Source organism: Myzus persicae, unplaced genomic scaffold (assembly GCF_001856785.1).
Source record: "Myzus persicae strain clone G006 unplaced genomic scaffold, MPER_G0061.0, whole genome shotgun sequence".
Taxonomy (NCBI): domain Eukaryota; kingdom Metazoa; phylum Arthropoda; class Insecta; order Hemiptera; family Aphididae; genus Myzus; species Myzus persicae.
Genome location: NW_019103107.1, coordinates 133,851 through 255,398, shown reverse-complemented (window position 1 = coordinate 255,398; position 121,548 = coordinate 133,851). Strand labels below are relative to the sequence as shown.

Below are 121,548 nucleotides of genomic sequence, written 5' to 3'. Positions count from 1 at the left end.
TTTTTAAATGAGAACTCCATTTTTCCATTGTAAACATTATGTACTATATGATAATTTTTCTGAACATTTTGACATATCATAATCATAATTCAAATTAATAGTTTTTGAATTATGGAACTCGTTTACTACTACTACTACTAATAATAATAATAATAATAATAATAATCTAGGAACTATTGTTCTTAGATAATGTGCTTAAAACAAATGGGGAGACGCCATGGACTCTATGGGCATTTGAAAATTTTAGTCATTAATAGTAATCTATCAAAATTAATAATTTCTTAAAATGATCCAAGTATAATTAATACTGGAACCAGAATTAAATATATTATTTTATATTTTTATAAAATCATTTTTAAGGATTATTATTTATCACATACTTATACAGTATCAACATTTTATTAACTCATAAACTAACCATTTGAATTTTGAGTTAGGTACATCAAAATTTTCAAACAAATTATCATCTACTAAATAATTTATTAGAAAAGAAGGGTTTTTAATATTTAAAATATAGAAATTAATGTAGTTCGTGAAATACTGCTTTACAAAAAAAAATCTGAGTTTATTTAAAAATTCCAAAAATCCGATCGAGAATAAAATATTCATTACTAAAAGTAGACATTGGGGGTTGAGCATGAGTGGCGAATCGCCCTGTATAACACACTTGTGTGTGTCCGATGCGTTTGCCCCGCGGAGAGAACAGTCGCGAAGTATATATACCTACATGCAGCAGGTACCTATAATACAAGCACATATAATAATAATAATAATAATAATAATAATAATAATAATAATAATAATATGTACCCGCAGAGTACACAATATAATAATATTACAGTGGTGGTCAATGCACTTCGGGTTTTGTGCCGCGAGTTCAGCCCGATATAACGTACTGGTATGCGTGCGGTGTAAATATCTGAGCTCGCCGCGTAAGTATTCGTATATAATAATACGCACATCTCACACACAAACACACACACACACACACACACACACACACACACACACACATGGTTTACACCGACATAACGAATTATAGTGCAATAATATTATTTGTTTTATTTTTCGACGTAACAGAAAATTGTGTACTGCCACAAAAATACTGTATTTTTTTTACAATAATTTTAGGTGTATTATTAATATAATTTATGTGTAGGAGGTAAGTACAATAATTGACGCGATGTATAATTTTATCAAAGTGTCATATAAATTCTACCTCGTCGTTAAGCGCTTCTAATAGGTATAGCCTACAATTGCAGAATAATTTGTCACAATTTTATCTCGTTTGGAGATGAGCGTAATCCGCAGTGTTTATACGATAGTATTAAAAGTTTCAAAACTCGACGAGGCGCTGGCATCGTGTTTTATAGTAAATCAATGTAAAATATTAACGCAACTATAATATTATTACTTATTAGCCTGTTAGGTATGAACGTCGGATTCACTAATTCGGTGTTTCTTATGCAAATAATTATACAGTTTAAACTTGATGATTCTCCGACAAATTATACTTGTATATGCATTTTTGCTTTTCAAATCCCAGAATCAAATTCGGTTCAAATTTCACACCTTAATAATATTATGGCCAGTGTACACACCTACATCGCCTGTAACTATGTATAATATAATTAATAGGCGTACCGCGGTAGCATAATATTATTGTTTAGTATTTGCGTTGTGTTCACAGCGGAGAGCGTAAATATTTAGCGACCCGAACGGTAAACGATGATGGAAAAGAACGGACGTGACAAGAATATTATCGTCCTTTTATGTTTTCATCGGCCGGTAGAGGTTTTCACGTTTAGTTTGGCTGTTTGTTTGTTTGGCGTTGTGGTTAATCTCGCTTTTAAAATAATAAATATTGACGACGGTCGATTTACGTCTTGTTCATGATATTACATTATTATACACTTTGATCGGATCATTGCATCCATGGATTGTATATATTCGGCATATTATACCTATAGGCACTGCTACTGAGGATTTACCGAAACCGATGTACCTACAATATAGTACACTATTTCAATAATAATGCTTATGTCAAAAAAATAAAAAAATATAAATATAATATTATAGAATCAATAAGATCCATATACTTGCAGATTATCGGTCGTATACCTCTATATATAGGCAGATGCGTTTTATTCTTAATTGATTGCATTATTCCAAACTACTTGTAATCGTAGTTTTTAAAGTTAAAACCAATGATAATGTTATAAAGGAGTTTATTTCGTTGTGTATATTATAGTAACTATTGCAAATTACAATGTATTACAATTATGTATATATATTTTTCCAAGAATATTATCATTGTTGTGCTCTGCAATTTTCATATAAAATATTCAACCGTTTCTTTCTTGCAGGTTCTTTATAGATCTAATATAAAAAATGTGGGTCAAGATGAATTTTAATTTAAGCGTGCGTAGAATAATTAGGCATGATAATTGTGTAATGTTATTCAAGTGTTATAAAAGTAAGTAGGTATATAGTTTTATTGTCTGCAAAAATGTACCTATGCATCTTATTGAACTCAATATGCAACCACGACGATTCTGTATAAGATACGTATTCGAACTTCGGTAATAAAGCGTTATGGTAAAATTGCAATAATTTATCTAATTAAAATAAATAATACACGTTATAACATGTTGGTACCTATAAAAGTAAACAATAACACCATACGACATTGAATATAATAGTACCTGTACTAAAAGTAAAAAAAAACATAAAAATACATCAGACTTGGTATCCATCTATTATAACAGTTATATTATGGACGTACTTACATATATTTTTAAATTTAAGTCACTGTGCAGTAAAAATTAAAAATATTTATTAGTTTTAGGTAAACCCATTAATTATTACTCATTAATATACTTGTAGACTATAATATTATTTATCTGTATATTGAGTTGAATGCTTTATACTTATACCTATTTAAGACATTATTTTATAATAACATATCAAGTTATTTTATAATAATTAATTTTCAAATAATGATTTATGTAAAGTTAATAGTTATCATCTGAAATCTGAATGCAATTATAGTATTATACTGATCCACTGGAAAATAACGATAAAGACTAGTTTGGAGACTTAAACGCCTAAACAATTTATTTACTTATTAACGTACACAAAAATATGATTATTAAATAGAATTAAGTCAAGAGCAAATCATTTTAAATGTTTAATGATTATGTTGTTAATTATATAATCTTCATAAAATATAATCACCTGGAATTGCTGCATTTAATTGAAGAGCATACAATTTAGTTAAATTAAATATTACTTTATCAGTGAAACTCGTTGTACTATTGACTCTATTGTTTAATAAACTGCAGTTTATTGTACAATGAAGTATATTATGTTTAATTTAAGTAGAATACAGTATTCAAGTACATGAACGATGGTTGGTATGGTATACTATACTAAATATATAATATATTTAAAAATCGCACTACCTACTACAATAAACGATTGTGTTTCATTGAATCAGGAATGTATTTGTATCAAAATCTCAAGCAGGTGAATCTTTCTATACTATTGAGCCTTCAACAAAAGAATTTAAAAAAATTTGCCATCTGTTGGCATCTGTTAGTCAAAAACTGTCGTTCCTATATTGGGGGACTAAACCAGTCACCGTTTATGAAATGCAAGTGACTGTATTTATATTTGTATAACTTAAAGTGTTGTGTATTTTAGCCTTAATATTACTATTCGAAATTTGTACCGTCTCGTTGCATAATGATAAATAAATAAATTCAAGACTTTGTGAGTTGACGGAATCATGTTTGAACAATTTTATACGCCAAAAAAATTATGCATATTGTGAATATTAGATGTTCCTGCTGTTAGATAGGTGCTTACATATAAGTATAAATAGGGTATTTGATATTTTTTCAGAGCATGCTAAAATATGCATATATTTGTTTGTTTTTTTAGAGCTATAAGTTCCTAAGCCTATGACGTACCTATATTTAGTAAACAATATTCCCGACACGTATTCATTATTTGTAATGCGCATATCAAAAAGTAATGTTATAGAATTTAGGAACAAATGTATTGTTTTAACTCAGTATAATAAATCGAATTAATGTGAGATCCGATAGGTAGTATCTATATGTAGGTAGTTTTTGAGACGCAATGTTCTAATAACCTGCAGTCAAAGTTATCACGCAATATCGAAATCTTCCGATCTAGGAAAATACATTATTTGTACAGGTCACGCATATATTTTATGGTACCGGCTACCGCTGAAGTATATAGGCAGGTACCTACAAGACGTTAACAGCCCTCCTTTGTACGATTTATAGATTTATTTTTTTATTTATAATATAAAATACGCGTATATACATACGATAAATAAACGCGATCCGATGACGTGACTCTGTATACCTACTTTTTGTACAAAAGACAATAGCGGTCTCGCCATTAGGAGCACTGAGGAGCGGATACTGATTACCTACTATTATATATATTTTATTATATGAAGCTATAATAATATGTACATACAGGCACACACGGCCATCGTATTATTATTCTGCTCTTATAGATTATGTTATACGTAACGCGGGAATGGCCTGAGGTATAACATATTATAGAGGCGCATAATATATTACAGGCATACGTCTGGCGATGGGTTTTGGCCTGCGCATCGTCCGTGGGAGAAACGCCCGACACGCCTGTCATCTTCACCAGCTCCGGGTTTTTTGACCGCGTGCACCGCGGTGTCGATATAGACGATGACGACAATGCTATCGTTGTGATACCGATCGCGACTCAAACCTGCAACAGTACAATAATGTATAATATTGTTATAGGTATAGCTGGCATACGAGGTTTTTACAGCATCATGACGATATTATGGTAAGTATATAGGAAGTGTTAAATTAATAAATATGTGTAGTACCGTCGGAAGCTGCAGTGAGCGTTTTGAAAGTCCCCGTGCAGACCCGATCGGTCTTTTCTACTACAGTGATTGCTGCACTGCTGCATTGCAGGGAACAGCAGGTGGTTTAACAAAATGACTTCGTTAAGTGCATTTTGCATATTTTTGCATTTTTAACAAGCAAAAATGTATTATGTTTATTATTTTATACAACGAGAACTGAATATGTGTAGCTACAGAACATGTTTCCCAAAGAGGTATCTGCGTATCAACGTATGTGTTTTCGTTGTCCTAAAGACCTCAAGTACTTATTTTTGGCAAATAATCAACATTCCAAAGCGTGTCGTGACCTATCATAATAATGTGCCACGATAAGAAATAAGTTCGGAGAACACTGCTATGGAAAGATAAATTTACTAAATATTTAAGGATTTTACTTGAAAGCAATATGTCTTTCTCATTACACATGAATAATCCGTTTACAAATAATTGATGAAGCTTTAAAAATGTTAGGTTTTAACTTATAGAAACACCAAAATTATCAAAAAGATTAACTCTTTGAGAATATTATACTACCCACACATTAGATCTTACCTAGAATTTTGTTCAATAGCTCGCAGGACATCAATTTATACCATTTATATAAATTAATTAATTACAAATTAATTTGTAGTGAGTCAGAAAGAAACTTATATTATTTTCAAGTTACCCAATCACCGATGACTTTATGCGAATTAAGAAGTAAAACGCAGATTTGATTTATTAAATGGTAGTACTTAGTCACATAGATTCCTCTTAATTAATTTCAATGTTTGGTTTTAGTTTTAATAATCATACTTTAACCTTGTACAGGTCAAAAATTTGCTTTACATTTCATTTTATAATAATAACTTTAGTTTCGCATCATTTTTTCCCAGAGTTCTTTTTGAAGCAAACAAAATTGTTAATCACGTTGATTTCTTTTTTATGTCTTTATGTCACGACATATTTTCAAACACAATGTTTATGTAGATTTTTGCTTTGTTGATGTCAATTATGTATAATTATTTATTATTCATATATTATTACATTTCAAATTTTTTAAATTTGTATGTAAGTACCTATTATTTGTGTAATGTGTGGTAGTTGTTTATGATATAGGTTGTATTGTAGTTGCGAAATATATTTTGTCGTATAATAATAAATTATTACATATTTTTTAAATTGTTCTAAAGGTTTTTATATGCATTTTTAAATAAATGAATCCTAGATCTTAGGGATGCTAAGTCCACTCATTAAAACCCTGTTGGGTGGGGTTTAACCATGTTAACCATGTTCCGTTTTCTATCAGCTCACATGTATCGGGACTGGATCGAACATATTCTCAACCTGAGAGTCGTGGGCTTAAACTTGGGGTATTGTAAAATGGTTGAAAATATTACGTATTATGCACATACTTATTTTTTGCGATTGAAAAATAAAATTTTAATTACAAAAATTGTTCAAATAATATTATAAACTAATACTAAGTGATACACTTATAAGTTTTTATGTTTATTGTTCAATTTTGATTACGGCTATTATGTAGGACTAATTTATCATAATAAATAAATGTCTTCATAGATTCATTTTGGGTCTATGTTGAAAAAATGTAGACAGATAGATAGGTACTCAAAAGGCCGTATAGAAATATTACAGTTTTTAAAATTGTATACATGGGAATAAGGATTTTCCGTACTGTTAAAAACATAATCATAACTAAAAGATTGAAATTTGATTTCGCCGAGAATAAATGAAAGTAAATAATATTATACATGCATTTCAAACATTTGACTACGAGTAATGAAATAAGAATATATTGTGTAACTGATTAAATAATATTTTGTAAACCCAATGATCCATATATGTTGCCGAAGGTATTGTATTAATAAAAAAGAATTAATTTTCTTTAAATATCGAGCTCTAATGTCGCAATTGCCTTATTATTTACTTGATTTGAATTCTATTAATTTCACAATTTTTAATTTTTCTTGTGTAATACAAAATTATTTTTGATATACATTTTTTATAAATACACCATACTAAAAAGGATTTCATTTTTATTTTCCAGACTATAAAATGTTACCTATTTGGTTATAATGTTTATCTAATCATTATGTATAATCAAAGTTTTAGTATATAGAGCGTACATGGTACATGCAGTTATACGAAGCAACAAAAAATAAGTTCAGAATATAATTGCTTTAAACATTTTGAGACTTTAGGGTTAAACTTGAAAAATATTCTTATTGAAAAATGATACACGTTTTGGCAGTAAAATGTGTAGAATATAAAATTGACACTAATAATGTTCCTATTTTTTTTAGGCTAAAGTCATACTATGACGTAAACGTCTTGTGTATAGTTATTGTAATGACTGCTAGGGAGATTGTAAAATTAAAATTATAATTTTTGTTTGTCATCCCTGTGACCCTGCCATAAAGAAGAATAATTGCAGAAACAATGAAATAGTGTAATAACACCGTTAGAAAATATGCTGACGAGAGTACGCGTTTGTCTATTAAAAATAATATGTAGTTCACAAGACACAGACTTTTTTTGGAGTTTGACAATTTTTGGAAACCGACATGATGTCGAAAGTAAGTGAAATCCAATTTTCAGGTTGACTCATACTTCCAAGCGGTGGCGTGAACACGATTATGGAGAGTGGGATCAAAAAAAAAACATAGACAATAGGTATTTGAACTAGGCACGGAAGTAGCACAAATAAATATGTATACGTTGAATACTAATTCAACATTTGTTTTTAATAAGTAATAAATAAAAATATACTGAATTATAATAATATTTACTTTTTTTAAAGGCTAAAAAGTATGATATCAAATTCAAAATGTGTCAAAACACTGTACATACATATTGCTAATGCTTTTTTAAAGGAAACAATTAGTGTTAGCTTTTAACTTGTTGTACAAGTGTACCTAAATATTTAATTTAGTTTTAGTTTTTTTAAGTTTTAATCCATGATTTTTTTTAAGTTATAATTTTTAAAAAATTGTATGTTTAAATGAAAAAAACGATGTTATTTATTTTGTTGTATTTAAAAAAATATTAATGAGACTTGAAACATTTTTCATTACGTATTATTATTTTCCATACACAATTTAATTTTTAAAATATTCAGACTAATTTTCAGCTATTTATGTAACTAACTATATTTAGTCATATCGTTATGTAGTAACCCGGTGTTAACGTATAAGTTAATAACTATATAATATAATTTGATGTAATGTTAGCAATTATATTGTTATATAATATTTGCAACGTTTGTATCAAAAATTTGTTCAATTTACAATATTATCGATACACAAATAAATTATAAAATATCCTTAGGTATATAGTCTGACACGTCGTCTACGCCCAGAATTGATATTTGTAAGCAACGATGTATCTTTGAATTAAAATTTAACACATCCATTACAATGACCTTATCAATGACGTCATGAAGTCAACACTATAGAAACTTACTACAGGTACATCAGTCAGCACAGCGACCTCTCCAGATTTAAAAAAAAATGTCTATGCATGTCCTATCCGTTGGTAGCTTTAACCCAGGATATTTGCCCCGTTTAATATTTTATTATTCACGGTAATAATTGTGCGATAATAAACAATAAGGAGGATTCTGTACAATTTTGAACATCATCATAAAAAGACAATCGCAGACGATTGAGTGACCCCCTCGTGACCCCTAAAGAAATTGACACTCGACAGATACCTATTATGACGTCGTCTAACAAAATTTGTGTGGTTTCGCCAACTGCGCTCCCATCATAAACATGCCATTAAATCGTACATAAAGGATTTTATAGTATTATATTACATTACAGTAGGCACCTAGCTATATATTATTAAATGAGAATAGTTTCTTTTTTATAAGTATTATGCACATGCAGTGATTGTCGGAATGTACCTATATATACAGCGTATAAACATTGTCGGCGCACGCCTATATATTGTACAATATAATATAATATACGCGTACTTTAGCGATATAATAGACGTACCTATATATTACGGCTCGCTATATTCAATAAATTAGCGCGAGCGCTTACCCATTATCCTTTGTTCGAATAGGTGTACTTAATACCTATCGTGGAAGACGGAAAATCCGGAACGCACACACGCCTCCCGATGGACACGTATTAGTAGCAGCAGGGTCGTGTTGTTTTATTGTACCTATATTGTGCGTAGCATCGGACTGAAAGAAAAAATAAGAAAAATGCAACAGAAAAAAAAAAAACAACTCGACGAGCAGACGAGATCGCCGAAAGACGATTGCTGATTACGTCTATTCTCGGCGTGTTGTGTAAATCGTTCTATTATAATAATATATAGGTACCTGCGAGGTAGCTTTTATTTATCACAAGACATCAGACGCCATTTCATCGGTAAGGAAATGTGTTTTTGAAAACATTTCATTTTTTTCAACCACAATTCGAAGTGTTTACACAACACGACATTTATGAAAAAATACATTACATTTAATGGTATCAGTGCAAGATATTTTCTCTTTGGACATTTTCTCCTAATACCACATGCATGGTATGCGTGCACGGTAATTGTGCAATAATAAGCAATAATCAAAATACTGTGCAGTTGTAAATATTGTCATAAAAAGACAGTCGGTGATTAAGTGACCCCCACGTCAGCCCCGTCAAAAATGTTGACACGCAACGGAAAGGTCCTATTTTAAGTAATACCTACAAATAATGCGTGTGATGATGGAGAGCGTCCTCACAAACATGCCATTATTGTACATAACGGATTGTAAATTATATTAATCTGTGTATAGTAATAAACAGATCGACGAACAGACGAGATCGCCGAAAGACGGTTGCTGATGAAGTCTCTTCTAGCCGTGTTGTGTTAAGCCATACGTATATTATGAATTAAAATATATACAGGGCGCGGTGGTGAAACGGGACTACGGGAGATTATTCTATATATTTAAATACGAAAATCACCCGTTTCACTGTGCCACCCTGTACTATGTTTTTGAAAACATCTTATTTTTTTTAGCCATAATTTATCGGATCGTTTACATCAGAACGTCACAGCATAATATTTATAAAAAAAAACATAATATTTAATATCATTTATTATCACTATCATTTTGAAGACGATTGGGTTTTTTTTTTTACCAACATTCAATCAGTTCTCGACGGGAGTAAGTATAACTTCGATGAGTGGAAGGGCGCAGGCGTGCAGCTACATTTTTTTAGGTACAACTTTACTGTGACACTCCACCATTCCATTCATATACAACCTAAAATGCTTTTAACTATAGAGTTCAGATATTGTATAGGCATTCGATTTTTTTAACCATTTAGTTTAGATTAATATTAGTGTATAACATCAATGTATAATGTAAACAATACATTTGATTTTAAGCTATGTTTTCGTATTTTTGTTTACAATTTCTTTTTACAAACTGTAAATATGCATTTTTTTTGTATACTTTATATTTTTAAGTTTCTATGAGGATATCTACAAAGTATGCGGGTAAGTACAAATCTTATAATTTAAAATGATCCACTAACTATACTCTATTAGAATAACCGATAAAAGTAATAGATTGTAAAATATTTGTTAATCCAAGATAATAATTAATGATGTTTTTTAATTTGTTATTTATTTATTTTTGTTTAGATCTATAGAGCTAAAATTATATTGATATCCCAATCTTATAGTCTTAACTAATATTTATTTCCAGTTCGATATTTATTTTATACAACGAAACTTTCAAAAAAGTATTAAATGTCTAGATATGATATCGATTTAAAAAAAGTAAGAAATTTAACAATAATAACAACAAACATATTAAAAATTAAAAAAACATACATTGTGTCCCCAAATAGTTTGTATTGTAATGATTTAAAATATTAAAATTCCTATGTAAAAAAAATATGTTTTAAAATCACATAATATAAATTCATCGAGTAAATAACGGTTTAGTGATAAACGAATCAGTCAGTATATAGCTAAATCGCAGTATCTACTTTTATAATATAAAATCCCGAATGTTCGAAAACCACGTTGACACTACGTCCGGGTTACATATATATACTAAAGATATAGGCAACTCGAAGTCGTGAGGATTATTGGTCGTGTTTTGTCTTGAAAATCCACTTGGGTTGTGAACTTATACTTATATTTTCATGTCGGTGGTAGCCACGTCGGCACGATTCCTCGACAATGGTGTGTCACCGATGTATTTTCTGTTTATTTTATTGCAACTTGGTTGTCTTCTTTAACTATGACAACGTCACATAATTTACCCTAAATACCCTACGTCGGTGTCATAGCAGTATAATGGCATTGACCATAGGGTTTAAAGAAAAATAATACAACGGCCAGTTAAATATAATCGTTTTATGATTTGATTTTATTATCCATAACACCACTTGCTGAGGACACAATATGTCATAATATCATAATGAATGATAAGCACGACAGCACGTACTTTAGTTTAATATTTATATTCAATAGTACTATGAACATTGAACAAATTACCATTATTACATATTAGTTATTAGGAACTTCACTTTGAGGAAAATAAATCCTGGTAGACACATAAGTCGACGAAAAAATATGAATATTCACCAAACAGTAAAAGTAGGAATAAGAAATACATATATTTAATATTTTTTATAATGGGGTTCAATATATCCACTGACCACCATGGATTGCTATGTATAAGTCAGTTTTACCGGACCGAGGTCTTTGTAACAAAATTAGAGGATTAAAAAATTTATTATTAACGAAATTAACATGTCGCTGGGAATATCTCATACACAAAAATAATTATAGCTCTAATTTCGTTACAAAGATCATGGGCCTATAAAACTGACATAGCAGTTGTGCATAGCAATTAGCAGGTCATGGCGGGCTTATTGAAAAATATTAGAAAAATAATAAAAATAATTACATACTATTTCAACGAGTGGTGTGTTCTTTATTATGCCTAGTGGATTATCATTAGTTATTTGAGAGTGAAGACCATACAATTTTACAATTTTATGCAGTATTTTTGAAAACATAAGTTGTTTTTATTTATTCAAAATTCAACTGATTTAAAAATTGTCTTTTTCCTCGAAGTGAACACATGAGCACACGCGTCTAATGTGAGATATTCGCAACATTTTTATGGCACGTAAAAATATTTTTTTTCATTGTTTGATCTTGAGTTTAGTGGACAAAAAATAGTGAACAAAGTTGTCAATTATAAAATTTATGGAACTCACTAATTCTAAACATGATATTTTGTACTTCAAAGAAATTTGCTCATTCTAAATAAAATCAATAATCTCATCAACACACTTAAATTTGTGAAAGTTTGTTTTTTGCAAGAATTATTTTAACTACAGCTTTTGTTGAAATAAAATATCTAAGACTAACAAAATACACAAATAATATAATGACAAAAATTTCAATAATTTCGGTGTACATTTTCAAGACTCCTAAGACTAAAAATTGTTTATACATATGGCATATATACCTATTAACATGTTTTACTAATAAATATGTGCATAGACATCATTTGAGAGGAGGTCAAGAGGGGGCAGTTTTCCAGCCATCCCACGAAAAAAATATTGAGAGGAAAAACTTAACATTTTAATTGGCTTAGTAAATTGTGATTAATTTTTTCCCCACCTCCCACAACAATTAAAGCCAATGAGGACACTTGCATTTTTTTGAAACCCTGACTGTACAATTTTGGCTTGTGGCCTGAAAAAGCTTTGCCACCCTCGATCTGTACAATGCCATCGCCTAAATGGCCATTCATTATCTTGATCTCACTCGGCTTTGATTTTGATCGGCCAGTGTCAAAAACGCACAAAGCAGGTCCTGTCTTAAAAAAACAGAATTTGGAAAATCGCAAGTTTTAAAACCTTTTTCAATTTCAATAAATAACTATCAATCTGCAACCATCCCCGAGAGTTTTCATTGTTAATTTTTGGATTTTAATCTCACAAAATCTTCTCGTATACGACGCATATCGTAATTTCGAACATCCATAGAAAAATATAATGTAATTATAATATATAGATGCTTATCGTACATATAAATGTCGTTTGAAGTTTGTTTGATATTCACACATCAACAACAGGGCTTAATTATTGTATAATATTACGCGTATAGGTTGATCGTGAGCCACGTACGCCGGCCACGGGTTTAAGACCTTTAATCTACAGTTTAGACAAATTAGGAATCTCAATAATACATAAATATAATGTCATGGTAATCTCTTATATTGCGCCTTAATTCAAACAATCATGAGAATTAGTTAAGTAAATTATATTAAGCCGGGGATAGAAAAAGTAATTTCAGGTCTTCAACAATAACAACCGAAAGCGATTAAGAATAATTATTAATATTTGAATATATCTATTTATAGGTATTTACGGTAAAACGGTAATAAGCAGGTTTTTACAGTTAAGAAGCTGCAGTATATTATGTTTCATAATAGTAGGTAAACCTAACGTATATTATTAGTATTCATTTTTAATGGTAATCTATACGTCTATACATGTTTATAAAATATATGCGTAGGTACTAAAATATATAACCTTGAGTACTCATTTGGGGGTGGTTGTCCCGGTAAAAAGATTGAGAAATGGTAATCTACAAGTCTGCATTCTTTCATCTTAATGATAAGGTTGTCATTGCAATCAACGATTAGCTGATTTGTCCAAACACGTTTGAGCGACATATATTATACCATTATATAGGTACTTATAGACAAAAATGACACAAGTAGCAAACGAGAAGAAAAAGAAACTTAGCTGAGTTAAGTTAAAATTATTACATAGTATGAATATGAATCTGAGTAACCGAGTTAAGTTTCTCATTTTTAGGAAAATATTGAAAGTTACTTTTTTTAAATTACCCAACATTATATTCTGTACCGACTGAAAAACTGTTAATAATTTAATTTATTTCAGAGAAATTAATTGCATAACACAATTGATAAATTACAAAAACCATATTTTATTAAATTTTAAAAATACGATTTTTGCGAGTTAGTGGTCAGTTACCTACAATAGGCTCTTTTTCTTAGCAGTTGACCACCAGCACTAAACAATCACTCTACTTGATTCTACTGTTATATTGCATTTTATAAGGCAACCGTGTGATGGTTTCAATTTATTCAAATAAAATATCATTTATAACTTTGACAAAAATATATAAATAACTTTTTAAAATTAACTTTATTTATTGAAAATTCATTAGGTTAAAAGATTTATAACCAGTAGTAACAAATAATTGTTAATTTTGTTATTTTTCGAACATTTTACATTTTTTAACTGTTTACTGCCGCAGCTTTAGGTAACAGTAATATTCAAGAATTCAATTCCATAATATTCCGATAATATTGTATAGGTAATATTACTGGCGTATGTATAATCAGTTTGCAGTATATAAAATAATATGAATGTCACTAATACGGTACTTGTCGATGGGAAGAGGTGAAAATTAGAAAAAATACATGACGTAAAAGAATTGGAAATTGTGTATTGTGCAGCAGTACTCATCGTTTCGGTAATCTTCGACGTGCCTAACCCGTGATTATCGTCCGTGTAAAAAATGATCACTCATCGCTGCAGCGCTTTGGCTAGAAAAAAACAACTACAGTGCAGTGGAGACATTTACATTTTCACTTTGTGTGGCGGTAACACAACAATAATACAATCGGCTCTCGGTGAAAAACGTCATAAATAATAAACGCATACTCGTAATATATTCATGGGGTGAGCACTTTATAGGTGGGCGTAATATGTACACAATAATAACATATAAGTAGTGATGACCGGGTTATGCTTATGCAGCGTACGCCACGGAGCGGATTAAGCAAATTGATACCCATTGTGATTTAAATTTCAATAATTGTGTTTGCATTGCTGCGTATATTATATATTTTATGTGTGTATGATAGACGTGAGCTTAATTAAATATACTTTAAACGTGAGTCAAACGTCATTGTTCGAAACGGACTGATTAAAATGTTTAAGACGTGCCTATGCGCCACGTGATTTATACACAATTAAACACGTCTATACGGCAGTTGAACGATTAAAACAATGCCTACCTATAGAATACTATAATATAATACGCATAATAGTTGCAGACTATAATAGGCCCACCTACATCATATTATTATTATTATTAAAACAGTCATCTGAACAGTTGTAAACACAGATGTACCATTCTGTCGCGCGCTGATTATGTTAATGTTTCACTCTCTAAACTAGACACTGGAGATTTAAACGACGACTTTCGCGTTAAATATAACAGTTAGGTTCGCAGTACCGCTAATTATTCTGTCGTCACAATTTATTTAATTTAACGATACATATTTCTTTATATTGGTATTAAGGGATTAAGTATCTAATGTGGACGTAATGAGAAAAGGGATCAAGATATCAAGTTGCCACCGTCTATTTCCGAGATTTTTCCCGAACAAACAGTTCGATTTGTTTGTTTTTGTCGATTTGTAGTTTGTTCTACTACATACATGATATTATTATTGTACTCATAATATTGCCAAATGACTGCAAAACATAAACAGAATAATCGTTCTGTATGTGGTATTTAAAAATTTAAATGCATATCGACGGTGGATCAGAGATCTAGAGAAGGGGTGCTGCTAAGGTTCTATAGCACTCTTCTTAGTGTGAGTCTTTTTGGTGTTGACTTTACGTCCTTACCAACGGGTAACTAGGTAAGTAATTATATTGTTGATTTTGGTTCTGGATGAGTTCTACCAGACTACGAGGTTTAATGTACCACAAAAAATTATCAGTGGAACTAAACTATAGGTACCTATCTCTGCAGTGAATAATTATATCGCATGGCTATTATGTTCAAAAATACCTAATAATGCATAGGTTATAGTTGGAAAATATTATTGTATCGTAATACCTATCGGAAAATAATTCAAATGTAAAAATGAATTAAATAAATAAATTGTAAGAAATGTGTCGAAAATAAAATATTTATTACCAATTTCATACATCATTTTTGGTAGGTATTTATTCAATAATTCATTCGGATGGACAGTTAGGTTACGACGGTTTATCGGGAAAATGTTATGTTCCTGCGTCAAGTTGTGAACCACTCGGAGAACTTTGTGGATCCGTTAACTGAGGTAAGTATAAGTATTACATACAGACCAACGTTTAGAAAGCTTTAAACAAATAGTTTATAACAATAAGATGGAGTTGATACCATCGCGTTGGCGAGGTATATAAATATATCTGTATCTGTATCTGTATCTGTATCTATATAATATAAAATATTGCGTTTGTCAACAGATTAATAAGATTAGACGCGTCACGACGTCGCGCGTCGTATTCGGCACGGTTTTTACTTTTTGTTTATGTTATGCTTAGGAATAATAAAAATGGTTTCTCTGTCAATTGTCACTAAAAATGCTAACGGTTTTTAAATAATGGATAATTCTTCGGATCACATTTTTTACGACCGTAAATATTTTAATCCATTGTCCTATATATTTACTATAAAGTATGTTTTACTCGTAATTTATTTTGCATTCTATTCGGATGGGGGCATAGAGCGATGACCATAACGGACCAACTGTGGAGGGAGGAGGGGGGCTCCGAACTCTGTGTGTATAATACTAATTACTTATAATAATAATATGTAGGTCTAACGTCCCAAAACAAAACAATAAATGAAATCATCCGATCTCTATAATACGAGTTTAAATATTTGGGGGGAATAGTCTTTACCTTAATAAATAATAATGTTGTACTATAATATTTATTTATTTTATTTTTCTCAACTAACGTCATTGACAATAGCCATTAGTTACAATTTATTTTTGTCGTTATATTTTATTATACAATTTGGTTTTTTTTTTAAACTTTAAATTTGTGTGGTGGTATCCGCGTCGGGTCCGAGTGTTGCATCTAAGGTGTTCGGTATGTCGAGGCTGCTGATTTTTTCTATATGTATTGGAGACATTCTGTGATAATGTGGTTGACTGAGAGTTCAGTTCCACAATAGTTGCACCTCGATTTCTCTTCTGTCATGATAGGCATCCACATGACGACGGGTGTGCTCGATGCGGAGTTTGTTAATGATTACTTTATCCCTTCTGTTTAGAGGGAGGTTTGGCCATCCTAAGATAGTTTTTTATACTACAGTAGTAACTCGATTAACCGTCAACCTCTCTTATCTGTCATCGGTCATCGTCGAAAAAAAATAGTTTATGATGCGATATACACGTCACTGGGATTATCAAGCGAATAAAAATAGTTTTTAATATACAAATTATGTAAAAAACGAGATAAATACGGCGTTAAAGAACAAATTGAATCGTTTAAAAATTTAAAAAGTTACAAGATTAAATATATGTATACGTTTATTGTAAAATTTTTGTTAACCATCATAGTCCACGTACATTTCCCCGACCCCACCCATTTCGATTTTTCAACTTTTTCCAATCTCCAATATTTAGTGCTCCATTCCTGCCAATTCTTGAGCCAAACCCGGAATTCCTGCTCAAAAAACGCCCCCGCAATCAAACGGGGGAAACGTTTCCCCCACCTCGCCCACAGTTTTTTGTTTACTGTGGGGGCGTTTTTTGAACAAGAATTTCGGGTTTTGTGGCAGGAATTGGCAGGAATGGAGCACTAAATATTAGAGTTGGAAAAAGTTGAAAAATCGAAATGGGTGAGGTTGGGAAAAGTACGTTTATAGTCTCGGTTCCTACAGTGGCAGTTAATCAAGTTTCTACTGTATTCTTAATTTGATATTCTAGCTGTTTATGTTGAAATTTTACCATACATATTATATCATCCGTTGCCCAGGTTTTATTTAGAAATTCGACGCCCTGGCACAGTATTCGTGATACGTCATGCCTCTTTTAGGAGGATTTTTTTTATTTTATTTTACTTAATTTAGGGGAAGCATTTTCAGTATGTCTTAGGGAATAATCTTGCCACTTCTTCATGAAATCAACTACCGGTCTTCACATCCTATTTTTCCGTAACTGAAATAATAAACACAATGGTAAGCTGAACTCTACTTCTCTACATACGATTATGAAATAAAAAGTGTAAGTTGTAAATATCATGTATATGAGTATATTTTTGTAACTCGAAGTTACAAATTAGAATGAGTCACCGAAAAAATTAATGATTAGCGATAAAAGATAAAATATATAAACATTGTCGTTATGGAACATTGGGATGGAAAAACAATAATAATCGTATTCGTCATATAATAATAGTCGTCATCAAGCCTTAAAAATAATTTTCAATAGATTTAGTCAGTCGATGGAGTAATTAATTGTTTTTTTTTTATCATTTACCAAAACAAAATTGTTTTTCTATTAGTCACTAGAAGTGTTTAATAAAATACAAAATGTTAACATAATAATTAATAATTATTTAAGTTTAATTCAGGGACAATTGGCCGTCGTGAAAAACTTTATTGTGACACTGGGACGCTGTATTAAAATTCCGTATAGGTTCCGTCAAACCGGAGCTGTTCAGTGTTAGACAAATAAAAATTATAAAAGTATAAATACTTGCAGTTTATATAAATTGTATATGTATACTAATTAATACATATATATTTATATGATTTGCATCATTCTTCTTGTTTCGTAATAAAATACCTAGTTTATCTGTTTTTGTATGCCTAACGATTCAGTATAATATTAAAAATAAAAAGTAATTTTTGCATTTTTTTTTTGAATTTTTAGAGAAACTTTAAGATTTTAAAAATATACAGTTGTAGGTATACCTACCTATTGAGGTGATTTTTTTGAAGACAGATCGACAATTGCGAAATACAAAATAAATAAAATCGTATAAAAATGTATAAAATAAAATATATGAGCTGATAACTTGCATAAAAAATCGAGAAAAATATTTAAAAAGATGTATATAAGATTGTTTCATTTCATTTTCGAAAAAAAAAAATATTTTTGAAACACTAAGTCGTGATTTATATAAAAATAAAGCTGAGGAGCTAATGAGTACTTATAGCTTTGTGGTAAACAAAAAATTTGAACACGACATTATTGTAAGCTTGTCTTTTAAAATATAATTATAATATTATGACAAAAATGTCTAAAATTTAGTATTTATAATTATTGATGAGGAGGCATTTTTAACATTTTGGTATTTTGACCATTGGTCTTCGGTACAACAGCATCTGTTATACAACATATTTTCTTTAAAAAATAAGTCAATAAAACATATTATTTTTGTCCTAAAAATAAAAATATATAATGGGTACATGTGTTCATTTTCATACCATACACAATAACAATGATAAATATACTAAATGTATACATTTTCACATACTACTAAATTTACATTATGTTGTAATATATTTAAACATTAAAAAAATTGCCCTTTTAATTCTTCCCAAAATGGAGAGAGAGGGGCGATTTTCCACCCTAGCCAACCCTTAATGACGAGCCATTCTACGGGTATTCAAAAGTAGTATATTAATTGTTAGACTTAATAATAAAACAATATAAATCAAAATAATAATTTATTATTCAAGAACACTTGTCGTTTGTATTTTTAAAATTAGTAATAATTGTTGTATATTATTATCAAAGATAATAATACTTTAAAACAACTTTGAGTGTATACTTTACTCACGTCATGCAACAAAACTGAAAAAAATGTTACCATTATTAAAATATGGTCTATATTATATAGCCATATAAGTTAGGTTAGGATAAAAAATAAAGGGTTCCAAAAATAGAAAGAACTACTAGCTCTGTGTACCGTACTGTTAACTGGAGTCAGTGTGAGATAAGCATTTGACGTAAACATAAAGTAACTTTAACAATATGTTATTTTATATCGTTGGTATTATTTCATAATATAACTTTAATGTCTACTGCATATTATTATAGAGAATAAATTGTTCTATATCGATATTCTGAATTTTCCTAATATGAAAAACTTATACCTTTAGGCGTATAGGTACTTACTTCTTTGTTCATTCTCGTTGCAGTGACGATGGTAACAAATGTCAATAATCGACAGAACAAATACAACAAATATAAACTATGGTCACTCCAGTTTTTGTGAATTTGGCTGGCTCTTTGAAATGCAATGTATTAAGCATTATGCAGAGGACATCAATTAATAGTCAACGGGTTTAAACAGTTTCGTATAACCATTTATATTTTAACTTATTATTGCTAATTGTGTCCATTAATTATGACGTATTTTGATTTTATTATCTGAAAGTGTTACACTGTTATTATTTTTACACATAAGTAACCATGATTTAAATAAGTTGGAAATATCTTAGAGTTTGGGTAAAGCATTCTTATGCTTTTAAAATTATAAAATTATATTTAATTTGTGGAACAATTAATACATTATTAGTCTAAGGTTCAGAAGTTGTAGGAGTTGCATATTATTCCATATACTCTGGATTTATAGCAGTCCAAGCTGGAAATCAGCAAAGGTGGGTTTTAATGGTTTTAATAATAAAACTCAATATTATTTAATGTAAGTATTTATTGCTATCGTCGCAGTTAAATATTAATAGAACTACAATATTGTGCGATGTGCATTTTATGTCGGACTAATAAACCTATTGATGTACTATCTTTTCGAATATAATTTTTAAGCTATTTTTTCAGTTCAATAAAACATCAAAATAGAAAACAGTTTTCCGCCTTATTTGAAACATTAAATATTTACTGTTACATTTTTTCCATTTATTTGTATAAAAATTGATGACAACATAAAATAGTTTTTTTAGTATTTGCAATATTTATTAAATTTGTTTGCATATTTGTCATTTTTCTATTCATATTGCACCTTATTTAGCTCATATAATGCCGAGCTTGTTAAATAAAAAGTCGAAAACAAAAAATAGAAAAACTAAGCCTGCCTGATATAGAGGACCTTGGAAAACACTATAGCTGTACAATCACCGCAAACATTATTTTTTTTTTTTTTTTAATTGATCCTGAGCCCGGCAACTGTGGCCATTAGCTATTAGTAGGTACTGTAGGTTTTTGTATTGATGGTTTGTATGTTTTTGGTACGGTAGGGGGGAACACGTGTGTGTTTGTTTTGGCAGAATTTCGAATGGGGCACCCGTAGGTTTCTGCCATGCCCCGGGGGTGGGGGATGGCAGCACTTGCTCTCCGGTCACCGCGACTTGTTTCCGGAGAAAAATGCCGCCCGGTGGCCGAGGATCGAACCGCGACCGGCTGAGTCGCAGCGGAAGAGTCAGACCACTCGGTCACCTCGTCCCCCGCAAACATTATTATTATTATAGTTGTTGCACATAAACGACATCATTTGTATAACTGCAAATAAAAAAAAACAAATTAAAAATTAAAAATTGATTTTGAGAATACGTAAGTAACTATGACAATTTTGAGAGCAAGGAACCAAAACAATAATAATAATATGTGTTTACATTATTACTTTTGCTGATGATCCAGCTGCACGGTAGTAACCTCATAGTTCGTTTATTTTTTCTTAAGTCTGTGGCGACAACGGCGTCAGCTGTAGCCTGTGGTGCGCCCGCAACAAAACAACACGGTCGACGGGGAAAGCCGCAATCGGTTGACGACCGCACGCGTCAAGTAACCTGTGCCGGTTCATCGGACGCGCACCGAAACTCGCGGTGTGCGCGTCCCCTGTCAATAGGGACATCAACTCGGACGGGTTTTGTTACAATTACTGTCTTCTTTCGACGATCATCGTCCCGGAAAAAATTACGATTTTCTTTCAAATACTCTTTTACCATTCACGATTATTCACAACTTATTATAATAATACATACCATAAACGACGATTAGCAGCGTGCGTCAGCACCCTTCCCAACCGTATTTGTGAAAACCGTGTTTTTTTTAATTTTTAAAATAGAAAAATACAGTTTTAATTTTAAATGACTGCTCTTTAGCACAGGGAACGTATACCTGCTTCTGAACAATACGATATCTATGATAATATGACGAGTTTAATATCTCAACAATTATTGATATATTATCAGATCTTGGAAAATTTATATTTTAAATTATGAATCAGCTCATAAGTATACAAATAAACTTGTTTCGTTCAAGTTGATTAGGTAGTGAATTACACTTTAAATTAAGATTTACAATACTCATAATATAAGGAAATAAAAAGCTAAAAGATATAAGATTTAAACTCATTCAATTATTATTATCATTAATATTAAAATAACGTATTATTTCTATTTTTTATTTCTTTAACATTTTTCGGGGTGTAAGAATTCCAATGAGGAACAATGAGTGTGGTTAGTTCTCCCAATGGCACTCTCACGGGTGGTTTTAAAATTATGTCATATAAATTAAAAACTATACAGACCAAAAAATTGACACTTTAGGTTTTTTAATTCTGTATATTGATATAATAAAAAAAATTAAATAAAAATGTTAATTCAATTTGAAATTTATTTAAATTATTATTATTTTATTTACTATTAATTTAAATAATTTAATTTTTTAATGGGATTCAAATGTACCTACCTATATTAAATTTAAAAAAAAAATGTATGTTAATAGTATTTTAAACATAAATTTATGATGTATAAATGAAGTTATTACAGACTCGGCAAAGTTTACATGTAGGTATGTACCTATGTAGTACTTAAGTAGACCTGACGTTTACCATTGGGAGAGTTTACAGATCATTAAAATCGGAGAGTTTACATCACCCAACCTTTTGCAACTCCAAAACAAAGTTAGTGTGTCGAAATCATTGACTGTATAATGGTAATAGGATAAAGATAAAAGTAAATTTTAAATTAATGTTAAACTTGGATACACAAATTGTTTGATGTTAAAATATATCATCAACTTAATTTTACTATAGTTGTTAATTACCATAATCCTTAATTATATATCAACATGAAGTCACATCAAATAGATAAGTACGTTATTTGTTTATTTAATGAAACCAAAATCATTAACATATAGTATATACTACATGTATTATAATAGTTAATATAGTCATAAGTACTCATAACTAAAACAAATGTTTGACAGTTATTTTTTAAACGTATCTACTTATATTAAATATATGTATGTATATGAACTTAGAATCCAAACTACACTCAAAGAAAAAAGGTTCATATAAAATATGAACTTCATTCAAAGTAATTCAGCGATAATTGTTTCATTCAATAGAAATTTTGATTCTGATAATTCCAATTCTGATTATTATTAACTACATGAACTTTAAACATATTATGTAATATTGAAGACCAAAGAACAGAAAAGAGTTGTCTTTTTATATTGAACTTTTCATTTTTCAACACTCTCTAGTCCCAATAGGCATAAAGAGGAATTAATAATATTAATTTAGAGTCACTAAGCAGGCGTTACATTAAAGTGCAATAAATTAATATAAGGTAGGTAAACTATTTACCACTCGAGCGTAAAATTTAAACTTTTTGCAGAAGCTGCCATTCGAATTTTGTATGTTAAAAGTGTACCTATACTATTTCAGAGTATATAAGAAAAGAAATGACAACCATTGTTTGTGTAATTATTGTTCACATATACTAATATAATAAAATATACTAATATTAAATAGAATATACTAATATTACAAATTAAGTTAATATCGATTAAAAATTAAAACAACTCAGTGTAGAGCTATAGTCTTTATTATTTGGTGACTATCACTCATTAGATATGTCGATTTGGACATATTTTATTGTGCATTATAATCAATCAAATAAATTTATTTTTGACTCAACTCAAAATAAATTATAACGCATAGCAGAAACCGGAAGATTTCGTCCTGGTAAGTCGATCATTCATTTCCCTGGACACCGATTTAAATAAAATATTGGGAGTACCATCGATCATTCCAAATAAAAAAATGTCTTGATGAAAATAAAAAACTACACGTCGTACGTCGATAAACCCCCAAAAGACTTAAACACGATACCCTAAATAATATTCTTGCTCGTGGCCGTTTCTTCGTAAAGCTACAATTCCGCGTTTTGAATTCCTGACGGTTCCTCAACTATAATAAATAATATTATATTCCTCGTGAATGGGCAATGGCGTGGTTTTTTAATGTTTTATCGGATATTACCTACCCACTGTGGAAAGTTCGTTACTATTTATCGCCGATACATTAAAATTAGGTCGCAAATGAAATATAACATATTATGTTCAAAAAATTAAATATATAGTATTTTATAATATTGTTGAGGTATTAAGTGGCAACAGATGTGTAAAGATCTCTGAATGTCAAAAAGTACAAGCATTAACAATCGCAGCAATATGTATATTACGAGTATATTAAAATAACAAATTTAGTGATATTACATGTTGCGGTGAAATATTATATACATATCAAATTAATTTAATATTGCACATTGGGTACATCGGGTATCAATAAGAACACCGACAAAATCGATACACACATTACGAGTATATGTAATAAATTGACAGTGGCAAGTGTGTACCTAATATCTATGTAGTATGTTATACATTTCAGACTCCTGTTTTCGAATATTATAATAGTAAATTTCACATCTCATATATCACTCAGATTTTTCGGAAAAGTCGACACCATTTACCTATATATTGTGTTGTAAGACTCGATACGATCATATTTGACACACACTACGCCTACATGAAACCCGCGAACTAATAATATATTACTCCAATAATAGGTATGATTATAATAGTAGTGATATGCTGTGGGTAGATTGTACTATGTCTATTATTATAATATAATATTATGATCATTGGTCACTGGTGAGTGGTTGTCGATCATATCGGCCAACTCATATATTGGCCCCATTCGTCTATAAACATAGTGTTATAATATATTATACAGTATCCCGTCAGCGTATAAACGTCCAAAGTTATTGTGGGCAAAATATTATATTATCATTGTCATATATTGCCTCAGTAGGTACCTGCAACCTATATAACTCGCAATTCGTCGACAGCACTAAGAAATGCGTAAAATCGCAATGCACACCCAACAACTGCAAATCGTTCGTGTTCGAGTTCGGCAAATAATAATATTACGTTGTCAACTACCTGTTTTTTGAAGTTTGAACGATGATGGTGTCGATCACAAGCCAATCGTGTCAAATATTAATCGACGGTCAGTAACACGTCACACAGACCCTATTTTGCCTCGCGCATACTGTGTATGTATACTAATCAAGAAAGGTTAAGTTAGAACGGCAGGTCACTGGTATTTGTTTTCTCTATCTCATTGACACATACCTACGCTCAACATAGGAAAATCATTGTCCAGCAGAATCAGTTTAATATTGGGTTGTTACAGCTATTTGAATCTTTGATATTAGGGCAGAGTTCCCCGAACTTTTCACTGTATCGCCCATTTCGGAAAATGTTTGAATTTTGATTACCCACAACAGGTACTTAGGTACTATTGAGATTTTGTTTTATAATTACTGATAGCTATTTTTGCATTACTGAGGTAGGAGGTTAGTTTTAGTCTGGCAGAGTCGATACGTCACTGGTACCCTTGCATTCACTACAGATAATAATGATATGTACATTGATAAAACTACATTCGATATCTATAGGCAGGGGTTAAAATGGGGGGCACGCAAGAGGACTCAGTCCCCCTACCTCTAATGGTGGTTAAAAAACTTCCCCTTTAACAAATTAGGATTTTATACATAAAACATTATATATGAAATTATATATGAAAAGCTTACAACTATATGAAGACATTAGTCCCCTCTGGAATTTTTTCCCACTCATAACCCTGTGTATAGGTATATTATATGGGTACCTATAGTTACACCGAAAATACTGGTCATATATTCGTATTTATACATAAAAGTATAAAACACATAATCTTTTCTTTTATAAATAATGTTCTAATCTATAGACTATATTAATTATAAAAGAACATGTTGTGACTGATTCGTCATCGCCTTGCTAGAATCACTATGAGTACGAAATTTGGTCTGTGTAGTTTCATTTAATACTTCAGAGACACACTAAGAAAGGATAAGGTAACCAATTAGAAAATTACGGAAAGGTCACTTTCGTATGTAAAAAGTAATCATCTTAAATGTCATAAATATTTTTATTCTATTTGTTATTACCCGTTGTATAACCGCGTGTTTTGTATGGACTTAAATATTTATATACCTCAGTATAGGCACCTATATAATCATTTTTAGAAAAGGTTAATTGAATTATCCTTAATGCTAATTCACCGTTTAATACCAATTACAATGGTGATATTAGCTACTAAAAAATGAAGAACCGATTTCAGATCGTAATTTTTTTTAAATAATTGTATTATTTAATTAGGCACTATGTTTTTGCACAGGTAGGTACAATGAAGTGTGACAGCTACTAACAAAAAAACAAGTCGATGTTTTCTGATTTTATTATATAGGTGGCACTTTAGTAGAAATAATTATTAAACAACACTGATCGTGATTAGTGAGTGAATAATTGAGTTCATCAATTCATTGGGGAGTTTAATTTTTATACTATTTTGTTTCTTTTAACTATGTCTGCTATGAGTTATGACGAGATTAAATAGAGATTTCTGCACCACACAAACCCGTCACCACTCACTTGACAATAACACCATGTCACGTTTTAGTTTTAATTTTTATATTATTTATTTTCATATTAATATCCTATAAAAATACACTAACTTTGTTACAATTTTTGCAAATATTTTAGGAATGAAATCACTGTATGCTGCGTGTCTTAGTGTGACTAGGTACAGAGTTTATGAATAAGCTGCTTATGAATTAATAAACAATGTTCTACCATAATCAGATAGTTTGTGGTTAGGTTAGGTTAGTGGCAATCTATATACAAATCGCGTGTTACTGAACCATACATAAAGGGCTTAGACCTTAAAGTCTTATAGATATTGAAAGTTTAGTCGAGCGGTGTGGAGTGCACAAAAGTACCTCGCAAACGTTGGTCTATTACGCCGCACATCGTCTAAAACTTTAAATAGGTACCTGTAACTACCATAAGCTACCCCAAAGCAGTACTCTTAAAGTTCTCCAAAAAATATTCTGCTTTGGATAAATACCATTAAAAGTGCATGTTATTGTCTTTAAAAAATAATAAAAGAAATTATATCGCTAAGAAATAATAAAATGTTGTTTTTTAATGGCTTGACATTATATAAGATTAATGTGACATCAATAGTTTTTAGAAATAATTAGTGTCTTACGATAAATGTACCACCCTGTACATATTACGTCGGCGCGTATACATGTACGGTATAGGTGGTATCAGATACGGGTACACGACCGCACGGTCCGTCCGCAGGCGTCGTATGCCCTATTGACAATCGTGTATTGTAATGTCATGTGTTTTCATTCGAATCGATGTACCTACATAGACTGTTTATTAATTATAATGTATAATATCGAATTATACAATGGTGAAACTCGAAAATCGCATCCCTCAGCTGGAGACGACTTGAGGATTCTAAAAGGCGTTGACGCAACAATAAAAGATGATGTTTCGAAGCGATGTAGGTAATAATACATAATATTATAATACCGTGGTCGCCGATAATGTGAACAAAAATAATTTTCATTCTTTTTCGATTACTATGGACACCAGAAACACACACTGGCATATTTATATTTATAATATTTAAAATACCGTGTGAAAATCAATAACACTTCGTCAATCCACAAGTTTACGATACATAGCTTACCAATCTAAATACTGTGTTGACGTGTTATAGTAATTAAATACTAAACCACAATATTAGGTACTTTGTGTATTTGTACATTGTACATATATGTACCTTCGTCATGGTTTTGATTGATCAACAAAGTTAAATACAATTATAGTTTCCGTGGTGCGTCTTAAGCGTCTTCATGCTAGCAGTATCCATATTATTGTGAGTACCAGCGCATAAAACATAATAATATTATGTACCATTGTACCCATTTATTGTTTTTAATTTCAATAGTTTTGTACAAAGCTTGTGTTGGAGTACATTTCTTATACTTTTATCATAATGTGATACAGGCACAGCACCTGTTTGAATTTACCCCATTCACTGTCCAGTGTGAGTGGTACAGTATTGCGAAGGGATTTAAAATCAGAATTATTTCGTCTTTGTACTCAAACGTCTCAAACTCAAGTGTGTCAATTTTTTCACCGGTAAATATTATACTATAGCTGATCAAAATAATTGTGTCTAATAACCGCACGATTCGTATAAATACTACCTGTATTGAACAATAATTATTGTCAATTGAATAAATTACTTATGTACTAAACGATACGCAATAAGCATATGGACGCACAATAATGTCAAATTAAATCAGGGAAAAATCCTTTTTGCACATAATATAAGGACTTTATTTATTTGCATATAATTCAAAAATACGGAAAATAATAGATTGTTTCAGAAAATAATAAATTGTACAGTCAATCATTAAGAAGTGTACACAGATATTACTGTCATATTTATTATTAACATATTATTAGAATAATTCGAATAAATAATTGACAATTTTAATAACACTTACAAACATATTATCATATTAAAGTCCGTATTAAAGTCAAACTCTGAAAGGAATTATTACTTTAAATAAAATAATTATTATTAGCAAAAGGATGATGGGTTCTTTTTACCTATTGGAAATCATTCGCATTATTCCAACAAGTGGTTCGTTTATTCCGTAATTTATATATAGGTTTAGTACTTAGTGGTGTACAGTCGAACACAGAGATATGAGACATTAAAAAGTTAGCCTAACCTAACCTAACCCAAGACGTGAGTAAAAATATGGAGCTGGACCATTATAATGGGTAAAAACTAAAAAGAGTAAATATCTTTTACGAAGAAAATTTAACATTGGCTTTGACACTATACAACGACAAACCATTCAATCCACAAAATAGTATATTATATACCTACCATGGAACATGTATTTAAACTTTATTTAAAATAACTCATCTATTTTATAATATATTTATATACATTTAATACAATTATAACTGTCCATAATAACTAACGTGTGCTGTTATATACCCACATATCAACATTATCTAGTGACAAGGGCTATATGTCTACGCTAGTGCGAGTGAATAAGGTAATTTATATTATCCTCCAGCATTATCGCGTCCTAATCACGCCACTGATCATGTCGCGCGCTGATTATGCTAATGTTTCACTCTCTAAACTAGACACTGGAAATTTCGACAACTTTCGCGTCAAATAATAGGAACAGTCAACAAGATGGCAGTAAATTATTTTGATATTAATCTCATATCATTACTTCCGATGTGACTTTTGAAATTTTTAAGTCATAGGTATAGTATGACCTATAATGCGTTATTGCCAATATTATAATATACTATTTAATTGTATAAGTATGTACTTACCTATCATTCTAATTTATTTTCGGTTAATGGATAGTACCTAATAATCAATATTTTACCTGAAAATTGTTTTTATAAATTGTTTTTAAATATATATTTAACTTTTTATTGTTTTAACGTAATTTTCTCTTTCTGTGTTTTATTTGCTACACGCTTTCAATTGATATATTTTTTTTATCATTGGGACTTGAAATTCACTTCATATTAAAATGTATATTATTGGAAATAATTACCTCGATTATGTATACTAGTCTAATCGTCCATAGCTGTTAAAACATGATTGATTAAAATTTAAAGGTAAATTGTGATTTATCATGAGTTCTATTTTTAAATTATTTGATTCAGGTATAGATAGGATGGCAACACTTAACCATGTCAAATCATGTACCATACCGAATTTCTAAACGTTTTTAAACTGGTTGTAAGTAATTTAAAATTATGTCTGTTTGAAATTTACCTATAAAAATAATTTAATTATAAAAAAAGAAAGCATTATGTCAATCAGACAATGTATAGTATGTTTAATATTTAAAGTCATAACTTCCAGACTACCTATATAAACATACAGCGCTAACAAAATATAATAAAATATTGTATGAGATGTATTATTGTGTGTGTAGTGTGGTGTATAAATTTACTGAGAATAATATTTTAAATGGGTAATTACCTACTTTAACGCACAATACAAAAGATTTTTCACACACAGACATAAAGTAAAGGATCATAATTTGGATACTTCAGGTGCAACCTCAATTGTTTTAAATCAGAGCTCTTTGAACGGCTTGTTTTTCCATTTTGTGTTGGTATTCACTTCACGGTTTTTGGGTAAATTGAGATTTTCTTTAGTTAGTCCATTCATACAGCTCTTCTAAAAATTAGATATCACTAGACACCAATTAGTAGGTAGATTCAAATACCAAGAAATATTGGTATAGCAAATAAGATAGTAGTGCTAATTGTTAACTCAATATTGTTATTGAAAAGTCATGAAGCGTTATACAGGATCTTTTATAAAAATCTGTATAATAATTTAATAGTTAGATACATAAATACTATTTTATTGTAATTTAAACAAAAAACAAAAAAAATCAGTCTTGGTGTAAACTATACATTTATAAACGTGATAAAATGTTAAGAACAAGATTCACTACACTAAATTGGTAATAAATCTATTAACTATTTAATAAGTATACGTAATTTAATATATAAAGATAGTAGTGATTAAATTCAATATTGATAAAAAGGATGATAAAAAGGATGTGAGAAATCAGAAATGTAAATTAAATGATTAAATAAATATAATATTTAAACGTATCATAGCACGTATACCTAGTACATTAAAGTTGCGTAGCTATTATTAGAAAATCATTTCTCACGATTTCTATCTTCTTTATGAACTATGACAATTTGACGAGCTTTTAAAATATAAAATTATAGATATCAATTGATAGGAGATTTCAATGATTTCGTTTATTGTATTTAGTATATTATTAATTATAAAGTATAATATTACCTTATAATAGATAAAATTATAATACTAGCTATATTTATTATATTTGTAACTGATAGTCGAGACAAGTTATTTCCATCGAAATCATCAGTCTTGATTGACTACTCCGTATCGGTTTAGATATATTTTGAGCCTCTTTGCATGGTGTCCAAATAGAGAAAAAATACTGTTTAATATTATGATACGCTAAAAATAAGTCTAGTGCGTATAATGTGGTATGTATTTACAAAAACCCTTTAGTATAGTTAACTACCAGTAGCTAGTTGTTACTTGTTACTCTACTAATACTCTAAAATAGTGTTATTAAATAATAAAATGTATGTAGGCGGTGCAAAGAGGCTTGAACTTTCTTTTATTTTTACGATTAAACTATATTCTAAAAATAATTTCAATCAATCCAGATTTTGAAAATAGAAAACAATTAAAAAAAATCTTTGGAGGTCATCACAGTAAAAACACACTGTACATATGAATACTTTACAAAAAAACATAAGATTTCCGTTTTTCTAAAACAAAATGTCTGTGGTAGGCCATCTTAGTAGTATGTATTTATTGTATTTGCATGTTCTGAGCACTTTTTTTACAAGGAGATTTCGTCAGTTTAAGGGGGCATTTCTTAAAAATGTCTCAATATTAACGGTAATTTATCCAAGTAACATTAAAATAAACTACCGGTAATTTGACATCACTTTATAGTTAGTAGTTGTATTCAAGTAAATGCTAAGAAATATATATTATATATTATATTAACTATCTTCAATATCAACATTTTGAATGTTTTTGGTTTTGAAATGCGATAACGTCCAATAATCAGTTCTCTTAATATCATTAGAAGAGGATTTTATATTTACGCAACCATAAACTCATTTTACTGAAATCATATTATTCACTACTTCGATATCGATGTTTTTCAATCTTGATCATCTTTTCTATAGTTTCATAATATGAACAACTATGTAAAAAAAAAATTTTATTTTATTCTCAAAATGTTTTATTGTTCAATTTACCTTTTTATTTATTTTGAAATAATTATTTTTATTTGTGTTCGGGTTTTTACTAGCTCAACATCATTGAATGTTTCCATGATATTATTATTTATCCTGCCAAAATTATATCAATTTATGTTTACTGAATAACTAGTAGAATATATGTATATATTGCATTTAATTAAAAGTAAAAAAAATAATTTAAAATTTTACTCTGAAGTGATTTAACTTTATTTTTACTAGACCATTATATACAGTCTACTGTGTATTAGGTACACGCTATTTCACTTATGTCTATGTTACTGTATAGTTGTCGGTATATTTTAACGTAGGTACCTAAACAACAAAAAATACTCTTAGTGATAGGTTAATAGGTAGTAATTAAGTAATTTGAAAATTAATCATTTATTGTGTGCCTAACCTGTGTTCAATTCCTGATAATTTAAGATACCATACGAAGTTCGATACAGTATGATACTGAACGACTGAACCATCACGGTATAATACAAAAAACGAAAATATTGTATTTCAACTATTTTTATTATTACTAAATATAACAAATAAAAACGATTAAAAATATTTGTTTTATACATCCATCACTTTCAGCCAATGACCCTCCTCTAGTTCATCACTATTGAATGAATATGACATTATTTTTTGAAAAAAAAACTGATAGGATGAGTAAGCTTTAATAAGTAGGTGTACACCATGTTACTAAAAAGAATACACAGCTACGAATAATATTACAACTCAGAACTTGTAACTAAAACACGTAGAGTGGATTTACATCCGACGTCTAAAACCGCATGTTAGCTATTGGTGTTAGTATAGTACTTTTTTAAAACCATGTAGATTCTCTAGCTATAAGCAAATGTTTTTTCTTGCTATTACTTTTAACATCATACAATAATGATGCAATTAAAAGGTTGTATTTTAGATATCAATTTAATATTAAAAAACATACATATAATACAGTTAGCGAAAATTAATTAATGATTTTTTTCACAAAATACTATTTTTAAGACTAGGTAGTAAATACTATATAATATTTAATATTTATGTAATCGAAAGATTATATAATGGTCGTTACTGAAGTTACATTTTTTTTTTAAATTTATATACATGTATAACAAATATTTATACATATATTTATTTATCAAAAATAATTGATAATTTTTTTGTCAAATATTACTTTTAATATCTCTATAATAATAATATAATCAAAATGTTATACTATAACTATACTAATCAATACATTTTTTTTTCTATTTTTTAAAAAATAACATAAATCATAATATGAACTTTGGAGATTGGTACAAATATATTATGTAAAATAAAAAAGAAACAACACTCGAAGAAATCTTATCTGTTTAATTTATTATAACCCTAAGTTAAATCATATTTTTTTTCATATTATCATAATTCATGAAAAATAATATGAATTAGAGGTCAGTACTAATATATACAAAAAATAAAAAAATAGTACCCGAAGAAATCATTGTAGTTTAATTTATTCTAATGATAAGTATAAACTATAAAGTATAATACCTATCACCAGTAATAATTTTTCAAAACATCATCTGCAGTTTCATCGTGAACACTGGACACAGACAATTATTAAAGACACAGGAACACGAACATTAAAGGAGTCATCACTAAGTTCTAACTACTCAAAGCCAAAAAAAAAAAAAATGTAAGTATTAATAGCTATTATAGGTATTATTATTTTAAATACAAAACATAAGTAGGTAATCTATATTGCAGCTATGTTAGGCACGTGAGTACGTACAAACTTATTTAAGCCTAAAATATCATCGTACGTAATATTATTTTAAACAAAAACAGATTTGATATTTATATACATATACAATTGAAAAAAAAAATACACATCTTCAGTTAAGTTATTAAAATTAACCTTGTGTTTACCAGGTAGATTGGCTTAATCACAATTTGTTGATGAGGTTGCATGTAGTGATGAACTTGATAATATTTAGAGTTTGTCCTTTATGTGCTGCGGAAAGTTGAGAGACTTCCATACCGGATCGTATGTGGGGCATTCTTGGAGCATGTGTTTAATAATGATGCGAGTTTAACACATGTTACATGTGGGTGGATGATCTTTGCTGATTAGGAAGGAGTGTGTTATGAAAGTATGGCCGATTCTTATACGAGTGATCGCAATTTATTGACGTCGGCTGAGGTCCAGGGGTGTATACCACTATTTCACAGAACTTTTTATGGACTTAAGTTTGTTGGTAGTTGGAATGGAGTCCCAGTGGTGTTGCCATGACAACGGGATTTTGTTTTTGACGGACGTGAAAATATCATAGGATGATATTTTGTCGATGGTGCTGTTGAGTAGAACTTTAGAAACGAGAAGGTAGCTTCATCGGCCATTTCGTTACCTTTTATTCTCCTCCATGGGAAGGAACCCATATAAATTTGAAGGTTTTTTGGGTGTTGATTAGTTCGGGTTGGATAATTTGAGTGATCTCTTTTCTGGGCCATGGGGTTTTTAGTGCTGTCAGGACGCTGAGGGAATCGATGATAATCAAAAAGTTATTTGTTTTAAGTGAATTTGCTAATTTAATTGTTTCAAGTATTGCCTAATTTTCGGAAGTAAATATGTTATATTATTATTATTACTATTATAAATTATAATATCTACCTACAAATTAAAATATTCTATTTCATTTATAAAGTTTTTATAATTTATTTTAAAAATGGTCTGATAATACATAGGAATAATTACGTCTAAGGTTTTTTGATTAAAATAGGTATCTATGTTTTGTATTTATTTTTATAGTATGAATACGATTATATTATGTTCTAACTTATAATAAACTACATTACAACATATTATATTGTATTTATATTATATTTATATCTGAAATAAATTATGTAAGTAATTACTTGAGAACTAAATACCATGAATATAATATTTGTTGTTAATGACGTATAATTGTTAATTTATCAATATTATTACTATTTTAAATTACAATACCTAGGTACTTAATAAAAAAAAAAAAATTATATATAAAGTTTATAATGTAATTTAATATATATGCGTATATAAAACTTGATATCTTTATATATTTATGTAATTATAGATAAATAATTGTAAATATAATACAAATAAATTAATAAGACCATGAATTCATATGATTTATACTATAAACTAAATTCGATATAACGAGAGATTTTTTTTTTTAAAGTATATATTTATTCAAATTATGTATAAACAGTTGTAAAATATGTAATAAGAGATATTCTAGTGTAAGATTTATTTGTTTATTAATTCATTTAATTAATTTGAATGAATATTTACTATTTACAGTTATTAAAAAAATGGAATCAGCTACCTATCTATCTTAAAGACAAAATTGAAGAAATGGAACGGCGTAGAATGAAGAATGAACAACATTATGATATCAAGAGAATAATATGAAAATGAAATTGAAGTAAAAAAATTTAAAAAAAATTAAAGAAATTCATTTAAAAACAGAAAACGGAAAAAAGAAAATTGCACGGAGAAAAAGAAAACTTAGTTATTGAATACGAATATTCTGAATATATCGCTTTCGAATGTGAACGTCAATTACTTGATCAAGTTTCATTTTTTTATAGACAATATGATTATGTAAATAATAACTTGTGATAAAACCTATTATGTATATGTATTAAATCTTATAATGAGATGTATAAGATTTAAAAAATATGTATGTATACAATATATGTAAATGTTTAAGATATATATATATATAACATATTTATTACATATACATTAATATTCTTTTTGAACTGAGAACCGGGGACGGAACTACTTACGCATTACTTCGACTCCGGCCCGCATAATTTATTATTGAACAATAATTATTACATCTTTTTACAATTATTATGATAATGTGCAGAAAGAATACCACTACCGGACCACAGAATACCGTTTCCTCGGACGAACGCCGGGTTTATATTATGTGTAAGGACGATGGTCGTGCTGCAGCTTACAACACAACGATGGCTAGCCGTATATGGAGTTGATACAAGTGGAGGGCAGAAGTTTACCGGAAGGATCGCGTCACCTTCCCTTGTCCGCCTGCCTCACTCCTTCCTCTATCTCCTTCGCAGTCAGGATGTCTCCACCATCGCGCAGAACAAAAGACGTGCTGGTCCTTGCTGCTGCGAGATAACTATGTTGTCTATAGAGAATTGAAACTTGATCACGTATTTGAAATTCGCATTTGAAAGCGATGTGTGCAGAATATTCGTATTCAATAATTAAGTTTTGTTTTTATCTTTGCAATTTTCTTTTTTCTATTTCTGAACATTAGTTTCTTTCATTTTTTTTTATTTCTATAATTTAATTTTCATATTTATTTCTATCTTCATCGTAATATTGTTCATTTTGTTTTCTTTTCCGTTTCATCTCTTCAGTTTAGTTTTTAAGATAGGTAGATAGATGATTCCATTTTTTTTCTCTGAAAATGTAAATAGTAAATATTTATACAAATTATTCAAACTAAAAAAAATAATGAATAAATAAATCTCTTACTAGAATATATTTTCTTATCATTTCATATTTTACCACTGTTTATTCATAATTTAGCTACTTACAAGTTACAATATAGATTACTTACCTGTTCTGAATTTAAAAAAATGTTATCGATATAATAGCTATCACTTATGGTTTTGAATAGTTGAACATTAGAATTTAGTGTTGATGATGAAACTAATGATGTTTACTAATGATTATTACTGGTTATATTATACCTTATACCTACTTATCGTTAGAATAAATTAAGCTGACACGATTTCTTAGCGTACAATTTTTTATTTTTTACATATATTTGTACCAAGCTCTATAGTTCATATTATCTATTATGACAATATGAAAAAAGTATGTTTATATACTTAGCGTTATAATAAATTGAACGGATACGATTTCTTCGAGTATTTGGTTAAGTAGATTATTAGTTACCAACTGAAATAGCTAACTAAATTAATTTTATAACTGAATAAAAGTTCAGTTTAGTCAACATGCACAAGTAATAAATTTACGAAGAATTAATTAAGATGGTTAAACAAATTTAAAAACTTTACATCCTAACCATGTAGAAACGCTCACTATACTTATGAAATCTCCCTGTAAAAAAGGGCCTCATAACATACAAATACGTACTACCTACTTATCTTTAAAATGTGAATTTGTATATAGAACGCCTTCTTGATGCACATCTAATGCGTTAGAAGAAACACTTTTGAAACTTTAAAGTTCATACATTTTGTCGTTTTTGAGAAATAGCCATTAGGTGATTAGTATAGATATACATTTGTGGTACTGTAATATTGCAGTTGTCAATCGTAATAATTTCTTTGCTGTTTACGCATGTGATGGCGTGGACTGATACGACGTATATTATAGATACTATTATACTAAATCTATACCACAACTGATAGGTATCTGGTCAAGACTGTCACTTTTAAACAATGTTTAATGGTAGTATTTTAACTCATCATTGATTTTTATGATTTATAATTAAAAGGCAAAAATCCATACAAGAGCTAGTGCGTTGTAAGTTGTAACTATATTGTCTCATAACATTTGGAAGAAGCTGCTTATACATCATTATCAATGAAATTATAAATTAACAATGATTTTTGTTTTTAATAATTTTAATGTTTTGATGGATTTAAATATTCTTTCATAATAAACCTGTGAATTCAGTCACACGCCAGAAGTGAATACTGAACCAGAAACGGTGGAAATGGTTTGTTTGGTTGAGTAATAAACTGTTAATTAAGTTAGGAATAACGGGCATTTTTATAATTTTTAATAGGTACCTACCAGTTTTTGACAAAATCGTTATTTGTTTTTTAGTGTACCTAGATTATGATATTTTAGACATATCACGACATTTTCGATTTTGTGTATTTTTTTCTATTTTCTATTATTAGGTATGTCGATATTTTTGTAGGTCATAAAGTTAGAAAATTGAATACAAAATTACTCAGTTGTTAATATTATACCGATTAAAAAATATCCAAATATTTTTCCATAATAGTTTAAAGTTAGAATTTTGATGAAATGTATAAAAGTCACGACAATATGCATATTATTATGAGTTAAAAATGTATAAAATATTTTCTTCTTAAATCTACGATTTAAAAATTGAATACAAGATTTATCATTGACTTTTTCCTCTCACAACAATCAAAACGTTTATCGGAAAATCGCATTCATTTTTATACGTGTCTAAGTTAAAATTTTTTTGACATCGGATATTCTGACATTCATCTTTAAGTTAGGAGTTTAGTAGTTATTTTTCCTAAATCGATTTTTGATATTTTGTTATAATTCAAAAACAAATAACCGTAAATAGGTATACTTGATAATTTCACTAGAGAATTAAAATAATTATTAAATGAGGTCCAGACAAATAAACCTTTGATAAATCTTCATATTTTCATAGTAGAAATATGAAGACAACACAAACGGCCAGGTTTTCTGTCTTCCGTGGTCCGGATTAGTAACTAAACGATATTTAAAAACAAATGTAACATTTTTTTTATATAAATCCGATCAAAGTAAAATATTTATTCAGGCTGTACACCGATGATATTTTTTAAAAATAATACTTCGGTAACTAAGAAACATATTATAGGTAGCAAAATATAAATAATATATAATATAGACAATAGTAGGCGAGAGTGGGGTTTAACGTTCTGTGTTTATCTACTGCCGCCTATAAAGTATTTACTTCAAAAAATAATCAACGGTAATAAATAAATAGCTACATTTTAAAAGTTTTAAAATAAGTTGTACACCGAAAAGTCTAAATACATTAAATTATTTAGTTCAACACGTAAAACTAAAATATGTTAGTGTAGTGTTATGTTTTGCAATTTGCTAAAATGTATAAACTGTTTAATTATAATCAATGTTTTAGTCATTTTAAAATTCTTCAACAATTTTTATATCATTCAGAATTGAAAATCGGGATTCCTGAAAAAATGTAAATGAAAATTGTATATTTTCCATTGTCGTCCTTCAATTATGCCTGGTCCTTTCTTGTTTCGGAAATATAATTTGGATACATGTATACATGCTTGTCATTATAGTAGACTATAAATTTAAAGGTGTACTACATTATACTGTACTCTTAACATAGCCGGTTACTATAAAACAGCATTTTATTTAAGATATTTTTAAACTCAAATTGTAAAATTATAAATAATATTAAAATTATTGTTACAAAAACAAATTGTATGTGTGTTTGTATACTTCATGTAAATATATATTTATGAATATAAGTGATATTTACTGCAACGACAGTTTAAATTACCACATAATAAGTACTATTCTTATTAAACTTGCTGATTATCAATGTTTATTAACTTACACTTATCTGATTTTTTAAAATAATTGTTAGATTTTATTACCTATCTGAGGTTCTATTTTGTAAACAATAATATTAAAAAATATTAATATTAATTTGTAGCAAACGTAGATCAATCATTTGAAAAATAATAAGTTTCTAAAAATCCAAGTCTAAAATAAAAACATTTGAAATAATTGACACTTACAATATTGTGCTCAGTATAGGTATTTCATTGATTCCATCATATAGATGTTTTGATAAGTACCTTCATTTCGACTGTGTTTACAACATTTTGGAAGTACTGAGAAAAAGGGCCAAAGGTACCTCCATGAACGTGTATACGACACATAACATATTAACATATAGGTATAATATGAAGACAAAGTGTAACCTTAAGAGATTTTGTAACTTTTACACTGTATACAGAAGTACCACCTAGCTAACGGTCACCTCTGTATTCAATTACTAATCAGCAGTCATGGCATTTGATTATTTGAACTAGGGCAGGTAGCATTTGAGTATTTGTTTTGCACTGTCACAAAAATAGCAGAGTAAGAAACAATTACGTTTCGTGCTGAAACAAAGATAGTTTTGAAATTTTATTTTGCATATAAATGCATATTTCGATTTTTTTTTTTTGGTTTTAGTGCATATTTCTTCGATTTTATACATTAAGATGCATATTTTCAATAATTTATCATTTTATCAATATTTTTGTTGTCGACGTTTTTATTTGATTTAAATATTATTAATATACAACTAAAATAATTTTGAATTTTAAATAATTTTAAAAATCGATCATATTAATATGGTTGTTGACTGTTCTCACATGCATGTTTTTCCTAGAGACACGTCTTGAGGATTGGCGATTAGATTTATTTTTCGGTTATTAATTTTATTTTTGTTCACATATTGTTCATTGTATAAGATATCAATAAGGGCCATGGGGAAGTCGGTCGCAGATATAAAAATGTAAATAAAATATATTCATACAAATAATCTTTAATTTTTTAATGCATTATAATATGCATAATAATTTTTAAATGCATATTTTGTACATTTTAGTGAATATTTGGTGATTTTTTAGAGCTACAAGTCCTCTGCCCTAAATTGAATGTTTCATAGATGGACTTTTGCCATTCCAAAACTTGTTTTCCGGAAAAACAAAAGGCGTAGGTGGTATAAAACCGTCAACCGTTGTACATATTTCCTATCTATCACTCCTAATCTCGACGTGTAATAAACGGCCTTCGAGGTATGAACTGAAAATATTATACATTATAATAGTGATCGATCATGCAATATTAGCTCGGGTTATTTTTATTTCTACACCTAAACTTAAATAATTAAACGTATATAAATCATCACCAGTTATTGAAAATTTGTTTATTAGTAGGTTAATACCAATATACAATTCTACCTATGCAGTATATATTATTATGTTTCCAATTAATTTAATATTATCTAAAAGTACTACAACAATAGAAAATAAAACAGGTACCATCATAGTACTTACTTATTTAGGTCCAACACAATGCGGTTATTGTTTAACGTCATTGTATTATGTTTATAATGTATTCTATAGGTACCTTACAATAAAATAAAGATTAATTTCGTGTTTAATTAGAAAAATGTCTTTCTTATACATTTTTCAAAACAATGAAAGTACCTACCTACAACTATACGCACTGCTGTAATCTTAGGCATACACATTGCGTTGTAAAATGCGTTACATTTTCTTTCAATGGAAGTAGGTAGGTATATGTATACTATGTGGTATATGGTATATCTTATGTTGGTACCTGCGTAAGTACACGTTTGAGACCGAACCAAAGTTTAGTGGTAAAATCGTAACTTGGACACAACTTACTCGTTTCTCAGGTAGGATACACTATACCGACATTATTGCTCTGGTGAATAAAATGTCAATACATACAATATAAATTTCATTGATTTATTGCGTTGTATGACATATTATAATGTAGGTACATTATTATAAGTTATGATTATTATTACACATTGTGATGCCCGGGCGAAGTCGTTAAATCGAAGTCAGCAAATACAAAATATACGTATTATAGGTACGTATATATCTACAATGTATAATGTTTTGTGAATAACACACACGCACCATTATTTTTGTATTCGGGATGGGTAGACGTCGTATGATGACAATAGGGTTGCTGAAAATAATATGTTCGTAGGTACAACATCCGTTTAATAGTTGTTTGGCTGCGGTATGTAGGTAAAGTAATAGCTTAGTGTTTATCAAGCACGGCTTTTGGTAGGTATATTGAACAATGTGCAGCGTATAATATAATGTATCTATAAACATAATACATGATGAGTTATGATTTATGACGTTAGGTACCTGCATATACTATTATTATTAACTTGAAAATTGATGTAGTTTCAATTGTATAGTTACATCCATATAGGTGGCAGCTAAGACTACATTTATATTTTGGTGCGGTGTGGACTAGAAGGGGGGTTGTAGAACTCATATTTTCAACTTATTGAAGTCTTATAGAATCTGTGTATACATTTACCTTTCTACTATAAGTTGATATAGGTACTTGTAAATATTTTGTAATAAATAACAATTGAAATAAATATTAATTTATTATACCTATTTCACAATATTTATCCAGTACGATTCACCAGACAACAACACAGCGCCATAGTTAGGAATTGGGTCTGGAGTGGGATATTAGTTTTTATATTAAATAGTTAGGTTATTTAGGGAACGTCCTTCAATTGACTAAACTACTGTACAGATAGTATTTAATAAGAAATAATAGTAGAGTGTGTTTTTAACGAAATATTTACCAACTTATTATACATACAATTTGACAGCTACACAATAATATTTTTTATTGCAGTGTGACTAAGGCGGTGATTCAAAAACACAATTACTTGTCTCCATGTTAACTTTAAAATATTTAAGTAAATTAGGCACTGTTTGTGAACTTGAACATTTATTACATTGTCCCTCAAGTTAATTTTTTTTTTTTTAGGTATTGCCACCTTTGTTGCACTCTGTATGCATTACTTCGTTCCACTAAGGTAAAACCATTTCAAATAGCTAGTAAAATGCAAAACCGTGTGAATACAGTGAATCATGAAAACTACATCAAACTAACCGGAACACCTGGCGATTAAAATTATCGATAAGATAAAAAGCCAAAGAGGAAAAATCTTATGTTTGTAGTTTTCATTACACCCCAAGGCCCAAGCGACCAAGCAACAAAGTATTTATCAGTTAAAAATTAAAACGTTCCCTCAACACACAGACTCATAACAATTGAACTTTTCCACATTTTTTTACTCCATTATAATTGTACCATGATTTGCATCAGTTTGTACCAATGTTGAAATTCATTTCAAAAACCGAATTATACCTATACCTACATGGATTCATATTCATGTATATTCAATAAAGTGAGATCAATCAATTAATAAAGTAAAAAAAAAAATGAAACATAATATACGAATTAACATTAAAATAACATCTTTTAACATTCATCAATAATAATATTGTGTCAATTGTATATTGTCTAGTCTATATTCACTTACAAGACCCAAGATGCAAGAGTCTATATATTCGAGTATATTTATTGATATATTTTTTTTCATTTTAACGTAGTATCTAGTCAGATTTTAGTGTACCTACAGCCTATAGAGTATAGATACATATCTATTTTATCTGAAATTTATGTTGAAGGTTGATATTTTGTTTCCCTATGTTATTATTTTTCAGTCGAGAGACTTGAATTAATAATAGACGTCTAGATTTGTCAGTGCCTATACCTATGGCCAAACGAAGCGAAGAATGTAATTATTCAACATTCTACAAATTACCTATCATCTGCAATTATACGCCTACCTCCGTTTTCACAATATTTTGCTTTACGTTATTAAATCACAGGTTTTCTTTTTACTATTCATTAACCTATTATACATGCCCACCTATAAGTAACTATTTATATAAAACACGAAATTAACCAAGTAATAACGTCAGCGAATCCGACCGTTAATGCGGAAAAACATATTTCCGGGAAAGAATTCTTTCGTGTGGCCTGGAAATATATATACACTATTGTGTATGGCTCGATTACTACAGCGATGAATAGCATACTATTGAGGAATAAAATTACTACGAAAATTACGAGAAATCAAAATTGGCAATATTGCACACGGCATAAATAAAAAATGAAAAGTATGGGTAGATACCTAGTCGACTAGTCTAGTACTTATAGTTATAGTAAAGGTTTCGAATTTAGGAACCGATGTTATATGTATGCCACAATACGATCATTGAGTTAAAGGGCCCGGATTGAACTCAGATTTATTATTATATTTCAAATAATGGTGCCTATAATATAATTTGTGAAAAAAGCTTCAAACTGTATTATTTTTGAAAACATATAATGAGATTTGAAATTAAAATATTTAAAAATTGCGGCCTGTAGAATATTAATATCTCTACTATAATAAAAAAAAAATGTGTAATTTGGTTGATTCTACAGAACAGGATCATTATTTCCGTAAAGCTTATTTTTGTGGACAAAATTACATTGACACCGGGTGCCATTAATCACTGCGCAAAATGTGTTCAGTTTTCAGAATTTATTAAAACACACTTAAATCGATAAAAACATACGTACATCGGTACATGCATACGTCATATATATTATGTATTATATACATACATTTATAATTTATATTATAGAATAAGTGCTCCAGTGCGGTAAAATTAACTGATTTTTGTTAAAAAAATCACAAATTACATTTTCTATATTATTATTACGTATCTACTTAGTATAATAATTAACATATTATCGTAAATCGCAATATATTATTGTTATTGGTTTTTAACTTATAGGTAAGTCAATACCAACCCAGTGGCGCCAAACCTTTATTAAACCACTTGGGTAAACCCGGTTGGAACTTTGAAGGTACTACCTACCCACCCAAGTCAGATTAAGGGGTAGAGCAACCTCTTTTCAAAAGTTCTGGCGAACCCCACTTGGCACTTGCAATACGTGTTCGGCGTCACTGGTACCGCAAAAAGGTGTGAATAGGTTCGAGTGAAATAAATAATTTAAAATAATACGTGAATAGTAGGTAATAACAATTAATTTTAAACATTTAATTATGTAGATGTAGAAAATAATAATCAACGTAATGGCGAAAAGCTGTTGTTGTTGTTGTTGTTGTTATAATTCTAACAATCCAACTACAGTCAAAAGAGGAAAAACAGTTTCATTTCAACAATAACCAATTCCATCAACATTTTAACTTAAAATGTATCTAATAAATACAATAAATTGACAATTTTTATCAACAATAATTAAAAAAACTATTAAAAATCAAAACTTACGAAAAATATGCCTAAAAATAACTCAAAAGAGTCAACATATTGTGAACATAAAAAAACGTATAGGCGCATAGTGGTGTAAAGTTTAAAATATATACAGTTATAAGTTTTTTAGTTTTACGAAAAAAAAAGGCGCTGTAGAAAACTACTAAGAATTTTTTTACTTTTAACTCCCCAAAGTTTTCCTGCCATAAAAGATGCTGAAGTAGTTCTGAAAAATCAAAGCATTTTTACTGCCCCAAAAGGTTATGCAGACACTATAAATAAAAATAAAATAAACAATAAACACATAATTGCAAAATCAATTTATTCATCATTAAGCTCCAGTGGCGGCCAAATAATTTTTAAAATAGGGGCATATGATTGATTTTTTTACATGCGCTATTTAATTAATATAAACATAATGGTTATCATTGAAAAAAGGTCATGTGATATCTACTCCCTTCATCCCCCCAAGGTTGACCGCCACTGCTCGGCATAATATCATAACTTAAAAATAAAAAATAATTAATTTCCATATCAATAGACGCATATTTTTTTCTTAATCAAATATACTTTGAAATATAGACTCATCATCTAATCTGAATTATTTTTCGTATATTGCATGTAATCTATTAACTTTAACATATTTATTATACCTACTATTATATAGAGCCCTATTTAATGATAACATACCTCAGACTTATACTGTAAAGCAGAACGGTTTCCTGCTTTTTTAATAGTTAATGTCATATTAAAATAACATATTTTGTTAATTTTATTATCGAGGATTTACATAAATCTGGGCAGTGCAAAATAGGGTGGCAAATGGGGCAAGTGCCTTAGGGCTTAAAGCACCACAAATTGTATGGGCACCAAAGCACAGCAAGCTATTTATGAGGTTTGAATATGTAGAATATGTATGTTAATAGGGGCACCAATTTTAGCTATCACGGTACTGGTATAATAAATAATATAATATCCAAACCTAATAGTAATATGAAATATGCATTTTAAATCATTAATTAAAATCAAAACTTAAAATTGTCTCTCTTAATCTGAACACTAAGCTATTAATTTGTTACTCAGTCAATACAATTTATCATTTACTCCTCATGCATTGACAATTAATTACTGTATTTATGTTTAAACAAACACTAATTAAAATTAAAATGTTTATATAATATTATTTTTATTTTTTATTTTATTTGTATTAAACTCACACATATAATACTTGGATTTTTATATTTTAAATAAATATTTATCAAAGAAAGTATAAACCAAGTCAATAAATTCATTTTCTTATAAAATAAAGTTATATCTGAGTTATACATAACTGATTACTGTTTTAGAAAAAAAACTCAAGAAGTTTTTTTTCTTATACATGCCTAAGCTTAATATTTTGCCAAAAGACCCTGCTTCCACCCTAATATGGCCCAGCCTATAATCTACATTCTATACTCCATTTCTACAAGATAAGTTGATGGTCAAGTTTTTATTTTTAATATCATATATTGCATACTTTTGAAACAAATCGATTTAAATTAAATAAATTCAATATTTTTTCAAGATAAGCTAATTTTTTGTTCGCATACCCCAGGTCGTGGAACCACTATTGTGGATTATCATGTAAATATTTAAAAATAGTCTCACTACCCATTTAAAAAAAATCTGAAATAATTTATAAAAATTATCATTATTATATATATATATATATTATGGATGCATAATGAATTTAAGATTTAATACTTTTATTTTATTTATACGAGTTATAAAATTGAAATAAAAAAGTATTTATTGTTTTATTTATAGAACACAAGTTTTAAGTTAATATTTCTTTCACATTGTGATTATTTTCTTAATTTTTTTTTACAAAATTAGTAAGCCATTTAAGGTTATAAAAATTAAATGAACAAAAAATCATAATATAATTCAAAGCGTTTAATTTAAAATCTACAATTTTTGTTTTTGTTTTTATACATATTATAAATAATATCATTGCATGTACATGTATATTTTAGTAGTAGGCAATTAATGTGAATGGCATACATCATATTATTATGGTTTATAATAAGTATGATGTAAAAATAATTATGTTATGGGTTGAGTTGCTCTGTTGAAGCATCTGATTTTCTTCGAGACAAATTCCGTTGAAGAGAGATTGGAGTTAACCACTCCTTTGGTAGACAGCGTTGAAAAAAAGGAATGCACGAACTAACATATGCCAACCTGTTTATCCAACTTGGTATATCTTGTCCGCATAAAATCTAAAGTAAAAAGTTTATGAACAATATAATTGATTGTTGTATAAAAACAAAGTAAATTAAAAATATAACTATATTTTACCTTTGTTAATGATCCAGAAAAATGGTTACAGTTTTTATTCATTAAATGGTATCTATCGCCTCGAAAATCCTTACCAAGTTCAATCATTATTCTTTTAACATCGCTAACTGTAAAATCTGTACTACCAATGTATATTGATTCTCTAAAAATAAAACAAACATTGATATTTTAAAAGATTCAAAATAGAGTTAAATTATGAATTATCTAGAAAATTTAGGGTTTCCTTGAAAGTTTTGTGGATTAAAAAAAAAGTATAATAGCATCAACAATAAATAAACAGTAATATTAAAATAGGTATAAAGAAACTTTTATCTTAACCAAACAAATTTTATTCAAATATTTTTGAAATACTATTTAATAATTTATTGCTAAGGGGCCTGCACGTGACCTACTTTTTTGCTCATAAACATGGCTTAAGAGAACCCAACACCAGCATCAGCATGTGTCGTATCCATCTTACAAGTGTTTAACATAGCAAATTTAAGCGCAGTAAATCACATTTAATTCAGTTAGTTTGAAAATTAGAATGAATCGAGTATCGGCATATGATGAAACTTGATGACACTTGTTAGTTTTTAAGTAAGTTATGAGTATTTTTTTTATACATGCTAAAATATTATTAACACAAAATTTGCCAAAAAATTGGACACACTAGTAATACAGAACCTTTATGTTCTTACCATCAAGTTCCATAATAGGTTGATTCAATCTAATTTCTAACTAACGAAGCTTTTAGCTTTTGATCTGCTGAGCAAACATTTTCAATGTTACGCACTTGTAAGAAGGAGACAATACATGAAGGTGTGGCGTCCTCTTAAAGGAAAACTAATCATAATAATATAGTGATATATTTTTTTTGGGGGGGGGGGAAGGGGGAGAGAAACATTTTTCACTAGGCTCATCGGACTTGGATTTTTAAAATTCTATTTGCAAACCATAAAATGACCAATTTTTCCAAAATTTTATTTTTTTGATTAGGCTTGTTTTAAGCAACCAAATTACAAATCTAAGTCTAATGCGCCTTGAACAAAATTATCTTCTTTCTAACGAAAAAAATCAATAAAATCATACCACTCAAAAATGAGTGGGTTTTTTGTGTAAATCATATTTTTAGCAAAAAAATCAAACTTGAAATGTCCACAAGCATAGATAGCCCGGTACCAGCATGCAGTCACACTTACACTAATCATCATTGACGACTGACACAAGTGCCATGGACGGCAAGAATGACATTGCATATAGCCTAAATATTAACACTTCTTAAAGACACACGATCCGGTCCCTTATACATTTATACATTATCAGGAAGAATACCAACTAACTTATATTCTCAGATATAATCTAATATTAATTAAACATTTGTATTGTTATTATTTATAATTTATTAAAATAATAAATTTCATTGTATAAAAAACAAATAAAATAATTATAATAACTTGAATGGTTAATTAGGAATGCATTCAATTGTGATTTAAGTCAATGAATGCAACTTGAAACAAGGTATAAAGTATAAAATGTAAAATAAACATAAAATGTCTTGTAAAATTAATTTTTTAGTAAATAATAGTTTCTATGATCTAAGTATTTCATGAAACTACATGCTAGAATTGAAAAGTTAAAAATTTCATCAAATGATTAGTTTAAAAAAAAATAAAACCATATTATTAGAAATATTTAAACTCAAATATTATATTGTACTTTTCTATTCATTACATTTTGTTTGTTTATTTGATTTTCATGTTTAACAACAATTTTATAATTTTTTATTAGTTAATTTAGTATGTGTTATAGTTATTTACTGGATTTGGAATACGAGCTTAGCCTTAAATACAGTCACGGCTGGCCACAGACATTCTATTGGTAAACTAATAGCAATAATAGTCACTGGACTGCCTTTAATATGCATAACATGGGGTAAATCTTTATTTTTTTTATTTACCCAAACAATTAAACATTTAAAATTACTTAAAATATTATGATTAATATAAGAGTGGTTAAATAAATAACATAAATAAATCTTTTAATTAGAAATTACTAGTATAAAGCAAACAAAATAGGTTAATGTAACCATTACCATTCTACTAATATATGTAATATAGTACTTTTACATATTACCATATATTTATTTAAATAAAGTAGTTAAACTATTGCTTGGAATTGTAATTATTGACAGGTGTGCAATTATATGTAAATTTCCTAGAATACTTTTATAGAAAAAAAAAAATTAGAAGTTCAGTGAGTTAATATTATATTATTTTCTATGAAGTATCTATTACAAAAAATAATGGTTGTAGCGTTGCAGTAGACAATCAATAATAAATAACTGTTTATTCAAATGTGTACTGGAATTTTTTCACTCGGGACTGTATTTTTATTGATGTAAAACTTCTAATGAAGCAGGTGAGACCGGCTGGTGTGTAGCCACACACGTAAAAAATCTAAGGTGACTTTAAAATAAAGAATAATTTTTTTTTAAATGTGAACATTATACAATTTTGGTATTCACAGTTCCTATTCTAAATCCAATAATTTCATATTATAAAAAAAGAACTTGTAGTTTGCTGAAATATGTTTACTTCAATAATCAATACTTCACAAAATATTATTTGTGAGGTACTTTATTGTACTTATTACAGCCTATATAGGTATTTTAAAATAAGCTGAATTATGTTAATATCATGATTTTTGTGGCAAGTTCTTTTATGAACGTGAAATTAATGGTTTTGCCTAATTTAGATAAAAACACAAAAATGCTACAATATTTTGATAATATTAGGTATAGTAAGGGCACTAACCAACTAGCGCTGCTAGTTTGTCATTAGGTACAGGGATAAATAACATATATTTGTATACTATTCTATAAGTTAGTAAAAAATGTTAACTATTGATTACCTACTACTTACACAGATAAATTCAAAAAAATTGTTTACCTATATCTATAATGGTCTCCTAATTCATAAACATCTTTTGGAATCATATCGAAAATTCCAGAATCTGATCTATCATGACCTCCATAACCATATTCTGTAATATAAGTTCCAAATTAAAATTTAAAACGTAAGATAAGACTAATATATTCACCTTGTCCATACACTTCAATTCCAGAATGGAATACACCGAGACCCATATGTGTGGTGTATTCATTGATCCAATACTTAATAACAAAATAAGAAATAATTAATAAATTACAAAAACAAAATATTTGTTAATTTTATTAAAAATAACTGAAAAAATGTAAAAATCTTTAGGCTTTTTAATAATTTATGTATTAAACACTAGGTACTTATAAAAGTATTAACATTATAAATTAAAATACCTAGGTAAACATCAAAAGCCTTTAACTATTAATGGATACAATTATTCAAAACATTGCATCATAATTGAATTGAAACAATTCATTTAAAGCAACCCATTAAACAATCAGTTACCTACTTAAAGGTACATTAATTATTTTAGAAGAATTTAATTGTATTGGAACTTAGCAAGAATACTAATATTAGTGATTAATAGTAAGTAGGTATATTAATTAAATAAACTTACATTTATTTTAAAAAGGTTGTTATCATTCAGTTATGGTAAACCAATGTTCTAAATATTCATTATCTTCAAAATAAGATAATAATAAAGTATAATAAATATTATTATTATTTATTTATTCAATATTTAAAATATTAAAAAGAATAAATTTATAAGTGTGGTACATTTGAAGCATAAATACAAAAATGAAAAGTGATAATGAGCTAATACAAATATAATTTTGGTACTTATGAAAAGGTTACTAAAAATAACAATACTAATTATACCAAAGAATTAAGGTAGGTAATAAAAATAATTTATATAATCCTACAATATTTTAATCAATGGCTATTAAGGTCAAGACCTAACTATCGATAAAAGTGAAATAATTATTAAGTAATTTTGGTTATTTGGATCCCAAAATTGTACTAGTTAACCAGCTGCCTGCCTACATAATGTATATGAAAATCATATGTTAATTGATTTACATTAATATTGGTATCTAAACAGATACATTCAAAATGTTTACAATAAACATTACTTATCTAATCGCATTACACACAAAAAATGGAAATAGTTGGATTAGAGTTAAAAGATCAACTAAGATATTTACTATTTAAGCATGGACAGGAATCGTGCCGTTGGGTTCATTTGATATTACAACATATTGGGCATACACGGGCGTGGTAGTCATGGGTAATAATATAAACACTTACCATATCATAGACGTGCACTAATACCGGTTCTCGAGCCATGTTGGTCAAAAGGCGGTCCAGCTTCCATACAGTGAGTGCACAAACGTATACGTTTGACTGGAAAAAAAAATAATAGTTAGAGCACCGATGAAGACTTTAAACAATAGACAGGGACGAGACGAAAGACTGTACACACAAGCGTATTGTCGTTAACGTCTCATGGGTCCGATGACCATTAACCATCACAGCAGCAGCTGGAGGCACGTTAAAAGGTAGGCAGTAGATATTATATTTATTATTGAGTTATTATCGGATACGTACCCAGAAAACGTAGAGTATAAAGAATAAAAACTGAGAAAATGGAAGTTTTTCGTGCTTATTTTCGGACTCCAAGCTCGTCGGCGTCCATCGGGTCGGCGGTTAACAGCGACCGACGACGACGGCCGTCGAGATTTTCATCATTTTATCAGAACGGTATTATCACTAAACTGCAAACGCGATCGTGCTCGTACGGTCGTCCGCCGAATGCGCCGAATGCGGGTAATCAGAATGACGGAAACAGAATGACGGAACGTCGGGCGGCACAACGAAGTGCGAGTGTGAGAGTGTGTGCGCGCGCACCCGCGCTGTGTGCGTGTGTGTGCGACCGCGGTTGACACCTACAAACGAGGCCAACGGAATCGATTTTTGCTCGCTGTCATCGATACCAGCGAGACGGACGACGACCGCAGTCGGCTTGTCGCCGCAATCAGCCGAGAGAGACTTTTATTGTACAATATTATATTAAGTTATACAAATGAGGCATAGTGCTAACGGCTTCCGATCTTCGACACCGACACGCAATAATATTATGTACTTATTAATTAGGTATTACGAAAATGGTACCTAGGTAAATATTATTATTCTAATGTTATCGCTCATCGCGTCGAATTAAGTCAACTGACCGCTGCAAGAGCGTAGTGAGCTCGTTCAAAAATACGCCTATTATACGAGCGATTACGGACTGTTACTATCGTAATAAATTAATAACTATACCTTTACTACAACCGTTTTTTTAATAACTAACGATTATTGAAAATAACGAATAAATTATATTTTGTGGTCGTTATTCAGGTGATGTGCTGTCTCTGGCCTCTGCTCAGTCTATCGCAAGCTCAACGTCTAGCGATATTTCACTGACTATAGTCCTACAGGTGTTCTAAAAATTGATAATTCAAAATGTGTAATTACCTACAGATCGATATAGTTAAACTCGATGAGGACTTTAATTTGAGACTGACTGTCCCACTTTTTTATTTTGGTTACCAAAACATCTAATGTATTTATCAATTTTATCAAGTTTTATATGTTTATATCACTATTTAGTCTACTTGATGCCAACTCGATAGGGCTCGTCGAATTGGAAAACAGTCCAAAAATAGCTCTGAAGTATAAACCCATAGCCGGATTAATTAAATGATTCAATGACGTTCAGTCATCGGCATTTCATTTGTATGATTTATTAAGAGTTTTAGTGTGATTACTGTGATTAATGCATATTAATTAAATATTAAAAAATTCTAGTTTAGGCCCAGGGTGTAACCATTTCCCCCTTATAACACCTCTGAATTATCTTAGATATAATAATAAGTGAGATAAAATCAAAAATACCGGAAAGTCTATCTACTTTCAAGGCTTCAAGCGGTTTATACGACGAATCCAAATCTGTTTTCAGAATCTTTATCGCATCATTGAATCGACCATTCCGATTAAAAATAAAACCTGAATAATATTTCGTGAAGACCACGTCATGCAATACTGTAAAATGTAATAGACAGCAATCAACCAATCCTCTCGAGTTAGCATCCATCATAAATACTTAGAATTTATTGAATTTATAATTAAATATCAATCTTAAACGTTAGTAAATGGTATATTATTTTGTAGTGTTTTAGTACTTTTAATTGTTACTTGGAAATAGTAATTAATTATTAATGATAACTAATGTATTGTTCTATTTCATCTATAATAAGCCAAATCGTGGACATAGGCACATAGCTGACAACCTATCAATTTAAAATTTTAAACTAAACGAAAAAAGAAACATGCAAAATACTTATGTTTCTATCGCCTATTCTATAATTTTCGTCCGGCGGCCGGTGCCATGATTATGATTTATGACGTGGTTGGAAGGTTCCAATAATAATATCAATATTTTATTATTATTATTATCATGACATTTGACGTCTGTGCCACCGGAACATCGGTTAAAAGCGGATTCATAAACAATTTAATAATAATAATTTATCCACAAGGCCATAAAATATACACAATTCAGTATTCACTAATAATATACGATGCACACGTGCACTGTATAAAATTATAGTAAATGCAACTAGGAAATTAAACACTAATATATTTGTATACGTACATGTTTGTGCGCTTGGCCTGTTGTTGTTATTTCCGGTCTGTCCGTGTGCCCGACTTCTGGCAGATGTAATGGCCACTGTTTCCTCCTCAGTCGCCGCTTCGCCTCTACGGTGACTATTGAAGTACTGACTGATGAGTGTCGACTGTCGAGTGATGACTGCGGGCTGGCCGTCTGTACGGACTACGGTTGTAACTCGGGACATAATCGGCCGGACGCAGTCACTGAACTTTTTTTCTAAATGATGGAAATAAATAGTTATTTATATTTTGCTGTTCTATTACGAATAATTGTTGCTACATTAATATTTATTATTACCATTATTACTAGTGTTATAGGGTATAACCGTATAAGGTAGGTATAATATAACTTATCATTAATTTATTATTAGTGACGAGGGACGACACACATCGGGTATAGGCACAGACTAGTGACCGATGACCAGTGACTTCTGGACTATGGTGGACTGGTCTGCTGAAGAGTGAAGACTCCATGCCACTCAATCACGCAATAATATAACCCTTTGGTTTCGTGTGATAATGATTACTAATAAATTACATATAAAAAGATGGGTGTAAACTTGTAAATATAAAAATAAATACCAAATTCTACATATATAGGTAGTGTCATTGTCAATGTCTTATTTAAATTTTTTTAATCCTCGTCTGTGTTAAATGTACAATAAAATATATTTTTAAAACAGGAGAACTAGCTCTGTTATCTATATAGAAGGTTTTGACTGTTTTGAGTGTACCTCACACTTCGTCATTTATACATGAAGTAGGTTACTGTAATGTAGTATTAAAATCACTCAAATACGGAGGAAGGAGGTACCTATATCCTCCCACCCATGAGTTTTTTTATAACTGATACACACCGCAATACTGCATTAGCGTATTAAAACATAATACAATAATAGTTACTAGTTTACCTACTACTTTAATATTATAATTTATTGAAATTAATTTCTAAAAAAAAAAAATTTCTATTTCGACTACTGCCTATAGCAGTACCTATAGCCTATAAGGTTCTGGGTTCTGAATTTGACATATATTTCAACTGTGAAAAATGTTTTTATTTATTGTTTTAAAGTTTGTTTATTACAATACGTAAACAAACTTTTAAAACTGTTCTCTGCTTATAACTTTTAGATAAGTATAATAATAAACATTAATTTTTATTCTCCCACTAAATTTTAAAACCCTAATTCCTGTTATTAGGTTAGCAATAAGTAATGACTAATGACTAATAAGTAATAACCTTGACAACATAATATAGTAATATTAATTCATAATTGAGACTATATTTTATTAAAGCATAAAGCTAGGTACATATTAGTAGGCACATCGCGTATAGTATTTTAAATAAAATTTTCATGTTTAACTCATATCGAGTCACATGTAATTTATAAAGTTAAAAATAATATTAAATGTATGGGCATAAATCATAATGTTGGTATACTTAGGTATACCCACCTAATGCTACCTATATAGAATAAAGTAATATAGATTAAGATTAAAATAAACTACAGAACCTACTACAACTACACTGTCTACACTTTAGATCATGACTGTGGCAACTAGTCGTGGTCGATATCATTGTACCATTTAAATATATAATGTTTAGTATATGAGTGCTCAATTGCACAAGTGCATCACAAGTACCTACACATCACACATGCGCGTTCAATTTACAAGTTGTATATTTGTATTGAGATTTGAGAGATGCTTGAAAAACTTACAAAACATTTTTCATGTTAACATTCATTGAAATCAATTTAATCCCTCCCTTACACAGCAAACATAATTAAATTATGCCACTGTTGTAAAATTTAATATATATTATATTGCATTTGAAAGAAATGATTATTGATAAATAATCAGGGTTCTCCATAGAGAGGCATGCCCCCCTCCCTATCCATGGTATTTTGTAATTTTTACGGATGATTCAGTAATTTTTTTAACTTAGCATCAATAGGACAATATTTATAAAATAATAATTATTTATAAAATATAGATGCTATTGGAAAATAAAACCTCTACTGACTATTTTCTTTAGGTTTTAGTTAACAATATTGGGTAGGTATAATTATTATTAATAATTAATATTAAGAGGATATGTCAGCGCAATAGTATTGTCTCCTCTCTCAAACCCACGACAATAGACAAATATACATGTATTAGATGAAAAAACAATAAATCGTCAGTAATTTTTTGAAATCGTAAAAAAATGTTGATGAAACAAACAACAACTTCTAAACGTAAACGTCGTCATGTTATATTGTACTACACGTCACTGAGCAACCACGGAGCAGGAAAGGTCACCGTATACGAACCGTGGTTTGTACCAAAGGTAATGTAGTAACTAGGTAGTACCTAAGTATAGACATCCACATTATTGACAGTAATAGGACAACAGAACGTGTATGATAATATGAAGAAAAATAAATATCATCAAATCTAAAATATATTTCTTCCAGTGGTGTATCAAATATGATAGTTAAATATGAATAATTATAAATATCACATGAAATTATAGAACTATTCTTACATTCCTAGCTAAAAAGCTAATAAAGATAAATGATAATCTGTTCGAAAAAATAACAGGAGTCAACAATAATGCAACATAAGCTTTGCTTATGAAAAGTAAAAATCGATTTATTTTTATAACACTGTACAAGAAAATAATATCAACCTTTTATGAATAAGACACGAAAAGCGTATAATATTCAAATAGGATTAAGGAGACACAATTAATGTAATTAAACCAGTTATGTATTAAACTTTACAACAACTTTTGTTTTAAAATGTAAATAGTTATGACTAATGAAACATATTGAAATATGTGCTTGATAGTAATGGGGGTTAAATGAAGGCATGAGCTGATCTTTCTCGGTCACGGGGGTCTTTACCTCGTCCCTTCTATTCATCGTATGTTAACCATGACCTCTGTTTAGCCGTGGTCATGTATTACCTATACGGCTATACATAATATTATACATTTACACACAAGCAATACAATTTAAATTATATTAGATTATAACATAACATTATAATATGATGATGTTTGGGCTTTCTCGTCATCGTATATTAAATGTAAAAAAGATTGAAAAAAACAACTTGTTTTATTTTAACTACTTGTATTTGTACAAAGTTAAATTGTATGAAATGTTTTATATATTTAAAAAAAAAAGCCAACAAAAAGTATGAAAAGGGTACTGCAGAAGAATACAAATCGGAATACTCAAAAACCTCGTCAAAATATCAATAATAATATAATTTGTTTAGAAAAATAAACGCGCCTGAACTCCTAGTGAATGCTGCTGTCTAAAAACTGCAGACTAAAATAAAAAAGACGGATGTACCTACTATAGCTGGCTAGTAATAAACAAAGTCGTATCCGTCGTCTGGGCGATTTTCAAACTTCGATGACTTTAAAAATAAATAATTTCCGTGTCGAAATATTACGTGAATTTAGTTCGCTGGTAATTATTTTGAGTTCAACAAGATTACATCATATTATACGCAACTACACACATTACACATGACGAATTATATTATCAAAGTATCCGAAAACAGTAATTGAAACAACGGTGGAGATATGATATTGTCGCTCAATGCTGATCGCGGAGATTATGAATTGCAAAAACAACCACTATGGTGATTGAGGTCCTGGTATACGCGATCGACAGTATACCGTCTGAGTAAATTGGTTTCTGACGGCGAACCGGTCACAGTGCCGCAAGAAGATGTCGAGTACGATGAACTCGCCGAGGAGAAGCCAGCTCGTTTATTGGCCAGTGGTCAGTTTTCGGGTGGCGATTCGCCGCCTGTAAGCGACTTGGTGCTCCAGCAGAAAGATGACATGAACGTCGTATGCGTCGATGAGCCCTTTTACGTGGCGACTTGACTTACCTTCTCCGAAATCTGAGTACATCGATTCGCCTCGGATTCCAGAAGACTGTACCTTCAGGTCGGAATAATTGCCCATGCCGGATAACGTACCCGGGTGACATACCGCCAATCACCTTCCGTGCTCTTTCTCGTATCCTCTCTTCCTTTGAGTCACGCCATCGCCGTCCTACTACATCGACGTATTCGGTCCAAATAAGAGTGTCAAAATATTGCAAGCTGTGGACGGTTTCTCTTCGGAAACGACACTATAGTAGCAGAAAATGCGTTTCACGCGTTTCCACCCCGTGGAAAATTTGTTCCTAAGGGGTTAGATTTCGTAGCACTAAATCTCGCTTTACTCGTTCCGTATCTACTGCGGTCTCCGCCGTCTATCGTCACTGTCAACCGTGAACCATCGCTCCGTCTCGGCACAAAGTGACTAATTTTAATACGTTATGCGTACAAGATCTTCAAGGCGAATAACGGAAAAGAAGAAAAATACGTCGAACAGGAGACACAAAAAACAAGAAGAGAAGGATACGAGATGGCGAGTGTGTGCGGATATGCAAGTTACGCCACTGGTCATCCCTGCAACGTTCTCACAACCGGTCCCGTGGCAGTGACACACTCCACCTAAAATGTTAATAATAGCAACTTTGATCCACTTTTTTTGGTAACAACATTTAGTTTTTTTTCAAAATGATATGTTCACCTTTTTGTATTTGAACTATGTATTTATAAAATATTATATGACTAAGCCACTGCTCTGTGGGACGTTCATTTTGTTAAATTAATAAAAATACATTTTAAATACACACAACATTTTTATTATTTTTATTTTTCGTATTTTCTAGTGTAAAAATCATACGTTACAGATTTAGCGACTAAAAATATATATATTTTCAAAAAAAAAATGTGCTGGTCGTTTAAAGATAGTAATATTCAATACAATAACCATCAAGCATCGATAAGTATAAAACGTATAACAATAACTGTTCGAGTATTATATTATATTATTCCAAGAAATATTTAAAAATCAAACACTGGACGCGATAAAAACTGTGAAATAAATCATGAATAAATAATAAATCGCAAGTATTAAAATGTATAATAATATATATTATATAAACCACATAAAATAGGTATTTCCATTAATTATTTCGGTATATTCTATAAAATTGTATAAATCATAAAAAATCAATGATTATTGCTGATGACGTATTATTTTGTCGCAATTTAATATAGTTATAAATTTTAATTACATAGTGGCATATAATAGGTATTATCTATAAATATTAAATGCTATAGACTAGTACATTAATGCTTGATAATATACAAACTTACATTTGATTAAGTCAAATACACCTCTTATACTATTTCATAATAATAAACCTATAGTGTAATGTAATGTGGAGACACGTACGTGTATAAAGTATAAAATTTTAATGTAATGTAATACCTACCCGCATTTCACTAGTTGCTACATATTATATTATAGTGGTGATAAGTCCAGAATATTATTGGAACCCACATAATTTTCGATATGTTTTGTCCTGAACTAATGAAATGAATTAAAGCTTACAAGTTACACATTTTGTTTCAGACAATTTGTTATATGTTATAAAGTCGAGTATTCCAATTGTTAACACAACCAATGAAGAAAAGGATATCGGACAAAGCAGTATTTAGAACTTTATACACATTATAGTACCTACATAATATTCCTTGTATTATACTTACATAAAAAATGAAATAAAAAAGTTCCAAGAGTATATTTTTTCCTTATGCGGACCATCAATTAAAGACTATAAATATAATGTAGGTATGGCATAATGAAATATTGCAGTCACCATCATTTTAGATTCAAAAGGGGTATCAAAAATAAAAAATTTCCTATAGTTTGCAGGAAAAGCGAAAAATCTCAGATTTTGTCTTTTATATTTAGAGTAACTGTAAAAAAGATAACTGTATATATATATAGATCCTAAAATGTTATGATGAATAGAAATTGTTAAGATAAATATTCAGTGAAAATCGTAACTGTATAGGTATATAGATACGATTTTAACTGAATATTTATCTTAACAATTTCTATTCATCATAACACTTTAGAAATATTGTGACTCTTTTTGAGCTATTTATAGGCATAAGAAAATTTCGAGTTGTATTTGTTTTATTTTAATTAATAAGTGCATCATATTTGTACTTTTTTAGGAGCATAAATGCATGCATATCTATCTAGTAGTTTATAAGTGCTTTAAGTTCAGAGCCCTAGTTATAACTACTTATGATTAAAGGCACTACTTACAACCATCTCTGTATTATGATTTATGTGGATAGGGATAGTTAACACATTACCGTGTATCACAATATAAAAAATAGCTAAAAAAATTCAACCATTTCTGCACCGCGGGTTAGGTAGCTTATATAAATGTGGTTATTAATGACTAATGAAATCATACTTAAACAATATTTTTGGATTTAGTGGGTACCGAAAATATTCTGTACACGATCATAGAGGCAATGTTTTATCCTTTAAATGATGTGTGTTACTATTATTATGAATAATTACTTTTGAAGTCAAATCCGAACCAAACTTTTTTAATTTTAAAAATCTGAAGTAAACAAAATTCTTCAAATCGTATTTGGAAATCACGCCGAACTTTCAAAACATTTCATAGTGTATAAATTAATTTCAAAATAAATATTGCATACCACTAGGTACCTATTATTCAAAAATCTGATAAAATAATAAAAATTAAAAATAAATTATTTTTCTTCTTTAACAAACTGAGATCAAATTTTTATTATATCAGTTCAATTTTTGAAGTCAGCTATTATTAGTTAATTTTGTTCAAATATTTGAAATTTTCAGCTTGATTTTTGGACACTCCAATTTGCTTTAGTTTGGTTTCGGAGTGATAACTCAAACAATTTTAAGTGGTAGGCACCTATTTATACTGGTATCAATTAGATATTGTATTTAATTAAATAAAAATAATTCCCATCTTGCGGGGCATAGTTAAATATTTCTTACTACCGTCTGCCGGCGTTAGCTGAATAATGCGATCTTGTAACTATTTGTTTCATGTCAGTATTTATAAATATCTATATTATTCATAAAATTAATTAATTGCAGATATTAAATGAAAAATATAGTTTGAACATTTTTTCAATATAGTTTTATAATTACATCACAACGAACAAAGGCACTGATTACTACTGATTACTGAACACTGATCGTGGCATCACTTGTAATTTATATGTTACTTTGAACTTTCAAAGTATATTTCGAGTGAATTCAATTCAATTTTTGAATAGTTAAAAACTTATTTTTCTGAAAATCTTATTAAAATAACTCGGAACTTCTTAAATAATCGCTGGAGTAAAATACTCACCAGTCAATACATAATATTATGAATATGTAGTTAAGTAGATTGACTTTTTAATATAACCATATATTTAATTGCAATTTACAAAATCACTGGTAGGGAGCCACCTTTATTTTCATGATCAAATCATCATTGTCAAGTTTGGAAAACACGTACACAATGTACCTACCTACATAAGACACGTGCCGATAATTGTATATAGATGCTTTTGTTGTTATCAATGTGCTATAGGTACACATTAATTCTTACCGATATTCGGCAAAGGTGTTACGATGGCAACCGCGCTTTTGACCAAACATACATTTGGACATTTGGTTGTTTTACGTACCTAGTTGTTATTTGTATTTCTTAAGTTGCTGTATACATACGTAGTTAAATTAGCTGTGACATGAGTTACACAAAATTTATATATATATATATTTTATTTCCTTTGAGGAAAACGTGCATACAAATCATACGATTTATCAAATAACTGAATAGGTAATTATATCTTTTTTGTTTTACCTTCCTAGTTTCCGATATATTATGTCAACAATTCAACATATATTTGGTAAAATATTTTCTTATTTTGTTTTAACCGCACAATCCATACATTAATGGTACAATAAGCATGAGCACTAATAGCATAGTAAAAAGTCATATTCATTTGTTGAAGAAATCATCCAGGTACTTTGGTGGTAAAAAATAAAAAACAGAAAACATGTCATCGAAGAAGAAAACCAATACATTGTCAAAAGTTAATAACGAACATTCAACGGAACAAGTCACTTCTATTGACTTAAACAATTTTGATAATGGTTAGACTTATATTTTATTATTATATGAAACTATAATATAGGTATGTTGTGTTTTAATAAAATAATTTTCTAAGTTTTAAATTTTTATAATCGTCAGAGCCAGCAGAAATCGTAAAAGATGATTTAAAAATCGTGTTCATACCTAAAACTTTACACGAACATTTTGAATGTGTCGTAGGAAAACACGTTTTTATAGATAAACCATGGACAAAAATAAATCGTAAAAAAATTATTGATAATTTGCAGTCACAAAATACGTACTCATGCTTTTGGTCATTTCATAAAGAAATTGAAGTAAAAACAAATTATTACATTTGCACACAACAAAAAATTTTGTTTTTACTAATATGCAATTGTTTTTTTTTCTTAGAGTATTACAAATGACCATATTTTAGTTGGGTATAAGCCCTTTGGTAGTACAGATGAAGAATTTTTAATATGTACCACGGATAGAGCCAAAAATTATATCGAAAAAACACAAATGCAAAATATAGGAGGCGAGTTTAAAAAAAAATCTGAGAGGTCAATATGTCGTGTACCAGGACCTTGGGAATCCAAAAGCAGTGACAAAGATATTGAAGAAATAAAACCGGTCCAAACACGTGAAAAGGTGTATTTATTTTGAATAATATTAACTAAATCAGTTTTGTTAACTAAATTGTGCGATAAAACTATGCATGTTAACTTATTTTTTATATCTGAGTGTAGGTGGCCAGGATAAGTAGGAATCTAATAAATAATATTATAATATAACCTATACAAATAGTATTAACATATTGTAAATAATGCAATAATGCTATTTACTTACCTAATTAACTTAGTAATTTTTATTTTACATGATTTTAATATTTATTATATGCACATACATTTGTATATATTTAGGTATAATATACAAGTAGGTAATACGTACCTATTAATAACTAATGACAAATAATTAAATAATAAACAAATGATAAATTAACAGATAACATACAAATGGAAACTTCCGGCTGGTAGACTTCAAGCTGAAGCAGAATTTGAGGACTCGCATTCAAAATCCATAAAAAATGAATATGTGAAATTAGAACCACGACCATAAGAAATCTTCAAAAGTAGTGATGCTTTAACAATAGAATCAAGTGTTCAAGTAGGTAGTTTGTATATAAATTTCATTAAATTATAAAACTCGAAATTAATCATTACTTACTTATTGTGTAGGCTGTCAGGAAAATGATCAACACAGAAATGCAGACAATTCCTAGAATTAAATATAATAAATGTATTCAGTCAGTAGCTGTGGAAGAGGAAATGTTTCAATTACAACCTCTAATCACACCAGAAAAAGCTCTTGACGATTTTTTAAACAAACATGTTCCTAAGTAAATATTTTAATCTCTATTACAATAGAATTTAACAAATTATGAATTAAATAATGTTTAATGTTTTTTTATACTTATTGTCATTACCTACAAAACGAAATTTTGAACAAATAAATAGTTAATTTCCTACTCATTAAATGATTGTACAGTTCTGTAGTACCACGGACGTTTTAATATATATTTTATACACAGGTTTTCAAATAATTGTGTGTGATAAAAATTGTGAGGATCGCGTAAGAACCAACGTTTAATTTATTATACATAATATTATATCTTCATCATTCTTGTTACATGATATTTGAAAGCCGATGTGGCACTTGTATAACACATACAATTACTAAACCTAGAAAAACGAATATTTTTTTAATTACAAGTTATAGTCTTATAGGCATTGAGCTTTGCAAAATTATAATACATGAATTATAATATATTGTTTTAAATCAAAGCTTAGTGAATCAGTTGCACTACAATGAGTTATATGATTTATACCGTGATGACTATAAATTGTTGAAAAATGAAAATGAAGATGAAGTCGAACAAACCTCTAAAGTTATAAAACTTCTACCTAGATATCAAAATGAGGTATCAAAAAAAAAATACGTATCTTGTCATGCTTGGCATCCTACTATAACCGGTAACATAATCATAAATTAAGGAGATTTCATAGATAGAATAAGTTAGTAATATGTTACTTTTTTAGGTGTTTTTGCTGTATCTTACAAGATAAATAGTAATGAGTTATATAAAACTGTAGGTCTAGAAACATCTGATGAAGAAATTACATCAGTTAAAGACGAAAAATATGGTGTATCCTACAGCGATGAAGATATCGATATAGACTCTTCGAGTAACCGGCTTTTAGATGAGAATTACAAAGAAAAAATCATTTCTTTATTAAACAAAGAATTTGTGCAGGTAAATTAATATGTACTTAATTAAAATAAATACAATATTAAAATTTGAGTATGTTAATTTGAAGAGAATGAGGATAATCCAAGTAACAGAAGACGAAAAAATTAACCAACAATATAGCCATGACATTAATAGACAATTGCGAAACTCTTTAATTTATGTTTCTCACGAACAAACTTCCACATACAACGATCATCCACTTGTAAATTCAGGTATGTAATTGCACCTTAAACGTAAAAAATTCAACAATTATCAACGATATGATAAAAATAAATAATTTTTTTATTTTCATAATTAGATAACAGAGCTTTGGTTGACCAGAACATAATTATCAAAGAAGCTCAAAGTAAACTAACAAGTATTGATGTCCTGCCAAGTATAGATCAACAGTATCAGTTCAATTTAAACAATGAGTTTTCCATAGATGAAAATGAATATGAAGAACAAAATAAAGAAATCTACGACACGAAAGTATCGGCGAATATTATGAGTACTACAGACAAGATTAAAAGTGAAAACGATATGGACGTGGTAGAACATCACGATTCTGACACAGAAAGCTTTTACAATATTTGGGGCGATGATGAAGAATGGTTACATGATAACAAACTAAGGAATGTTGTTAGAAATATTCACAGGTAAAAGACAAGTTTACACTTCCTTCAAGTTTTAAATTAATGTAATAATTATTAATTTTTTTTAACAGGACATTTAATAAAAAGTATGATCGAGAAGCAAGAGAAGAAAAACTGTTCAGACTCTTGAAGTCTGAAGCCAAGTACACTGAAAAAAAAAAAAAGTAAATTATGTTTAAAATCATATATTTATAATTTATAATTAGGTTCTAATCATGATTGAGAAAAACTGTAATGTTTTTTTTTTTTTATTCAAAATATAGAATTGATGATATGGAAAAAGAGAGAATGAAATTAACCAAAGACATGTTTGAAGCTGGAGAAATGTACCAAAAATTAAAGTATCAATTAGAAAATAAAACTAAAAAGCGTAGAAAATCTTCGTCAAAACATAAATCACAGAAGAATGATGAAATACCAAAGATTAAACGTGAAAATACACCATTAATAGACGAACAAAATAACTCTGTCTTAATTTGGTCAGTTAGTGATAATATTTTTCCGAAGGTATTTAATATTCAGTAGTACTGTAGGTACCCATCAGTGTCAGACTGACACACCAACGGCTCATGGAACAGTTTTTTAAGGTTATGAACGGCCTTCTGCTTCGTAAAGAAAAATTTAGCTTAAAAATGATGTACAAATAAATGTTTCGATAAATACTTTGCGGAGTCCCTACTTACTATATAGACCATAAACAACCTGAAAAAATAAAAATTTACGAAACCAAAAAAAAAAGAAACGGAGGGACCTTTGCCGAGTTTTCGGCACAGCGGCCATGGACAGACTGACACTGGACTACCTATACTATATAGAATTTAATAATGAATTACATACATAAATACAAAAAAAATTTCTAGTTGAGGTTGGAGAGTACTGAAGAAGTGCGCTGTGTTGAATTTAATCCTAGACACGGTAACACTGTTGTAGGAGGGTTGACAAATGGGCAGATTAGCATATGGGACATTGAAGGAAAATTGGAGATGGCAGGTTTAAATGATTTGAACATGTCAGAAAAGGAAAAAAAACATCATGAACATCTGGTAAAAATTATAAATATATAGTTGTACGTAATTATCATACTTCAAGCTAACTGCTAATAGTTTAAAATATTTTTTTTACAGTGGGCGCACATGAATTGGTCTTTAGACGTTAAGTTTGAAACAATAATCAAACCAGCAGCTCTAAGTGCAATTTTAGAATCACATTTGTCAACGGTGACTGCAATCCAGTGGATTCATCCGATGAATGAAGTTAGTCCATTCATATAAGTATTATTATTTAGCAACCAGAATTGTTTTAAAAAGTCCACAAAATAACATCGAATTAAGCCTAGTTCGGTAGCAATTGTATTAAAAAGTTATTTTATATACTTAAACGTCAAAAAATCGCAGACATTTTTTCTCGTTGAATTCAAATAAAAAAAAATGTTAAGAGTCTAAGCACTGTCTAAAACTCTAAACACTTTAAACAGTCAAAATTAATTTGATATTTCTAAGAATAATTTCTGAAATTTTTGTTAACAGGTGTATACTAATATTTTTGAGTATATAAGCTTAAGACATATTATGTACATTGGTTTTTTATTTTACATTTAAATAGTAAAAAGTAAGTTAAAATATATTACTCAACTTTATTTAAAAAAAAATTACACACCAACGAATTCTATTTTCGTAAAAAACGAAAAACTTAAATATTTGAGTTTCATGATGCACACAAAACAAAACTTTTAACACTCCCCAAGTTTTGAGAAATATGTGTGTAAAATGTAGTACAATCTGTTAGTTAAGTCGAGTCAACTGATTTCTTCGTTTATGATTTAATCCTATAATTATTTTATTATTTTAATATAATGTTTTGGTACATTATTCAAAGTAATTACGTATAAAGTATTTATGTTACGTGTGAGTTTATTTTTTTGTTTTTCAGATAACACCATTGGGAAAATTTATCAGTGTTCAAGAAGGAGAATTTTCAGATCAATTTTTTTCTGCTTCTATGGATGGTACCATAAAACTTTGGGACTTGAATTCGACACCTATTCCAAGAATCAATAAAAAGAGTTCAACTAACACTAGTTTTGAGCACCCAGAAAAGTTGAAAAACTATAAATCGCCATTGAGCATTTACAACAACCGTCTAAAGCCTTCGTATACGGTTAGATCATTAATTGTAATTATAGGGCAGTGTATATAATAACTAATAAGTAAATACCATAAGTCTTGTCTCTTGATACTAATGGTTATACATTTTGAATTGAAGTTTTCATTGCATTTGTTGATAAATGATAATACTTACTTTGATAGTAATTGGACACGTGTGTGGGGTTATAACTATGAAAGACATTGATGTGCTTTAACTTATAAGCATTCTCTTGTCTTATATTGTTCTCTTCATTGGCCCATCAAGTTGGACATAACAGGAAATTACAAATAGTCGAACTGTATTAGTTAATAGGACGTGATATTCATAGATAATTAATTTCGGTAATAATTGTTTTCAATTGGATTTTGAATATTATATTATGAAAGAAAAAATATAGTTTATTTATATTTCAATCTACAAAAAATTTTTTTATATGGCTTTGAGTTGATATTTTATGTAAATCAAAGAGTGTGGGAGTGACGAGTGTTAATACGTCTTTCATATGTGTTATATTATATTTGAGGTTGACGTGCACACCACCAAGTACTGACAACAGCTGATTTGTTGAAAACAATAAATACAATATATTATCTTAACAACTTATACAGCAGGTATTATAAATGTAGAAAATAACTTTAATGGTCCATTTGGAAGATTCCTAAATTCCTCATACATTTTTTCTACCTATAGTAAAAAATGTTACCAAAAACTCACTTTAAATTTTTTATTAGTGTTTAAAGTTCAAATTTTGACAAAATTAGGTAAATAAGCGAAAATTTGTAAATTAAACCAAAAGAATCTAAAAAATCTAAAAAATATATAAACTCAGTTTTTTTAATGAAACAAAATAATATTCGTTATTAGTATTTAAATATATTTTTATGGGGATTTGAAACTTTTACATATATTATTATTTGTTATCTATGTACACAATAACATTTTCAAATCATCCAGGTTAATTTTATGCTATTACCTATTTATTTTATAGTTTATATCGTATTACTGTATAGTCTATAGTTAATAAAATAAATTACTATGATAATTATTAATTACCTAATAGTAATATATTTATATTATAATAGGCTGATTGACCGTCTTTGTACAGAATTGATCTATTGTTTTTTATATGACATGTAATGATTTATCATTAAATTCAAATATAACACATTCAGAGTGGTCTACTCAATGACGATGTACACTACAGTCCTTAGGTACAGCAGAGCGGTTAAATAATTTACTTTTTCAAATTTTTTTTTCTACTATCTGTTCATAAATATATTGAACAAAAAATGAAAAGTCATGATGCATTGATGTGTATAAAAAATATGTATAGATTAAGGTATATCCCCGTCAATCTCATTTATATTCACTAACATATTTATACTCTATACTCTATACTTCTATAGAACTTGAAAAAATAAGAATATCATCAAATCGATATTATAGGAAACAGATTATATTTATTTTGGTTTGATTACATAAACAATTGTAAAATTTGAACTTAAATACATTTTTAGGTAGGAAAAAGAATCTAGTTTATACGTTCAACCTATTTACCAAGTAAATTTCTTAATAATTGGCGAAACAAATAAAAAAAAAAATTATGGATAAAAATCAAATATTTAGGCGAAATAAATTTTTAACAAAATTTATATTATTAAGTAAAAGTCTTTTTGAAGTTTTTTTTTCTCTAAATGTCGATAAAAATCTATGTTCTGTCAAAAAACTAAAATAAAAACGTATTTAAGGTTCCTTAAGAGTTTTGAAGTTTAAAATCTCGAATAATTTTGCAGTTAGGTAGTTAGAATTCAACGATAATTTTACTAAAATAAAGAATCAATATTATTTAATATGATTTTTTTTTTTTGATATTAATTATTATAAATTAGTTACTGATGTGCTACTAGTCAAGTAACGTGTTGCATAGTTTTTAATATATATTTAAATTTTAATCTAATAATTAAGTAATGCTGTTTATACAACGATGGTTAGGTATTCAACGATATTTGGGTCTAATGTATGTACTTAAATAAATATTGTAGATCATCATCAAAGAACCAGAAAAGACAATACACAGCCCCATAACAACGTTATCTTTTGAGATACCTTTAATGCAATATAATTATATATCCGACCAACCACTAAGTATTGGAAAACGACAGTTTGAATATGGTAAACGTTGACACACATATTATAAATTAAAATATAGGTATGGCCCTTAAATGTTATGTCTTAATGTCTTATTACTGTAGTGCCGACAAAATCAAATGATCCAAACCGTATCTTGGTCGTTGGTAGTATTATGGGTCAAATCGGAGTTGTTACTTGGGATGGTTATGATGCAAACCAGCAGGGCCGAAACAGTGAAGGTGTGTAGCATATAATGTTTGATTACAACTTAAAAACTTAAGTTAAAAATGTACAGAGTGCAAAAATATTTGGTGGGGACAAGTGCACGATGGACCTATCAACCACATCAAGAGAAATGTTTTTTACCCAGATATTCATTTAGTTTGTGGTGGACACGTTGTATCTATTTGGAGTTTGAACTATAATGTAAGTAAATTTAGAAAAATGTTAATAGTATAACAATATTATAATACATGTAATGTAGTTAGCAGTACTGTACGCCTTTGTGTACACAATTGAAAATAGGTACTGTTAAATATGCAGATACGTATACATTAGGTAACAAATAAAAGTGTATTAATATTACAAATGCAATATTAACATTCTAAAGCAAGCTAAAATACTTTTTATTTAAGCGCTCATCTTTAAAGCTAGAAAATAATAATTTCATACCTATTTATTTACAAAGTTTTATTTTAGATTCTGAGCCGAGCGATAAATGTAGTTATTTTATAATGATATTGTGGGTTTTTTTTTGTCTTTCTGCAAACAATATTTCTAGTAGAAACAATGTTTGAGTTTCCAACTTCAGTAACTTTTCTGATGGAAGAACACATTTAGTTGGTACTTTGAAGAGGTAAAATTCGAAAATTCACAGTAGTTATCAAAAACGTTGTGAAAAACAAAAAAAAATTAAGTAAAACAGTTAATTTCTACGTTTTTACGCAAAACCAGTTTTCGGCAAAGCCGATTGAGTTCTTTTTTGCTGTAATAACTCACAAACGAATAACTGTAAATACTTTAAATTTAAATTTGATGTGCATATGTTTTAGGTATGCATAGTTATTTTCTATACACAATAACATTTTCAGAATATTTTGAATCATTTTTAACTATAGGAAGGCAAAAGAAAATTTCGATTTTTAAAAGTTTGTTTTTTAAAATTATTGTCGATAATAAATTTTAAGCTAACGAATTCATATCCAACGAATTTCTTACTTTGTTGAATTTCAAAAACGGATAGCGGCCTATACTTGAATTTTTCACCAAATGTTTGTTTTGTCGTTTTCTGCGAATTATGAAATTTTCAAAATATTTTATCTTGTTTTCAGCTATTTCTAGAAATTTTTCCACTTTCAATGTTTTTAGTTTTTCTACTATAAATATCAATACTTTGTTTTTCGTTGTGTCAAAAAGCTTGAACATTTGCATGTATGGAAGATTTCTTATAAGTTGTAATACAATATTAAAAATACTTTAAAGACACGATATTTTGTTTATAAGCATTAACAGTTTAATATTTAACTAAATCTAAAATCTAAATCTTGAAAATGTGCAAATTATTTTGTATATATTTACACATTTATAACATTTTCAGTTTTTATAGCTGAGAATTGAAAATTAAAAACAAGGTATCCCTTGTAGTAAATAAGACCCTAAGTAGGTCATACTTTTTTGTATTTTTTTGTATTGCTATTAAAAATTTTAATTTAGATTAAATTAGATATTTAAACAAAGAATAACGATCTCAGTTATTTTGTTATAATTTCAAAATATTATTATAATATAGTCCGTCTGTCTGTTTCCACTTAGAATCGTTTTCCTATACAATGATATTGAATAATATAGAGTTAAAATTCATAAAAGTATAAAAAACAATTCGTAATATTTTTTATTTATCAAAGAAAATATATAAATATACGTATACTAATATACATTATACAATAGTATTATGAACAAAACAAATATGTTATAAACATACAAATATACTCAACATTTAAAATACATTTTCATACATGAATTATTATTATAGTGAAAGATTGAGCAAAGTCCATTTGTTCAAATAACGTAGTATAAAAAATAATGTGAAAATTTATTTGACTTACAGTACTTGTTATAGATTTTATTATTAATTGCTCATAATAATTTGTTAAAAAAAAATTGAATTATAAAAATGAATTAAAACTACAAGTTTACTTTAGGGCGGACCAGTTTGGTGGAAGCGTTTTAATGATTTGACAAATAGCGTTTTATGGTCTACTACTCAACCTGCGGAATTTAGAGTGTCCTTCAACACAGATGGGGTCTTACAATTTTGGAATTTCATGAAATACACTCACCAGCCTTACTATACAACGGATATTTTCCTCAGTGACGGGCTAATAGCAAGTGAATATTTTAAAATCACGAATTCTATTATAAAAAAAATGATAAATAATAATATTTATAATAACTTAATATTGAATGTTGTTCTAAAATGTAATAAACTTGCAGCTTTATCAGCTCCGTATTCACCAATACATTTCATCGGTACCGAAAGGTTAATGTTTACTGAAGGTATACACGAAGTAATGAATTATAAGAAAAACGAATTGATCAGCTTCTCGGATTCCACTGGGACAATAATGATAATCACCACAGATGTTCCGGTAGTGGAACCAAATATAATCGAAGAAGTTGGACGGGTATTTCAGAAAGAGGTGATTTGGAGAAAAGAATTGGATGTATGGAACAGTAAGTATAAAGAAGAATTTAGATCCATAAAAGAAAACGATGCGGACAGTCAAGATTACCGGGCAGTTAAATCGCATGTATCAAATTCGATTCATAGCGATGACCTCCAACCAACGTTGTCACAGGAACAAATGAAGAGAAAGATTTGGGACGAAACTTTCAAGTAAATTATTGATAAATAACTGCTCACAATTCTAGTACTAAATTAAAGTTGGCTAAATAATTTTAAATATGAATAAATAATTTCAGTTGGTGTTTTAATCGTAAAGGACCACAAACGCGTTTAGGTAAAATCAGGGATAAATATTTACAACGAGAAAAGCGTCATATGATTGAGGCCATGATGAAAAAAAAGAATGTTGATCAAAAACAATTAGAAGAATATTTCAAAGCAGTCGAAGAAAACAAGAATAACAAAGATGATATTTCAAATATGAAATTTGAAGCTGATGAATCTTATAGAGACATTGTCAACAAAATATTAACTACTGAAAATACAGAAGAATATGTATAATTGTGGTTTTAAACTTGACTAAACTTTTAACTTAACCAAATCGTTATAAAAAAATATTTATTTATAGATGTTAGAAGTCGATTTAACAAGTAATGAGTCAGTCGACATGATGAAAACAGTTGAAACAATTCAACATCTGTTGGTAACTGACATTGCAGTTGAAAAAGAAAAGTTTAGTAATTACATAAAAAACAATCCATATAAAGCTGACCAAGAAGACTGGGCTCAAGTAATTGAACTCGCAGAAAAGAACGTTAGGGATAGATTAAATGATCCAACTCTTCTAAAAAGTCCAGCCTTACGGTAATTCATTAATCATTAATAAGAAAATACTGAATTTATATCAAGGCTAATTTAAATTTATATTATAAATACTAATCTACCTATGTTTATGAAAAATTTATTTTTATAAAGTATGATGCGCCGAGAATTGGCAAAAAAATATATTAATGAAGGTTATAAGATTAAAGAATGGAAGCCTCGTAAAGATGAGCATGCATTGGATCGGTACAACATAAGAAATAACAAAATAGACGTATTAAGAACCATGTATGGAAAAAGTTATAATCCATCCTGGGACAAGGGCTTGCGACCACAGACAATGAGAGAGGCCATCCGGTTGCGATTAACCGAGGCAACAGATGATAACGATGAAAAATTATATGAAAGTTATTTTGAAGGAAAAAATGGTAAATAAAAACATATAACTATTACCTAGTAATTAGTATACAAAATAAATTATACTTGTTCACATATTCACATACAAAATTTTGTTTCATAGGTGAAGACAACAGCTGTTACGCCGATTATTTGTCATTAATGGGTTCAAGGCCCACGTCCAGTTATCCCGAAGATTATTTAGGCGTCTCTGAAAGAGAACTTATGCTAAACGATGATGACGAAAGAGCTACTCAAGCTACTGAATTAGATGATTCCAATAGTAATAATGATCTAGACAAAATAAGAGATCCATATAACAGCCAACGGTCGTACCATGAATATGAAGAGTATCAAAATTTGGAAACACTTGACGAACATGATCAAGAAGATGAAAAATAATTTTCAATGACCTCGAACGAATTCAATGAAAATAATAATACGATTTAAAATAATTTTACTATATATATATATATATGCATAGTGCATATACATATAGTAAAATAATTTTAAATCGCATTATATGTATAATGTATATATATATATATATATGTGTAACCCACTATTTTAGTTTCGAAAAAATTCTTTCAGTGTTCAAATAATTTAGTTAACTCACTTATAACTTATAAATGCCAAACACTTTATAGTTTATACACTACAATCATATTGTATAATATTATGGTCCATTGGTACTTACGCTGATCTGTATTTTTAATTTATAAGTTTTGACTGTTGGCATTTTTATTATTATTATTTATTAACTATTTTCATTTAATATGATTCTTAAAAAATATTAACGTAAAAAATAGTTTCAAGGTGTATAAAGCTAAACCAATTTTTTTATTCTATATCCAATGATAAATTACATGGATTAAAATAATTATGTTTATTTTATTGAAAATATTGTATTACATTTTAAATCCTTAGCTGTAAAATAAGTATGACAATTTCATAACTACCTACAAAAATATTTGAAAATTTTCGTAATTTTGTCAAAATTTGACCTTTAAATGGTAAAAAAAATAATAATTCCTAAGTATTTTTAATATTTTTGAACTGCTAAAAAATTAATGACTTATGAGGAATCTTGCATTACATTTTCAAAATTTTTGACCGAACGAAAAATTTATTATTGACATTTAAAGAAAATAAAATATATTTCACATGTTTATAAATAACTCGATAAAAATATAAAATTCAAAAAATTTTGAAAATTGTTGGATACACGTCATAATGTCGCTGTAATTTTGTCGCTGTAAAAATGTCGTGAACACAAAAATGTCACGAATACAAAAATGTCGCGAATACAAAAATATCGTGATGTCAAAAATATATATATTGATTTTATAGACTACAGGGTAGTACTACACAATACACATACCTATTATACGTAAAACGAACACAGATTACAAACTGCTCGTCGCAGTGTTCATTATCGCATTTATATTTTAGGTATTGTCCGAGTTGCGGTCGCAATAGACGAATTGCGGTCTTAATAATATTGAAGCTAAAATTAACGTCTTAATTGCTGTCAGTATCCGGTTATCGATTATCCGATGCTCTTATCCAATTTTCACGTCAATAATTTCAAGATCTAACGGTGAAGCAGTATTTAGTACCTATATCAGTATCCTTTTTTTAGCAAAATTTTGTAATTTATTATTTTCACGTATTATTACACCAATTATTATGATACGAAGCGCCAGCTTTATCCACAACGTAAGTCAACGTTATATCGTTTAGTCTATTGCAAGACGTTTTTGTATCAACAAGTTAAAATGCCACAACTATCTGTAATGTATAGTGAAAAAGGGAAAATTTTGCTTGTATTAAATAATTTTAAATTTAGAGAGTACCGTCTTCTTAAGACAGGAGAAATGTCTTGGAGTTGCACTAATAAAAATCGTGAAATGTGTATCATACAAATATGAGTAACTAACACAACTAACTATAAATTTGTATTTTGACGTAACGTATTTTGATCGTTTAATTTTTGTATTTAGCATAATAATATGTAACTTTGTCAATATTTAAAACATAAAAATTATTAATCATATTTTTTTACCGCAACTAGGATTTTTACTTATTTTGATATTTTATCTGTTTTGATCCCGACCGCAACTCGGTATCAACCATATTTTATATTGATATTTTAAAATTAGTTACAATGATATTATGATAAAATATCTGGTATTTCAGCCGATAAAATTGTGTCCAGAAATAATCTATATATCGAATAATTTTATAATATACAGAGTACACAAAAAAATAATAATAATTAAAAATGTTTGTAATAAATAAAATAATAAATTGTATTTTTATGTCAATTGATATTGGAAGTTATACGAAATTCCACCCAGGTAGTCGTTAATTGACCGATTTTCATAATCATCACATATGTCTTTAAGTCGAATTGCAGAATCTTTGTATTTTTTCTTTTTCAGAGGTTTGATGCCAGCAATATATTGTTCAACTTTTAGACGGTTTAAGCTTTCTTTTTTTTTCAGTGAATCGATAAAAATCCAAATAGATGGATGACGAGAACTTAACATTGAACTAAAACAATTATGCTAACCCTCGACTGAATTGTTAGTTCGTGGAATATCATACTTTAATAATGCATAACAATTCCATACATTTATAGAAAATAAAGGGGCTCTTCTCGCTCTCCGGCAGGGTCTTCCGATCCATGTGTCTTCAAAATAGTTGATTAAACCTGATAGACTCTCTTCATTTTCTCTATAAAACTCGGAATCCAACAGAGATTCAAATGCTGAAATTACATTATTTTCAGGTACATAAGCTAAGGCTGCTAGTTTTCTTAATTCGAGTTCAAAATTTGAATCGTTTGTATACCTAACTTGTAGCCCATTTGATTGTACATGTCGCCAAATAGATTGTGTTAAATGGAAAAAACACCCTTTAATGTTAATTGATGGAAAAACATATTTTGAAGCGTTCATAGCAGCTTTTTCAAAATCAAACATCATTGATTTTGGATTAAGCTGTGGTTTTAAAAATTTTAATGCTAAAAACATACGTTTGTAAGTATCTTCTTTTTTATTAGGAAGAAGTATATAAACAGCTGGTACAACTTTTGAATAATTTATTCCATTAATAGTATAGAGTTGGTGGAAAATACTAGGTACGCAAGAAAATGTACCATGGCATAACCAATGTTCACATTGTTCCATCAATTGTAAATTGCTGTCGGTAATAAAAATTAAAAACTGGTCTAAGTTATTTTCGTAATCAATGCTATCATATTTTAAAAAAAGCTCACCGGTTGAAGTTTTTGTGTAATTATCTGGTATTTTGAGTTCAATTACTGATTTTGGATCAGGAGGAGCTGATCTTTTTATTTTTCTAACTCGTTGAATTGTTCGTTTTAATCCTGTTGTACTCGGAAATTGTCCAGCTATGTTGGAAGTGGTCTAAAATCATAAACTAAAAATAATTATTTGAAAATTTTATATTATGTTTATAAATTATGTACCTGTAATGTCAGTGTTCCTAATACAGAATGGGTACTAAGTTGAGTAGTTTTTGCAATATTTTTAAGTCTTGCCATTGCTTCTTTAGCTTCAACTTTTGCAATATCGGCCACATGGTTATGTTCAGTAGTATGAACTACACTTTGTCCAAATTAATGTAATCGACCGCGATATTCTTTGCATTATACTCTACGCACTTCCAAATAATTTTATTTTCGTTTTCTCTTTCTTTCTTGTAAAAAAAAAGAATTAAAATTCAGTCATTTTCCATTTTTTTGGTTTATTATATACTCAAATGCCATAATGTACAGATTATATTATATTATAGAGTTTCTGTTACGGTTGCAGATTACACACTAATATTTATAAGGCGTTAACGCGGCGTTTTTGCTGCGATATTTTATCACGACATTTTTACCGCGACATTTTGACGCGACACCATTTAACGGATTAAGGTGTATCAATACATAATAATTTATAATATTATTATGTGTGGTCTGATAACTTACAATTCTCGCCAACGACCATCACCACGTTGAATACACCAGTTCTCGTCTGATCACTGAAGTTTAGGAACGTCGGGCGTAGTTAGGACTTGGATGGGTGACCGCTGGGGAACACTAAGTGCCGTTGGCTTTTTTTTTAAACACACATTTATAAATAATAACAAACCTTAATAAGATTTTGTACTTTTTTTCTTATTAGATTTCGTTTTTGCGATATTGGCCAAAACTCACTTACTAATGGTAATACGTCTGTGCATATAGAGGAAAAAAATAAACATAATACAAATACTGTATTTATTTATAGTTTTGATTCAACCATTAGTTAGGGAGACTAACTTTTTACTTAGGTACGAGTACTAAATTAGTTAAGTTGACTATATTGAATATTGATATAACCGAATTATAACACGACCGTCTGTTAGAATAATTACCTACATACATTTTGTGGTGCACCTAATTAGATTAAAGTTCAATATTTTGAAAACTTCATTGTGTATATTATAATATACCTATTAAATAATTATAGACGTGTGTAAAAGTGATTAAAAGTTTCAAGTCAAATAATATTTTTAAAATTAAACAAAATAACTAATATCGTTATTTTTCGTCTAAATAGGTACCTATTCAATATTATAAAAAATTGAATTTCAAATACCTATAAATAAAAATCATGACATGATGGATATACATATATTTATTTTAATTGTTATGAGGACAACACTTATGGGAGATATTATATTAAATTTTCAAGGTTTTTGAAAGTGACTAATAATTTTCATAAACACTTGCAAAAAAAAAAACAAAGAAAACAAAAATTACGAAAAATAGTTTAATATTGGAATAAATATTTTAACATTTCATTGTGTAAAGAAAATTAAAGTTTAAGTACCTATAATAGTGGAAAGTATAAAGTTTCTACTGTTCATGTTTTTGAACAGGTAATAACAAAATAACAAACAAATAAATCTTAATTACGCATTTGAATATACAATTTTGTCGTAAATATAGAACTTCAATCGTTCAGAAAAATGTGTGTGGGCTTACGCCTTTACAAGTTTACGTTTAAAATTTTTATTTCCAGTAATAAAAACTTCAGAGAACGCTTGAATTAAATGTTTAAGCTTTTTTATTTAAAAACGAACATTTTATCACATATAAATCGCATAAGAAAAATCATATGTAAAAAATGTAATTTATTTTATCTCTACCTATCTATTGTAAATAGCACAAAAAGAGAGCAAATTATTTTGAAAATAATTTTTATATGTCTAGACAATATTAATACAAATAAATTTGATGAAAATGTAAATTCAGTAGGATATCAAAAGAGAATGATTATTTTATATCATATTGCTTGTATAAGTTGCAAAGCTTATAATAATATAGCAATTTATAATAATTACAACAATTTTTTTGGTATTGATATTGATATATTGTATACTAAAAGTGCAGTTGAATATATTCAAAAATACAAAAGTTATTAACTAGTGTATGTGACACATGATGATATTGAATTATAATATTAAAAATAAATACTTATGCTTTATGGTGTAGTTTCAGTTATTCTCCATTATGTTCATGAAACAATTAACACCTACGGAATCATATCCTGTATAAAATATAATAGTGCAGTTATAGGTATCTATGATGGCACGACGCCGATTTATAACCAAATTAACTGTTAAACTATGACTTATAAGTAATCATTATGTGGTGAATCCTCTGAGTATGCTAAGCATAATAAATTAAAATGCAAAAATTATTTTATTTTTAATAAATATAAATTTAATACTATTTTTATTTGATATATTGCGTAGGTATTTAAAAAAAAATCGTTGTATGTATAACAAAAATGTTCCCACATCAAGGAAAAATCTTCCGAGCAAATTATAATTTATAGACTTATAGTCAATTATTGGTGTCTCTATGAGTTCCCCATGATGAGAGGCTGTTGAGGTCTAGGGAACAGCCCTCTCATAACACCGCCAAATCGCTATTCAATTAGTAGGTAATAGAAAATTCAACAGTTCTTAGTGGAGTTACGGTCATTTAAAATATGTCCGGATTATACATAAGATCACATTCAATTAAAAACCTATAACTTATAGTGGTTTATCTGACCTGATTTCGTCAAGTGAGAATTACGCCCCACCTTATTTGTTATTATCACACTTCAATCAAAATCATGCAAATTACAAAATCGTGTGTGTAAATACATATTAATAACTTACTGAATAATTAATAAAAACACTTTTGATAATGTCAATGAGGTGGGTTGGTGGGTGGGAGGGGGGGGGGGTGTTTGGCAGTGTCACTTGCGGTGGAATAGTACAAAAACAGCACCACCAGCCAACAAAGTAGGTTAAGTATTTTTAGAAAATTAAAATTTTGAGGTTTTTCCTTAATATCATCCGTAATGAATACTACATAGTTTTAAAAACCAACCCGCAAGCTCATTGAACTCTTAACTAAGTTTAGTAATAATATTGATCTTTTCGTCTGTTCGAGCAGTATATCTGTATATAGCAGACTGTGTGGCATCTGTGTAACACATCATATCCATATTAATACATTACAATATTTATGTTATTACGTTACTTATTATTACGATGTGGCAGTCTGCAGACGATTGAACATATGGTACAAATTATTGGGCAACTAAAGATTTTAATGCCTGTTGCTGTTAGTGTTGTAAAAGAAATGTATTTAAAAATGGCTTCCGAATAAATGTTTAATCGATCGTAACACAAATACATCAACAATAGAGTAATAATAGCAATAATAATTTATTGACCATATGTAGTTATATTTTACAGTTATAACAAAAATATTGAGTATAAAGGCCCAACGCAGCACTGAGGAGAACCTCTTGTTGGTGAAATTGGAGTACTAATAAAAATCCTAAGTAATTAAAATAACATAAACATTTAAAATAACAATAAATTTAAACATTAAAAGTAAAAGTATTAAAAGTTAAAAATTAATATGAAAGACAAAAAAAAAATATATGTATATAAGTAAATAAATCAATAGGTTGTTATCATAATTTAATTAAAGTTAATTATATTCACATCACATCATATACACTATACTTGTATTGTTTATAGGATTTGCAATTTATGATATGCAATGGTAAGTTATCAGTAGGTTAAGAAATAGGTACCTATGAAAAACATACGCTTGCTTTAATCGAACGGGTAATAGGGATCTCTTTATTATTTTCTTACCTTATGTTGTAGTAAGTTGGTTTTAAAATTTTAAATTAATTAGACTCATTTAATTTACGAAATAAAGGTAATTTTTTTGGAATAATTTTTGTACTGAAAAAACATTAAATTCTTTGTATAGTTGTGCAGAATAATATGTGGTTTGCTTAGCATTATTTTTACTATGCTTTTTTGGTTTAACTTAATTTATAATATTGTATTTTTTTCTGATACAGAGATAACTTTTAAGCACAATGTAAAATTAATAATATTTTCATGTTTGGAATTTTGGCGATCGTTTATTTTGTACACAAACCTAGTTCACATTGACCGATTTCCTACTTTGACCTTAACACACATAACGTTTATTATTGACTACAATATAGGTATTGAAAATTACATTGATATAATAATAACTATTTCCGTTTAATATCAGCTTTTAAAGGATGTCTGAGTTCGATAATAGGCACTAAATAGTAAATATATATCATACAGCTTACTATGACACTATTACGAAATTGCACTTCCGATTTCTAATTTTGTATTTTCATGTGGTCTTGATTAGGTTATCTATAGTTAAATATAAAATGAGAAATGAGGCATATTATATAATATGTTTACTTTATTTTTAAATAGATATATATTAGGTATCTGCTAGTTTTTAAATTTTTAGTGAACTGCAGTCTGTACTCGGCCGTGCTTTGAGGAGAAAAAATATAAGAAAATTTATATTTTCGTATTTTGGTGACTTGTCAGTGACCTAACCTGACAAGTGACAAATACCTAAATTAACAGTTAACAATATACTGTTAGTATTACAGGATATTGACGTATAGTCGTTAGTCGAAACTCGAAACTGGAAATTGTATCGCCCGTATATAAATGTATGATTTATTTTTAATCGGTGCATTCTCATGCTCGGAGTTCCGATTATAACACACTCAAAACACAACTTAAAAGTCATATATCAAACAACACAACTTCAAGACTGTAATAGGATTTTCGTTAGATGGAATTTGCTATATCAATAATATTTATTTGAAATCAAATTACAAGTACAGATAATAAAAAAATAAGATAAATTAAATAAGGCTCAAAATACATTAAATTTGATCCTTTGTTTTAGATAAAAGCTAAAGATAGAGTTCGCTACAATACAGTAATTACCTATTTGAAAAAGTTATGAAAATGTAAAAGAAAATAGTACGTACAATGTACATGAATAAAAACAAATATAAATAATAATGATAGCACAATAACATGATAAGTTCTAATTTCTAACTATTATTTAAATCATATTATATTATTGATGATTATATGAATCTAAAGTATTCACATGAATTTTAAGAGATTTAAATTTTGGAATATCTGATTCCAAAGATTTACTCAGTTTTCTAGTTACATTAATTTGGCCACATTTAGATTCATTTACAATTTTGTTATCTAAATATTTTTGATAATTTTGTAACTGTTAGTTATAACTTATAAATCACAATACAAAATACTTTTTTTATTTAAGTTGAAATGAAACCAATATTGAAAATCACAAAACAAAGAAAACTTATGAATCAGATTCAAATTTCGTTTTCAAAATTAAAATCCATCCAACTAAAGACCTACTAATTGTCAGGTGATTAGTTTTAAATACTACCGTAATGTATGATGATAACTGCAGTCTCCTTATAAATATCCACTTGTGGCCTCTGAGTATAATATTGATGAGGGCCTACCGGGAAAACCCCGAATTCCCGAAGGGCCTATCCGCCCATGGAGTTAGAAATACAATTTGAATAAATATGTATTTAAGGAAAACGCAAGTTCTAAAAATAGTAAATAGATCTAAGCAAAAGACTCATCCAGTATTTTATAATAATATGTCATATAATGCCATATTTATACAAAGTTGAGCAATAACGAGTTACAAAGTTAAGTTACTTTTAAGTTTTTACAAACTTACTTTTCCACGATGTCCAGTTAGTAACCAGTTAAATTATTTTAGTCACTTTAATTGTTTCCTAACATAAATCCCATAGTTTAAAAATGTATTTTCTTCCCTACAAATTGTTATTCTTAAATATAAAAAAAAAAATTGTTATGTTATTAACTTGTTTTAAATATTAAATTATAAACTGTAGAAGTATAGAACTCAGTATTTCTGGATTGAACAGGGTCCTACGTAATGTACCTATTTAAATTATGAAGAAGTTTATATAAATGTAATAAAATGTCTGTAGAAAATTACAATCTCAAACACATTAATTTCAAATTTTTCAATACGAACACTATCTTATAACCTAGTTTGACGTTGGTGCCATGATCTCTTATTAACATAAATAATTAATCGCTTTTGTCAGTTGGATTCTATCATTGTTGTGTATATTAACATAATATAATATAAATATGTTTATGAGAATGACAGTAGTTATAATTTAAATTCGTATGTAAGCATATTAATTGAGTGTTGACACAAATAAGCTGAGTCAATAATAGTTATTTTTTTCATTATTATTTATTAAATTCTAATACGAATTTCTATGGTAGGTCAACTAAAAATGTCTACTTTTTAAATATATAATATTGAACTCCAAAATAAGATGTTGATCTGGTAGTTGCGGTCGGTCCGAAGAGTTTAATGTGTTTATATTTTAAACAAAGTCGTGTCTGAGGCTTTGTTTCATTTGTAATTTCTTGTGTGTGTTTGCCGTTCGTGAATCAACACTTTGTGCAATGTGCTGGAACGCAACATTTTAGTCTTTATATATAATATGACTATAATTGTTTTTTTTTAAAGAGGGATATCTGTAAGTTTTAATAGAAAAATCATATAATTTCACGTAAAATGACAATACTAGAAATATAGTGAAACACAGTGCATTTTAGTTTAAAAAACATTATTTTTTTAATACAAAATGAAAACAGAAATCGCTGATAATATATTAATAGTAATAATAATAATAATAATAATAATAATTTAATAATAGAGTAAATTATTCGGCTGGTTTTCTATATTTTCCGGAGCCATAAAGTAATTGGACAAGGCGGCGGAACAACTATATTAGATAATAAATAGAGCTAGGATTTTGGCAATTTTGCATTTTTTTTATTCAAGCGCTATACTGTTCTAACCAAAAACTAAATATATTCCGTAATATAACAATAATATAGAATGGGTAATTTTTATTTTGCATTTTTTTGTATTTTTTTGCATTTTTAAGCTCATTTTTACAAATATTACATTCATTTTGTGTATTTAAACTAATTTTCGTATATTTGAAGTTTTTTTAATATGTGTTTTATAGGCAATCTCAGTTAGTACCTATAGTTCTCTTAAAAAAATAGTACCTTTGAAATGATATCTACAACATACCATAATATTATCGCTGTTAAACCCTTTTTCGATAAAATTATTATCACTTGTCGCAGAATCGGGAAAATTATTATTTTTGTGTAATATCAAAAATGAATAAATAATAATTATTTATTTTAAAATTAAAATCTATAAGTTCATTTTTTAGAGTTTTATGTCATTTTTGCATTTTTCTCAGTGCATTTTTGTGTATTTTTTAGGTCATTTAAGTCCTAGCTCTAATAATAAATAACAATATAATGTGTAGTCCATTTATTGGCGATTCTCGCAGACGACGCGGTACCAGCGATAAGTGATAACTAGCCGCAGCTACAATTAGGTACTTCTTGTATCATTTTTATCTATGGACTATGGGTCTTAAGCTTTTACAGTTCATGTATACGGTATACGTATGTATATAGTATAATATGTATATATATATCTAACCACATAATGAATTTGGTTGATTTAAATACCAACCACAGGCCACCTTTTCTCTAAGTGGATTTTTAGGTTCTTCGGAGACAGGGGGACACAAAGCCCGAAAGGGGGATGTATAGTCACGGTATCTTTGTATTAATTGTATGTTCAAAGTTGTACCTACGTTACCAGGGAATAATAGGTATAGCAAATAATACGACATAGTGGCGTCCAATTCGATTAAGGGCCTCTCCGACTGAGCTTGCCGGATAAGCCTGCAACCTCTTTTCAGTAGTTGTTTTTTTCTGTCAATAACACTACTCTACTCTTATAAGTGTTATTTTTTTTATTTAACTTATACAATTCGCATGTAATGCTTGGATATAGATTGTAAATATTGTATTTAATTAAAAAAAAATTACTTGATTTTTAACAAATTTAAGTTACTTTTTTTATATCTAGCTTGGAACTTTTAAAAGTTAAACAATATCAGCTCGATTTTAATTCTTCAATGTTGACTTGACGAGGAGTTGAAAAAAATGAGTTAGCTTCCCCAGTTATGCATGTATTATGTACTCATTATAATATATTGTGTAAGCCGTGTGTACGCACTAAACTTGAGTACCTATATACAGGACAAAGAGAACACTGTACAGAGTGCTGTAATGAATAGTAACAATACGAAATTCGGTTTACTACAATAGGTACTTTTGTATTATGTATAACACTTATACTCATCCCGATTTATACTCGTGGAGGCATATAGTGGGTGAGCACCGCTATTATATTATATCGTCCATCAGTCATCACTATATCATGTTACAATCATAATTATATGTAGGCATAATACAGGAATATTATTGTGTACCTAACTATGCAATATCGTAGAAAAAACAGGGCTTTTAAACATTTTTTTTAATCAATTTTATTTCCCAAGATAATATTATATTGTCTCATTCTGCAAGTCTAAGATTAAAAAAAATGTCCACCAATAATTCGGAGTAGAAACGGAGTGGGTACGACGTATGCATAACATTAAAATAAATATTGATATTTATTAGTCAATAATAATACGATTTACAATAGAAGCATTATCTGTTAACATATGAAAATAACATTGATATTTTGTTTTTGTTTCTCACAGCATCTGCACGTGCGTCTTATTCAGACGTTCAGCACATTTATTAGTGGCGCGAGTGGCATAATAATAATAATAATAATAATAACAAAATGTGTAGACTCTATCACTCTAATACTCTATAGTCCGCTGCAATGGTCGCGCAGATAAACAATAGTGTAATTTACTGCGTAATCACGGGTATTGCAAGTACTCAGAATCACTGCGCACTGCATATCAAAATATTATATTATGTCGTGTCACCGCGCATCATATTAATATTTATCTCGTTTACTATAATATTATTATTATTATTGGAAACAGCGTCGTCCTTTCTACATTTATTGTCCGATAGCCGATTTGGACGGACGTCCGCCCGGAACAATACCAGTATCGAATAACCGGCAATCGTCGACCGTTCCGGAAAAGTGCAATATTCGAAAAACGTTACGAAATGGAGACTGTCACTACGATATTGTTGGTTTTGACCTTTTTCGTTCAATACTCGTTTTCAGCCGGCAAGTATATTTTACGATCTTCCTCTTTTCTATGCCTATGTATACCGGCACCCAACTATTGTATTATGTCATCACGCCACGTTTTTTTTATTAATTTAAAACGGAACTGTGATCACAATATTAATTTTTACGATGTCTATAACATTGCCTATTATATTTAACAATGATTTAATACATTAAAAATTAATTACACAGTACCTACATAAATTACAATAATATTATACAAATTATATTACAATAATATAATGTACCTCCCCCGAGAAGTTATCCGTCCAACTTTCTGGAGGTACACTGATATTTTAAGGCAAATTCTTACAATTTCTGTACGTTTTTATATTTTTCTAAATAGTTTAGTTTTATTACTTAATTGCACAAGCAGAAAACTTTTCTAAACATTTTTTGCAGTTATTGGATATTGAACAAAATGGTCTTTGATTAATGATGCTCCAAGTAACGGACCAGCTGTACAAAATCTTAACAGGCCATGTTAATATGCTATACATTTATACATTTACTTTCTTAATTTTTTTCCGACATTCTTGTTAATTGTAATACTATACCCTAACCTTAAAGGAACTCTTCCCTCTGAGAATTTCGGCTATTTTCGGCCACCGAGTGGACTATTACACTTTTGCGGAGTCTTGACCTCTTGCCACTATTACCTATTTATTTCACTGTATATACACTTGCTTTAACTTAAAACGTTTATATTGATAAAAATAAACAACATTTTTTTAACACAGATTGACAGCTCATTTAGACGTGAACCATTTCCCTACGGCAAAATGAGATTCCGTTTTCTTCCACATTTAAAATCTAAGACAACCACTACGTTTAAAAAACCAAATACAGTCAACTGTTTGACTTTTTATACTAATGATTATCTTAACTTTAAAAAAATACAAAACTCTTCTATTGAAACAAGCGTTCGGCCAGTTACAATGAATCACTCCGTACTCGGTTATACCTACGTAATTCAATGGCGCTTGACTTTGCGCACCCCGCACTCGCATTCTCACTCGTCCATCGCGGCGATCGCGCAATATTAATGATAATGTGTTCAACTGTACAGGGGACTTGGAAAGCACGTTAAACCATTGTTGCAATACGGGAAAAACGTGGAGCATGGAAAAAAAATCGTGCAATATCACCCTGTCGTTCCCTTTGTTCAACGTCAACGTCGAACACAATACGATGTGTCTGACCACGGTCGGGGCTTGTTGTTTGCATTCGTTGAGGTATGTATAGTTATTATTATAACATAATATATATTATTATTGTAAGACCTCCGATTTTGAATTATTTTATTTATCACTGTTCCATAGTAGGTAATAATATTATACAATAGGTATATTGCCATTATTATTCTCGCCGATTTAAGCGCGAAATTGTGTTGTTTGGAAAACTGTCTCTCGTTTTGGGTACAATTCTACGATTTCTCGACAATAGGTATAAAAAACTTTAACATGAAAAATAAAGGCGTATATTGTATAATAAAACCGTTCAACTGTAAGAATATATATACCCATACAAATATAAAATATTTTAACAATTTAACTCTATTGTGAGTATTTTATATTTGATTCCGTAACAGGATGGTGGAAATTAATCTTTTGGTACTGTCAACATTAGTGAAACTATTTATTGTTATAATAACTTTATTGTGCTAGGGAAAAATTTGCAGGTTTTAAATCAAAAATATATAGCTAAGTGGTTTTGAAATGTATTTAAAAAGTTTTCCTACAAAATGTCGATATTATTATTGATACAAAAATATGTCTCAATAATAACGTCCTAATATGTCCCGGCTGGTGTAGAAGTGTAAAACGAAGACTTGAAAGAGATTGATATTTTTAGAAATATTTTGGTTTTTTTTTTTGTGCTATTTAATTAAGGTCGTATTATTATATTATTATTACTTATGCCATTTTGGGTAGCTTAAATTTTCAACTTTTTTTCATTTTTTCCCTATTTAATCTATGAAAAAATTATTTTTCTGGTAAAAATGCTTGAAAATTCAGAAAGGTCCTCATAAGTAGTTAAAATTTAAAAATAAATAATCAATTGAAATATATATGATGAAATATCAATCATTTGTAATCAGAATATTTTTTTATAAATGTTTTTATAAGTTCAAGTTTTTAGGATATTTAGTAAATCGCAAACATTTACAAATAATTTTATAGTTAAAGAATCATAGTTAAGATTTAAAAATTTCATACAGGGTTCCGTATTATAATTTTTTCTTAGATGCATATTAAAAGAAATAATTAGAACTATAATCCACAAATATTTTTTATGAGCTTCTGATCAATTATAGAAAATTAAGTAAATAACGATTTCTTATCTAATAATTTTAGTTTTTTTGTTGTAATCCAAAAACTATTATCCATAGAAACTTAAAAAAAGTCGATTAGTTCAGACGAATTAAGCTATTCATAGGCATTTGAATTTTTTAGTTTTTATTTCAAAATGTTCATATATTTTTATTCTCAGTTAATACACTTTAATATGCAAATAAATATTCTACATTAATTTATCTTATCGTAATTTAAAAATATTAAAAATACATAGGCACAATTTTTGTTTATAGGCGTTTGAAGTTAATATTTTAACAAAATTCGACAATATCATAACAATTTGTAAATTATTAAAAAGTATTTAAAAATTAAAAAAATGTTCAGTTTGTAAAGATGAGACCAGAACATTTAGTGCACAATGTCTCTTAAGTTTCGTTTATCACCATTAAAAAATATCAAAAGTACATAATTTTTTTTAATTACATTTGAATTTCAAATATTTACGAATTTGAATATTTCAACGAAGGACAACGTAGTTTTTTTGTTGTAATTCGAAAACTTTAACAATCGCAGAAACTTAATAGTTTTTGCCATTATGTATATAATTATTTTCTAACCATAGAGAAATTTAAGATGTTTATATCACATACGTGAATATATCACTTCATTCGTAAGACTATTGACTTATAACAAGTTAGGTAGGTATTAAAATCATAATAATTAAAAATGATGATAAATTATATTAAAATATAAAATTAAATTTATTTTTTGAGTGGTCTTGTGTAGGTTTTGTGAAACTTTGTGTGATCAATGAAATAAGTATAGTATAATATAGTATCCTGGGCTGAGGATAGTCTCAATTTAGAATCGTGTATCGTATACAATAATATATTCAGTGACTCGAAACCTATTATACAGCAAAGTGGCAACCACTTACCTTTTTTAAAAAATACAAGCTATTACGTTTAGTCCTGTGATAAATTTCAAAATTATGTGTCTATTTTTTTTTACTCATTAAGAACTAAGTGATAACGAAAGTATTGTTTCATTTGTAAAATGATCTTACAAACCTATATAGTATATATACATTACGTAATATTCGACTACGACGAACTATTTACACCAAACCCTAAATAATACCCATAAATGCATCATATATAAACATACAGTAGTCAGAAGGAGGAACCAGTGATTATAATATACATTATACATGTGACTGAATATATTGACTTTTGTCTAATAAACTGAACACAAAAAATAATACACGTACCGGCGATGCTGCGATGCGTTTTATCGGGCCGGAAGTGATAAGCCTCGCAAGTTCACTAGAAGACTCGTTTAGTATTTTCGCCGAAATGTTGTCACACCTTACAACACTGATTAATGTACCAGTGATCGGAAATTGAAAATATGAAGGGCCTGTTTTCCCTTGAAATATTACGAAAATTGCTTGATTGGAAATCGTAGACGGACGTGAAGTAAATGCAGTAAATGTTAAGTGGTTAGAAATACGGTTAGAATACGTATATGGGCAATTTTAAATGGAACTTTCATCATAATAATTTAAAATCTTTAATGTATTAAAATACTTTTTCAAAGAAAATTAAAATTGGCCTGTACCATTGTTGTTTAATGCATAATTACGAGATTGTAATGTAGAAAAACAATTACTCATGCTGCAGTCATTATACAGTTATATAAGTTATACGAAATACTATGTAGGTATACATGATAGTACCATACAGAAAACTATATTTTTGCCTTGTCGTAAACAATTAAATTTTTATTGTAATTCATAGAAAAGCAAGTTAATTAAAGATACATTTTATCCATTCATACCAGATAAAATTATTCAACCTTCAATGTCGAAGGTGATTCCAAATAGAAAATTGTATCTAATTTGAAGTATTGTCAAAAGTATAAAATTCTCAGTACTTTTTAATATATTATCCAGAGACCAAAATAAAAATAAAAATAAAACAGGTGTATAAGTTGGTACCGATTGGCGCCGTAACCCACATAAGTGTCATGTGGCCCGCTGTAACGAATGTGTTAAATTATATAAAATCTGAGTGGAGACCAGAATTTCTGATGAGTCAGTCTATTTTTTTTTTATTGATCTAAAATCCGGCAATTATGGCCATTAGCTGTTTATAGCTAATGGCTTTAATGTGTTTGTTTTAGCTTGTTGCTAAAATAAACCACCCTCATCAAAATTGAAAATCTAAGCATTTTTTCGTCTACCAAGTAAAAATGTATTCAGACTCTTAAAACACACACACATCATTATAAAACGATTGCTTTGTTCAAAATTAGAGACATCTGACTTGATATTTTCACCAAATATTCACGGATCTTATTATTTTTCTAGAAATGATATGGTTTTAAAAAAATGTGTGTCTTCTTGAGATACCGTCATTTCATATTTGGAAGGAAATTTAAAAAAAATATTGCATTTGTAATGTAGCAATGCATGTGACTTAGTACATTTTTTATGAGCGTTAGGCATGTGTTCAAATTGTGAAGATATGATAAAACGTATAGTAACTATTTTTCCTCAAACGTTTATTACTGAACTTTAATTCAAAAGATATTAAACATATAACTTAAAATTTTCCACTATTCCATGAACTATTATGATTTCATTTATTATATACAATGCCATTTTGTAAATTCTGAGATTAATTTTGAACAATTTATACGAGTCAACGTACTTTACAGTTTACATCTGTTTTCTGTACTTCGGTATTGATTTATAAGTTAATAATAATAATAATAATAATATTATTATATTTTATTGGTAGGTACTATATTTTTGGAAAAATTATAAGTTCAATCAATTGAATTTTTATTTAGTATCAGTAAAAATACATTTATAGTAATATACGAAAATTGTGAAATATTTTCAGAATTAGAGCCGTATTCATCACTCGTAGTCAGTAGATTAAGGTATGTTGCATGGTATGTTCCATCATAATGTCGTAGAAACGGTCCACTTTACAATTGTTGGTCACTTGTTCGTCTTCCGTAGATTTTCAGTATGAATATGTCACAAAAGTCAAAGGCGTTATTTAAGTCGAATATTCAAATAAAATTCTTGGCAAATATATGCCTGCAGTCATCGGCCATTGGTACACTTCATTCGTAAGATGCTTGCCGATTTGATTATTTGTGTACTTTAGTACTTGGTATAAGTATTGTATAAGTATGGAAACCTTGGCTATAATAATAAGAGTATTTACTTAGATAAATTTTTAAAATCCAAGTTACCCCTAAATAAATGTTTGTAAAATAGTTACGCAACTTAATTCTATATAGGTTTTTTTTAAGAACAGTGTAAAAATATTAATTACGGTTATGTCTTATTGTAATATTGTTGCTACATAGTTCGTTCCAAAATTATTGCAGTACTTATGTGTTAATATATTTGCGTTCGTAAAACCTTAATTTAACTTTTGAAATATAATCACCACGTGCCGTCCGTCAGTTTTTGGAGGGTATGTAATATAAAATAAAATTGTTTTACCTTGACACCTAGTAAATGTATAATTTTCGCATTAAAAAGGGGGTATGTATTTTAACATGGTGTAATTAGTATTGTATCCCTAGCCCAGATTTAAAAAAAAAGACATTCCATAGTAATATCTTCCGTTAACGACGAATTACGAGACCACAATAATAATAATTATAATGTGATAGTCGGTATCCGGTGATATAATATTAATATTACTCTTCCATAGCGTGTGGCTTGGCATATATTGTGTCAATTTTATCAGTGAAAGCAGTGTGCCAGTGCATTATTGCAGTTAATAATCTCTATCACATGCAGATTAGGTTAGGTCACTACTTACTTTATAGTACGTATAATATTATTATTGAAATAAATTTCTATTAACATTAGAAAATAAGCTTGGATCTTAATAAGGGTTAAATCATTTATTATATTATATTATATTTATATTAATATTAATATTTTATTGCATTTTATTAATCTTTTTAAATACTACATAATTATAAACCCAATTGTAAGTACATCCATCCAAATAAAAAAGTATCATACCATAGGTGCCAAATAAATTTCTGGGAGATTAGAATAATATTATTGGAGTGGAGCTCCGTTAACACGACTGAATAGTTTATGAGTTACTTTTAAAATTCAAACTTAGTTTCTGTGATTACTTCTTATTAAAATATTTACAAATATATGTTTTATCCACTGCAGTTTGTTGTCATGATTTCAAAATTATTTTTAAAACGTAGACTATTTCATTGTACACCATAATCTATCAAATACTCTCAAATTATGTATGCACATTTCATAACTTTACTTTTGTCAATAAAATTTTCGAATTTTTTTTTAAACTGAATAATTAATGACAAATAATTTTCGGTTCTTAAAGGACCAAAATACTTATTCTATAAACTTAAATAAAACAAAATATAACCTCATGTTCCTACATTATATCATTTATATCAGACTAGACAACGAATATCAGACTGTCGTGCTGTCATTATGAATTCGCTGGTGCAATCAATAGAGCGATTTTGCAGTAAACAATGAACTGTTATGTTGGTTCGAGTGAGTCTACAACATAATGTACAATATAATGTACAATATAATCATTGCCAAAATGATGTTCAATGTTTGTTTCAAATTTAATTCGGATGAACAAGACTTTAAACTGGCCTTTTGTTCACAAGTTTCTCCACGTTTATAACAATGTACTTCCACTTACAAAAACCACATTGTTTTAAGTTTCTCTGTACTCAACTACATGCGACGCAGACAATGGCTTTTTGAAACTAGTGTTGAGATTTTTTTGCTGTTACAGATAACTCCAAAAGTGATTTCTGAATAAACTAATAATTTTTCAATCTACTCACTATTTAATCATATAAAATATCTATCATCAATGTCTGAAGTGTGATGTTTCCATAACTGGTCTTAATACACAGTAATTTATATTTTCATTTTACTAAATAATGATATTGACCATAAACGTCTTTCAAAACAATTTAAAACTAAAAAAAAATAAAAATCCTCGAGGTAAATTGTTAAAATATGTCCGAGCCCACTTAAACTTTATCAACAAACACGAATATACCACTATTGGTATCTTTTTATTACAATACGACAAATAGGCAAGAGTCACGTTCAAGTTTAAAAAAACAATAACACCAACAAAATGAACATATTATTGGCCTCATGTAACGAAATATTCGGAACGAAAGATTATTACGTGACTTAGCTGCAGCTGGCTTTTGATTCTTGTGGGTTGTGGACAGTGGAAACTTATCATTGCCTGTCATGAAAATAAGAATGTTCCAAATCCGTCCCGCTTTTAACTTTTACCTTTTTTTTATAGCTTGTGTACGTCCACAGTCTTATTGGTAAATTACATTAAAACGCCCGAGTGTGTCCTTCGGTCTACAGTCAATACTTTTTGGAGACGAAACCGATTGACTATTATAGTACAAATGTACACTTATATAAAGGTCATTTTTTACAACAACCATGGACATTGTGGGAAACCACGTTTTATTTTAAAATTTATGATAAAATAGTACGATTGAGGTTCATTTTGGTCAATAAGTGTGATTATTACTGAATATACATCATATACATATAGTGCTATAATAGATCAAAAGTTACACGTGTTTTCAATTTTCCAAATTTTAAAAAATGGACACATTAATCATGGATAAGTACTAAAAGAAAACAATTATTATAAAACTTAAAATGTGTAAAAATTGGTGTAAGCTAAAAATCTAAAATAATAAAACCGCCTCTCTGTTCACATGTAACTATAAACAAAGATGAGTTCGGGCTACGTAAACAATTTTATCTTTTTTCTTGGGATGCACTCTGGAAACTCTCATAAAAAAAAAAAAATAACTTAGATACTTTACATCAGCTTAAATAATAAGTATTAGTCATTACTCATTTTACATACGTACATTCTAAAATCAGAATGATAGATAATGATAATAATGATATTATTTCGATAGAAATAAGAATATGTTATTTAATAAAAATAAAAATCATTCTTATTTTCAACTTGAATATATATTGCTATAAATTATAGGGAAATACGATGTAACGAGGGAAAACAGATAGGGCTGGAAAATGGAATTTGCAACGAAAAAACACAAATGATGGGAAGAAATCAAGTCGATTTTATGGTAAGTATATGCAACTATTATGTAGGTTATTATATTATATTATATAAATTCATATTTAAATAAAGGCACTTGTTAATTACTAGTATTAGTCAGTAGGCGCCTACTTAGTATTGTTATGATATTATAACGGACGTTTTTTTTTATCTCTTTTGTATGATGTTGTGCGGTTAACGAGTAGGACATGACGTGTATTGTAATACATGGTAATAAAGTAATGATACGTTACATTTATAATTTAATACATAAATTATAGTTTACTAAGATAAATATTCTCGGAAGAACGCGATTTAGTATGCCCTAAATGCATACCTACTTTGGTTACTATGCAACAATAATTATAATTAAACCTAACTGCATATTTTAAAATTACAATATTATGTAGATTAACTTATTATTGAACACGATACTATATTTTAATGCATATTAAGTGTGATATCATAAATATTTAGTACATTGACACAAATACACAATAAAGGTGCAGCCACGATTTCCAGTCACTGAATCCCAGCTCTTTATAATATACTATTGCAGTAGGTAGAATATGTCTGTTATTGAAAATATCCAAGTTCATAATACGTCAAAAAATAAGGTACCTACACAGGTGTTTATCTCATATACGGGCTTACTGACATACTGCGTTGTACACAATATAAATTATGATATTTGCAGTTCATTTTTTTTTCGAATTTTTTGCGAACGTTGGTGAAAGCGTATTGAGTATCTTTTTTTACTTTTTACAATCCATACAATTTTTGTATAATAAGCATAAATGAGGTTGCATATTAGTAACTATACAGAAAGGAGAAGCCTCCCACTGACAGCTCTACAGGCAGTGTTTAAACATTTAATAAATAATTTTGTTTGGAAATAAGTAGGTATCCGTTTTACACTTTTACAAAAAATTCAATGTTTGTATGAATTGTAGAGTTTATTTTTTTTTTTAGTATTAATTCGGATAAAATTATTCGATTGAACGTACATACAAAAATCAAAATAAATTATTAATTGCTATAAGATAATAACTAATAAGTATGATGCGGAAATTAATGTTAAATTTTTAAAACAAATTGGTCGGGATTTGAATACGTGATTTCATACAAATATATAAAACGGTTTCATTCTAGGTTAAACAAGCTAAATATAATTTATTCATGTGCCAACGGAAAATATAAAAACAAAAAACCATATAGTTCTCTGCCACTTATATAGTGTATGGCTTGGGATCCTTTGAGGTAAAGCTTTTCAAGAGCTTATTTTTAATCAAAACTCAAAAGGTATATTTAAATTAAAACGACTGACGTACGTCTGTTTGTATTTTTAGGGATTTGTATTTATATTATAATGATGTGTATGTTTTTTCAATAGCAGCCAAAATAAACTGTTTTAACTTCAAAAATATAGTTGTTTTATAAAATGTTGATATTTGTATTCTATTAAAACTCGAGAAGTCTGGTTAGATCAAATAGATTAATAAATATTTTTTTAAAACATTAATTGGTTTATTATTTATGACTTTAAGAAAAAACTTTAGAAGCATCTATATTAACTCATTAAACGGTATTGTGTACTATTTTCTACCTACATTTGACTTTATTTTAAATTACATTTTGTACTATGTGTAATGGTTTTATATATTTGTTGAGCTAATCTGCTAAGGTGTAGTATTATTTACCTAAGTACTAAAAAATTTGTTTAATTATTGTGATATTAGTAATTTTATTAAAGTATTTTATAATAGATAGACAATAATTGTTCATTATAGTACCATCACAAATGGGTAGCACCTAGTTTTTAAAATATCTATGGGACTATGACATCGAGATATTTACATTTTAACTATATCAGACTATGTTTGTGATTTGTAATTATTTATTATGAATAGATATGCTGTGAGATATGTAAAATCGGCTTTGCTGTCGGTTCAACAAAAACTATATGTCAATCAACTCCATTGTTTCACGAACATCAATGGGGCGAAGTTTATCAGTCATGCTGCAGTATAGCTAGTACACAAGTAAAATCAATTTCGACTGAAACTAAAAAAAACTATGTGGAATCTGCGGGTCAGTTAAATTTGAATATTTTTTTCTCAAATTCGCATTATTTTGAATTAGTATAATTCTTCAATGTTGAATAAATGAATTACAATTCAATAAATATCTTTAGATTAAAGTACCCATTAAACATAATATTTCGTTACAATCGTAGAAACTAAGAAACGCTATTTTGAAGTACAAAATATATTTTTTCACTCTTAACTATAACATTACCCATATACTTTTCAGTTTTACCTATTAATTCTGTAATGTGTACTTATCTACATACAAATTTAACTGTATCAATTATTGATATTGATTAATTCAAGGTTCGGGGCTTATAGCATTTGCATACTTTTTTATTTATTGTAAAATGTAGCAGAGTGCGAAATAAATTCATTTCTCAATGCCGTGATACCAAATCTAAAATTTGAATTTGCATATTTTTTCATATTTCATCAATTTTGCCGGAAACTGCTTATTTTTACGTTATTGTGCTTAATTTGCATATTTTAGAAAAATTTTCGAAATTTCAACTTTACCAATTTCACCCGATGTAAAAAAGAAAATAGTAATGCAGCTTACTCGCAGTCTTATGTTTTTATTTGCTATATACAACTCATAATTCCTTATAGTTTTCGTGGCTTGAAAATATTATGATTGCCTGATTGCTCGTATCAGTGTCGTATATAGGGGGGAGGCCCCCTAGGCCAGAGCCCATAGTGAAATTGCAGGTTCAATTAAAGCATTGCATGTATATTTACACTGTTAACAGTTTTTCACCATGATTAAGTTAGCCGGTTGATTAAAATCATTTTTGAGTAATCTACAAGGAAATGTTAGATATATTGACGAGACTTGCTTTAATGACTTATTGACTTTGATGTTAAATTCATAGTAAGATAACATTAAAATATGCAAACGACACTGTCAATACTTTTAAAAAAAGAAACAAAAAATTAATTTTACATGATAATTATAAAATTGAATTGCGCAATTTTTATTTGAACTGTATAATATGTCATAATTCTTAATTATATAACAGCTGCTCCCTTAAAAATGTATAATTATGGCTATGCTGCTTGACTAGTGATAATTGATAAATCGGCCCATAGTGAAAATAATTCGTATATACGCCACTGGCTCGTATCGTTACATATTATATAATATGTGGCTATACGAGCAATACGATAATTTTAATATATTGCACTTATTAAACGTTCTTTGAAACTAAAGGTATCCCTGTAAATGAACAATTTAATTTTTGATTTTTCCCATCATTATATAGTTGACGAATAAAATTCAAAAAACTCGGAAATTCATGAAACAAGTTAACAATCAGTTGATTTTTTAAAAATTTTTTTACATTAAGTACACTAATTGTAATTAATAATTATTAATAAAATAATAAATAATAATAAATATATTAAATGCATATTTTAAAATTTGTTATGTATATTATTGTGTTATTAAGTGCTATAAGTCCCAAACCCATTGAACAAAAGTCGTTCATCTCAAATGAATTTAAATAATAATTTTTCGAAAAAAGTACCAATTTATACTTTAGATAATCTCATCATGGTAGTGTTACATTAGGATTTAAATCAAATGTCTAACTTTTTTTTAAATGTAAACTCGTAGGTAGGTACGTGATGACGTGATCGTTTCATATTAATCAATTAAGTGAGTAGACTAGTAGACTTACTTATTAGCTAGTTAGTAAATGGGTATACATTCACAAGACGTCTCATAGACATCTTTGTTGAATCATTACCTCCCCGAACTTAACCAAAATAAATAAGAACAACGTAGATATTAAGCAATTTTTTTATGATAACATTTTCTTATTATCCTTTTTTATTGGTAAAATCTTCAATAACAATAATCTAAAAAGCGTGTTAGATTGAGTTTCAATATATTATACTTAAAGACTTATATTATTACAAAATGGTATTATTATACATTTATTGGATATATTATTTTCAAATTATGTATGTGCAGACACAAATCCTTGTACTCTTGGAACTCATAGTTGCACGTCCAGTGAAGTATGTATAATCACAGACAATGGATTTGAATGCCAACCACGCCTGCAACCATCGATGCCGTCGATGGTTCCTGAAAAATTAACTATGCATAAAAGAAAACAAATTTGTGACCCTGGATACGCTTATAATGTGTATGAACAAAAATGCGAAGGTAATTTTGAAAATTAATTGTTCCTAACAAATAAATATTATTATATGATAATATCTAGGTACATTATTTAGGTACTCGATTTTCCGAACCTCCGTTATACGGACGCTATATTATCCGAACGTTACAACTTGTTGAAGCACTTGTACACCCGATTTTATCATTATCTTAATTTATTATGTACATGTATGTCTACATATGTTTTGTAGATAATCGAAACGCAATGGGTTTATCTAAACAACGTTCTACTGCTCTACTTATCAATTTAGTTTGGTTTTTTACCGTGGACACGTTTCATGTGCATTTTGTTAAATATGTAAACATAAACGTAATGTTCTTGTGATGGAGCTAAAAGCAGAAATTTATGATCATATTATGTTCCTATGTACTTCGTGTTAACTTATATTTCTAATTTTCTAAATGTACTCAATGGAATTCTAATATGCCTAATAATAACAATACATATGTAATACATAATAATATATAATATTGTGTGTACAATTGAAAGTTTAAAAAAAATTGTATTTTTTAAACAATTTTCAGTATTTGAACTAGGTGCGGTCCCAATTTGATCGGACAATCGAGGTTCTTCTTTAGTCCAGAATTCCATGTGGCCACTTTGTTATAATTTAAAATAACAATAAAATGTACTCTATGGTTTTTGAACATGTAAAATTAAAATTAACAATGTACTGTCATACTGCAGATAAGTTCAAAATTAAATGGGTTTTATAAATTGTTCAGTTTGAAATAACATAAGAACGATATTGTTCATAAAAGTGATTCAATGATCTGGTACTTAGTGATTCGAATAAAAGGTTAATTTAACATTAGAAAAATGCGATTTGTTATGGGATTTTCATTTTTGATTTTAATCAATGGTTGATTCTATACACCAGTGATCACATTAAGCGGAACTTACTGTACTTAAAAAAAATATTATTTCTATGCCCACCTAACAAAACATAGTTTAAGTTGTAACTTAAAAATCTAGAGTTGATATTGAAACCACCATCAAACATAATGTTGAACAATTGACTACGTGAGTGTTCGCTGTAAGAAAAACTATGATACACTTGGGTATATTTAAAAAAATATAAATACTTTTACATTTGGTTAAAGGTGTATAACCTAGTGTAAAGTATGTTAGTATGAAAAAAATATTCGAGTTTTATAACGTTCGGTGAAAACTAAATTATTAAATTATATTGGGTAAATACGACTATACTAATAGTTCATTTTCTTTTTGTACATTAATTTATTTTTATTCTCTGTAGACATGTTTTTCAAAAATTTTAATAGGACGTAAGTCCGTATATTTCAATAAATAAATAAAAAAATAAACGAATAAATGTTATTAATTGTTCAAAATTATTTAACAGTGACAAATTTATAAAATAAAAAGAAAGTTGTTCGTATAGACCACAGGTTCTCAAACTTATTTTATCCATCATCCACTTCGAGAATCAATAAATATTTAGAGTTCCGAAAATATTTTAAACTTATCATCTGTAGACTCAGAGGCGTATTCGAGGGGATGTGTGGGTCAGATCCCACCATAAGCCTTTTTAAAAATAATATAGAAAAGTGTTCTAATCAGTGGCCTCATTTCAAAAGTTTTGACCAGTCCACTAAATCGTATACTTGCATGCAGCATGCCCGTTTATATAATATTTGAACTTTAAAATTAAAAATTAAAACTACAAATATTAATTATTATTTCCTAACAATAAATTCTAGTACTTACTCAATATTAAATTGTCTCGAAATTATAAAAATAGTTATGATGTCTACTTTTTCACCGACAATCGGTCTGTTGTTTTTAAAATCAGACAGCGGAAAAAATTAACACCTTACGCTCCCCCCCCCCCAAAAAAAAAAAAAAAATTATTATTAAAATGTAGTAGACAAAAATATTTATTTAAATTGTTGGTAATTAATACAAATTGTTTTACAGATATAGACGAATGTTCTCAACGACCTTGTGATATAAATGAACAATGCAAAAATTTACCGGGAAGCTATAAATGTTACTGTAAAAGTGGTTATCAATTGGACTAAGTAACTAATGCGTGCACAGGTAACATGTTTATTTTGTTTTTTCAATAGCCATAATAGCCAGGAATATAATTATAGTTATAAATACTAATTTGATGACCACCTTATAATGCCAAAAAAACGTTTAAATGATTGTCGTGTTCATAAAATGTATACAATTGATCGCAAAATTCCTAATTAAAATTCTAAAAATCTCAGTACATTGCAACCAATAAGAGATTGAAAATATTGTTGTTAATTACAACTGAATATTAAAAAAAAACTATTTAATGTACCTGTATCACATGAAATGTTTACAAAACGTTTATATTTTTATCTATGATACATATGGTATCATGATACCAAATGCAAAACGATTTGTATCATCAATATTTTAGATTAAAGTATTTTTTTTCCTTTTTAAGTCCAATCAAGTACTTAAAAAAAATAATAAAATACAAGTAGAGGAAGCGCATTGGAGACCCCTTGAACTTCCCCATAAATAAACCACTAACAAAGTTATATGTACATACTACATAATAAATGTATGTTACAGATGTCGTCCACTAGGTAAATGTAAGGTTTATTAGTTCATATTAGTTTATCAGTATCTACTATAGGATTTACTAATCATTTAAAGCTGAAAAGTCTTATTTTATTTGGGCTTTTGTTAAGTACAGTTTGTTTAATATTGACATAAGCCAATGAGTTTTAAAATACAATTGGTAGAAAAATAGTAGAACCAAAAAAAAGTAGTGAGTTTTCAATCGAATATACTATGCAGAAGTACTATGTAGAACTACACAGTAAACTAATCACAATAGTATACTTCGTGTAAATAAACGATAATTAATTATCCAATATAATTTAAATAAATATTAGAAGGTGGGAAACAAATTTTTTTCAATTATGTTTCTAAGAGTATGCTGAAAATTTTCAAAAAAAAAAAATATCATTAATAACCATTTGTATAATTTATTTTTGTGTACATATTATAACTAAGTTTTAAATTTTTAATTATTACTTAGTATCCATATTGATAAAAGTTTTCTGTTATGGATTAGTCAGTTTTACTGTCATGATTTTTACAACATACGCTGTACTTATGCTTTTAGTATGAAAGATAAAATAAAATAATTATTTTTTTCAACTATCACTATGAGTAGATACGATTAGTGAAACCTAAACCAAGCTAATAAATCCTAGTTTCACTACCCAGTGGTCGAGCTTTGTCGATAACATAATAGAATTGAATATTTAATCGATGATAATAGGTAGGTGGGTATCTGTTATAGTGTTATATATATTTACTGAAAAATATGATGTAGCTGCTGACTTGTGTCATGGGTACCTACCTAAAACCTAAAACCTGACCTAGGTACCTAAAATATTATTATATATAACAAATATATATCATACATGATATAATAATATAATTGTATATTTTTAACCATACAATAATGTGCACACTAAGGTTACATATTTTATTATAATTAAACGAACATGAAACATCATAAACACGAACATGGTCGGCGGGGCCCGCATTGTCTTCTTGAGGAATAAATAGAAACAAAATTAATAAAAAAAAAAATTTATAATGATAGGTTATTGAATTCACGTTGTTTCAGATATAAACGAATGCCAACTAAACTTGCACACATGTCAAGAATCTCAGCGATGTGACAACACGGCCGGTTCATTTCAATGTATCCGTTTCACCGGATGCGGAACAGGGTACACGCTCGACGTCGAATCCGCTTCATGCATAGGTCAGATTGTGGTAAATTACGTTATGATAACAGTAGGTCCATAGAATATTATCTAGTCGGATCGATCACTACCATACAAAACATTTGGACTTGTGAAACGTATTGCCATTGTTATATATCTATATATACATTGCAAATATAATAATATACGTCATGTTATCAGTGGTATTACGCAATAATATTTTGTTTGTTTCCGTTTATCAGTTCCGGAACCGGGAAAAATTTCAAAAGAAATTTATGACCTTCACAATGACAGTTTTTAATTTTAGTGATGCTCAATAAATAAATTTCTGGAAAACGGAAGGCAACAATATTATTGTTATATAGATAATAGGTATGGGTTCATGTAATACAATATTGCATTGAAAATATAGACACTCGACACAGCTGGTGTAGGTTAAATACGATTCTTTACTATAATCATCCGAATTAGATGCCTACAGGTGAGAGAGACAAGACAATTATATAACAGTCGAAGCTCTCAAATCGCCATAGATATATTATACTTATTTTTTCAAGAAGAACGATTTTTGATTTATGACGATTAATGAGTGTTTGCAGTTACCTACTTAAGATTCTGAAAATAGTGTAATTAATGTATCGTTTTTACATGTGTGTGTGTTTGTTTTGAAATTGTATGTGTTGTGTGTGTGTCTGACATCACCTTTCAACAATAATCCAATCTTTAGCTTTTAGTGTTGTTTCTGCTAGTAAATTATGTCTAGTTGGTACTACTGTTGTGGATCAAAACTTCCCGGTCGACTCATTAACCGTACTTTTCAAAATAATCGGAAAATTAAAAGTAAATGATAATTTTTACTCAAAACTATAGATTGAATAAAATTATTTTTGTTATTTTTTGTTGCAATAGGTAACAAAAACGAATAACTGCAGTACCTAGACTTACATTTTTAAGAATTATTCATTTTATTATCATTTTCCATAGACTTGACATCAATTACAAAATATTTTACATTGTTTTGAGCAAATTAATAATATTGTGGATATTTTAAATTTTCGATTTTTTTTTGTCAATTCATTTAAATGTATATTTAAAACAATGTTTGTTTTACTGTAACACATATTTAATGCAAATTCTTTAAGATCGCAATAAGTCTAAATTAATTGATCTTAACACTTAAGGCTGACTAGAAAATAAAACTCATAATTCATGAAATTAAAAAAAAGTTTCTCGTAAAGTCACATACATTTTTACGAGCGTCTGAAGTTCATATTTTGACGACATTGAATATTCCCATGTAGAATAAGAATTTATTTTAAAATCACTTTTGTTATTTAGTCATAATTAAAACAATATTACTTAACTTTGATCAGTTTATAGATATTTTGAATTTTCGATCTTATAGTATTTTATAATCTCGGTGGAGTAATGGAACGATTTATTGTGTCTACTGTCTATATACTCAATTAGATAAACGATTTGACACTAGACACTAATGATACTAATATGATATCGCGTGAACTAGTATTAGGTTATTTAGGTGGTTGGACCGAAATCCGTATTAATGATGTTTTTTCGATCACATTTCGTCCGTCCACGGATTTATATTCCCCAGCTTACGTCATGGGCGCTCACCCATTAACAGGGAGTAAGACCAGCGTGGGTAGATATTGTTGTGATTTTACGCCGACTTCAGTGTAAAATAAAATACTAATAAAATACTAATACGATTTCAGTCAATATAGTTAAAACTACTTTAAAAACTTAATATTCAACTATGGGTGTTACATTTTATGTACCTATTGTTCAAAGACTTCTAAAAAGTATTATAGAGATATATATTCATAATAATTTTAGATTTACGATCGGTTTTCCACGAGCAAAGCTTTAATATTCAGAATGACAAGATTTGCAAAATTGTATAATAATAAAATATTTTTAGGCATCGAGGAATGTGCGGTTCCTGGTTGATATTTTGTTTTATTTTTTAAGTTTAATGCAGTAGGTTATTGATACAATACTCAATATTATAGAATAAAACAGAAGGGGTGTATATAATGTCTACTCTCCAGCTTAAATATGTCAGCCACTGCAACTGACATTTTAATCGTGTCCGAGTGTAAGTATTTTATAAAATGTTGAATCCTTAAAAAAAATATCTAAAAATAATTAGATATTAAAACATATTAAACACATCATAAAACATTTGATATAAAAAAAAATTATTTAACTTATATAAAGATTAGGTGGTATAATTTTCCTAAAATTAATCCTTATGATTTTTTTTCTTTTGATTCGATGATAGAAGTATATCTGACTGCGAGCTTTTATTTGGATTGTATTTCGATCAGTATGTCAACAACCTTAAACATGTTATGATTATCACTGATCAGTACTGAATTCGTTGTTGAGTTTAATATTCACAGCCATTCATGGTCAATGAAGGGGACTACGCGCGTCTTAGCCCACATTTCAGAAGGGAAATGATTATCTGAACCTATTTAAAGCACTTGTTATTGTCAGCGGTCGGCTGTCAAATCTCGTTAATCCCACCAACGATGCTGTCGATTTTAAATTTAGAATTTTCCTTCTCGAATAATGGAGAAATTTGGAAATCAACAAACGGATGCAATAAGTTTGGTTGCACTACTACTGACACTAGAAAATTGTATTAATTTTGCAGAAAATATATACTTAGAATAGTAATTGAAGTTCCAAAGATCACTACTAATGAATCAGATATTCAAAACGACTACTGCGATTCATTAGACATTATCATCATAACTATTCCGATAATATATACTATAATAGTAAATTATATGGACTCAATTTTTTTTTAGACAATTATAATTTCATACATACAATATAATATATAAATCACTATTATACAGGAATTGGTGAATTCCACTAGGACAAGACTTTTATTTTTTTCAAGCTTTTATCGATAAGACTTGTCAATATTTGAATATATGTATATGTAAAGGTACTTGAAAAGTTTGCTTAAAATGCGTTTTGTGTCCACAGATGACGACGAATGTGCACTGAAAACAGACACCTGTGGCGTCTTGGGCCCTGATTGGATCTGCAGAAATACCCTAGGTTCCTTTCGGTGCGATAAGAAACGTTGTACGGGGCCCAATTGCCGAGTTCTTCAAGGAGGCTTCAACAACACGAATCAGAGCAATCGAAGCAGTGTGAAATGCCTTCGTGGTTACGAAACAGACCAAAATAATAAGTGCACGGGTAATTATTGTGATTATTATTACCTATTATTTATTTATTTTTGGTTGTCGAACCCCTAGCCCCCCCCCTCTCCCTACATTCTTTTGTATCACACTACAATTAGTTTGGACCATATTTATATACTATCAAATCAAATGAAGTGAATGAAGCACTTTTTTTTAATGAACAGTAATTTTATTATTTGCAAGGCCCGAAAATGTCATACTTTGGTTAACAAGTTCTTTGAAGGCTATAACCATATCGAGAAAAATGTTGTTATCTATTAATTATTGTATATAATAATAATAATTGTATACGTGATATAATTTACTTGAAAAAATAATAGTTATACTAAAAATAAACTTTTTTATTTTTATACGACGTTAGGTAATATATTTTCGGTATAATTCATGTGTATGATTATATGCTGTAATATCTAACGTATCAAAGTATTTAAACCTATATTAGAACTTATATTTAAACGTATTATAGATAACAAGTAAAAACTACCGCTATTGAAGTACTAGAATGTTAACCAATTTATAATTTTAATTATTCTCACTAGCTGTTTGTCAATGATTAATGCATTAAATTACATGAACATTATTATATATTTTTACACGGTTTTGAAAATCTTTCAAAAATAAATAGGTAAACGATTGTTTATTCAAAACAATCAAAACCATATTGTATAACTTTAATAGACGATACTAATTAATTGTTGCGTTATTTCCGATTGGTCGGCTGGGTAGGCGAGTGTCGGTGACATAGAAGTCCACATCGATTGTGTGATGTGTTGTTTCGGACATTTTAGACTTGAGTTATTTTTCAAGACATATTAAATACTACGTATATTTGTATGTACAATGTACCTACTGCCTAATAAAGAAATTGATTTATCTATAACGACATACAGAACATATCATATCAAATATTTCCTATAATGAACACGGTATGTAGTATAGCAGTGAAAATCTCATTCGATTATTTGAACCCATTCAGTGGTATTGGAGAGAAGAGTGAACGACGCAACTATTGTTTCTGGGTAGTATATATTATGTATACCTGTATAATACAGGTACCTATGTATAGAGTGATATGTGACGTATCACTTTTTTTTTTTTTTATTCTTCAAGAAGATAATGGGCAACACTGAACATGTACGTGTGGGGGCCCATTTACTTTGTATCACGTATTCACACATTTGAATGAAAACACACGTTTTTAATCTCATATTCTGAAGCAGAATAATATGTCCTTTAGTATTCCAGTCTATATAAATTCAATTACAGACAATTAGTTAGATATTTTAGATTTTTTTTAAATAATTAAGAAGGTGGGAGTAGTAAACCAGCATTTTGTGAGGTAAAGCAGTACCATTTGCCCCCACTAATTTAAACTTTAAATACACTTACCACATAAAATAATGGCCCACTATTGGATTGTTATATATCAAAGTAGGTACTCAAAAAACTTTTTGCTTTAAATGAATTCAAAATTTATAAAATTTTAAGGATAAAAATAGTAATTAATATATTTTTGTAGAAAAATGTTGTTTTTCAAATCTTGAAAATGTTGTAAAATTGTTTTTTTTCTTAAAAGTTAAATTTTTTTTTTGAATGCCCGGATCGGGTAAAATTCTAACATAACTTGTTAGTTTTTAAACCTATTTGTTTTCTCCTCGATTCTATCATTATATACACTGCCTTTGACAAACCAAAGTGGTTTCGAGTTCAATTCAAACATTTTGGTTTTACTATTTCAACAAAGTTTATTTAATCAAATATTTTTGAACTAAATAAGAAGAGTATTTTGTTCAAAAGTGTAAGCTCTGTAATCGGCAATATATTTTATCAATTAATCCATTACTTTTTTAAACTATACGTCAATACGACTGGCCGAATTGTGATGATTTTAATTTTTAAACTGAATAATATTGTGTTCATGATTTTTGTTGTTTCGCAGACATAAACGAATGCAGATTGGTCAATCGGTGCTTGAAAAACGAAGTGTGTATCAACACGAATGGAAGTTACTACTGTTTGCCCAGATCGAAAAATTCTCTGCGATGAATGTAAAAATATATGTTATATATTATGTATACCTAAGAGTCTTACCTGTATTAAAGTCAATAAATGTTTGTACCTTTATTTTTTTTTAAATACGGAATTTAATAAACAATCCTAATCATAAAAACTCAAAACAAAAATTGGTTAAATTATTCATTTTAATTTTGATGATAAATTTACAATTTATTCAATAATATAATAAACATTTCATACTTACAACTAATCATTATTTACTACCATAAAATTGTTAAAAAACACTAGTAGCACATATTATTATATAATATAAAAACATAGCAAACCTCAAAATTGGTTGTGGCTGAGATCAATTAAAGTTGTTAAATGATTTTAATGTGATAAAATATGTTATACCAATAAAAATGTTGTTTTTAATTTAGGTTCCACATTATTTTTTGTAATATTTAGCATGGCAACATTTTCTTGGTCTTCGCATGATAAAATGGATTTAAATATCTTAAGTAGAAACACTATGTGTGTTTTTACTTAATTACACAATTTCAACAACTGGCCTTTTAACCAAATTACGCTTTAAGCATATTTTGCAAGAAACAAATTTTTTTTTAGGTTTATTTATAAATGCATATCATTATGGGTACCATGATATCATTTCATTAAAAAACGTTGGCGTTTTTAAGATAATTTTTCGTTATGAAAATTTTCTATTCATTTTTTTACTAATAAACTACCCGACATGCTATTACTAATTTTGTCGAACTTTTATGAATATTCCTATAATATTACTTTAGGTTTATCCTGTCATCTTAATTTATAATTTACTTATCCTAAGCAAAACTGAACTTTTTACAGTATTGTCATATACAAATTTGAGTAAAAATGTATAAAATAAAATAGTCTGTATCAAAAAATTCGTTTATTGTTATATTAATTAAATATTTGACGCACATAGTCATTACTAATTGATATAATATAGATATATTAAAAACGTATTATAAAACCGTTTATTAAATCATATTATATTATAAAGGTACACATTAATATTGTAAAAAATATAATGGTTTATATTATGTATAACGTACAACCAACAAATAATGTTAAATTATCTTTGTAGATTAATCATGTCATTATTTTTTAAATCAATCTTTTGTTGAATGTATATAGTTTTATATTTTACAACTTTTTTAACCTTGTGTAGATTAATGCATTTTTCAGAAGGTATATTGACGTTACCTACGAACATTAAATTGAATTACCCACCATCATACCAATAAAAGTAATACACGAATTGAACCATCACTTATTTTTACCAAAATGTAAACTATTTTTTTTGGATAAATGTGCTAACTTAATTAGTTAAAACTACATTTGGAGACATTTGAGAATGGCTAAAGCTATTAAAAATGATGATTTATCTCTGATACCATTTTGAATCTGGATACTATCAAAGTACGTTATTTGCGTTCTCAACTGTTCGTTGATTATTTGATATTTTAAAATACATGCATTGCTTTATAATTTAGTATAATATGTTTTATATGGTTGCTTAAATTTTAAAATCGTTTTACATAGCTGTCTTATCTTATGCAAGGCGTATGAGTTCAATAAAAAGACAGACAACATTGTGTAGGTATATGTACTTTATTTGAAGTTAAAATATTTTTACACGAACTAAAACGTTTAGATGTATTTATGAGCATATTCAAATTAATTATATAATAAACAATTTATATATTAAATTAAAATGTGTTATGATTTATTCTTTACTGGTTAAGTAATGTCGTTGTATCATATACTTTCTGTAGGTATTCAGCAAGAAATAATAAGCAATTGTTAAAAAAAAAAAATACAATATTTTATAAGAATATAATCGAAAACATGTAACAAACTTAGTTAGTTCGTGTTGTATCATTCACTTTAAATATGCAAACATAATATCATAAATTACATAAATATTTCGGACAACTTTAAGAGATCTCTACTCGACTGCCCAACCATGTAATCCATCTTAATGTATCAATATATTTTTATAATTCATAACTGTTATTCATTCTTACTGTTGAAAATCCATAAGACACCCACTCATTGTTGAAATAAAATATCATTCGAAAATAATAATAATAAAAGTTTTCGTTTTTTTACTTTAACTTTTTTTTTTAACTTACAATATTCGGCAAATTAATATTCTGCTTGATTTATTAAATATATTTTCTATGAGTATCAATGGAAATTATGCATAGATAATGTTTATTTTGTGAAATGTCTTTTCAAGTATTTAAATAATAATATGTAATATATTACTCTTGTTACAGGGATTGCACAGTATGTTATTTGATTGTGTCGTAGAGTTTATCGATTATCCACATGAACCAATAATAAACCATTGAATCAAATTATTATGTTAGTAAAAATGGTATCAAGATCAACTTGAGTTGGAACTGAGTAGAAACTGTATACATAATATATTTAATACCTTTTCAAGATACTCTTACAATGAGTGTATATTGAATGGTAATATGTGTATGTCGTATATTATTATATTGTATAATTTAATCGAATTGTTTTTCCCATGGTCGTACATAGTTCAACTCGAATTTTCTGCAGCTAAATATTGTATATAACTCGTTGTTTTGTCTTAAATATGACTTTAAATTTTCCATAAATATGCACTCTTCTACTTCATTAGAGTCAGTTTCTGATGTAATATATTATGCATCCCGTAAAAATGCATGAATAAATTGTTACAAGCACAATAATTTGATGGTGGTATGCATACTGGCTAGGCTATTAAAGTGGAATTTTAAGTTCTAGTAATTTGGTTTTATTGTGTATTTGTACTTACTCTAGCTACTCTATTCACAAAAATTCGATAAATTATTGAACAGTTGATACATATTGTATTTTACATGTTTTCCTGTATTATAATTATTACTTGAATACGAAATTTATATTTACAGTTTAAAATAATTTCTAAAAATTACCTTCTGATATTTATCATTTTAGTACTCTGTCGTCTCTCGCTGACTTGAAAATAATAAACAACAATTCGAAAATAGCCGAGCCCAATCGACTGAAAAACGTGATTGGGTGCTAAACGTTTCTTTTAATATTATCTGGGCTTTATGTTTAAATCAGGATTATTCAGGATTCCGAGTTATTTTTGCTGGATGTTCAAACACAGGAATCAATTGTAAAAATAAACATTTGAGTTCTCAAAAACGCTATTATTTGGATTATTGTGGGTTAAAATATGCGTTAAATAGTTTAAGAAAATCTTAATACGAAAACTATGCTTGTATCGACTTTTTTAAATTATAGAATATTAATCAGAAAAAATTTCAATTTATTAAATTTAAATAAAACTGAAGACATGTTGCCTTAAAATGTGTTGATAACAAAAAATATTTAATTATTAATATAAATGAATTGCACAATATTATTAATAAGAATTATTTATTTAATACTGGTGTTTTTTAAAAAATAATTATCAGGGTTATAAATGTGGATTTTGCCGGTTTTGGGTGTTGGCTTTGTAAGGGTTTTTAGTTTATTTATGCGTACCTGTGTATGAGTGTATGTGTACCAGTATCGCCGAAGTTTTGAAAATGTGGTGGTTAAATTTCGAAAGTTCGAGTCCTCAATATATTAATTATTTAATATAGAAGTACCTGCCCTAATATATATTTACTCGTAATTACAGTGACGTGGATTTAATATACTCATGCTCATAATAAAGTTATGATGTAAATAAAATGTGGCCGTCTGGCCACAGTTTTAAAAAAAGAGGTCGGGCCATGGCCCGAAGTTAGCATGGACTTCGGCGCCACTGATGTGTACGTATGTATCATTCATATTACCGTCAATTTCAACCATCAGTTATTTCCAGTTGTGACGAGTCGTTATTGACAATGTCTAATTCGAATAGGCCATTGCCTAGATATGACATAACATTAACGAAATCGATCAGAGTAGGAAATACTAATTAATTTGTTAGCATACTCCTTAAATCAACATAATCATATACCATGTTATGCTTGGTACTTTTATACAAAATTACTTATATTATAGATTTGTATTATTTTATTGATTTTCGCAAAGTAAAATGCTCTGAACTTCGAATTCATCATACATAATTATACATATACATTGATAGATATATACATACATACATACATACATACATACATACATACATACATACATACATATATACATACATACATACATACATAAATTACAAATACATAATTCCTTACTATTTATCACGTTTTTGCATTATATATCTAAGATTCGCATTATTTTCAATTAAAGCGAAAAACTATTTTTTTTTAAAAGCTTCTATCTCCAGCCTCCAAAAATGTTGTAATATAACCAAAATGTAATATAAAGTTTCATTAGGAATAATTACCATTAAAATTACCGGTACATTAAATTGATTAAAATTATTAAATTTAACCGTCAGTTATGGAAATCTACTCCAATTATCCACAGTGATAAGTGTTCAACGGAATTGCTGATATTACCTAGTCAATAATACGATTGCCAAAATGTTCTTCATTTATAGTAGTGTATTATATGATATGGTAAACGACCAAAAATTCAAAAATGTCTCATAGTTATAAGTAGCTCAAAAAGAATCAAAATATTTTGGAAGTTTCCATACAATAATTCATTGGTAATGTAAAGTACTTATGGTTATTATTTTTCGAGTTACACGAAAAAAAACTAAATTGATTTTGTTGAAGACTGGTTTCGAGTAAACAACTTCAGGAAATTTGTATTACTGACAAGTAACAACTAGATAAACTTTTCTATCAGGAAATATTCTGAAACAGACAATTTTATACTGCCCCAAAAAGTGATGAATGATGACAGACACACACACACACACACACACAAAACACGTCATTGTAAATTCAATACATTAATTTCTCTACTCAGAATCTAAAATAAATGTGAGTATTACAAACATAAAAGCCAGTGCTAAAAATATTTGTCCTGTATTCCAGTATAAATGTTGACTTTTTAAATTGAATATGGGTACCTATAATAAGCATATTAGTTTTAGGTTAGATGAAAAATGAACATTTACAAATCAAGTAGCCATTAAATGTATTCTTACTAAATTCATAAAAAATAAAAACTACACTAGCAATTACGAGAGACGATAACTAGTTGTTGAACAGGACATACAACTTTAGTCACAACAATAATTATTTATTTAAATTATGCATTCCGTAAAAAAAAATTGTATTAAAATGTAAAACGTTGATAGTATCTTTTACACTACCAATTCTATGGTGAATTAGTAATTTCAGAGAAATAAATTATGCAATTCTTACGATCTTACTACCGGCTTACTGACTTGAGCTTACTAGAGTAGGTAGGTAGATATATATTAACGATCAACGATCATGTTACTAATAGTATTCGTATATACTTACTATGAGATTATCGCCCAAAGATGTCAAAGATGTTATATTTGATTCCTTTTTACTGAAGGGGTCATACTATAGAATGGTTGCTTGGCGATCATTGGCAAGGATGTATTATATATCAAATACCGTACAATATTCTCCCAGCGATAAGATTATTAGTTATATAATATTCAAATTAGTATAATTTAAATATTTAATCTAATAAATATATGTTCTATATCAATGGTAAACATAGAAAATACAGTTAATAAATCAAGCAGAATTTACCGAAAGTCAGTTGTGCAAAAACAATTTTGTTATTTGGACGTAGAGAAAAACCCGATAAAAATGAAATCTTGAAATATTATCATTTTTTAATGATATTTTATTCCAACATTGATTGAATACATTATAGTTGTTCAAAAGTAAGAACGAATTACAGCTATGAAATATGAAATGTATTGATAGGTATATTTAAAGGGCCTTTACATGCCTGAGCTGTAACCTATATCAATTTCCGGAAATATTTATGCAATTATATTTAATCGGATAAAAGTATAATTAAGTGGGTCCGGAAATTATAAATATTCATATTTAAACTATGTTTCACAAAACTAACTTAATTAGTGAAATGTGTTTCAATTATTTTTTAGTAAAACATCATTGTACAATTTTTATTTGTTAATACAATTACTAATAACTTAAAAAATTACCTCAAACTAAGACAAATAATCTAAATATGATTAACTAAAATAAGATTATATGTAAAATTTAAAGCATGGTGTATTTAATATAAAAAAAAGTTTAAAAATATAATATTTTTTCCACTAAGCAACTGTTTTAATTATATTATGTCCATTAGTAATTTGATAAAAAAAAAATGTTAAATATAATAAAATATGTAGAACTTTTATAGGTACACATAGACAAAAACATCTCAATGTGCTGTATAGAAATGTAAATACATTAAGCTATGAGGACTTACTTATACTTATGAGGACACTGGCATCTGTTGTCTCCGTCTTACAAGTGGTAACTTAGAAAATTTACGCTCAACAGATAACGTATAGCTTATAGTTCGTTTAAAAATAAGAATGAATCGACCTACAATGAAACTTGATGGTAAGAACATTATCTGTGTTTGTATGTTGGTTTTTTACGGTACTTCAATTTTTAGCAAGTTATGCGTGTATAATATAGCGTAAATTAAAAATGCTCATAACTTAAAAATTGAACTATCGTATAAATAAAACACACAAATATAGATAATGTTCTTACCATCAAGTTTCGTAACAGGTCAATTCACTCTAGTTTTTAAGGTAACAAAGCTACACGTGAACTGCTGAGCGTAATTTTGCTATGTCACGCACTTGTAAGACGGAAACACCAAATGCCAGTGCCACGTCCTCTTAAAAGTAATAGGTACATATAAAATTACAGGACTGTAACGCATATACAGATACCTTACGTTCAAACAATCATGAATGGAGAGGAATTTAATTTGTAGTTGAAACAATTTAATTAAGAAATATATCAAACTTATATTTTATTAAAATGTTCAAATATTTAAGTGTTAAAACAGAAAATCTAACCGAGTGACGTAAATAAAGGACTCGCTCAGAATATGAGAATTCACGTCTAAGTATGGGGTTACAACATTGTAGTTTGATACTTTGATGCAGATTCCTTTCTTGTAATATTAAGTTTTTTATGAAATATCTGAGACCTTGGAAATACCATATTAAATTTAAGATTCAAGTGGAGCAATGAATATTAATTTATTTTACAATAAAGTGATCTTTTTTTTTTTGTGTCAGTTGGAACGCATTAAAAATTCTTCAACTACCAATTATATATTTTTTTGTAGCAAAGTAAATCCAACTGATACTTTGGTGGAAGAGGGCGGTGAAGGTTCATCAGGGAAAACTAATAATTTTTAGCAAAACCAGATTTTCTTCTTTAAATGTAATGCAAAAAAGAATAGCACTAGAAACTTGCACAAATATGGAATTTTCACCAAATGTGTGAGTTAGAATATTTTATACATTTAATAATTAAAAAAAAATATATTTGTAGCTATTTTTTAGACATTTGCCATTTGATATTTGACATTTTTTAACTTTAAACATCGATAAAACTTTTTTTTTCTCGGCCGATAAGCTACACTGTTTAATAATATAATAATTTAATAATTTAAAAAGCTTACTCATAAGTATTTATTCCTGCTACTCAAAACTATTTAAGATACATAAGAACGATTTTTTTTACAAGCATTTTAAGTTCAAATGTTGTTTAACCCATGAACAGTTAAAAATAATACTATAAATTGTTCATTTTTAATTTCTAATATTTGAAAATGTAATAATTTGTCCCTATAACTTATTGGTAAGTAGTTCTTACTAAAATTCTAAATTCTAAAAAAATAAACATTTTAAAACAATTTGTATAGATATTGAAGTTTAAAATTGTATGACACTTATTAGTTAATTAAAAGAATAACATTTTTAGTTTTTTTTTGTGGATATCTAATTAAAAAATATTATTCATAGGGCCTTGAAATTTTTACATGTATACTGTTATGTACTACATACATTGTGACACTTTCAAAATATTAAAATTAATTGTATTCTATTTCTTGCTTATACCGCACAAGCTTATTTACACTGTCCAACTGAAAGTCTACAATATGGCTTCAAAACTCAATAACACTATAATATAATTTGATACGAATATGAATAAAAAAAATAAATGTCAGTGTATGATACAACAGTTGCAAAGACAAGAAGTTCAGCTTCCAAGGTAATAAATATACATTGCTATCAATAGTTTCTTACAGCTCGTCACCGAATTATAAACATTTTTGTAGAAATGCAATCAATAGATAACACAACGTCGAAAGGAAGAATAAAATACAATGTTAAACACAAAAAACAAATCCTGTACTTCACAGGGCATATAGTTACTCTATACTAGAAAGAACGGGCTGTTATAATAGCACATTTTAATTAATTTGTTTATAACATCAATAAAAAAAGCTGTAATTTTACTTAACTCTGGTTGGAATAAATATTATTATATTTTCGTTATCTAGCTATCATACTAAAACTTAAAAGTGGTCAATAGGTAGTTATTTAAAATCACGCATAACGGATTAAAATTATTAAATCGTACTGATAAAATGTAATTAACTCAACGTCAGTTATTGAATATTTTTATTACACTATGTGCTCTATCCAATAATTAACTGTTTTTTTTTTTTTATTTATTAATATAAAGTTTTCCTGACAGTCGACATCATCTAAACTTAGGTGTAAAGAATTAATTATTTTTTAACATTTATAAATTAGATCACAATTATGGTATAAATAGTTAAAACTACGATTTAAAATATACTGAATAGGATAAGATTGATAATTAACTGTTAAAAAGTATTTATTTTTTAAACTTAAGTCTGTTGAATTTATTTAATATTTTTTGCTTATGCATGCGTGTATCATATATTATGTAAAATCAAAAATAAAACAATTTTTTTGTCAAAACATGTTGCATATTGGGAGAAGTTGGATGCATAACAAAAATTAGCGTACAGTAAATATCTGCATGAATAGAATCATGGTAAGGTTAGCTTTAAATAAATCTAAAAAAAACGTAATACAGATCACGCTAAAAGAGAATAAAAATGACCTAATGATTAGATATAATTTTAGAACCATAATATAATATAATATTAATTGGACAAGACCAAAAACCTATATGTTATAATTATAAATGTATAATATTTAAAATGCTGTGTAGTTTAAATTTAGAAGAGCTAATGACCTGGTAAATCCACAGGCATTATTTAATTTTTCACAAGAAAGTGGGCCCGAATCAGTTGGTAAATCATGACATATTAGCTTTTACTAAAATAACAACGATAATAGTGTTGATTCAGTGGATAAACCAACTAAATTGTTAATTAAGCCATAGTTATATTGTTATATGTTTATTGTTTATTATATATTGAACATATTTTACATAATATTTGTATTTCGTACGTCACACAACCTGTTATAGCTTAGCTATGGTGTACCTGAATTGCCTATGTAAATCGCCGTGTAAACATTATATTTTTATTATTGATATTATAATAATATTTTGAATAGTTAGCACAAAGAAAATATCATTTAAGAATTATTATAAGGTACTAAAAAACATCATTTTTTTTTTTTTTATGTTTGCCAATATAAATAAGTTGATGTACATGTTAAATTTAGTATTAGTTAATTCGAAACAATTAATTATATATTTTTTTCCAATTTGAAAAACACATAATTTTACATATTCATTTTTAGCACATGTATTTAAAAGTATTTTCAATTTTTTATAAACACTATAAAAACATACATATTTCTTTTGTTCAAAAGTGAACATAATCATATAATATACATTGATTTTTATATTAGTTAATAGTAAATTTAATTTAATGTGTTGATTAATATTATAGTCGTCTGTTTTTTATCTTTTAAATACTAATAAATCTAGCTGTTAGAGTTTTTTTAAATTCGAATTTGTTTATTTATTAAAAATTTACAATCTATCAGTGTGTACAATAGTCAATAGGTAAATGAGGCGATGAATTTAAGTACAGTGAGTAGATATTCACAATAGCCTGAATATGAGTTATATGTTAAAGTTATTTTTAATTTATTATATAAAATAACTGATAGTGTTCTACCAAATTAAATATTAATAATTTTGAAATAAATTAATTTTTATTTCTTATTAATGTTCAAATCACTAAGTTTTACAAATTCGTATTAATTTCAGCATCTACTTTATTGTATTCAAGTTTTTTATTTCTAATTTATATTAGAAATTGAATTGCTTAGAATAAAATTTTAAACAAAAATTATAATAGTATAAAATATAAATAATATAATAGTAACAACAGTTGTATAGATACAAAGTAAGGTCTCATAAATCAGTTAAAGTTGTTTTTATTGGTAATAATAAATTATAATAATAATAGTAATACAACTTTTTTTTTTATATAAATTACACCGTAACATGGAGATAAGATAAATATTTTTTAGTAATGAAATAGTAATTATATTATAATATATAATCATTTTTGTTCGTAAATGTTCATAATAATATTGTTTATATAGTATTTAGTGCCAATTATATTATAACCAAAGGCAGTCCAGTAGGCAAGGTATCATAATTATTTCTATGAATGCAAAGTAGTGGAAGTGGGGGGGGGGGGTCATTATGTCAATATTTGTACTGCACTGCGGGTGATTAATGATGTATTTGCATTAAGTATATTGTTACATAGGTACTGAATAGTCAATGGTCTGTCTTATTATCACAACTTTTGTTGGCCTCATTTTTGAGGTATATAACATAAGCTTACTCAAACTAATGACTAATAATTAACTGAACACCTAATTATTACGCGTTTTAATTAATACTATGTAATATAAATCAACTATACAGACGCAATCTGTAATGAAAAAGTGGAAGGAAAAAAATAATCACCAAGTTGTCAAGATGTTTGAAAATATTTTTCAAAATTGTTTTTATTATTATTATTTATAGAACATAATTATTGTCTTATCATCCGTACTTCTTAAGTAACACACGCTGTACGATTATAAAATTATACACCTGATATACAATTTGTACTCAAATTAACCATATTTCAATTTGTTTAAATACTTATAAGAAATTTACTAAAGTTAATACAAATCCAACTATTATAAGACCAAAGTCAATGAATCAAATATATCCTCAATCTTCGAATTCTTTAGTTTGTCATTACAATATCATCTTATATAAAATATTTTTGAATATGTAGTAGAGCAAGTAATAAGAACTCTGATTATCCATTTTCAAATGACACCATTTACGTATTATTATTTTCAAATTTTCAATTGCATTTAGATTGCATTATTAATGTGTATACCTATAGCGAATGAAGCCATAATGTTTTAATTAATCGGTCATGCTCTTTCTATTCAAATTATTCATATTGGTTATTTTTTCAAGTAGTAATTATGTGAAACTACTTTAATACAATGAGATATAATAATTGTTAGTTGTTTAAAAATGTGTATTAGCTGATTAAATACTTGTTGCTGTGTTTTAAATTTATTACTTTTTCAACTCTACAGAGCTCTTGCACTTTGTAATCGTCTGTACTGAGTGACACGCGATTAAACCTACGACGTCTAACCCTCGTAATCTCTTTAAACTAATGAATACAACCCAAAACTGTATTTGGTAAGCTTTGTCAACTTGTTTTAAGTTACGATGGCATATGTTTATCGTTTTATATCTAATCTTTCTAGACCTTATGAACACAATGATATTAATACCAAAGCGCTGCATCTGTAAAGTGGTAAGACTTCATGACCATTATGATATTAAACTCTAGCGCTGTAAAGTAGTACTGGTGGTACGGAAAATGATTGTAATCTGTTACCAATAGGTGGCAGTGTAGTTAGTGTATTATTTTCTTCCAAATTCGTGTCATACAATTTAAACAGTATAAAAATGGTATTCCTATAACTCTAATTTTTCTCATAATGGCCGCTTCAAGCTGGAGGTGGTGTAGTTCGACGAGAACACTTTATTATAACTAACAATTATTTCGGTGGAGATCTTATCATACTATTATAATATACTTATAATGAAATATAACAGTGTCATATGTGTGCATGTCTACATAATATATAAAAGCAAAAAGAGTGGATATAATACAATATTATAATCGAATGAATAACGATACACTAACTGACTAATCAACATAGAGCCAAAACTACAAGCTCTCTAAAGTTTTTAACTCACAAATCCGGAGGTCACCTATATAGTAGACAGTAGTATATATGTATCTTGTGCATTAATATTATAATTCAGCTATCATAATACAGTCGTTAAAAATTAAGTTTTCTTTAGTTGGCTAAACATATTATACATAGATATCATGTCATCGGTGCACCACGTAGGTCACTAACTCTTTACAGTATCTCCTGATTGATGGGGAAAGAAGGAAAGTCTTTATCGGCTGTAAGATAAAAAAAAGTGTTGATGGAATTTTGATTTTGAAATACAATAAAATAAGAAAACAAGAATTCGTTAATTTACCGCTGAAAATCCAATGTCAAATTTAAGAAAACTTATGAGTAGGGTTCGGATTTGAAGGCAAATGCCTTTCTCTTATTAATCACAATAGAAAAATAATTTTTATACAAAAATGTGTTTCATTTAATTTCTTAGACGATGTATCTTTTTTTTTTTGCCTTTTTTTGCCTTTTTACTTATAAATGCCTTTTTGCCTTTTTTACCTTTAGTACTTATAAATGCCTATTTTGTGTTTAATTTTTCAGTTGATTTTATATTTGTATACACAGCTTGCGTATTATCGCTACAAATGAGTTTTATTATTCGCAATATTAATTGATATCATCTTATCGAGTATTTGGTTAGGTTCAACAAAGTTATATCGAAGAACAAGGGATGGGAAAATATCAAAAAGATCAACCAAGTATTGATTGGAGAAACCACAAGCGATGATGATCTATCAATTTGCAATCTTAATTTAGATAATTATTTAAGTATGAAATAACCCCGATAACTTCGGTGGACGTAGAAAGATCGTTTTCGATGTACAAAAATATTTTAACCCCTAATTTTTCTGAAGACAGCTTATCACAATACATGGTAGTCAATTTTTTTTTAATACCAACTAGTTTATTTTGCATTAAATTAACTAGTATAACTCAAGTAAGTTAATATTTAAAATTGTTTTAACTAATTCTTAGGACAAACCTGGTTTTAAAAAAAGGCACCTAATCTATTTATACAAAATAGCATAAACTTAATATAGTTTAGTATTCATGCTCAATTTTAATTTGTATTTTTCTCAAAATGTGTGCATTTGAAAGTGTTTAAAAAATGTTCACTATTTTATTTTGTAGTATATTTATGAATTGCCTTTTGATATAAATTAAATGCCTTTTTTTGCCTTTTTTTACATTTTAAATGCTTTTTTTATTGATTATATTGCCTTCAAATCCGAACCCTACTTATGAGGATACTTATATTTAATTTTTAAATCTTAGATATAAATGAAAAAGGTTTTAAGAATTTTTAACTTAAAATAATTTACAAATTTTCTTGATGTGACCGATTTTCTCAAATTATTTACTTTAGACACTCATAAAATGTTATAATTTATTTCAGCTCAACATTTTTTTTTTAATTTTCATTAACAACAACTAATAAATATAAAAAAAAATTAGTGAATTTCGCAATATAAATAACCTAAAAAGTTCAATTCTAACTCTAAGTCTGAGTTTAAATATTTTTATGATTTAATGGTGTATAGAAAATGGTAATATAAGCATCTGATAAAAATTTAGTAGTTTAAGTATTTACGGTTATTAGTTTTTTAGTTATATCAAAAAATTAAATAGATGTTGTTAATAACTGGGTTCGTGTAAAAATCCCCGATTTTCGTTAATTTTTTTTTTTGGTTTTTTTCCTACGATTTTGAATAATGTTGTTAATTTTCTATTTTGAACATTTCAAAGAACTAACACTAGATTCTGTCTCACCAGAAAAGATATTGTTGTTGAAGGTCAAAGTCATATTTCAATTACTTATACTGTGTAACAGCTTAGCATTTTTATTAAATTTAGTATGTGAATGCAATATTCATTGCTATAGTGAGTGTAGTTATTAATTATTACAATGTCAATAAAATGGCAATATCATCAGTATTCAATTATTATAATTTCAAGATAAATATACATAATATACTAGTCTACATGTCAGATAGGCTGTAAACATGCGTCTTGAATCAAGTATAACATTTGTACCTAGTCAAAATATTTGCTTCTAAATTATAATTATGCATTTTGCAATATTTTAATATTTTATGAGTGAATATTTCGTATAGTGGCACATGGTGGTTGAAGGTATGTAGATACAGGCGTGTAGATTTCCCACCTCTTCCTGCTGCAGTGCGCCATTAGTGAGTCAAATCTTAATTAAAATAATGATTAATTAATTATTTCATTAGCGTTTCCTATCGTAAAGTGTTATTTAAT

General features: G+C 28.3%; 3 protein-coding genes and 1 pseudogene across 5 annotated transcripts; 2 read left to right on the top strand and 2 right to left on the bottom strand.

Annotated features, from left to right (window-relative positions):
• Positions 1-46,472: 46,472 nt before the first annotated feature.
• On the bottom strand, positions 46,473-53,927 carry LOC111033796 (desumoylating isopeptidase 2). 3 transcript variants are annotated; one of them, XM_022314721.1, is made up of 7 exons: positions 53,832-53,927; positions 53,517-53,750; positions 51,128-51,223; positions 49,977-50,049; positions 49,826-49,919; positions 46,896-47,037; positions 46,473-46,816 (listed from the first exon to the last, which is right to left on the bottom strand). In XM_022314721.1, exons 3-7 carry the CDS (start codon positions 51,164-51,166, stop codon positions 46,646-46,648), a joined length of 519 nt encoding a protein of 172 aa, XP_022170413.1. In that variant the 5' UTR covers positions 51,167-51,223; positions 53,517-53,750; positions 53,832-53,927; the 3' UTR covers positions 46,473-46,645. The 3 variants fall into 3 exon arrangements, with proteins under 3 accessions (XP_022170413.1, XP_022170412.1, XP_022170414.1); XM_022314720.1 differs by lacking the exons at positions 53,517-53,750; positions 53,832-53,927 and adding an exon at positions 51,428-51,669; XM_022314722.1 differs by lacking the exons at positions 53,517-53,750; positions 53,832-53,927 and adding an exon at positions 50,436-50,498.
• An 8,688-nt stretch (positions 53,928-62,615) lies between these two features.
• Positions 62,616-73,114, top strand: LOC111033805. The gene is made up of 20 exons (XM_022314731.1): positions 62,616-62,721; positions 62,793-62,953; positions 63,400-63,587; positions 63,654-63,868; positions 63,933-64,077; positions 64,164-64,503; positions 64,572-64,664; positions 64,764-65,007; positions 65,361-65,543; positions 65,625-65,753; positions 66,430-66,657; positions 68,688-68,817; positions 68,898-69,014; positions 69,071-69,201; positions 70,977-71,163; positions 71,269-71,671; positions 71,758-72,016; positions 72,090-72,325; positions 72,437-72,711; positions 72,804-73,114. Exons 2-20 carry the CDS (start codon positions 62,805-62,807, stop codon positions 73,079-73,081), a joined length of 3,930 nt encoding a protein of 1,309 aa, XP_022170423.1. The 5' UTR covers positions 62,616-62,721; positions 62,793-62,804; the 3' UTR covers positions 73,082-73,114.
• Positions 73,115-74,997: 1,883 nt separating this feature from the next.
• Positions 74,998-75,873, bottom strand: LOC111033793 (annotated as a pseudogene).
• Positions 75,874-85,113: 9,240 nt separating this feature from the next.
• Positions 85,114-107,153, top strand: LOC111033795 (fibulin-2-like). Its single transcript, XM_022314719.1, is given in 9 exon segments — positions 85,114-85,286; positions 86,359-86,524; positions 93,673-93,769; positions 95,652-95,832; positions 97,807-98,004; positions 99,959-100,081; positions 101,667-101,807; positions 104,794-105,012; positions 106,957-107,153. Coding segments are annotated over 9 exon segments (1,296 nt in total). The 5' UTR covers positions 85,114-85,222; the 3' UTR covers positions 107,064-107,153.
• The last annotated feature ends 14,395 nt before the right edge of the window (positions 107,154-121,548 follow it).

Bases quoted from the DNA above. Each gene is read 5' to 3' on its own strand.
- LOC111033796 (XM_022314721.1), bottom strand. From the start codon at position 51,166: ATGGCTCGAGAACCGGTATTAGTGCACGTCTATGATATG. The intron at 50,050-51,127 runs GTAAGTGTTTAT...TTTGTTATTAAG, and splicing joins TAGTGCACGTCTATGATATG to TATTGGATCAATGAATACAC. The intron at 49,920-49,976 runs GTGAATATATTA...CTTATATTACAG, and splicing joins AATTGAAGTGTATGGACAAG to AATATGGTTATGGAGGTCAT.
- LOC111033805 (XM_022314731.1), top strand. From the start codon at position 62,805: ATGATCAACACAGAAATGCAGACAATTCCTAGAATTAAATATAATAAA. The intron at 63,588-63,653 runs GTAACATAATCA...TTACTTTTTTAG, and splicing joins TTGGCATCCTACTATAACCG to GTGTTTTTGCTGTATCTTAC. The intron at 65,544-65,624 runs GTAAAAATTATA...TTTTTTTTACAG, and splicing joins AAAAACATCATGAACATCTG to TGGGCGCACATGAATTGGTC.